Raw genomic sequence first — 144,179 nt, 5'->3', positions numbered from 1 at the left:
ACCAGCAAGCACAGGCCGTATGCGGCAGCCATTTGCTGTGGTTAACAGTAGGCAAGATGGTACGGGTAATAGTGATATGGGCAGTGCTGAGGGTTCAGAGTGTGGAACTGTAGAGTTTACAAAGGAAGAAGTTGAGGCATTATTGAATGTAAAGTTTAAGGGAAAGCAGTTTGATTTTAAGGTACGATTTGTTTTCATGAATTTAAAACTTGTTTTAGTCTAAATTGTTTGTTGGTTTCTTCTCTGAGCTTTGATATGGTTTTGTTTTGTTGCCATGCTTGGCAGGGGAAATTGGAACAAATGACTGAGCATATTAAGAGGCTCAAACTTTGCATCAAATGGTTCCAACAAACTGAAGAAAACCATGTTCTTGAGAAAGAAAAGCTTCAAAGTGTGATGGAATCTGTTGAAAAAAAGTGCATGGATACTGGTAATGTATTATGTTTATCCAGGGTAAATGGGGAAAAACCATTTTTTTTTTCATTAGAAGGTTGTGCTTGTCCATGTGTGTGCATCCACACTTGAACATATTTATATGATTTATAAATCATTTAATCAATACAAAATGATTCATATTTTGTGGTACTCTCCTGTCTAGATTTTGTGAAGCTTCTGAATTGAACAACTCATATGCAGCATGAATTGCATCTGCTCTGAATAAAGTTACTTTGTTTGGTTAGAACTATTTTGGTTATTCAGTGTAAAGTTTTATTGACTTGGAGAGAATGGCAATATTTTTTCAATTAAACATAACCATTTCAGTCAGAAAGAAAGAATTTCATTTATACGATAAAAAATACCCTTCATTTGATGGACGTGTTGTTTCTTGTGCAATAAAGTATCTGTGACATTAGAGTTATTAATAGGAAAACATTTTTTAATGTAGACTCATTTTTATTTTCTTAGAGGTGGAGATGAAAAGCAAGGTGGAAGAGTTCAATCTGATTATTTCAGACTTGAAAAAAACTGTATCTTCTTTGGAGGAGAGAGTTGCAAAGGAAGAATCAGATAAGTTGGTAAGCATTTCTGTAATTGGGTTTTGTGTGAACAGCCGTTACCTTTATGTTTCTAGATTTAATTTCTTGTGGTCTTATGACTAGGATGCGATTGAATGCCATAGAAAAGAAAAAGAAGCAAGGGTTGATGGTGAGAAGTTGCAAGCTCTTCTTTCATCAGACCTTGAAAAAGCTCGGCAGGAGAAATCAACTGTTGAACAGAAGGTAATATATATATTTATATATATATATATATATATAAGTTTGCCTGATTTCACTAGGGTATATCAGAAATATTTTTCATTAGAATTTGCTGAATTGCGGGAAACTCCTTGCCGAGGGCCTATGCACCCCTGGGATTAGTTGGGGCTTTGTTGTTGGACACCCAGTGCCAATAAAAAAAACAAAAGAATATGCTGAATAATGAACCTTGACTCAATGGTTGCGTCAGTTAAAGTTCAGTTGAACTCAGCAGATTACATCACTTATGATGCTTTCTCCATATAAATTTGTTGGATCTGCAGGCAGCCTCCTTTGAGGATATGTATAAGCGAGCACAAGAGTATAATGTGAGTTTACAACAGTACAACAGCAAGCTTCAAAAAGATAATGAAACACATAGCGAGTCACTCAAAAGAGTTGAAATGGAGAAATTGACTATTGTGGAAAACCTTAGCAATTTAAGGTGCCACAACAAGGCATTACAAGATCAATTAACTTCATTCAAAGTAAGTTCTTCTGGGAAGTATTCATTTATATGTTTATTTTAGCCACCGGTTTTCCCCAAACATAATTTAATGATATTCAACAGAGTTCAACAAACTATTTTAGACAGGTTTATTATTTTTTTTTTTTCGATTCTTTTATTCTTTTGCAAGACCAATGGCATTTCTCTTGGCTCCAGAGGTTTTTTTCAGCTTCACTGATAGTCCCTATGACTTTTGGTAGTGTCTTGATTGGTGTCTTGTTCACTCTTATATGTCAGGCTTCACAGGATGAGTTTATAAAGCAAAAAGAATCATTATCAAATGAACTAAGATGCCTTCGCGGGGAACTTCAACAAGTGAGGCATGACCGTGATCACCAAGTGACAAAGGTTCAGGCTTTAACTGCAGAAGTGGTGAAGTACGAAGAATTCACTGGGAAATCATGTGTAGAGTTGGATAATTTGACAATAAAATCAAATGCCTTGGAGGTTTGTTACTTATTTTCATACATCATATATTCCTGCCTTCACTAGTTGTAAGATTTTGGGCCCTTTTACAGGAGACATGTTCATCTCAAAGGGAGCAGATTCGCATACTGCAGCAACAACTTGCTGCTGCAAATGAGAAATTAAAGGTAATGCTGATATTGGACAGGATTTAGGAAGCTGGCTTATGTTTTGTCAAGTTCTGCACGGGGCATCGTTAGTGTGCTCATAGATTCTGGTGTGCATTGTGCATGTGCTTAATCTGACAGCAAGATGATGTTTTTTTTTTTTTCCGTGTAGATGGTTGATTTATCTGCTTCAGAGACCAGAGCAGAATATGAGGAGCAAAAGAGAATTGTGCGGGAACTACATGATCGCCTAGCAGATACAGAACTGCAGCTTAGTGAAGGAGAGAAGTTAAGAAAAAAACTGCACAATACTATTCTGGTAATTATTGTTTCCTTTCTACTTCAGGTTTTATGAGGTTTCACTAGTAGTAAAATTGCCTTTTGTTGCAGGAGCTCAAAGGGAACATTCGTGTTTTTTGCCGAGTTCGTCCCCTGCTGCCTGATGATGGTGTTGCAACAGAAACTGCTGTAATTGCTTACCCTACATCAACAGAAGCTCTTGGCAGGGGCATTGACTTGATGCAAAGTGGTATGGCCATATGGCAACATTTGATAGGGGGATTTTTTGATGTATATTATTTGTTGCACCTTTTACAACTTTGCATATTGTTATTTAAAACGAAAGTCTCGTGATTTGACTAATTAGACTAAATGCTACTAAATGTCAGCAGGGCAGAAGTATCCTTTCACATTTGACAAAGTGTTTACGCATGAGGCTTCTCAGCAGGATGTTTTTGTAGAAATATCCCAGCTTGTACAAAGTGCACTTGATGGGTACAAGGTAAATCTGTTTCACTGGTTCCCAATTATTCATACTGAGGCACTTGCATTTTCAGCTGATTGATATGTTCAAATCAAGATCAGGATTTTATGGCTCAACCTAAGTTAGACCAAAATGCAAATAATATTGAGGATTATATGCTAATTGCTTTGGGAGTATAGGCATCTTCTGAAGATGCTACCACTTGCAGTGCTACAAATAAGCTTTCTTGTTGGGTGGGATGTGGGACAAATATCCATAACGGGGGTTTACACTTAGTTCTGCTTATTTTTGGTTTGAGTTGTATTGGATTTGCTATTGTGGCTTCAAGTGTAATAGTTTTAGCTATCGTTGGCTATCATTTGGTGGCTGCGCTGTTTTCTTGCCAGGCCTGGACTTGTATTATATAGTTTTCATTGATTACTATGTTTTATTTATAAATGAACCGTGCATGTTGAATAGGTCCTAGAGTTGGCTCTAAAATTTTGTTATCGATCACCTCTTAATTTGTATTAATCTGATGCTGGTGTTTCTTCTGGCAGGTGTGTATATTTGCTTATGGCCAAACGGGTTCAGGTAAAACATATACTATGATGGGTAGGCCAGAAACCTCAGAACAGAAAGGGCTGATACCTCGATCACTAGAACAGATCTTCCAGGCTAGTCAGTTGCTTCAAGTGCAGGGTTGGAAATACAAAATGCAGGTTAACTACCAAGAACTTTTGCTCATAATCTGCTTACATTTCCTAGTGAAGCTCTTAACGATTACTGACCAACATATGTAGGCTTCAATGTTGGAAATATACAACGAGACCATCCGCGATTTATTATCAACAAATCGATCAAATGGTTTGGACATGTCACGGACAGAAAATGGCGTTCAAGGAAAACAGTATACCATTAAGCATGATGCAAATGGAAACACACATGTTTCTGACCTCACCGTTGTTGATGTTTGCAGTATAAAAGAAATTTCTTCACTTCTGCAGCAGGCTGCAAAAAGCAGGTAAGCCCATTAGATGATGTATATTTGGTATTGGAGGCTGCGGTCTTGCATTTTGTTTGTGATAGTAATTGGACATTCTGTATATATTGTGTTCCACATTGTGTGGCAGGTTTCTGTCATCCAATCTCCAGGAGTTTCTTATTAAAGTGAACTTTTATTATTTGTTCCAGGATGTATTTCTGCATGTCTATAAATTGTGTATACACACATACATGCACATTCACACATGCAACATATATGGTAAATTTATTTGTTTATTTTCATAGTCAATATGGTCAATTTTGTAAGCCTACCATAGAAATTGTATCACGATTCGTTTTTTTTTTTTTAATTGGTAGAAATAGTATCACACTTCTAGTGAAAAAGGAGCACATTTTATTTATTGTATGACTTTCTTTGAACTTTCATATTAATGTCCCTTGTATGACTAAATCTAATGCTGAAAGATTCTTTCTATTTAGGTCTGTGGGCAAGACACAAATGAATGAGCAGTCATCAAGAAGCCATTTTGTCTTTACATTGCGCATATCTGGCATAAATGAGGTATGTTCCTGATAATAATGTGTTCTGTTAGTGCCCAAAGAATTCTCTCTACATTTTGAATGCTTTTACCTGTTGATAATTGATATGCTCTCTTGATTTGCTAGAACACTGAGCAACAAGTACAGGGGGTTTTAAACCTCATTGATCTTGCTGGAAGTGAACGGCTATCAAAAAGTGGGTCAACTGGAGACCGGCTGAAGGAAACTCAGGTGAATTTCACTATTCACCCCTTTATTTCATTTGTTAGCGATGTATATCTTCTTAAAATGAGTATGCTGATTTTTTGTAATCAGGCTATCAATAAGAGTTTGTCTTGTTTGGCCGACGTAATATTTGCATTGGCAAAGAGGGAGGACCATGTTCCTTTTAGGAACTCCAAGCTGACATATCTTCTCCAGGTGCGGTTTTGTTATTTAACTTTTCAGCCATTTGATTGTATGCTTATACGTCATGATGATGGGCAACACTGAAATGGATCATTGTCTTCCTCAAAATTTTGGTTGGTTGTGCGAAATACTGAAAGTACTAGAACAAAATTTAAAGGTAGACTCTAGCTCAGATTTGCTCAAGGACATAAAATGAAATGGGTTTTTAGCGGAGTTAATTATCTCATCAGAAGCAATCTATTCTCTTATCCGAAGAGATTTTTCCAGAATTAGAAGTTTTTCTTACATGTGGCAATGAGTACATTTGCAGAATAAGGTTTGGCATCTCTGCATTTTTCACTCATTCAAGTGTCTTGCTGGAGTGGTTGTCAAAGTGAGCTTGTCTGAGTTTCAACGTGCAAATGAGTTCAACTTATACTGAACTTTGCTGTCTTGTTTGTTCCTAACGTGATGAAGCACTTTGATGCGTTTTCAATTCAATAGCAACGTTCTGTTATTCCAACAATTGGGCTCGAAAGTGTGGTTATCAGATGCTTTACTTGGTTGTTCTCATCTTACTCTGTTTGTGGCTTCCATTAAACATTGTTTTCTTTTCATTAAACAGCCATGCCTAGGTGGGGACTCCAAGACCTTGATGTTTGTAAACGTCTCCCCAGATCCTTCTTCAATTGGCGAGTCTCTCTGCTCTCTGCGGTTTGCTGCCAGAGTCAATTCCTGTGAAATCGGAATACCCCGGCGTCAGACAACAACAGTGCGGCCATCAGATTCCCGTTTGAGTTTTGGCTGACAACGTGCTCCACTGCTCCTCCTACATTTTGTTGTCTGCTTTTCTGGCCATCTACAATTCACACACAGTAACTGTTATATGTAAGAGTAATAATGATTGTAATGTGTATAATGGAGTGGATTGGTGGTGTCAATTGATTGTAGTCCTGTTTCTATCTTACTACTAACTTGTACTTTAGATTTATGCTTAGGGTCTTGAATTTATTGTTGGCCCTGAGAGAGAGAGAGTCCTCCAATTCTATATTAAAATGTTCACTACTCGAAAGAGTTATAAGTGGTTTTGTTGATTACGATCGTCATTGTATGCTGAGTGGCTTTGAAAATTATCTGATTGGTCTGCTTGTTTGGTTGCAGGATAATGAATATGAACATAAGATTGTTTTCGATGCTTTCACTAGAAATGATATCTACTTCCATTTCTGCACCAAATTTAGTTCCGAGAAAATATTGGTCTTTAATTTTACAAATATAAATGACGTGTTAGGATATATTTTTAACAGTAAATTGCGATGTGATAAGTTGATATAAAAATTAAAAATTATAAAAATATTATTTTTTAATATTATTAATATTTTAAAAATTAAAAAAAATTATAATATTAAAATAAAATAAACGCTTTCCCCTTCTAAACACTTTCACAATCTAAATAGTATTAATCTATCACAAGAAAAATATTTTTAAAATAAAGAAAATGATAGCTTGACAGTGACAGAGAAACGCCGAAACCAACATTAAATGCGAGCCGGACAAATTCAACGAACCGGGCAGGTAGAGAGTCACAGACCCCCACGCTTGGCTCATGTCTGTCCGAAACAATTCTGTACCTTTCATTCTAATTCCAACGTTTTAAAAGAAAATTTTATACACCGCATTACTATTTTATTTTTATTTTATTATATATATATAATAAAATAAAAATATAATATATAACATTATCCCTTTTTTAATAATTCTAAACATTGAAATTTGAGAAAAAGCATAATATCCACAGTAAACGATCCATCATCCCATTGTTTTCAATGTCAATGACTGGCCCAGCTGTCTTAGTCATTTGATTCATGTCTATCCTGAAAATAATAATAAACTTTAATGTGACTTGTGAGATAAATCAAATGAGTTAGAACAGTATTTTCTGACCCACAGATCAAAAGATTGGACCCGCTGAGAGATAGAGAATCCAAGGTGGCTTCAGCCTTCATGATCCACCTCTTTTGCGGGGAGCTGTAGTCTGTAGAGCTATTCAACATCTTGTTACACTAGCGTCTGGTTCTGGTTCTAGAGGGGTCAAAGTTCCCAATAAGGTGAAGAGGAAGAAGAAGGAAATGGCCGGCCAAGGCGAAGAGCAGCATACCAAGTCCAGGGTTGTGAAGGTTGACTCTTTGGAGTCGTGGGATATGTATGTTACCCAAGCCACCAGTAAAGGGTGCCCTGTAAGTTCTCTCAAACACTGTATTTTCCCTCGACAAACACCCTATTCTCCTCTACCTGTCTTTCTGAAAAACACACATAATCCATGCGAGTCTTGAAAATAATCCCTTCGAATCATTACAAACCCCCGACCGCCGCCCTCCCCTTCTGGGGGTTTGCGTAGATTGCGAAAAAGTACCCCTTTTTTAGCAGTTGTTTTCACTTGGATGATCTCGAATAAAATTTGGGTTATTAAATATGTTTTATTTGGGGTGTATTTTAGATTGTTGTACATTTCACTGCTGCATGGTGCATGCCTTCAGTTGCTATGAACCCCTTTTTTGAGGAAGTGGCTTCAAGCTACCCTGATGTTCTGTTTCTCACAGTTGATGTTGATGAGGTTAAGGTAACTCGTCTAATCTTTTTAAACGATTAATGATTAATTTGTCGATTCTGTTTCTCGTATAAGCACAAAATAAATGGCTTTTCCGAGAGAAAATAAAATCATCATTGGCATAATATATCATATAGAACACCACCTATTGAAGGAAGAATGTTATGTTTTCAATGGAGTGTGTTAACATATTCTTCTCATCATGTGGTTTGTGTACAATTTCAAAGCTGGGTTTTTCCAGGTTTTTGTGGTTCTTGCTTGAACCATTAGAATAATCTCCGATTTCACTTCATCTAGGTATGATTTGACTTGTCTTTTTGTTTGATTAATAAGGATAAAGGATTAGTACATAATCAATAGCTGCCGCTAAGCCTGATTAGCGCAGATATCCATTCTTTAGCAGCATGAGTCGGTGAATGGAATATTTTCAATGACGATTGATCCACCGTTGAAATATCCTGCCAGTAATTATCTTTCTAGTAATAATCATGATCCGAGTATTCATTTTTGGCTACAGACCTTCCAACGGTTTTTTTTTTTTTTTTTAATTTTATTTGAGCCAAGGACTATGAATCTTTGACTTCTTGTTTTCAGGTCATCTGATTTTGAGACAACTTTATATTCTAGTTACTCTTTTTTCTCCAAGGAACCAGAACTGTTTAAGCAGACTTGAAATATGTGTGCATATCTACGCATGCTTCATCTGAGCAACTTCTCATTCTGCAGTAAACTCCTGTCTTTTGGATTAGTGAGTTACAGCTCTTTGCTATTGCAATATTATCTCCAATATAAATCACGGTGGTTTGGGATCTGTTGTTGATTACGGTATTCTGCTTTACTTCGAAAATAATTTTCCTGGAGTTTGCATACTTTGACCAGGTTGTGTTTCATTCCTTTTAGTGAACTTCATAGCATGTTGAGAAGCATGGCAGCTTAAATTTCAGCCTAACATGGTTAAACATTTGGGTCTGTCATTGCTGTTTTACGTGCATACTTGGAGTGATTTCGTGCTAGCTGATGCCTTTATAGAGACGATATGCTTTTATTAAAGGGAGAACAACTGGCATTCCTAGGGTACTTCCAACTTGAATTCTAAATAAAGAACATAGTTCGTACTTGGCCGGTATCATTTGATGCAGAGCCTGAGATCTCAGCCATAAAATTCTTCAAATTGATGTTTGGTGATTTTCTTTGTTGATGGAGATTTTATATAAGATGTTCTTGCATCGCAATTGGTTAGGAGGTGGCGACTAAATTGGAGATAAAGGCGATGCCCACATTTTGGCTAATGAGGGACGGTGCTCCACTCGACAAACTTGTTGGTGCCAATCCAGAGGAGGTAAGGAAAAGGATAGATGGTCTTGTGCAGTCCATTCGTGTTGATGTAACATAGATCCAATATAAGTATGCTATTGTACATTTGTAAATGTTAAATGTGCGACTTTTGTGGTCCAACATCCAAACAGATGATAAGTGAGCTTGTGTGCTTTGTGTGATGGGTGTGATTTCAATCTCACTAGTACTTTTGCGTTTGCTGCCAATATGGGTTAAATTGCTGCCTTTCTTTTTCATACAGCCGGCCATGTTTCTGCTCCGGATGTTGTTATGGTTCTTGAATTAAGTGGTATGCCTAAAAACAGGAAACTTTAGTACAACATGAGTAGAAAAAGTTAGCTGCTCGCCTGAACTCCTGTTTTTTTTCTTTTTAGCAAAAAAAATCCGTACTAAAAATATTTTTAGCGTGGACAGCTTTAAATCAAGAACGTAAAACAAATTTGCCTGTTAGTTTGGTTTTTCTATAATTCGAAAGCAATAACCACATTCATTGCGATTCATTGCAATTAGAGATTCCTTTTGAAGCCCAAGCCAACAAAAATTTTCCATTTTTCGTTCTCAATGAATAGACTAATGCACGCTCCAACTAATGCGAGCTTCAAAAGGCCTAGCATTGTTGACGTTATGCACCGTGTGGTAGAGATGGCGGCTGACCGATAAATCTCCCTGTTCTTGCGCTTCCCCACCACCTTTTCCCACTCGCTACCCAGTGTCCCAACCAGCCAAAAACGCTATATTTCTATTACCACAGTTAAGGATGTTATATTGGGTGATGCTGTGCGGATGGTGGTGTCTCAATTACTAGGTGAAGCCACCAAGTTGGAGTTAATGGAGAATCTGCAGGATAAGTTTCATGAATTGAAAGGGGCGGTTGGGTCTTGAAGTTCCGGCTCTTTCTTTCGCCCTTTAGAATGACTAAGGAAGTGAACTTTTGGTTTTGAATTACTCTATATATATCTTAGTGCTGCGAAGAATATTCAAGGAAAATGGTTAAGTGCATTTTTTTGGGTCATGGTCAGTGGAGTTTTGTTTGTATAGGAAGAACAGAAAATCGTAAGCAGCCAAGCTTCTCTTTCTCTGCCGCCACTGGCATAAGGAAGCATTTGTTCATTTTTATGTTTTTCTATTTCTATGGAGGTTGCAATTGCAAGACTGTATTCGCTAGATTATAAATGTTGTTTAAGAATTCAATTTGAAACTTCCGTCGATTCTGATTTGTTGAGACAGTTGGTAGTTTTTGTTAACCAGTTTTGGAAATCTAGCTCCCGCTTCTGACCTGTCAAGCATGTCTCATTAAGGATACATTTGGTTCCTTGATCGAACTCAGATTTAGACTTCTTTTAACATTCAAACACCAAACTCTTAAATCATTAAATTTATCTTAACTTAAAATCTTTTTACATGTAGAACCCACAATATTTTTCAACTCAACACCTCTTTACATGCGGGACTCATAACTTTTTTTAACTTTTTTTAACTTTCTATAAATACATCTAAACTCATCTTAACATCTAAACACATCTAAACTCATCTTAGGTGGACATCACAGAATTCATTCCATCATTTCAACTCATTACTATTCATAGAGAACTCAATTCAGTTCAAATCAGCTTAAAATCTAAACGCAGTCCAATTGTTCTAGAACGTATGTATGGGTTTGTGCAACAATGCAGATTCAGATGTGAGAGCTATTCTGCCTCAAATGTCAAATGAGTGCCAGAAAACGACTCAGCAGTCGCTATTTCACACAGCAAGTTACTTGTCCATCTTCAAATGAAAACCACAATTCTTAACTAAGAAACCTACTGATAAAAGTTATTCTTTAACAGGGTAATTTGAATCCCATGTATTTCCCAGAAACATAGGTCCTCCAAACATCAAGAGCTCCAAAGGTAGTCATCAGAACAGTACTCAAAACCATCACAATGCTAACTGAGAACACGACGAGAGATGCCCTCCCATATCGACGAATCGCTCTCTTCACCACCACCAATCCGAGAAGTGAAGCAGCAAAACAGATGATGGCGAAGATGAGGGCAGTGTGCGTGTGCTCCATGCCCATCAAAACGTACTGGAATACAGACATGGTGGATGCGAAGAAAACCATGAACGAGCAAGTCGCTGCTGTTACCTGCACCAAGATCATGTCAAAGCAAAAAAATAGGCAGTACTGGAAGTTTAAAATGATCGAAGATGGATGGGGGGATCAGAAGCTATATATATACCTCAGGTACTATCCCAACTTGAAGAAGAAGTGGGCTTATGAGCATTCCACCTCCAATTCCAAAGAAACCTCCCAAAACCCCTGCTAAGAATGCCATTCGTGGGAAGATAAGTTTGCTTGAAGGTCCATCTCTAATCTGTAGGTCTTGATCTTCGTCCTTAACGAATGAGTAAATGCTTATGCTAAGTGAAGTATTAAACATTTTAATCTAAATCACTAAAAATAGTTTATATTCACTCATTTTTTTTTTAAAAAAATTTTAAAGCACCTCGTGGTTTGGAGAAGTCTGATGTTTAAGTACAGTCTCCTCTTTGCATAGGATCCAGGAGGTGAAAACCATTGCCAAAGGAATTTGGAATGATGAGATAATCCAGTAACCCGATCCACAAGGTTCTACTTGGATTATTATACCCTGCACATGATATTTCAAACGACATATATTCTGAAAAAATAAATCAGAGAACAAATTTTAAAAAAATGTAACAGTTCGATTAATTTGAGGTATCTCATATTAATCCAGTTTTCCATTTGAGTTTGTTCAGAGAGAGATAGATTTGCAATGATGTAGTGGCCGGGATATGTACGTAAAAGATAGGCAGCTATCCGACTTCAGATATTTCTATTTCAAAAGAGTAATACTTCATCTAGTCGTGAAATGCGCAAATATCATGTAGTCATTTTGAAAAAGAGTAGGATTTACTATTAAAAAATTAATTTCTTTTCATGTGGGTCTCATATTTATTCACTTTTTTCAAAGCGACTGCATGACGCTTGCACACTCACGACTGCAAGTATCATTTCTCATTTCAAAAGGTTCTCTATGGACCATTTTTTTTTTTTACAGACACTCGGACTAATTTGATTCTCAGTTGAATTCGATTTAAATTTAAATTTTTTTTAATATCTAAATATCTAACTTTCAAATCATTAAATTGATTTCAACTTAAAACTTCTTTATACGTGTGACCCACAATAATTTTTTTAACTCAATATCTTTTTTACATATGAAATCTATAATATTTTTCAACTTTTCATAAATATATTTAAATTCATCTTAACATCCAAATACATCTAAACTCATCTTAGGTAGGTCTCATAGAACTCATTACACCATTTCAAGTCATTACTATTCATATAGAACTCAACTTAATTCAATTCAACTCAGCTCAATATCTAAACGCAGCCTTAATTACAAATAAAATAAAAAAGAAATGTCAAAGAAACAAAATAAAATAACGTGAAAAGATTCCCCACAAACCTGCTCGATGCTACTTCAATTTCCGGCCTTACGGCTGGTGTTCGTTCCAGTACGTACGCGTACGGGACCACGAATCCATTGGGATTATTCATTATTCCCAAATTACATGGTTGCAGATCCATTGCTATGATTCGATCTCTAGATATATATTCTATATTTATGTAACAAAAGCTGTATGTCACTTTAGCAACGTTATACCATTCTTATGACAGTAGTACTTGATTTTTCAGTGATGAAGCAAATGGAGTAATTATGACATCAGTAAGGTTAGCAAATAAGTAGCATGATTTCATGTCGTAATTAATGGACAGTCAAGTAATTAGGTCCTTAACTAATTAGGATGTTTAGAATTCACTACAAGAAAACTGCTATAATCCGTCATTGTGACTAGTTATAATTTTTTGTGAAAATAATAATTATTTTTTATTAAAATAAATCTATTTTTTTCATAAATAGTTATTCTCGTCGTAAATAATCCATCATGAATTATCCTTTTGTTATAGTGAGTGGGGCAGGTAGCAATTTCTAACCATCTGATCATTAATCACACGTACAGTAAAAAGTAATTCGAGAAGCCAAAAAAGAAATGATGCATTTAAGTTCATTAACTTGTTGATTATCGTAGAGAAGAATAGTGGTTAGGAAATGGAACAGTCTTACGTACGTACCCGTCCATGCCCATTGCCACGAAGAAGATAGAGAACAAAGAAAGAAAGCCAGACCAGAGCTAAGACCCCCATTTTCATCCATGAAAACCTCAAATTGCAACCCGATCCTTTCACACCCAAAAGAGGTTCTTTAGCAGTTTTGATCCCTTCACTTTCATCACCACAATTCTCATTAGTCAACCCATTTTCCAAATTTCCACCCCCATTTCTCCTCATCAGCTCTTCAGATTCCATTCTCCAATAAAACACACCATTTTGACAAGTCTTAGAGGTAGACCAAGCAAGAAAAGTAGCAAAGAGAATGGTAATGAGCCATTCTGGGAACACAAGGTTGAAAATCACCCCTATACTCACTCCTAATAACATACATGGCTCTGATAAAAGTGCTATATCAAAGTCGATCAATGTCTTGCCACCAAACTTGGGACTGGAGTTGCACAAATTGCACATAACATTTGCAGCTGAACCACCAGTGACCATGAAAGCTGAGAGACTTGAGGCTGCCTTGAGGTCTACGCCTGCAACTATAGTCAGTATGGGTATGAAAAGCCCACCACCTCCAATCCCTCCTGCACTAGATATAGAAGCAGCTATGAAGCAAAGAACTCCTGCCAAAACAACTGGGGTTTCTAATCCTATAAGCTGGTTTAGTTGGGACTCTATTTGGTGATTCCTGATCCATTGGTAAAGTTTTTCTAGTAATTGGTCAATTCTGAGAGGAACGGAGATGGATTGATCTATTGGTTTTGCATGGGAATGGCCGAATGGGATGAGAAGGATAAGGGGAAGAATAAAGAATGTAAGACTTTGGTAATTCTTCATTTGGTTGGGGATTCTTGGTAGTGTTGTCTCCAGATGAACGGTGCAAGTGTCTTATATAAGAACAGACATTTGTGAGGACATCGACAGAAATAACATCAAGTCGACACGCGCGACAGGCAGAAAATGGCTATGATGTTTCTAGTATAGTAATGTCATTTGCTGGGTAGTCAGACTGCAATAAAATCTCTAGCTCCTTTGTCTTTTTGAAGATTGATCAGAATAATGCAACTAATTACGTTGAAAAGCTGGACGGACTACTTATAGATTTTGGACTTTTAAGCATCTCAAAGATCATATATATATATATGTATATATACGCGTACTTCTTGTACAATTATATATATATATATAGAATATAAGGCCGTTTCAATAGAGGATGCTTTTCATGTCAGGACATTACTAATTTCATACATATCGATCATCACTATTTAGAAAATTACTAATTAGCTCGATTTATAAACATGTTATTTCTTTAGGGTCTATCATAATTAGGATGAAGATAGTAATTATCCGGTGATTTGTGTTTGAAAAGACCTGCCCTAGCTACCAAAAAAAAAAAAAAGTTAGGACGAAATATTCTGGCATCCAGTACTATTGATTCATCTTTTTCTTATTCACTAAATTAATTTGTTGTCTTGCAAAGAAAGCATCTAATGTCAAATGAGGTTGGGGGGGTTGCAAAACACGAAAAATTGTTGTGGCTAGATTATAAATTTTAGGTTGATTGAGGATCCAATTTAATGCTTGTTAGCTAGCCTAACAATATATATATATAAATATATATATATATATGTGATATTTGAAATCCAACTTGTTCATCATTTTGTCAACCAACCTAATTTGTGGACAAAAACTTGCTTCGTGTTTACATATGACTATGAGGAGTTTGATCAATTGCCTGCTCATCAGCACCCATCTCATGATTTCTTGTTGCTAAGATACACTGATTAGCTAGCTAGCTGTACGTCTGAAAATTTTAGAAGTGGTTATAAACTACTTGTAGTTGGGGACAATTAAATTAATTATCTGTAATTTATAGACGATTGAGATCGAGGCCCACTACAAGAAATTTGACTTTTAGGGACGAAATTTATTTCGTCCCTAAAAGTCATTTTTGGAGATGAAATTTACCTTTCGTCTCCAAAAATGCCTGAGCTACTAAATTCATTCGAATGGAAAAATATCCATTCGAACAAGATATTTTGTGATGAACAAAATCGTCTCAAAAAAGGAAAACCGTTCGAACGGAACAAAATAGATTCGAATATGAAATTAATGTCTGTTCGAACTGTATATAATCTGTTCGAATAATAATATTGGCGAAAAATTAATTTATTTTTCCCGGGGTAAGTTAACAATCGTTCGAACTTAAATTTCTTTGTTCGAATGGATAGATATTCAATTAATTTTTTTATTAGTATGGATTTGTGCATATATTTTTCCATTAATTTGTTATCATTTTCAAAATATAAAAATGTGTATATATTATATATTATGATTTGCGGTGAGTTAAAATATTTATAAATTTATAAATTACTTTTATGTAATTAACTTCAAAACTTTATAATGATTTCTTTTATGTTAAATTTATATAAATATAACTTTAAAGATAGTATCATTTTTTATATTATCATGAACGGCAAGTAAAATGGAAAAATAAACAAAATAATAAACACGAGAAATAAAAACCATACATTAATTACATCTCAAATATATAATGTTCAATACAACATAAAAAAGTAAAATAATAACTAAAACGATCATAATTATTGATTCCTTAGTATATCAACATCCTCTTGCAATATTTTAATAGATTCTTCCAGATCCCTAAGCTTCTCTATGATGAGCTCAACGAACTCCACAAACAGAGCTCGTACCTGATCAAAAGTAGCCCCAGGAGGCTGTCTCTCAACAGCGGCAACACTACTATAAGCTGGATCTGTGGGAGGATCACTAGGCTGTTCTGGTGCAATCTTCTGCAAGTGCCCCTTGCTCTTACTGAATGTGATCTTGTTAAGGGGCCTCATCTGTGGCGACCTCCGCTCAGTGGTCGACACTGTAACCCCCGATCGGAGTAGGAGGTTAGATATCAGCAGTGCAAATGGTAGACTACCTCCATTGGAAAAACGTGACTTCGATCGAATGCGGATGAATAAATACAATGCCAGATCAATGGGATCCCCCCACGCTATCCGCAGCAAAAATCTGACTCGATCGATTCCTAAATCAGTCTTATGTTTTTTCGGATCGATGTTATAGCCAACAATCAAATTAAGCATTCTAACAAATCCTATACAATCAACCTGTCGAATCACCTTGCTCCCATCAGATGGAGGAGCCGATGGGTCTCGCACTAGCTGACGCACCTGATCGTCTCTGAGACCATCATTAGGTAGATTCTCATCCTCACTACCATCTGAAATAGCATCCGAATTTACATTCGGGACTAGCGTGGAGAATGCGGCCGGTGTGTCGGAATCAGCACGAATTCATTTCCTCATCTTCATCACGTCTATCGACTTGTTACCATTTCTGAGTTGTATGTCTCTCCCATCAAACTCACAACCCATTTTAGAAGGGTTATACATTCTATGTAAGGAATCTAGTCTGTTGACATGCGAATAGTGAGGTAATGAATTGTAGTGCTTACATGATTATTGCCTTATATAGCTTGATTGAAAGATATATTGGAGCTCCTCTCAATGCAATTAGTTAGTATAGGCGTCCTTATTTAAATAAAAATGGTCGTGTGCTCAAAGCATTTGTGTGGGTGGGTGCACGTGAAGTGAATTCATTCTTCTGTATTGTTACATTTGTTTCCCAAACATGTATGCTAGGATGGTCCAGATTTACACATTCACATGCCCTTATGCTTGCTTATATGTGTGGAAATAATTTGTCTTAAGTTCTAAATCCAAAACATAAGGCACCTAATTTGTATGGGAAATACAATCATTTCCTAATACTTTCACTTCAATTGTTCTCTTCAGCTTACACGTATTTTGTGTTCTTTAAACAACATCACCATACGTTCATCATCATACTTTTACATCGTAACTATATTCAATTGAATCAAAGACTTTGCTCTACTCTTTTTTTAAGTGTTGTTACTTTCTTCCAGATTGTGTAACAATGGAAATAAATGTGCTCACTTGAAAATAGAATTTTTCAAAACGTTTAGAAACTTAGAAATAACATTTGCTTAAACAAAATGTTTTGGCCATATATAGGCTAGCTAGGTATTACCAACTTCAAATATTGAAGAGATTTCGATTTAGATCGAATTTGAAAATCAGAAGAGAATCGATAGCAATACTGAACTCATGCAGCTGGTACCTATTGCCAACTCTTTTTAGTTGCTCCTAAACACTGTTTCACTTCGCATGATTATACAATCGTAATTTATTTTTCCTTTCATTTGATTAAGCAAAAGAAAGCAGTTTATTTATTGGATACCAATGATAATGATATGATCAAATCACCACTTATCTCAAAAATTTAAGTTGATAGAAAGATATAGATTTTATTATTTATTTTTATATCTTAACACTTTTCCTCATGTGTGGACCAGATTCTCCCTCAATGGGTAACCCAACACGTGAAATATTTAATTAAATAGAGTAGAATGTAGAGTCATGATTTGAACTCAAGACTTGCATTTTGATATTATATAAAATTACCACTTATTCTAAAAGTTTAAGTTAATGGAAAGATATAAATTTTATTATTTATTTTATATTTTAACAAATGATGGGTGGTTCTTAGGAATCTCAAGGATAAAGATGAGCGGATTCTCTTATACGGATATTGGTATCATCCACTTGTCATCTCACATTCCAAAGTAATAATCTTGATTTTTTTTTTTTTTACAAGCAAGTAAATTCGGAGGGATTTTAACAGCTTTCTTTAATAGTAAAGAAATGCTACAAGAAAATCTTATACTATACACTTTTATTTAATTAATACATAATTTATTATTTTTATCTTTTTATTTAAACATATATAGATTTAAGCATTAAGTTAGAATAACAAAAATGAAAAATCACATGTTAATTAAGTAGAAGTATATGATGTAAGACTTTCATGAAGAATTTTTCTTTAATAAAGAAATGTTCTGTACAAATTGTTGGAAGCTACGTACCCCTTATGTAATAAAATGTGTACATCGATTATATTTTTATTAAATTTTATATTTTTACATGTATGAAAGAGAATTTTTTTTTTTAAATTTATGATTGCCACTTTAATTCCAAAATGGAGGTCGTAGTACAAGCAAATTTAAGTAAGTAATGCTAAGTACAAACTCTAAATAAACAAGTCTGATACAAGTCATTTGGAGTAATGCTACATACAAATCTCAAATAGACAAACTTCATACAAGCTTTTTGTAAAAAAATGAGTCCCACTAATAAAGAATAGTTTTTTTACACTTTTTTAAGGTGGGGTCTACTTTTTTACAAGGGCTTGCATAGAGCTTGTCTATTTGAGGCTTGTACAAATCATTTCTCTTATACAAGAGCTTGTCTATTTGGTACTTGTACAAATCATCAATTGAAGTGCTTACATTTGTAACACCTAGCCAATATACCAATAGCAGGAAATTTCTTAGCATTTAATTGTTTTCATTCTTTCAACTTCAATTGTTACTTTTGCATGTCACGTTTCCATTGTTTGATCATAAAATATCATTAGATGTCATTCTGTGACTAAATATTTGTAAAGAAAATGATCATTTATGACGAGAATGATTGGAATCCCTGCTTCACTAACCCAAATAATTAAGAAAAATAGCTTTTGCAGCTTTTGGAGAGTGATCTTTAAGTGCAGCTTGGCTTTCGGTGATCATGCTATGCTGATGTGCTGAGACAAAGTTTAAACGAAATACACATTGGAGCCAGGATTTTGACCTATGGGGGCTAAGTTAAATACTATCATAATAATGCATGATGTATCTTTTCATGTGTACAATATTATAAATACAAAAATAATATATATAAGATATAGTTTTTAAAAGTTAGGAAGCCAAAATTGCTAATTTAATTAATGAAAGTGGCTGTATGGAATCTATACACCATTAATTAATGGGACGTAGCAGGCTGCCTCCAAACTTTAAATTGGTGCACCATTAATATTCAATTTATTCTGGTGTCTCATCCCCAACATTTTCGTCAAAAACAAATTAGTTGGTTAATGTTTGGGTTCTCAAGTTATCTCAATCTATCTTAAACTAATTAATAGGATCAATTACTTTTTTAACTTTCTATAAAAAAAAAAAAACATATCTCAGCCTATTTCTTACATTCAAACACATGATATCTCAATTTATTTCATATATTCAAATATATTTCAATGGAATCTATAAAATACTATTATTCATAGATCAATTCAAATTATATATATATATATATATATATATATATATTATCATTTCAAAATATATTAGATCACCTTAGCACTCATAAGTCTAGTAATTGATCTTATTGACTTTATTTTTTCAATCTCAAAACCTATTTAAATCGAATATTGATATAGACGTGCACTATTAAGTGGGATAAGGTTTTGTTTTTCGTCTTTAAATTGCTCTTTCTTTTGTTATCAAGATGAATGTATGAACCATGAAGAATAGTTACTTATGCATGATAATTTGAAAAACCTCTGCCAGCACCCATATCCTTAAAAATATATATATTTAGAAGCTCGACATAATAACACATTACTGATGTGGAAGCCTGTCATATCAATTAATATAAAATAATTATGTTTTAACTTTTTTTTTTAAATAATTGTTTACACGTTGTCTTGTGAGCAACAAACTCATTGTATAAGCTGTTGTGGTACTCTGGTCGGAAATCGTGATAAAACTTTGAGCTCCTTTGAGTTTGAATTTATATTCTTTATTTTGTTATTTGAACAAATTCAAGTAAATTCATGGCTGGTAAGAAAAAATTAATACATGTGATCAAACGTAAACAATATATAAGTCTTTTCAAGTAGCTGGAGAAGCGGTGCTCCAGCTAATGATCTCTTGACTAGGTAGAACCGTAGGAGGGCCTGTTGAAGATTGATCAGATATGGAAATTCCTGTTCCTGTGGCAGTGGTTGAAGATTGATCAGACGTCAAAAGTCTACCTATGGTGAATGGAGGTGCAGATGGCGGAGGAAGGTTTATCGTTTTGCTCCCAAGCATAAGAACAACCGTTGACATGGGAGGCCTGACATTAGGATCTTCCTGAACACACAGCAATGAGATATGGATCAATCTCAGAGCCTCGGGTACAGGACAAGTGCCCACTAATGTCTGATCAATCAACTCCTGTCCTTTTCCTTCATTCCATAGCTGCCAGGTCTGTTTTCGTATGTTTTTAAGTTAAAATATTCATAGTTATGCTCAAGAAACGAATAAAAATGAGACGTACATGTGATAGAAGGCTTTGTGCACGTTCTGGTTGATAGAATCCACTGTTCTTTGTCCCACTCAGGATTTCAAGCATCAGAACTCCAAAGCTGTAAACATCGGACTTTATTGAAAATAGTCCCTCCATTGCATATTCTGGCGCCATGTATCCGCTGTTGAGGAAAATATTTTTATACAGTACTCAAAGGGAATGAAAGTATCTGTTCTTGTCAGTTCTATTTACGTTAATGTTAGAACAGGATTTGCCAAACAAAGAAGACCAAAAGGATCAATGAACCCATCACTCCATTATTGTTAGCTAAACTCTGAAGTGTTTGAGACAGGATTTGGGAAGCAAAGAATAGCAAAACATGTACGCGAAAGGATTAAACTTTAGTTTAACCATGTCTTAAAAAAATTCCTGTATGAAGCCGCATCAGTGATGTATGAAAATGAGATGTCATGGAGGGAATGACTTACTATGTCCCGACGACTCTGTTAGTGTTGGCTTCTATTTGATTGCCACCAAACATCCTAGCTGTGCCAAAATCTGATATCTTTGGATTCATCTCATCATCTAACAGCACATTGCTTGCTTTCAAATCCCTATGGATGATTTTCAGCCGGGAGTCCTCGTGTAGATATAGAAGGCCCCTTGCAATCCCATTGACTATGTTTATACGCCGATCCCAGTCTAGTTCTCTGCATTTTTTTGGATCTGCATTGTGACAAGAAGGCAAATAGCAAAGTTCACTGGGAAGTACTTGGAAGTATGGGCGGATCACTCCTGCATACAGAGAGGTAAATGGCAAAGCAGATTTCTTTGCTAAATAGGGTGCAGCTGTTGCAACAGAAATCTCCCAAAATCCTATTCTTCTCCCCTCTATAGTTAAAGGCCGATCAAGGATGGAGAGGGCAAGAATTGCCTACTTAGTATTATAAATAATTTTGTTGTATAGTTTTCCAACTTTGTACAATGGTTTGCTCTACCTGAGGGGAGAGGGAGAGAGAGAGAGAGAGAGAGAGAGCAAACCAAATAGGAAGGCATCAAGACTGGTATTGGCCATGTACTCGTAGACAAGAAGCTTTTCATCTCCTTCCAAGCAGCAGCCCAAGAGTCTCACTAGATTTCTGTGTTGGAGTTTCACGATTAGCATTACTTCATTCTTGAACTCTTCCAGACCTTGTTTAGATTTAATGGAAAGCCTTTTAACTGCAATTTCCTTTCCACTACTCAGCTGTCCCTGGAAGAATTTCAAACTTTCTCCATCAAAAAATATAATAATCCAAAGGTAATGGTAGTCATGCATTGCAATATGTCACATCAAATAATCACAAAAATCAAATACTTCCCAAAAAGGAACATGTATTTTGGAACAACTAATTAATCTCTCTTTGAACCTTGTAAACTGGGCCAAAACCACCTTCTCCAAGCTTATTTGCATCAGAGAAATTGCTCGTAGCAGTCTGTATGGTATCCAAACTGTAGTAATGCATTTCTCCACTGTTGTCATGATCCCCGGCATGCATATTTCTATCCATTGTGTGTACAGACGGTGAACCTTTCCAGTTTTGAAGAAGGATTATTTCGCTCGTCTCTCCCTCTGAGTTACAAGAACAGCTTAAAGAATTAATGACTGGCAAGGAGTACAGAATTTAAAAGACAGGCAAACTAATGCTACCTTCTTGTCTTTTCCTTCTGGCACAGGATAAATAATACCACAAACCCAAAAGAGCTGCTACGACTGCAATTGAAGATACACTAATGATTACGATCTTTGTTGTATTCTTTCCTCCCTTTCCTGGTTCCATCATCCAATGCAACGGTAAGTTTGCTTTAAATATCTTACAACAATAATACATCAATAAATATGCAGGGACATTGTTATAACTGTGTAGAGACGATGATTCAATAATATTCATGAAGGTCCCTGACAGCATATGGGGAATACAACTTAATTTATCCCATAAATGCAAGTAGTAAAGTAGCATACTGGGGAACTGATATATATGTTTAGACATAAGAGTAATGCTAGCATTCCCCTAATTTATATTAATCACTTTTCTTCTTGATGTCCATGTAACTTATTAAAATAATTAAAAAAGTTTAAAATATATATTCAAAACAAAATGTGGCCCAAAAACACTAAAATCCTAGATTCCCTTTATCTTTTTATGTTTGTGTTTTTAATTTTTTTCAATCATATGGCACCACACATCAAGAAGGTAAAATGAGTGGTATAAATTAGGGGGCATAATAGCATTACTCTATGATATAAATATAAATAATAAAATCTACATATTCCTGTTAGTTTAAATTTTTGAGACAAACGAAGATTTTACATAACATTAAAGGTTTTGAATTCGAATCTTAACTCTATATTTCACTCCATTGATTATATATTCTACGTTTTGATCCACTTATTAAGAGAAGGTCCACACATAAGATGGAGTGTTACAGACATAAAAATATGTTTCTTTCTGTCGGTTTAAGTTTTTTGGAGAAGTGATTTCACAATATATATCCATGTTCATAATCAAGAGGTATTAAGGTAATAGTTTCTTTTTAACTGAACAACAAAGTAGACTAGTGGGTACCTTTTAAGGACTCCAAAATATGCAGTGGATATGCGTAATCTAGACTCAGATTTTCCGAAAAAAAAAAAAAATCAATGAAACAAGTGTAATAATAAACTTATCTCATCTTATCATTATAATTTTTTCAAATTCTCACATAAAATATAATAAATAATTCAACATTTTCAAATTTCAAAATAATATTTTAACAATATTTTATTCAACTTTTACTTTCCATCTAATACATCTCATCTTATTTCACTATTCAAACCATACCTAAATCTTATAAAAAAAAATGAATTTATGAACTAATGTGATGAGATATATTAGAGTAATATTGCACAAAATTTTTCAAGTTTGTGATTAATTTAATCCTCCTCACCACATTGGCCGGGGTGGCGTTTCCACCCTCGCCCTTACATCTCGGGGCGGGGTACCCAAGTCTACCTCTCCCTCTTCCCACTTTAATAATGGACTATAGTTCACCAGGTTTAAAAATTATTCCTGAGTAGAAAAGTGATAAAAAATATAATTTTTGACCCAATTTTTAAATTTAAATTTTTAAATATGACTATAATTTAAAAACTATATAGTTTTAAATTTTTTAATACATATTTTGTGTAAGTTGTAGTATAATAAGGTGACCTTTTATATATTGTCTTCACAGTACAAATGTCTCACATTGCTTACAATACAAGTCTCATAATTAAGTAATATGAAACTCTTGTATTGTCTTGACAATCTATAAAAAAATTATCCTATTATATTATAACTTACACAAAATATTAAATAAAGAGTATTATTAGAGAGTAGCCACTATAGCTGTGCACACATTGCATACATTATGTGGATGCTTCTCATCATTTTGTTTTTTTTAATTTTCTTTTTGGTGCAAAACGCAGATGACTTCTCATCTCTCTCATCAACTCTCTCTCATCAACTCTTTCTCTCTCCTCAACTCTCTCATCCCTCATCGTCTCTCTTATCTCGGTTCTCTCTCATTAACTCTCTCTCTCTCTCTCTCTCCTCGATTCTCTCTCATCTTGATCTCTCTCTCTCATCTCCACTCTCTTTCTCATCTTGGTCTCTCTCATCTCCTCTCTCTCTCATCTCATCTCATCTCATTTCATCTCTGCTCTCTCTCATCTCTCTAATTTTAAATTTAAGAGATGTATGATTTAAATGATACCACATAATGTGTGTAAAAATGGTTGCTCTCAACAGTGATTGCTCCTAATAATATTTCTTAAATAAAAATTCTATTTAATATATATTATTATAGTATAAATAATAAATATATATAAATATTTATAGTATAAATATATAAATGTGGTACGTGAGGAATGCTGTGGGCAGTGCCCTGCCGACCCCTAGTTAGTTTTGATGACATCTCCGACCAAACACTTTTTAAATTGAGACATACGTGTCCTACCTTTACCAGGCGGGTGCTGTCGGGGTGCTTCCCCTAGATAAAATTTATTTTTTTAATTTTTAATTTTTAATATTTTTTAAAAATATAACAAATTATCAATATATTAATAATATTTTTTTATTCAGTAAATAAAAAAAATTAAAAAATATAATTAAATAGATGAAGGGTGGGGACTAGGGGTGTAACACGGCTGGTCCGGACCAGAGAAATCGACCAGACGGTTTGGTTCGGATCGGACCGAAAAAATGTATAGTTGGTTTCGGTTCAATAAATAGGAAAATTTCGGTCTTCGGTCTGATCTTGGAGTGGAGATTTCTCAGACCAGACTGGACCGACCTAATAAAAAATAATTTATATATATTATTTATATAATAATTATACAATTAACAATATAAAATTTTAAATATGTTATTAATATTTGTTAATATTGTATAAATTAACAATATTTTATATATATCTTCATCTAACTTATCACTATTAACAATATAAAATTTTAAATATATTATTAACACTTGTTAATATTCAATGAATTAACTAATATATAATATCAATTAGTTAATTATATAGTAATTATATAAATTAATAATGTAATTTTTATCTAATTTACTATCATTGAACATAATCTATATTAATAAGTCACTTAATTTAATTTAGTATTTTAAATAATTTTTTTATTAATTGATTTAAAAAAAATAGACCAGACCGAATGGACCGACCAGATCGGACTGGGTCGATAACTACTGGTCTGATCTGGTCCCTATGAGAGTGTTCGGTCCGAAAAAATGATGGACCAAAAATATTCAATCGATCGCGGAATCGGACCGACCGTTTTACACTGGGAACAAAATGGAGCGGCAGTAGCATTATTCTTACCAGGCACGTGTTGGGACGGCACCGTCGCTGATGGTTGCGGAGCAAAGAAAGGGTACTTCTCGAATCTTATATTGCAACTCGGGGCTAAAATGCGCCACCCTTTCTTCACTTTGCAACACTTATCGGCTTCCTTCATCAACACATCAAAACAATGATTGCATGAACTGACAGTGATATCTCTGGTACACTGCACTAACCCATATTCAATCTCGGACCCATCAACCCCTGGCCGACTATTTGCCTTGAACAACAGATCAGTTACTGAAACTCCCTCCATCAGTCCATACATCAGCGATGGTGTTTCAAAATTTGTTTCATCGTTTGAAGTTTGATTCTCGACATTCCACATCAACAACCTCGGCAACGTCTCTTCCTTTCCAAAAAAATTAATGTTGGAGTACCTTAACATGCATTCATCGAACCAGATGATCGCACTTCTGTTGGATGAACATCGACTTGCGATGTTTTGACTCGCATACCTGACACATCTTTTGCAGGTATCAATAGAAACATCACCTCGGCAGAGGAAGAGGCCGTAGATGCCGTTAGAAGTGTCGTTGTAGAAGCTAATGTTTTGGGAAGCTTTGTCCGATAAAGAACCCAAAAGGGTTGTGAGGTTTGATCCGTAAGAATCGTTGGATGTTTCATTATAGGGATCTAGACAAACGTGAGAGTTGTAGATTGGCAGCTGGGAATTGGTGGGGATGATGATAGCGCAGGCTGTGAATAATAACAGCAAAACAGAGACTCTGGAATTATGGAAGAAAACCATTATTCGTCTAATTGTTGTTGGAGATAACCCAGGACAACTTGTTTGTTCAACTTCCATTAGCCAACTCCCAGTTGTAGAATTAATTGTGCAGGCTAGGCTCCTTATTCCAAAATGTGGTGGGGGGCCGGCTTAGATCGGCAAGCCAATTCTCAGCATGGAAGAGGTCACAACCATTCTAGTCATCTAAGAAGTAAGGCCGGTTTGAAAGTTGTTCAGTCTAATATTAAATTGAATTTAAACATGTAATTATTAAATTATTAAATTCATTTCAATTCAAAATCTCTTTACACGTAGGAATTATAATCTTTTTTAATTTTACATAAATATATCTAAATTCATCTTAACATCTAAATACATCTAAACTTATTTTAAATAGGTTTCATAAAATTCAATTCACCATCTCAATTTATTACTATTCATAAAGAATTCAACTCAACTGAATCTATGTTCTAATATTATTCATTAAATGGGTTTTGGTTGTGTAGATTTTCATTTTCAACTCATGACTTATGAAAGAATAGAAAACTCTCTAGAAGACTAGAACAGCAATAGCCCACCAGATAACAATAATCCAAACCATAAAGACAAATTCAATCCCTCCGCTCCCAAATAAAATCAAATGACAATAATGTCATCATATGTGATTAGCCCCCACAAAAGACAGAAAGATAGTTGTACTCAACCTAATTGAACAACCTCTTCTTCTACTTGTCACCTTCCGGGCTCCTGATATCCATCAATTACCCCTACACTTTCCCGAGAAAGAAAAAAGAACTTAATTATCAAAATTGGCATGTTTGGCAATTAAGGTGTTCTCAAAATTTGTCAAACACATTTCTTCATTTTTTTTTTCTTAACTTCATTCTCAAATATTATCTAAATACAATTTTTGTATTTTAAAATTTTCTATAATCATTAGTTAATCATTATTCAAATACAAAAATAATACAACTTATCATAATCACAAAATATTTATTTTGCTGACGGAGGGGCTTGGTAAAGGGCTGACGGAGGGGCTTGGTAAAGGCTGACTGCCGACATGACGTCGGCAGGGAGGGTGAGGTCTTTTGCAGAGCTGGTTTCGAAGTCTCCTCAGGGCATTCCTGAGGTGTCTGCTCCTTTTAGGAAGCCGAAAATGTTAGACGGAGAAGTTTATGTTCAGTTTTCGAAGGAGGAAGTGGAAAAATCTGCTGAGCCGTTTAGGTTTGCTATTGTTTTGAAGTTTATTAGACAAAGACCATCACTGGATAGAATTCGCATGTTTATTCATGAGCGGTGGGGCTTGTCTGTCCAGCCAATGGTGTCTGCAATGAGAAGGCCTCGGAATGTTTTTGTTCGGTTCTCGATTGAGGAGGATTTTCTTAAAGCTTTCTCTAGAGAGAGCTGTGACGTGGATGGTGTTACTTATCGTTTATTCCAATGGACGACAGAGTTTACTGAGGAATCGGAACCGGCTTTAGTCCCGGTATGGTTAATGCTTCTTGGTCTGCCACCAAACTATTATCATGAGGCATTTCTTAAGAGCATAACGGCGCCGATTGGAATGTATTTGAGAAGAGATAACGCAACAAGATGTGCTACGAGGACTGATGGTGCAAGGGTCTGCGTATTGATGAATATTGCTCAGGAGCCGATTAAGTCCTTTTGGATTGGAACGCCTAAGAATCCGAAGAGCATTTTCCAGGAGGTTCTATACGAGACCTTGCCTGCTTTTTGTTTGCACTGTAAAGTGCAAGGGCATAATCTAATTACTTGTAGAGCATCACAGCAGGAGGGGAAGGATAAGAGAAAGAAAGCGGGGGTTAAGTCGGCCAATGTTTGGGCTGCAAAATCATCTAACCCTCCAGCAGACAATGAGTTGGCCGGTGATGGCAAATTGGATGGAAAGCCAGATGCACCAGTGCACTCGTCCGATGACCTAAATGAGCTGGAGACCATCGTTGATCAGGGGGAGGAGGTGATGGTGTCAGGAGATGAAACAAAGGCTGACGACGCGTTAGCAGTGCACGTAGTGCACGGTGAGAACAATGTAATGGTTTTGAGTACGTCCGCGGATAGAATTTTGTTGCATGGGGAGAATAGTGGGGCCCAGAATAAAGGAATTTTGGAGGTATCCGAGTTTGTTTGTGCACAAGTAGAGACCGTTGGTACATTTTTGGCGTCGCCTTTAGGGAATAGCGTGGGGTGTGGTACGGAGGTTGTGGATTTATCTGAACAGCCTATTACTGAAGAAGGAGAGTTGGTGGAGGATGGTCTGCAGGCAGTAGCCTGTGTAAGGGGCAAGGAAAACGTTTTTGTGTCGGATGATGAGGGGGCGCTTCCGCACCTAGGGAAGGAGAAGGATGATCATTCGGACTCAGAGATTACAGTTAAGGAAGGACACAGAGGAAGGACAAGACGAAGTTCGTCCCGGGCTCCTAGCAGGCCCTCCCGTTTGAATTTATGATTAATACGATCTTGTTCTGGAATGCTCGAGGACTTGGTACCTCGAAAAAAAGACTTCGAATGCTATTGAAGTCTCATAAACCAAAGTTGTTAGCCTTGGCAGAGCCGTTTCGTGAGGATAATCACCTGGCACGTTGGCAAAAGTTACTTAGTTTTGATGAGTGTTTTTCTAATGGTGCGCAAGCAGGCAAATTATGGGTTTTCTGGGATGCAGAGATACAGGTGGATGTGCTGGGAGTATCTAATCAACAGATCTCCTTGTTATTAAACTCTTCTGTGGTAGTGTCGTTTGTTTATGCGAAGTGTAGATACTTAGAGAGACGGAATCTTTGGGCCGAGCTTCTTTAGTTCTGTTCTTTGAGTTTGCCATGGATCGTTATCGGGGATTTTAATGTGATTCGCGAGAGGCGAGGAGGTTGCCCAAGGTTGCCGTGTGCAATGGAGGAATTTTGCAACTTCATTGATGCGGGGGGTCTGATGGAGATTCCTTCCAGTGGAAATAAGCTCTCATGGTGCAATGGACAGAGCGGGATGGCGCGTAGTTGGGCTAGATTGGACAGAGCACTCTGTAACGTACGCTGTCTGGAGCTATTTCCATCGATTTCTCTTAAGTACTTGGCTCGTCATTCATCTGATCATGCTCCAATGCTTCTTGGTCTAGCGGATCCTGTTTTGCGGTATGGCCCTAGCTCTTTCAAGTTCCAACAGATGTGGACCTTGCATGAAGATTTTTGGAGGTGTGTGTCCTCTGTTTGGCAGGAGAATACAAGAGGTTCGGGACTTTGGAAGCTTGCTTCAAAATTAAAACGGCTTAAAGTAGTGCTGCGTAGTTGGAATAAGGAGGTTTTTGGATGGACGGGGGCGCATATTAAACGTCTGGAGGCACAAGTTGAGGAAGGGGAAGCAAGTCTTCAGGAAGGATTTTTTGAGGATGTTGAAAATGATGTCTTGGCATCTAGACTTGAGCTCTCTGTTTGGCAAAAGAGGGAGGAAATTCGCATTGCACAGCAGGTTAAAAATGATTGGATGGATCATGGTGAGATTAACTCTTCATTTTTCAAAGCAATGCAGGTTAGGAGGGCGAGAACGGTAACAGAAATGCAGTTGAGTGATGGACGTGTTTTATCTTCTCCGGAAGATATACATGACGCTGCAGTGGTGTATTTTCAGGAACTACTTCAAGGCCATCCTAGCAGAGTTCTTCCTGACTTGTCGACATTAATTCAAGAGGACGTGGCGGGTGAGGAGAACCATCTCATGTGTTGCATTCCTTCTGAGAAGGAGATCAAGGACGCTTTGTTCTCTATCCCAACGGCTAGTAGCCCAGGTCCCGACGGATTCGGATCTGGTTTCTTTCAGCACTGTTGGTCATTGGTGAAAGCTGACTTGATGGAGGCGATATGGGATTTCTTCAGGGGTTCCCCTATGCCCAGGTTTTATACTTCCTCCTTTATTGTACTGATTCCAAAAGTTTTAAGCCCTACATCCTTCGATCAATTTAGGCCGATCAGCCTTTGTTCCGTTGTCTACAAAATCTGCTCAAAAATTCTGGTAGCTCGATTGAATTCAGTTTTGAGTCGTATTGTTTCATTGGAGCAAGGTGCATTCCTTCCCGGACGCAGTATTTTTGATAATATCAGCCTCACTCAAGAGCTCGCTCATGATTTAAATAAGTCAGTTAGAGGGGGGAATATTATGGTGAAAATCGACATAGCTAAAGCTTATGACACTATTGATTGGAATTTTTTATTTCATGTGTTGAAAGGGTTCGGTTTTTCGGTTGAAGTTTGTAACCTCTTGTCACAATGTGTCACTACTCCTTGGTATTCTGTAATCATGAATGGTACTGCTAAAGGCTTCTTTAAAGGTGGTAGGGGCCTTCGCCAAGGGGATCCTCTCTCACCTTATTTATTCATTCTTGTGGAGGAGATTTTTTCTCGACTTTTAAAGCAAAAGTTTGAGGACGACAAGATTGGTCTCTATACTTATCCGCGCAGGGGCCCCTTCATAACAAATCTTCTTTACGCGGATGATATGATGATATTTGCGAATGGGAGCAAGAAGTCGGTTAAGGAGATTAAGGACACTCTTAGCCTTTACGCTCAGTGGTCGGGGCAGCGGGTGAACGAGAGAAAGTCATCAATTTTTTTCTCTAAAACAATTTCAGCCACTCGTCGTCATGAACTGCTGCTGCTTACTGGTTTCTCTGAAGGTAAGTTTCCAGTTAAATACTTAGGGGTGCCAATTATTTCCGGGAGGATGAAGGGGATTTATGTGGAGGAGTTAGTTCAGTGTATACGTCGGAAAATAGAGGGATGGAAGGTCAAGCTTCTGTCCTCTGGTGCTTGGTTAATTCTTTTAAAACATGTTATTGTAAGTATGCCTGTTCATCTGTTGCGTGTTCTACAAGTCCCGAAAGCAGTTTTGTTATCTTTGCATAAGCTGTTTAGCTCTTTTTTTTGGGGATCGGCGAATGGAAAATCAAAGAGGAAATGGATAAAGTGGGACATCCTTTGCAAGCCGATTGATGAGGGGGGAGTAGGATTGAGGAGTCTATTTGATGTACAAAATGCTCTGCACTTTAAGTTTGCTTGGAAGTTATTGACTGCTAATTCTTTGTGGACAAGTTTTTTCCAATCGAAGTATGTTAAGAATCAGCACATTTCGATGGTGAGTCCATCTAAGGGTTCTCGTTTCTGGAAGATGGTCATGGGGGCAATTCCTGTGGTGATTCAGAATTCTAGATGGATTGTAAAAGATGGCAATGTCTCTTTTTGGAGGGATAAATGGTTGGAGTCGGGTCCTATATGTGCTCAACAGAGCATTGTAAACCAACCGAATCTGTTGGTTAAGCATTGCATGGTGAACAACAGCTGGGATGTGGATATGCTAGTACAGCTCGTGGGCCAAGAGTTAACAGACAACATTGTCTCGAGGATTAGCAGTATAAGAGAAGGGGCTGATTTTTTGGTTTGGATGGGCAACTTGGATGGAGGTTTTACGACCAAGAGTGCGTGGAGTATTGTTCGAGTTATAGCTCCAAGAACGCTGTGGTCGGAGTGGGTATGGCACTCTGCGTTGCCAAGAAAGGTCTCAGTGACAATGTGGAAAGCCTGGTATCATAGCCTCAGCGTAGATGAGCGTGTTAGACGAATTGGCATTCCTTTGGTCTCCAAGTGTGAATGTTGTGAGGAGGGGGCTTTTGAAGACTTAAATCATGTGCTCTATGGGGGGAGAACAGCAGCAGCTATCTGGAAGTTTTGCTCAAGTCTGGTGGGAATTCCATATGTTGCTAATCGGACATGGAAAGAAGCAGTGGAGGTGTGGTTTAGACGTACTAAAAGGTCTTCGCAGGTGGGCAACCTAATCGGCTTAATTCCCAATATCATCACATGGAGCTTGTGGGTCTGGAGGCGTACGGCAAGGATGGAAGGCAAAAGGGAATCCATTACAGTGTTATGGCGATCTGTGAAGCATTGGATTAATTGGGTGGGAGTGAAATTAAAAGCAGTGTATCGGTTGGGAAGCAGGGATATTGTGATATTGCAGATGTTGAAGCTGACGTGCAACGTTAAACATGAGAAGTTTATAGCAGTGTCTTGGTCTAAACCGTGTGCAGGATGGTTAAAACTAAACACTGATGGAAGCAGTTTACATAATCCAGGAGACCTAGGTGTGGGTGGAGTGCTGCGGGATGAACAAGGAAAGTTGAAGTTTGCATTTGCTGCTAGCACAGGCAGTGGATCCAACAATCAAGCTGAACTAATAGCTATTTTGATGGGTGTAAAATATTGTAAGGCCATGGGTTTTAACAATGTCATTTTAGAAATGGATTCGCTGGTAGTGGTTAATTGGTTAAAGGAAGGCAAGTGTAGTTTATGGTATTTGGAGGATTTTTGGGAGGAGTTGAGTCAGCTGTTATTGTTGACGAATTTTCAAATACAGCATGTCTATAGGGAAGGTAATATGGCAGCGGATCACCTTGCTAGACTGGGTAGTTATGGTTGCAATAGAGTTTGGCTGTCACAAGATGAGCTTCCTTATCTTCTTAAGGGGATTCTTAGAACGGATCGCACGGGCTTACCTTACTTAAGAAAAGTTTATAGATGAACCTTGGTTTAGGTTCTTCAGTAGCAGTTTTCATAGGATGTGTAGTTTTCTTCGATTTGGCTTGGTTTTCTGTTATTTGATGTTTCTTGCTATGGAGGTTTTGTAGAAGGTTTCCTCGACCAAAAGTGAGGATTTTAATAATAAGGAGATCTGATCTCCAGTTTTTATAAATAAAAAAAAAAAAAAAAATCAATACAACTTTTACAAACTATAAATCGAAAACAAAAAATTTTAAGAAATTATATTCAAACAACTTTTCGACTTTATCTGTCCACTCTTGCAAACTCTAATACAAGACTTATTTAAAAAAATATATTTATTCAATTTTTTTTTTCTTTTTCCTAAAATCCAATCTCAAACAAATTTTTTAAAAATTTTCGAATATTTCAAACTTTTGTTTTACCCAAACATTGGCATGACCTTATTTGAGGCTTTTAGTATCCATCTTGTTTCTATGGGCCAAAACATAGCGTTTGGGTTTGGAATTGTGGGTCTGTATGTTGGCTTTGAATGTCTTTTTCCCCATTAGATATAAAAATAAAAAATCATAAGCTTTATTGAGTTCTCAGTGAGGAATAATCAAGATGTTCCAAATACGTACAAATAGAGACACGAACTGAACTGAACCAAGTTCTACTTACAAAGTAAAGACAAACAACCAAAAAAAACAGACTTCTCGCCACAGTTAAACTATATTGGTTTCCGACTTGGAGAGGGGCTGGGTCTGACTACAATGGATTCAACACGACATGGAGCACAGGATCACCGATCATGGAGCGCCATAGTAATAAGTCAGTTCAGAATGCTAGCGATCGAGGATAGAGCTGATTATTCGAAGCCTCATTTGCTGCGGTTTAGACAGAGCTGCGCTTGGATCTCTCATCTGACTCTGTTACGCCTATGCTATGCTCCCATTTAGATGACATCTCAGATTCAATGCTACTAGTGTTCATAAAAAATGCAGGCTGTGAGGGTACTGGAAGTGTGATGGAATAGCTATTAAGCATGAGAACGATTGAAGCCATGGTTGGTCTGTCAGCTACATTTTCCTGAACACATAGTAACCCGATGTGGATGCATCTTATCATTTCACTTGTTGAGCCAGAGCTCATTGTGGAATCTACAATATCTAAAGCAGTCCCCTCCCTCCAGTTTCTCCACGCCTGCAAAATATGACAAAAATCAGCCAACATCATAAAAACTAGCCATTTCAAAAGCAATGATTCCTATACGCTCTACAATAAAACTATTTATTTGTGACCAGCGAAAATGATTATTTTTTTTTTTATCAAAATGAATCTATTTTTATCTTAAATAATCGTTATCGTCGTAAATAATCGATCACAAATACTTATTTTTCTCGTAGTTGCATGGACGCTTGCAGGATTGAAAAGGGAAATGTACCCAAGTCTAAGCGTACTTACATAGCTTAAAAGATCCTCCACATTTTCACCATTTCGAAAGCAATGGTTCCTTTGTCCACTCACTATCTCCAGTACTAACACACCAAAACTAAAGACATCAGACTTCAGTGAAAATTGTCCATGCATGGCATATTCTGGAGCCATATATCCGCTGCACATCGACATCAATGCATTAGTTGTGCTTGAATGGCATTAGTTTTAGTTTCAATAAGTCAGTATTAGGAACATTCTAATTAGTCTTGGTTTGGAAACTGAAGCTAGCCATTTTCTATGATACTTACTAGGTCCCCACAATTCTACTTGTATTTGCTTGAGTTTGATCTAACAAAAACAATCTTGCCATGCCAAAATCTGATATTTTCGGATTCATGTCCCCATCCAGAAGGATATTGCTGGCTTTAAGATCACGATGAATAATACGAAGTCGAGAATCTTCGTGAAGGTAAAGCATCCCTCGAGCAATGCCTCCTATGATTTTGTAACGCCTTTCCCAATCCAAATGTGCACGCTTGATGGGATCTACATGTAAAAATTATATATGGTCTGTTAAGTAAAACATCACGAATACAATACGAAATGAAAACAGAATCTGCATAAAGTAGCATACCAAAAAGGAAGTGATCGAGGCTTGTATTTTGCACAAACTCGTAAACTAAAAGCCTTTCATTTCTTTGCAAGCAGAAGCCCTGGAGCCTAACTAAGTTGCGATGTTGAAGCTTGGCCACCAACAGGACTTCGTTCTTAAATTCGGAATCCCCTTGACCGGAATTTGTTGACAGTCTTTTCACAGCTATGGCTTGCCCATTGGGAAGCTTACCCTGATAAAATAAAAAAATAAATTGCATATAATCATCATCATTAATGGAGTACTTGAGAAATTAACATGTTTTGACCAATTAATAATGATACCCTTTAATTTCAAGAAGATTATATCCATTAATTACCTTGTAAACAACACCGAAACCACCTTGCCCCAGCTTATTTTCTTCAGAAAAGTTATCCGTAGCAACTTTTATGGCGTCGAAATCGAACTGCAAGGACTCCACGCTTCCTATTTCATCCACAGGTTCACCTAATTCGAGAAAGCCAACAGATAATTAAATGACTTGAAAATTCAAAATATGCACAAGGAAAATTTCTATTTATCATTCCGGCCATACACTACATACTATATTTTTTTTTTCTTATCAAATATATAGTATATAAATGATGAGTATAAAAATTCATTAAATTTAAAAAGAATAAAATAAAAATAATAAAGAAAATATAATGTGTAGAAATGATATGTAAAATCAATACTTGTCCGAAAAAGGTTAACCTAATGGGAAGAAGTAGATTTTATTATTTATTTTATATTTTGACACTCCCCTCACGTGTGGGTCAGACTTTCCTTCAATGAGTGGTCTAACACGGAAAATTTTTAATTAAATAGAATAGAGTGTAGAGTCAGAGTTCGAACTCAGAACCTCTGCTTTGATACCATATTAAATCACCACTTATCCCAAAAAATTAAACTAATAAAAATAGATAAATTTTATTATTTATTTTATATTTTAACAAATAATAAAACTCTTTTTTTGAATGAGGGGATGGTGTCACATTAATTGGTTTTGAGACAGCAAGTAGTAAATCTATCCTATAAAATATTAAGAGTACAACTGAAGTTGTACTTACTTTCAGGTTTCACCCATGGCCACCTCCTCATTCTCCTATAGATGCAGATGGTGATGATAAGTAGTATCACAGAAGCAACAATTGTTACAACTATAATGATGACTGTGCGAGACGTACTATTCCCCTTGCTTCCTGCAAACCATAAGCCTTTACTTCACAACTACTTGCAAAACACAATCTTGTATGTTACGTGTGGAATATATAATTATTTTCAGATAATTTAAAATTATTTTATTATTATTTATAAACCATTTATTACTATTTTATTATAATCTACAAATGATCTGAGATATTTTTAACATCTAAACATAATATAAAATATTGTGTTTAGCAATTAGGATTCCTCTAGATAATATTGAGAAACAAAAATTCTAAGTCGGTGTAGATCATAACACACTAGTACTAAAAATGCTTATATGTTATAATTTGATTTAGAAAATAAATTTTAAAATTTGAATTTTACAAATTAAATCTTACAATTTAAGTGATATGGTCGGTGTATCTACACGTTTGATAATAGAATAACTCTAATGAAAAATAAACTAAACACATCAGTAACATAAAAAATTCTTAGAATAAACAAAGGCGGATGCAAACGATAAAATCATGTCAATCAATCGGATTTTAATGGGGGGTCAAATTGCTCAATTTCCATTCTTTATTAACCATATATTATGATCTTCAGCAAAATACTAATCTAGTACTCACCCGCATCAAATCAATAGTTTCCAAATTAACAATGATCAGTGCATTAATGTACGTTGAGTGTATTTTTCTCAATTTTTAAACCGTTTCTTTCTGTATATTCTGTAATTTGTTTTTCAAGTTCGAGTAATTTATTTAACCAAAGAATTAAACAATAAAAAAAAGGAAAACGTACAGATAATATTTTTTACGAAAAGAGAGAGCTTTACTAAACGAATATATATATGTGCTGCATGGGAAAATGAGGGAAATGCATCGAACTGAGAGTTTCTTCCACTGTCAAGTTATTATATTCATGATGGCATATATATAAATATATATACATATGAGAAATGAATTCTGTATTACCTGTTGTAGGAGTGTTATTGGCTGGTGGTGCTGACGCATCAGTTGTAGAGTCAAAGAAGGGATTCGTCTCAAATCTGATATTACAGCTGGGTCTAACGACCCTCCCACCTATCTTCCCGTTACAACATTGTGGGATGGCTTCCTTAGCCCCGCGTAAGCAACCTTCGCAGTCGTCCATAGACAAATCAGGCGTGCACTGCACAAGTGCATATAGCGTTTTAAACTCGGGTGCGCTCGCGCTATTTGCAGCAAACTTGCGGAGAGAACCACCATCTTTAGCTTGACTAGTCAGGTTTTCAATCAAGGTCCTCAGAACAGCATTGAACTGCTCCACATAATTGGCCGATACGTTTTGGGTGTTCCACATAAAGAATGAAGGAGAAGTTTCCATGACGCCATAAATTGAGCTATTTGAGTAGCGAAACATACAGTAGTCATACCACATAATTGCCTCCTTTTGATTGGGACAGCGCTGTGGGAGAAGTGACTTAGCGCTGTTGAGACAATCACGACAGACATCTGAGTTAACATCGCCTCTACAAAGCCCGATTGCATGTACTTGGTCGGAGTTTTGGCCATACGAGGAATTGTAGAAGCCAGAGTTACTACCGGTGTCGGAGGATACATCGGAGGAGAGGAGTTGATTGAGATTTGTCTCGTAGGTACTGTTAGCCGTGTAGTTACCCTTTTCATATAAACAAAAATGGTTCAAGGGTTCTGCAGACTGAGCGATGGCTAGAGCTGTGAGCATGAAAATGGCGGAGAGGAAGAAAAGCCATCTCGAAGAAACCATAATGAATGCTGTGGGCGCCTTGTGTTTCATGGAATGGCAAGGTTTCAGTTTTTGCCTTCAAGAAATAATATACACGAATTTATTTGCTGAGAAGCGTGAACCTCTGGACGTACTGACTGTTAGGTTCGTACGCGCAGGTGCCATTTTTTAATCGAATCTGTCAAACTCTGAAAAATAAGATTAGTATGTAATTCTAAATTATTTGTTAGTCAAGAAAGTCGGGTCAGACTCAGTCCCGCAATGACTTTCTATGAAATTGAAATGTTATCTGGACGGGGTAATAAGCAGGATTAATGTCCGAACATAGCTTAAGATAATCCACAGCTAAAGAATTGAAGGGAAACCGAAAAAAAAAATGTTAAAGAGTTCAATGAAAAATTATTCTTATAAATTATTATTCATCGTCTCACACCTTACACTCTATAAAAAAATATTCAAATATCTTATAAAAAATATTCTTATATATCCTATGAAAAACACTCTCACACTATAAAAAAATTATAAATGAGATGTGAGAGTAAATAGTAACTGATGCGTTTAGTATTACTATTTTTGTTTGTGGTAAGCGTAATTACTTTTATCTTTTTTCATAAAGTAATTTTCATGTATATTGTCCGTTCGTGTGCAGGACTTTCTGTTATAGTTATAAAAAGATTATATAAAATTAAATTTATAAATTGATATGATTTCAAATAATAAGTTAGATTTATTTTATAATAAAATTAGCTTTATAATATGAAGTATTATATTAATTTGTGATTTATTTTTATATAATATTATTGTATCTAAAATATTTTTAGTAATAAAATAAGCTTTAATATAGATTTAAAAAATAATAATTTATTAGTAGATTACATATATAATTAATTAATGTAGAAAAGTAGACTAGTTGTATCGATCCTATTTTGATTTGATATATGTGATCTCATGGTCAGGGAATGTGGACGCGATTTTAACGATACGCGGGGCAGGATGGAGACTGCATGTTCGATTAATATAAAGCATGTGGGGGCGTTAGCGGTTAAGTTAACCAGACATCATACGATTTCCTTATTCGGCGCATTGAAAGCTGAAAGCCTGAAACTCCCATTCCACACGGAAAAGGTTTTTTTATATATATATTTTTTGACGTAATTTAGAAAAGTCGTATAAGCTTCACTATTTCAATGATTTATTATTAATTGGGAAATAATTTATATAAATTTTAAATAGATAAATTTTATATAAGTAATTATATTTTAAAAAAATGTAAAAAATATCATTAGAAAAGTAGAAGAAAAAAATAATTAAATAATAAAGCAGGATAGTATATAGAAAGTAGGCCAGTTGTATCGTTCCGATTTGATATATGTGATGTAATGGGCAGGTTACGTGGTATGCATTTAATATGATATTTGGAAAAATGTTCGATTTAAATAGTAGAGCTTTAGTATATTTAGGAAAAGAGGAATGCTACACAATTTCTTATCTTCCACACATCATATTTTTTTAAAATTTTAAAATTTTTTAATATTTTTTTTAAAATTTTTTTTTGAGTTTATTCTTTTTAAACTAATTCAATTTTTCTATTCATTATTCATATATTAAATATTTGATAAAAGAAAAAAATAATAAAAATTAAAAAAAGTGTGGTGTGTGGAGGTTGTGTGAATAGTAAGAGGTTGTGTAGATTTTTTGTTTAGAAAAATGCTAAACACAACAGGTTGGAAAACTGGGTAAACGTTGTCCATATAGCATAGAAGAAACGGTGCCGTTTATATCACTAATATGCACCAAAACTTTCTCTCCTTGTAGCCCACTTTGCCCTTAGACTCATCAACTCCTCTTCATCTTCTTCATTTTTGTCATCTTCCTCCTGTTGTCTTCCAACAGGCCCACACGAACTTCTTTGTGCTATTTCTTCAACGTCCTTCGAGCCTCTCTCCCAAAATCTTTTATCTTCGTAGCTTCGTCTTCGCATCTTCTTCTAACTCAGATCCAAAGCCATGGAGCCAAAAAGTCTCTAATACTCACCCAAAAAAACTATTTTTTTTAATTATAAAAATAAATGGAAGTCAAATGCACGCATTGAGGTCACAGAAGCACAAACCCAATAATAGCCAGAACCTCTAGTCACCAAAATCTCTCAAGAATATCCAACTAAAGAAGTTCTACGAAGTCAAACTCTGTTTGAAATGTCATGGACTAATCTGACCCCATCACAACAATACCCAGATGCCCAAATCAGTAAAAAAAAAAACCCTTAATTCCAAGCATATTTAATTTAGCATGAGAACGATTATTTACTCGAATTTACAGAGAAAACAAAGTTAATGCCAACATAAAAAATAGAGAAAACAAAATCCAAAAGCTTTTATATGGACACCCAAAAGTCAAAAAGCAGGTGATATGGAGATGGACATGGATAAATTTAGGATACGATATGGAGAGGAAGAGGGAGAAGAAGACAAAATAGAGAGGGAGAGGGAGAGTGGGAGGATGGAGATGGAGATGGAGGGAGGAGGGAGAGGGCCAAATAGTTAGAAGGATGATGGACTTATGAAAACATGGAATGCCGAAACTCAAGATTGCTTTTGATCCATAGGATGGCAAGCCACAGGATGTTGACGTGTTAGTCAGTTGTAGCACGGTTTCGCACGGGTGGTTGTACCTAGTAGGATTGTATATTTAGTAGAGACAGGATAGAGGCACCATATATTATATTTATATTTATTTTTTAAAAAAAAAACTAATTTTATTTTTTTAAAACTAATTAAATTATTTTACTTATTATTTATATATCACACATTTAATAAGAGAAAAAAAAATAGTGTATAATATGTGAAAATGATTAATAGAATTTTTATAAATAGTACGTGTGCCGATAGCGGTTAAGCTAACTAGACATACAATTTCTTTCTGTATTTGGCGCATTGAAATTTTTTTTTTTTTATAAGAAATGGCTATCATCTATATTGCATTAAGGATTACAAGAGATCTTATCAACCCAAATAACATGGGCAATAGACTCGGGTACAGAATCCCCCCACACAATCAAATCATCCACATTCCATGCCATTCTAGCTAACTTATGAGCAACACAGCTACCTAACTGATTAACATGTTGACATAAACAAACATAAAAAAGAAACATCGATCTTTTAACTTCTGAGGTCAAATTTCCTAAACATGCTGCAGTTTGTAGTGCCTCTTGTTGCAGACTGTCCACTACTATCTTTTAGTCCGATTCCACCATTAACTTTGTGATCCCAGATTGGAGACATAGTTGAAGGCCCCTTGGTACTGCTACTAGCTTGATAGTTTCTGGTTCATCATAGAGTTCTACCTTGTTGGCTGCAAAGATAACATCCCCTCTTTCATCTCGAAGCACTGCTCCAATCCCTGCTTTCTTCTTATCAAAAAACAAAGCCCCATCAATATTAAGTTTCAGGAAACCCGCTGGAGGAGGACCCCAACAACAATTATGACAATTCTGGTTTGTGCTTTTCTGTTGAGAGAGAAAAACATAACTACTTTGGACAGAAATAGCATAATCAAAAACTTGTTTAGTAGGTAAAATGACCGCATCATGCAGTTTTTTATTTCTCTCGAACCAAAAACTCCAAGCTATTAGGAAGAAATTCTACAGTTCCTCTATTGTACAAGTATTGTGCACATGTTGGATTAAGTCAATGAAATAGAGAGGTTTTGGGATATCAAATAGACCAGGCAAGTAACCTTTCCAAAACTCAACTACCTGAGGGCAGAAAACAACGGCATGGCCCAACTCTTCAACCTGTTCAGAACACATGCGGCATTTTGGATCAAGGTCAACATGTTTCTTGAGTAGGTGAGCAAGTTGGTAAGCATTCTTTGCATAGTTTCCACGCAAAACTCCTAACTTTCAATGGCACCTTCATTTGCCAAATTGCTCTCCATAGGCTCTTCAACTTATTGTTGTTAGAGCTCTGCCCTTCTGAATCATTAATAACACTTTGTAGAAGTTTGTAGGCACTTCGGACATTGTATTCCCCACTTCTCTCTTCAGTCCACATCCACCTATCTTCATTCCCCACTAGATAGATAACTATTATCATAATTTTCTATGTTAATGTTGGATTGAAGAGAGCTCGTACTTTTTGAGTATCCCACCACCTATTTTCCACACTGATGGAAGAGTCCACAATTTTTGTAATACCTTCCTGAACCCCTCCTCTTGTTTGCTCATGAACCAAATTTCTGTAACCAGGCACCCATGGATCATGCCATATCCTTATAGTATTTCCATATCCTACTCTCTTTTGACATCCCTGCAAAAGCAAAGATCTTGTTTCTCATATTCCTCTCCAAGCATAAGAGGGATTGTGACTAAGCTTTGAGGTCCAGACAATGATGAAGGGTGTGGGTAACAGATGGAAACGCAGAGCACATGCTCAGGGGGGAGCTACTCTTGTTACCAGGAGATCATCAGGCATCAAACGGAGGATGGAGGTAAGTGATGAGGGAAATTGTTTTTTGACAAAAGCTAGGAAGCTAGGTGATGGGGATATACAAAAAATGGTAGAGGTTGCTAGTCAGCCCCGCCAGGTATTATGAAAACATTGAGTTGGAATTCTCGTGGGCTTGGGAACCCACGTGGAATTTGAAACCTTCGTGACCTTGTTATGAAGGAAGATCCTGACATTCTGTTCATTCAAGAAATCATGCTCAAAGTTTCTGAAATGAACAAATGTAAGCATCGTCTTGGATTTGTAAACTGCTTAGCGGTTAGTTATGAGGGGCGAAGGGGAGGTTTAGCCTTATTCTGGAAAACAGAAGTTGAATTATCTATTTTGCAATATTCAAAAAATCACATTCATACTATGATTGTTGAGAAGGAGCAAGCTGGGAGGAGATGGTATCTTACAAGGGTATCTATGGATTTCCTGAGGTAACCAATAGACATCTCATGTGGGACATTATGAGATTAATGAAATGTGACGATGACCTAGGGCGGTTACTAATTGGCGACTTTAATGAAATTGTGCACCAATTTGAGAAATGGAGGGGCGTAGACAGACCTGAGTGGCAAATGAACAATTTTAGAGAAGCTATAAATGACTGTGGTGTTAAGGATTTAGGGTACCAGGGGGGTCCTTATACGTGATCAAATAGAAGAGGAGATTCAGCATGTATAAGTGCTCAGTTAGATAGGGCTCTAGCTAATGAAACTTGGTGTTTGAATAATCCATTGGCACTTGTGGTTCACGGGTCAGTGGCTTACTCTGATCATATCCCCTTGTGTGTGGATACAATTGGGTCTCAAATTCGAAGGAAAGGTCACAAACCCTTCAAGTTTGAGTTAATGTGGATAGGTGACGAAGGTTGCTCCAGGATCATTAAAGATTCATGGAGGGATAGGAGTGCAAGGGGGGGGGGGTTTAAATTCCTTGTTGCAATGGTCTCAAATCGTGGGAGAGAAACTGCAGAAGTGGAACAAATCAAGTTTTGGTAATGTCCAAGTTCAGCTTACTAAGGCTAAAGAAAAATTAAAGCTACTGCAAGAGAATGATCCTACTGGTGCGGATATTCAACAAAACAAGCATGCCAGGGAAGAAGTGAACAAATGGCTAGGGAGGGAAGAGGAAATGTGGCATTAGAGATCAAGGCAATGTGGATTCAGGCTGGGGATCAAAACTCAAGGTATTTTCACTCTAAAGCCTCACACAAGAAGAAGAAGAACACCATAAAGCGACTGCAAGATGACCAAGATAATTGCAAAGAAGGAAAAGATATGGAAGATCTAGTGGTGAACTATTTCAAACAGTTATTCTCTAGTTCAGTGGAGAGGGACCATATGGAGTCTGTTGCTCAGGTGGGTTCCACAGTGACCATTCAAACAAATGAAGAGCTAACCAAACCATATTTTGCAGCAGAAGTCAATATTGCTCTAGCCCAAATGCACCCAACGAAGGCCCCTGGCCCTGATGGTATGCCCCCTATCTTCTATAAAAAATATTGGAATACAATAGGTTCTTCTGTGACCCAGGCAGTGTTAGAGGCTCTAAATTCTAGTGTCTTTCCAAAAGGTTTAAACCATACATTTATATGTCTTATTCCAAAAAAGCACAATCCCTCTAGAGTAATTGAATTTCGGCCCATTAGCTTGTTTAATGTTCTCTACAAACTTATTTCTAAGGTGAGAGCCAACAGATTGAAGCTTTTTCTACCTTTGTTAATTTTTGAACCACAGTCAACTTTTGTGCCAGGTAGATTAATTACAGATAATGTTTTAGTGGCTTATGAGATTAATCATTTTCTAAGACACAAAAGATGGGGGAAGAAAGGCTATATGTCCATTAAACTAGACATGAGTAAAACTTATGACCGAGTTGAGTGGGATTTTTTGGAAAGGGTTATGTTTCAAATGGGGTTTGAAGCTAGGTGGACCAACTTGGTTATGCATTGTGTTTCCTCTGTCTCCTTTTCAGTTTTACTGAATGGAGTTCTAAAAGGATGCTTTAGTCCAACTAGAGGGTTGAGACAAGGGGACTCATTGTCCCCTTTCCTCTTCCTATTATGCATTGAGGGATTAGTTCAGTTGTTGAAACAAGTAGCTATGGTTTCAGTGATACCTAGTATTCAAATCTGCAGAGGAGCTCCAGCTATAAACCACTTACTTGTTGCTGATGACAGTGTCATCTTTTGCATGGCTGATGTGCATACTAACCTTGAATTACAAGATGTTTTAAAGAGGTATGAGTTGGCATCTGGGCAAAAATTGAACATGGAAAAGATGAGTATGGTGTTTAGCAAAAATGTAAGTGTTACTATGCAAGAGGAAATTAGAAACCTATGGGGTGGAAGTGTGACACAGCAGTATGAAAAATATTTGGGTTAAGCCTCCAAAGATTGGGAGGAATAAGTCTATTGCTTTCTCTGAAATTAAGTCAAGAGTATGGAAGAAGTTGCAATGTTGGAAGGAAAATCCGTTTGAGTAAAGGTTTCAAATAGAATTATTCCATATATATATGAAAGTTGAAAACTTGATAGTATCTTGCTCTGTTACACAGTAGTATGAAAAATTAGTTTGGAAGTGTGACACAGCAGTACGAATGGCCGGAAGGCTCACTTTACAGACAGAAACAACCACAAAAACAGACTTCCCGCCACAGTTAAACTGTATTGGTTTCAGACTTGGAGAGGGGCTGGGTCTGGCTACAATGGATTCAACACGACATGGAGCACAGGATCACCGATCATGGAGCGCCATAGTAATATTTCAGTTTAGAATGCTAGCGATCGAGGATAGAGCTCAGTATTTGAAGCCTCATTTGCTGCGGTTTAGACAGAGCTACGCTTGGATCTCTCATCTAACTCTGTTATGCCTATGCTATGCTCCCATTTAGATGACATCTCAGATTTAATGCTACTAGTACTGTTCATAAAAAATGCAGGCTGTGAGGGTATTGGAAGTGTGGTGGAATGTCTATCAAGCATGAGATCAATTGAAGCCATGGTTGGTCTGTCATCTGCATTTTCCTGAACACATAGTAACCCAATGTGGATGCATGTCATCATTTCACTTGTTGAACCAGAACTCATTTTGGAATCTACAATATCTAAAGCAGTCTTCTACATCCAGTTTCTCCACGCCTGCAAAATATGACAAAAATCAGCCAACATAATAAAAATTAGCCATTTCAAAAGCCGTGCTACAATAAAACTATATATTTGTGACCAGCAAAAATGATTATTTTCTGTTGATGAGTCTGTGTTTATCTTAAATAATCGTTATCGTCGTAAATAATCGATCACAAATACTTATTTTTCTCATTGTCGCATGCACGCTTGCAGGATTGAAAAGGGAAAAGTACCAAAGTCTAAGCGTACTTACATAGCTTAAAAGATCCTCCACATTTTCACCATTTCGAAAGCAATGGTTCCTTTGTCCACTCACTATCTCGAGTACTAGCACGCCAAAGCTAAAGACATCGGACTTCAGTGAAAATTTTCCAAACATGGCATATTCTGGAGCCATATATCCGCTGCACATCGACATCAATGCATTAGTTTTGCTTGAATGGCATTAGTTTTAGTTTCAATAAGTCGGTATTAGGAACATGCTAAGTCTTGGTTTGGAAACCGAAGCTAGCCATTTTCTATGATACTTACCTGGTCCCCACAATTCTAGTTGTATTTGCTTGACTTTGATCTAACGAAAACAATCTTGCCATTCCAAAATCTGATATTTTCGGATTCATGTCCCCATCCAGAAGGATATTATTGGCTTTAAGATCACGATGAATAATACGAAGTCGAGAATCTTCGTGAAGGTAAAGCATCCCTCGAGCAATGCCTCCTATGATTTTGTAACGCCTTTCCCAATCCAAATGTGCACGCTTGATGGGATCTACATGTAAAAATTATATATATTTCAACAAAACTTGTAGGCCAAAAGAAATATGGATCATGAATACACTGCGAAATTAAAACAGAAGCTGCATAAAATAGCATACCAAAAAGGAAGTGATCGAGGCTTGTATTTGGCACAAAATCGTAAACTAAAAGCCTTTCATTTCTTTGCAAGCAGAAGCCCTGGAGCCTAACTAAGTTGCGATGTTGAAGCTTGGCCACCAACAGGACTTCGTTTTTAAATTCTGAATCCCCTTGATCGGAATCTGTTGACAGTCTTTTCACAGCTATAGCTTGCCCATTCGGAAGAGTACCCTGATAAAATAAAAGAATTAATAAAGTGCATATAATCATCATTAATTAACCATTTAATAATGATACCCTTTAATTTCAAGAATATATCCATTGATTACCTTGTAAACAACACCGAAACCACCTTGCCCCAGCTTATTTTCTTCAGAAAAGTTATCCGTTGCAACTTTTATAGTGTCGAAGTCGAACTGCAATGGCTCCATGCTTCCTATTTCTACATCCCCAGGTTCACCTAATTTGAGAAAGCCAACAAATAATTAAATGACTTGAAAATTCAAAATATGCGCTAAGGAAAAATTTTATTCAATCATCTTTACTATACATCATATTTATTATTATTATTATTATTAAATATATAATATATGAATGATATGTAGAATAATTTATTACGTTTAAAAATGATAAAATAAAAATATATATATATAATATGTACTGTATAAAAATAATTAATAACAAAACTCTTCTTTTAATGAGGCGATGGTATCACATTAATTGGTTTTGAGACAGTAGTAAAATAGTAATAAACCTTATCATATAAAATATTAAGAGTACAACTGAACTTGTACTTACTTTGAGATTTCACCCATGGCCACCGGCTCCTCACTCCTCTATAGATGCAGATGGTGATGATGAGTAGTATCACAGAAACAACATTAATTGTTACAACTATAATGATGACTGTCCGAGACAAACTACTCCCCTCGCTTCCTGCTAAGAGATATTCTTAAATTATTTTATTATTATTTATAAATAATTCAATACTATTAACAAATTATTTATCACTACTTTACTATCAACCACATCAGAGATAGCTTTACTAAATGAAGATATCTGCATCATGGGATCAAAATGAGGGAAATGCATCGAATTGAGAGTTTCTTCCGCTGTCAAGTTATATTAATATTCATGATGGCATATATATAAATATATATACATATGAGAAATGAATTCTGTATTACCTGTTATAGGAGTGTTATCGGCTGCTGGTGCTGAAGCATCAGTTGTAGAGTTAAAGAAGGGATTCATCTCAAACCTGATATTACAGCTGGGTCTAACGACTCTCCCACCTATCTTCCCGTTACAACATTGTGGGATGGCTTCCTTAGCCCCGCGTAAGCAACCTTCGCAGTCGTCCATAGACAAATCAGGCGTGCACTGCACAAGTGCATATAACGTTTTAAACTCGGGTGCGCTCGCGCTATTTGCAGCAAACTTGCGGAGAGAACCACCATCTTTAGCTTGACTAGTCAGGTTTTCAATCAAGGTCCGCAGAACAGCATTGAACTGCTCTACATAATTGGCCGATACGTTTTGGGTGTTCAACAGAGAGAATTGAGGAGAAGTTTCCATGACGCCATAAATTGAGCGATTTGAGTAGCGAAACATACAGTAGTCATACCACATAATTGCCTCCTTTTGATTGGGACAGCGCTGTGGGAGAAGTGACTTAGCACTGTTGAGACAATCACGACAGACATCTGAGTTAACATCGCCTCTACAAAGCCCGATTGCATGTACTTGGTCGGAGTTTTGGCCATACGAGGAATTGTAGAAGCCAGAGTTACTACCGGTGTCGGAGGATACATTGGAGGAGAGGAGTTGATTGAGATATGTCTCGTAGGTACTGTTAGCCGTGTAGTTACCCTTTTCGTATAAACAAAAATGGTACAAGGGTTCTGCAGACTGAGCGACGGCTAGAGCTGTGAGCATGGAAATGGCGGAGAGGAAGAAAAGCCATCTCGAAGAAACCATAATGAATGCTGTGTGACTTGTGTTTCGTGGATTATCATTACTACACAACCTCCACTACACTCCACACTCCACACTTTTTTAAATTTTTTAAATTTTTAATATTTTTTTTAAATTTTTTTTTGAGTTTATTCTTTTTAAATTATTTTAAATTTATTATTTATTATTCATATAATAAATATTTAATAAAAAAAAAATAAAAAATAAAAATAATATGAAGTGTAGAGGTTGTATGAATAGTAAGAAGTTGAATAGATTTTTTGTTCGTGGATATGGTTTCTGTTTTTGGCTCCAAGAAATTATGCACGAATTTATTTACTGAGAAGCGTGCACTGCAGACGCCATTTTTGAATCGAATCTGTCAAACTCTGTAAAATAATATTAGTAGGTAACGGAGATGCTTTGACCCGAATTCGTGTCCCGAATGAGATTTTTTTATTTTATTTAGGGATTATAGAAATATTTTTTTAATAATATTATAAATTTTTTATTTTATTTTAAATATTTATGATGATTAAAAAAATACATTAAAAAAAAATAAAAAGAAAAGTTAAAAAACTAATTTTACCTTTTCGGTAGGGTGTGGGGCGATCAGACCCAGTCAATCTGTTAGTAGGTAATTCTAAAGTTGTTAGTAAAGAAAGTCGGGCCAGACTCAGTACTGCAGTGACTTTCTATGATATTGAAATATTATCTGGACGGGATAATAAGCAGGATTAATGTCCGAAAATAGCTTAAGATAATCCACAGCTACAGAATTGAAGGAAAATTAAAAAAAAAAATTGAGTTTAATGAAAAATTATTCTCATCAGTCATTATTTATCATCTCACATATTATAAAAAATACTCTTATTCCTTATAAAATATACTTACACACTCTATAAAAAACTTATAAATTTAAAATATGAGAATAAATAGTGACTGATGCATAATAAATTTAAAATTTAATATTACTATTTTTGTTTGTGGTAAGCGTAATTCCTTTTATCTTTTTTCAGAAAAGTAGTTTTCATGTACACTGTCCGTTCATGTGCAGGGCTATCTGTTATAGTTACAAAAAAATTATATAAAATTAAATTTATAAACTGATATGATTTTATATAATTAGTTAGATTTATTTTATAATAAAAATAATTTTATAAAATAATGTATCATATCAATTTGTGATTTATTTTTATATAATCTCATTGTGTCTAAAACATTTCTATTAATTTATTAGTAGATTACATATATAATTAATTAATGCAGGAAAGTAGACTAAGTTGTATCGATCCTATATTGACTTGATATATGTGATCTCTTTCCAAAACCCCTCTCTCTCTAGAGATGAGTCATAGTTTCCTCTCCTTGTAGTTTCTTACGACCCAGTAAATATTGTCATCCATAAACTTTCTCCATAACCCCCACCTACCTCAAAACTTGGAAAAAGATAAGAGAAAGTTTAACTCACATCAACTACTTTCCCCTACCAGGAAAACAATGTCTACGAAAACTCTTGACATCGAAAAACTCATTTCCCAAACCAAAGCCCTATCCTGGGATGATATCATTCTCGAACCAGCTACTGAAAAAGCCCAAGAAATCACAAAACGCACGCTGGTGGGAAAACTCATATCCACAAAGCCCCTCAACAAACACACTTTCCACTCAATCATCAAAGTTATCTGGAACTTTGTCACTGACCTTACCATTGAAGACCTAGACCTATACACTTTCCTCTTCACTTTTCAAAGCTATCAAGACAAAGACAAAGTCTACAATCAATGACCATGGAATTCATATAGTTCAAAAGGAATGGAACCCAGGTCAAAGCTTGAAAGAAGTCGACTTGAAGCATACTGCCTCCTGGATCCAGATTCACGGCCTCCCACTTGAGCTGATGACTCTGGAAAATGCCATCAAAATAGGGAAAGCTTTGGGAACCCTCCTGGAAATAGACCAGAACTCAAATCTCTTAATGATTATCAAGAGATTCCTCCGTATTAGAGTTGAAGTGGATATAACCAGACCTTTGATAGATGGATTCACTCTTCCCAGACTCCACATGGTTCCAGCGAAAGTGATGTTCAAATACGAGAGACTATATGAATTTTGTTATATTTGCGGTAGTCTAGGTCACATACAACAATCTTGTCCTCTCAACCATTGGAAAAATGTCATAGTACATTTTAAATCTCGTTTGTTTTGAGAAAAGATGTCATTTCATCGTTATAATTTTTTTAATTTTTAATATAAAATAAAATAAATAATTTAAATTTTTTAAATTTTAAAATAAAAATAATATTAAAAAATATATTTTAATAATATTTTATTTAATTTTTTAATTTTAATTTTATTTTATAAATAATTTTTTTTAAAATTCTAAAATAAAAATAATATTAAAAAATATATTCTAATAATATTTTATTTAATTTTTTAATTTTAGTTTTATTTTATTTTATCTCAACTTTAAAAACAAACGAGAACAAGTCAAGAGCTTCGTGCAGAAGGATATGACCCAAGACGGTTCACAAAAATGGCCGAGCACTTCTCCACCACGGAGCAGATTGTCCAAGAAAGTTCATTTTTTGCAATCGAATCCTCTGACTACCTAACCTGAAGCCTCTGAAAACCTTTCCCCAGTCAAACACATGGCCTCTCATTTAATATCCCCCACCCCTCTGTCACCACACAGCCATATGAATCCCACGAAAAGGAACAATCTGGCGGCCCCCACACGCAATACATCCTCATTGCCCCTTTTGTCCCTCGAGTAACCAGTTGTCCCATGTGTCATCTGTTTTCAAACAAATCATAGCTCAATTCCATTCCAACCAGGGCCCAATAAATTACCACTCAAACAACCCCAAAATCTTTCACTTGGTAAGCCCATCGGGCAAGGCATGTCTGTCCATCAACACTTCAAATCAAAATAAACAATCTCAACCTTTCCCAAATCAAACTCCAAACTCAACCCAACCCCATCTCGAAAAGAGCCTCTCAGATAAAACACATCCTAATCTTTCCCAAGCCCAACACCACAACAAAGAACCTTACCCATCTACCGCCCACCCTTACCCCCACATCCATCACGACGAAGAACATGAATCTGCCTTCCACACCCTAGGAAAGAGGAAATTCATCCCTAGAGAGAGCAGCGAATCACTCCCACTTCAGAAAAAATGTCTTCTTTCTACTATTATTTCAGTGGACGCCGAAGAAAATCCCTCATTCTCAATGGACTCAAGCAGCCCCCAGGAACCTAGCATAATTCTCTCGAAAGAAAACATCACTCCTCTGATTCTGAGCACTACGATGGCAAGGAAGATGAAGCGTACCAAGAAAACATGCCAGAGATTTTCTCTATACATCTTGCAGCAGGAAGGTAACTCTGGTAACAATTCTCAGTCTCAAGAGATGGAACTTTTCCCCCTTAATCCAACAACTGATGTGGCAGGGTCAATACTGCCACCAGATGCCCCATGAAGCTCTTATCATGGAATTGCCGGGACTTAGCCCGTCCTCGTGCACTGAGGGCTCTTAGGGCAATAATCAGGATTCATAATCTTGATGCTTTATTTCTTTCAGAAACTTTGTTGTCTTGTAGTAAAACTATTAATATAGTAAATAGGCTAGGCTTTTCCCTCTTTGTGCATATTCCCCCATCTGGGAAGTAGGGATGTCTTTTGTTTATCTGGCGTTCTAGCTTAGACGTAGAAGCTGTAAATATTTCTAGCAATATTATCTCCCTTTTGGTGTACTCGGATCCTTGTCATTGTCCATGGTTATTGAACTTGGTGTATTGTCCAGCAAAGCATAAAGACAAACCACAATTTTGGGATAGCTTACGCAGCATCAGTACTTCTTTCGCGCGCCCTATTGTTATAATCGAGGATTTTAATTCCATCGTCTGTCAAAGTGAAAAATTTGGAGGAAAACCCTATGCTAGCTCATCCAATCCAAATGGCCTCAAATTTTTCATTGAAAAAATGGTTTCATTGATCTTAATGCTTCTGGCCCAAAACATACTTGGTCAAACAATAGGCAAGGCCGTGGCAACATTAGAGAACAATTAGATAGAGCCATCATCAATTTGCAATGGAATTCCCTTTTCCCTTATGCTTCTGTCACAAACCTGACCAAAACAGCCTCAGATCACTCTCCTATCATTCTGAGCACTTCTAATCACGGTAACAAAAAGAAATCATCATTCAAATTTGAGGAATTCTGGACTCGAGACCTTTCTTGTGTGGAAGTAATTCAAAAATCTTGGGAATCTCAGTTTTTTGGTACCCCTTTCTACATTTTGGTTAAAAAACTGAATGCCACAAAAGCAGCCCTGAAAACTTGGAACAAAAACTCGTTCAATCACATTCAAACAAACATAAAAAACCAGATTCAATAATCTTGGAGAATAACCTCAAAGAAAATCTTAATGAACAGCTTCTTAGGAGAAATCTCTTTGGCGCCAAAAATCAAGAAACAATTGGTTGTCCACCCAAGAACTCAATACCAAATTCTTCTTTGCCTCCACCACAATCAGACGCAGGAAAAATTCAATTGAAACCCTCAAAATTGCTGATAAAGAATGGACCTCTAATCCTGAGATCATTTCTAAAAAATTCAAGGATCATTTCACAACCATTTTCAAATCTACTAACCCTGAATTATCCCCTGATTTCCAAGACTTATTTCCCAACAAAATCTCCCAAGAAGAAAATGTTTTCCTCTACAACATCCTCTCTGAAGATGAAATCCTCATGACAATAAAACAAACTCCTTCAACAAAAGCACCAGGTCCTGACGGTTTCACTGGTTTATTATACAAGACCTACTGGGAAGTGATAAAATTAAACAAACCAACATTGCCCCTTGTCCCAAAAGTTGACTCTCCAAATTCTGTCCATCATTTTCGCCCAATCAATCTAGCAAATGTAAGCTACAAAATCATAGCAAAAATTCTTACGAATAGACTGAAAAAGATCCTTCCAAAAATCATTTCACCAAACCAAACGGCCTTTGTTCTTGGAAGACTTATACAAGACAACACAATCTTAGCCCAAGAAGTCTTTCATCATCTTAAAAAGAAAAAAGGGAAAAAAAGGGCTCATGACCATCAAAATTGATATAGAAAAGGCCTTTGATTACATTGAATGGTCTTTCATTCTCAACATTTTTAATAATCTAGGGTTTAGTCAAAACATGGATAGGATGGATCAAAGAATGTATGACAACAGTTTCTTATTCCATCCTTCTTAATGGTTCCCCCACTAGTCTCATAATACCCTCCAGAGGTCTTAGACAGGGTGACCCCCTGTCACCCTTTCTATTTATTCTTGGAAGTGAGGTTCTTTCCCGTTTAATCGTGAGAGAAGAAAACCAACACAGACTTGAAGGTATTAGCATCTCTAGAGGAGGCCCCACCCTATCCCATCTCCTCTTTGCTAATGATTTAATCCTCTTTGGTAATAGCTCAAACTCAATAGCAACCTCCATCGCTCATTGTCTTGATACTTACACAAATTGGTCTAGCCAAAAGATTAATTTCAACAAATCATCTACTCATTTCAGCAATAACACCCCCAGCGACATCAAAAGAGAGATAAAAGACATCCTTCAATTCAGAACTTGCCCCTCAAAACTCAAATACCTTGGTCTTCCTCTCTACATTGAACCATAAAAAAAAGAAAACATTTTCAAGGAATCCATTGAAAGAATTGAAAAAAACCTTCCAGGGTGGAAAACAAAACTTCTTTCACAAGCTAGCAGAACATCTCTCATTCGCACTATTGCAACCTCAATCCCCTCTTACATCATGACCACTCTCAAAATGCCAAAAACAACAGTTTCTCACATTGATAGCATTTTCAGAAAATTCTGGTGGGGTCATGGAAAAAACACTTCCTAAGGCTTTACTCCCAAATCTTGGAGCTCAATTTGTATGCCAAGATCTCTTGGTGGCTTAGGTCTCAAAACTTGTTTTTCCTTTAATCAAGCTCTTAACTCAAAATTTTCCTGGATGTTCTTAAATGATTCTAACTCACTTTGGAAGACTTTCTTATCTCACAAATACCTTAAAAATGACACTTTTTTTGAGGTGAAACAAAAAGTGACTAACTCTTGGTTTTGGAAATGCCTTCTAAAACAAAGAGAATTCATTAAAACATGAATCTGTTTTCAAATAAACAATGGAGTCTTTACTCATGCTTAGAGTGATCCATGGATCCCCACCATCCCCTCCCGTGTACTTGAACCAATCCTCACCACACTTTCATTCAGCCAAATTTGAGGGTAGCTGAGCTCATTCTCGAGGAACTCAAGAGATAGAACACAATACTTCTTCAATCTCTTTTCTGTCCGCACTCAGAAACTGAAATCTCAAAGATTCCACTTGCTTCTCTCAATTTCTCATACATTAATGACAAGATTAAGTGGACTCATCATTACTCTGGCAGGTTTTCTGTTAAATCATCTTATGCTGCTTTGAAAAACTACCCCTCCACCTCTGCCATTGATCTTAATTGGAAAAGATTGCAGAAGCTCAAAATTGAAGACAGATTAAAACTTCTCATTTGGAAAATCATTCATAACATCCTTCCCACAAAAGCTTTGATGGAAAATTTTATTAATCTGGATGAGGATCAAACTCTTTGTGCTCTCTGTAAAACTACTTTTGAAACCACTAATCATTTGTTCCTCAATTGTCATTTTTCTCGGATCCTCTAGAGGCAATCAAAATGGCCCATCACCATTGAAATTTTTGAATCGCTTCCCATGCTTGAATGGATCAAGGTCATTCTAGATCCTGCCACTAAGCTCTTAATTCCAGCAGATGAATCCCAAGACTTTCAAATCTTTGCTGCACTAACCATGGACAACATCTGGTTTCTAAGAAATAAAGTCGTCCATGATGCCATTAGCCCCTTGCCCTGCAACCTTATTGAATCGGTCAACAATCAATTCCTGGAGCACAAATTAGCATGGGTTGCAAGATCGTGGTTCCCACCCAACAACACTCAAAAAAGGAATGAAAGGTTTCCATCTATTGTAGTTTGATGTTGCTGTTAGAACATATGGAAGCATCATAGCAACAGTTTGTAGAGCTACAGATAAGAAGCCCATTTTTGTGATCATTATTTTCATATGCAACACAAACCCAAATGTGGGTGAAGCCTCTACAGCTCTAAATGGCATTAGGAAGCTCTTCGCAAGAACTTGAAAAAAATCCACATTGAAGGTGATTCCCAACAGGTAGTAGATGTTCTCTTGGTAGAAGCCCCAAACCCGGATTGGGAAATTGAAAACATTGCTGCAGATATGCTACACCTATTGACATCTATGGAATCTTGGACAATGAAGAAAATTCATCAGTCTCAAAATCGACGTGCGCATGATATAGCGCAATGGACAGCTTCCATCAACTTCTATGGAAGCATACCTCTCTCCTCAATCCTCCTAGTTTATTTAATTTTCACAGTGGTAAGAATCCTCCTAATTAATATTGTATAAACCTTTATCTTTATTAATGCAGTAAACTTGATGTGAAAAAAAATAATAATTAATAAATAAATAATTGTGTGTGTGATCTCATGGGCAGGGTAAGTGGGGCAGGATGGAGACCGCATGTTCGATTAAGATATAGTATTTGGGGGCGTTAGCATTTAAGCTAACCAGACACCATACGATTTCCTTATTCGGCGCATTGAAAGCTGAAAGCCTGAAACTCTCATTCCACACGGAAATTTTTTTTTTTTTTTGGTCGTAATTTAGAAAAGTCGTATTCACTTCACTATTTCAATGATCTATTTTTTATTGGGAAATAATTTGTATAAATTTTAAATAGATAAATTTTATATAAATAATTATATTTTAAAAAAAATCATTAGAAAAGTAGAAGAAAAAATATAATTAAATAATAAAGCAGGATAGCATATAGAAAGTAGACCAGTTGTATCGTTCCGATTTGATATATGTGCTGTCATGGGCAGGATAGAGACATGTTCGATTTAAATATTAGAGCTTTATTATATTTAGTAGAGACAGGATAGAGAAATCATATATTTATATTTTTATTTATTTTATTTTTTATTTTTTTAAATTAATTTTATTTTTTTAAAACTAATTAATTTTTTTATTTATTATCTATATATCACACATTTAATAAGAAAATAATAATAATAATAATAATAATAATAATAATAATAATAATAATAATAAAATATAGTATATAATATGTGAAAATGATTAACAAATTTTTTATAAATAGTACGTGTGCCGTTAGCGGTTAAGCTAACTAGACATACGATTTCTTTCTTTATTTGGCAAATTGAAAGTTGAAACACCCATTTCACACCGAAAAGGATTTTTTTTTTTTTGTCGTGACTTAGAAAATTCAATATTTGAATGATCTATTGTTAATAAATAAATAAATACATGCATACACACAAAGTCATGTCGGGAAAGAATTGATGAGAATTACAAGCAAAACTCTCTCTCTCTCTCTAGTTTTTGTTTTTCTAAAACAAGATTAGTTTTATCCAACGGGTAAATATATAGTTCTAGAAGCCTACAGATCAGAGAGCTCGACCTTGACAAGGACGATGGAATCATGCACGTATCATTGTAATTTCTAGCGATGTTCATCCAGGCCAAGGTTTTTTTTTGGCCCGGTCCGGAACTCGGAATTATCCGAGTTCCGGTTATGAGTTCCGGCCCAGATTAAATCATGGCCGGTACTAGCATGACTAAACCTGGGTCCACCTGGGGTGGGTAACGGGTTTTAAACCCGGAACCCATATTTTTTTAAAAAAAAATTTTGAACTATCAAAATGACGCCTAGTAATAGCATTTAAAAAAAAAAAAAAACCCTTTCTAGGTTTCTCCTCTGGACTTCGTCACTTCACGTATCTCCCTTGCACCGTAGCTCTCAAGTCTTAACCTCTCTCTCTCTCTCTCCCACCTCTCTCTATGCGCCTCTCTCTCTCTCTCTCTCTCTCACACACACACACACACACACACACTCAGGCACAGCAGCACAGCAATATCGAGAGGTTTAGGGTCTGTAATGTCGTCCAAAATTGCATGTATGACTTTCTTGAATTCTTCCGTCAATTGCATCTATTTTTGTTAATTATGTTCGGAAGAATTGTCGGTGCTTGGCTGAAATAGTTTGATTTTATTCAAGATTTTTGGGTTTGGCTTTGCTTGTTTGGTTCGGTGATTTGACGGCATGTTGGGATAACATGAGTATCCATGTTTGAACAAGATACTTAAGTTTTCCATTTGGCTAGATCTGCACTTTTTCTTTTTGGGTTCTATTCCGTTTGGATACGTTTTCTTTCTTCTCTCTGTTTGTTTTATTCTCTCTTCATTGATTTTGGGTTTGTTTTGATGATAATGTTTGAATGTTTGAGAATTATTTTTATGGGTTAGATCTGTTTAGTTGAACAAAGGAAAATAAATAACATTTTTCTAAGCACTTGAAGATTGGGTTTGAGGATTATTTTTACGAGTTAGATTTGTTTAGCCGTGGGTATTGAATCCAAGAAATTTTAAGTCCATTGAGAGGTGGGTTGGCTTCTGAACATGTCGAATGGGATTTTTCTTGTGTTATCTCTCATGGAAGTAAGCGATGGGAGGGCAACGAACATAGAAGAATAATGTTATATTATATGTTTAGAGTATACATATATTGTTTATATACTTGTAAATTCTAAATCTCTAGAAATCTCGTTTACATAATCCTCTGCTTTGCATCATTTGCTAGGAAAGTTTGTGTGCATCTTAGTTTGCTTTTTTGAAAATGTTGTTGAATTTTCTAAATTATACGACCTGCATATTGGCGTTTGCTCAATTTGTTTCACACTTATCCTAATTCTTAACAAAGTTGCAAGTACATCTTCTCATATGAAACTTGACATTATATAGTTAGGAGTCATTCTTAGTATAGCGACGCTCCTCTGCTCTGCCTCATTTACTTTTGAGTGAAACCCATTTTTTGAAATCGCAGAATCTCTCCTAAATCAGAGCATTTGGTTTGTTTTCTGTATTTGACTTTATTTTGCTTCTAAGTCTGGTTGTTTCAATTTTGCCTGGTTATGTTAATTGTGCATAGGTGATGTGCTTTGTGTATTTTGTACATGACATTTAGGCCGCATTTATATCATAACATGCGAGAAGATTGTGTTGTAACACGTTTGTTCAAAATTTTTATTTTTTGCAGGCTCTCTTTCAATCATATCCCCTGATGTTGCTACTTGGTCTGAGATTAAATCATTGACAGAAGACAAGGCTAATGATTTTGTAATTCATATCTTGTAATTTTGTATTTTGTAATGTAATATGTAAATAACAAAATAATGTAATATGTAGTGGATTGCATGCATTTTAGTTTTTCATTTTTATATATTTTTATTATTCTAGAAAATGTTAGTATTATGCTTTTTAATGATGACTCAAACAAAGTTTTCATAAAATATAGGCTTTTATAAAAAATTATTATTTTCAACACTTTTTTTAAAAATGTTTTAATAAATATAGAAGAATTATGCTTTTCAACTTTTTAAATGCAATATAGGCGTTTATAAAATAAAAAAAATAAAAAAAGGGTACAACCCATAACCCGGATTCACCGGTGTTCCGGCTCGGGTCTGATCCAGGCCAACTCAGTCCGGATTTCGGCCTGGGTTTGAAACCCAGTTTCCGGGGCCGAACCCGAATGGACAGTCTTAGTAATTTCCTGAGTTCATCTCAATCTCCATCTAACAAAGCCTGAATATTACTAGACTTGAAGTTACGAGGACTGATTCAAAAAATGATCAGTAATTGGACAAATATATATATATATATATATATATATATATATATATGATCATTACGTAGTGCTATTTGAAAATTTTTACACAACACATCATCCATATGGTATAATTTGATTTAAATTATTCAAATTTTAAAATGAGGAATGCTACTTATCATTCCCTATATGACACACCAACATATGATTTATTATTTTTATCATTTTATTTAAACACACAAATCAATATGTGTGTGTTTAAATTAAATGATGTGTGTGTTTAAATAGAATGACAAAAAGGACAAAATCACATGTTGGTGTGTAATTAATTAGAAGATGATAAGTAGAATTTTTCTTTTAAAATTTTTCTTTCAAATTAAATTATGACGTCATTTGGATAGTGTGTAAAGTAAAGGTTTCAAATAGAATTATTTAATATATATATGAGAGCTGCTCCCAGGCGGTCGGGTGAAAATCCAGTTTTAACACCGACCAATAAAATTTTGCCACATAGGATATGCAACAAATCTTCATACACTCACATGCACTAGATTCTTTCCTTATTTTTCATCTCTTCCCCTCTTCTCTCTCTTTCTCCCCTACCCCGATGCAACTTTCCCCCTCTCTCTCTTAAACTCTCTCTCTCTCTCTCTCTCTCTCTCTCTCTCTCTCTCTCTCATATCTCTCTCTCAAATGCACTCTTCTCACTCTCCTCTGCATGCCACCTAGCTCTCTATAAAAGCAGTAAAAGTCTGCTGCTTTGTTTTTTTATATAATTAGCAACAACTTTGTTTTTTTTTTCTAAGATCTAGATTTTCATTATCATTTTGTTGTTGTGGGTATCTTTTGGCTGGTTTGACATGTGCAAAAAGATGATGATAATGAATTTAATACGATTATTAATTTATAGGCAATGACCTGTAGAGGAGAATGTATTTTAGAGAGAGAGAGAGATAACGTATTTGAGAGAGAGGGAAGTTGCAGCGGGATGTGAGAGATGAAAAATAAAGAAGGAATCTAGTACATGTAAGTGTAGATAGATATTTGTTACATATCTTATGTGGCGAAATACTATTGGCCGGTGTTAAAATTGGGTTTGCACCCGCCGGCTGTGAGGTTTTTCCAAGTGTACGTGTTCGACCATATATATACAAGAAGTTTTTCTTCACTCTGCAACGCTGATCGGCTTCCTTCATTGACATGCAGAAGATCAAAACACTCTCTCTTCATGAACTGCGATTGATATCATGAGTACACTACATGCACAAACGTTTGTTCCACTAGTATTGCTCCAAAGAGAATATTGCACCTGTCCGACTACGTTAGCACGCATCGATCGAACTATGTTTACGCACTTAATTGTAACCATGCAATTAAAGGTCACAACCACTCTCGATCGTCGTGCATGTGCCTTTTTTAAAATATCAAATATCGAGATCATAGAAGTATCAAATATCTGATCAGTTGTGCTCTAAATTACAACTCCTGTAAAATACTAATTAACGAGGATATATAGCTAGAAAACAATAATTGAGTCCTCATGCATCTGCTGAATTAAGCTTCGACAGAGGTGCCTGTCACTGCCTCTACATGATCTCCCATTTGACGTACGTAAGTCTCAATTAAGCCTGTACGTACGTAGCAAATAACTACAAGCTACACAACAAATATTGATCGATCTTATTTTCCCAAGGCATGATCATCATCAAGAATTAGCGAGGATATGGGTCAGTCATTGAAGCCTCATTTTGTGAAGCTTGGAATGATCGGTCTGACAACATGTCTGATTCAACAATGTTGTGCATTAAGAATGCAGGTCGTGAGGGTACGGGCAGAGCCATAGAGTAACTGTTAAGCATTAGGAGGACTGAAGCCATTGTTGGTCTCTCAGCTATGTTCTCTTGAACACATAGCAATCCTATGTGGATGCATCGCATTATTTCGATCGTTGAACCAACCCTCAATGTTGAATCTATAAGATTTGAAGCTATTCCTTCTCTCCAGTTTTTCCATGCCTGTAAGGTATATAATATTACAGAGGCAGAGACAATATATATTACAGAGAACATCGGTTTATTGCAAAAGGGAAATATACTTAAAAAAAAAAATACATTGTAGCACTTACATGGCTAAGAAGATTCTCCGTATTCTCCCCATCTTGGAAATAATTGTTCTTTTGCCCACACACCATCTCCAGAATTAACACGCCGTAGCTAAAGACATCGGACTTCACTGAAAAGTGTCCGTGCATTGCATACTCTGGAGCCATATATCCACTGCATGAGGACATCTATACATGATCAGTAATGTTGATATTGATTGAAAATCTTTGTAATTAATCCTTTTTATTAATTTATAGCTAGGGGACAAATATTTACAAGATATTAGCATATATACTTACTAGGTCCCGACAATTCTCCTTGTATTAGCCTGAGATTGATCTAGTGTAAACAATCTTGCCATACCGAAATCTGAAATTTTTGGGTTCATCTCTTCATCTAACAAAACATTACTAGTTTTGAGATCACGATGAATAATGCGAAATTGAGAATCTTCATGAAGATATTGAAGCCCTCGAGCAATGCCAACTATAATTTTGTATCGAATTGTCCAATCCAAATGTAAACGCTTGCTTGGATCTACGCATTCAATTAAGCATATATATGGGGTTATAGGACAAATATATATACATATAAATAATATTATATATATACAAGTGTGTTGGAACATATATACATACATACAACTTGAAAAAATGTAATCGTGCGTACCAAATATGAAGTGGTCAAGGCTTGCATTCGGCATAAACTCATAGACAAGAAGCCTTTCATTTCCTTCAAAGCAGAAACCTAGGAGCCTTACTAAATTCCTGTGCTGTAGCTTGACAACTAATAAGATCTCGTTCTTAAATTCTTGATCACCTTGTTCCGAACTCCTAGAAAGCCTTTTCACAGCTATTTCTTGTCCATTTGGAAACTTGCCCTGAATAGAGATGTATTAATCATCATGTCAAATGACTCCTGTCCTCCAGTAATTCAAGTTATAGATTCATGACATAGCAAGTTTATCATATGATCATATTGTTCATGAATTACTTTGTAAACAGTACCGAATCCACCTTCCCCAAGTTTGTTTACATTGGAAAAGTTGTCTGTAGCAACTCTAATCGTGCAGAAGTCGAATTGCAAGGATTCAGCGCCGCTGTTAATTTCATCCACTGTGGAAAGATAAGTCCATAGCTTAAAGATAAGTGAGCAATTTATGTGCATAAAACATCAGCTTAATTCATCGTTACAACAGAGAACTTGATGTCATTCTTGTTTTCACCAGCAGTACAGCCTAAAACTAAGCCAGAATATATATGCCCAAAAGTGAAACATGTCTGAGTTTCCTGATCAGTGTCTCAGTTTTCTTAAGATTTCCATATTTGAGATAAACCAAATCCTTAATAGGTAGGAAACAACGAACCAATTTTAACTTACTTTCAACTTTCTTTCCTTGCTTCCTCATCCTCAAATAGATACAGGTGCAGATGCAGAAGATTAACACCGCGGAAACAATAGCCACCACGACTATAATGATAGTTCGAGAAGAGTTAGTACTACTCCCCTTTCCTGCAGAAACCAGAATTCGATCAGTTCTGATATTAGGATTCCGAGGCTAAATTGTGAAAACACACATTAATTACAAAGAATATAGTTTTAGAATGTAAGAAGTTGTGCTCCTCCTCGGGGGGCGTCTGGACTAGGTGCATGCATGGGTGATGAAGGATGATACAAGCAGAAGAAAAGTAGAGAGAGAAGGCATGCTTTGTAATTAAAAATTATGTAAGTTTTTAGTTTTTTTTAATGGAAATATAATTGATATTGATTTTTATTAAAATGAATAATTAGAGTTGGAACTTTTTTATTATTTTGTTTAATTGAAGTATGTTGTATTTTGAGATTTGAAAAAGATGAATAAGTACAAATTGAAATTAGATGTATTTTGGGACTGGCCAAATTCTTTTGTTGATTAAACCATACTATTATCCTACTTTCATATCATTAAATAAGATGTGATATATTTATTACTATTAGATTATCATTTATTATATACTTATTTATCATTTAATTCTAGTTACATATTACTTAACATAATCAAAATAAAATAAGATGTGGTGTGCCACAATTAAATTTTTCCTAATAACTCGTAATCATCTAAAAATGATGCACATGATTGATGACAGGGTCAAGACTCAAGTTTGTTCTGGGCAAGTCGGTAAGTCCAGTCAATGTCTCGTTTAAAAAGAACAAATCTAGTCAACAATTCAAAGGGAGAGACTTTACCAAATATTCCCCGTTTCTCTCTCCTCTCACTCTCTCTCACAATGTTTTTATTTTCTTTTTCCTTCAATAATACAATAAATTTTCAACAACACATTTATTTTATTATTATAATATATTATATATATATTTCATATAATATATAAAAAAGATTATATTTTTTATTATTACATTTATTTTATTAATATCAAATATATATAATGGATGCTAATTACAAGATATATAGAAAAAAAAATTGATTTTAACAAAAAATTAATAATAAAAAAGTATTTTATTATTATTTTTTCACAAATATTTTGTCTCAACGAAAATTTAGCTGGTTAATTGCAAAACCAACCACAGAAAGACAAGAATATATGCTATTAATTCGTGCATGGCTAAAATGATTTAGATACAAAATGTAAATAACTCAAACAGAACAAAATCCACTGACATTTTTTTAAAAATAAAATATTCTAAATTAAACAAAAAAGATCTATCCACTAACTTGTAACATTCATGTATGTTGATGAAACCGGATCCCTTCGCCCTCCTAACTAAATGGCACTGGCTAAAAAGATCAAACTTTCTTCGATCCCTTCATTCAAACTTGCATATAATCTTCCTAGAAGAAAATAGATAGAGGACGACATACAGATCAAATATATGGGAAGAGCCGTACCTTCTGCAGGCAGAGGAAGAGTACTTGATGATGGTGGCGGGGCCTCGAGAGTGTAACGATAGAAATGGTAGTTCTCATACCTTACGTTGCAGCTGGGTGTAAGAACTCTCACTCCTGGCGATGAATTGCAACAAGTTGGAACTTTTGCGATGCTCTGATTTAGGCAATCGCTGCATTCCTGCTGATTCAAATCGGGAGTGCACTGCAAAAGAGCATATATATCAAAGTATCGAGAGTTTGCTCTTCCAGTTGCAAACTTGCGAAGAGTCGAAGCGCTAGCTGTAGCCTCACTTCTCAGTTTATCCAGCAACGTCTCTCGCACCTGGTTGAACGTCCCACTCGGGTCCGTGACCACTGTCGCGGCGGAAAGTTGTTGCACAGGTTCAAACTGCATGACACCAAAAAGAGAGTTATTCGAGTATCGTACTGTACAATTCATGTACCACATGATACCCTCCTTTCGGTTTGGACACCGAAATAAAAGCTCGAGAGCAGACATTTTGACACAACTCCGGCAATCGGTCGGTGTAAGGTCTACTCTACAAAGTACAATTGCGTTAACTCTATTGAAATTTTCTCCAACGGAGAAATTGTAGAACCCATAATCGATATTGGTGTTAGAAGAGATGGTGGTAAGGAGGGTATTGACGTTTTTACTGTAGACACTGTTACTGCTAACGTTATTGGTATTGGAACAATCATAGATCACATAGGCATCTCGCTGCGCAAAGGCGAGCTTTACAAGGTGTGTGAGCATGGCACACAAAAGGAAAAGCTGTAGTCTTGAAGCGCCCATTCTCATTTTCCCCCCTGTAATCTGTGTACCCTTTGTAGCATTCCTAGGGAGGAAGTGATGACGAAACCGCCTGTGTTGCCACTTGCAAGTCCATGGTATTATCACTTGGTAAACAAGGAATTCAATAATGCTGACCATCCAACTACTTTTCTCGTTCTTTATGCGCGCATTATCTTTATGCTGATCAGCCTTTTTGTTTTTTGGCAATATTTTTTTTTTTGGAGGTGGGCCAGTTGATAGGTTTGTGCGGTACCACGTTGTATTTTCAACTATTTATATTATTGTTTTTATAAATCATTTACCTAAATTTGTGATCTGTCAGAAAATTCCCAATAACCTCGTAAATTTAGGAACATTCATCCTCGTTTGACGCAGATTTATGATTCGCTCATAAAAAAGAGATCGATGTATGTTTTAGTAACTAACCAGTAGAGAACTAACTTTTATCTATTATTTCGTTAAGTGCTTGTTTCCAAAGAACAAAAAGTTGGGATAGCTTTTCAAAAAAAAAAAGTTGGGATAGAATGAATATCTGAGCAAGCTGATCATGATGAGATCGGGCAACGACAAAACAGGAGCCTTTAATGCAAATTTTATGAGGTGTTTAGATAATAGAGTCTAAAAATACGTTATATTAGATTATGTAAATAAAAAAAAAAAAAATTTAACTACAAAAAATTATTATTATGGATCATATTTAAATTTTACTCTATCTAGACCAAATAGAATAAAATAGTATTTCTCTCTCCCGATTTCAACATAGTTTTCCTTTTGTTTTCTTTTCCTTCTTTCCCTCCTTAATTTTTGGTTGATCAGAAGCAGTAAAAAACGTAACATTCTACAGTACGTTAATTTTTGGACTACCCTACAGTACGTTACATTCTCATGAATTATTTCTAATTACCTCCAAATAAACTTGATGAGTTATTGTTTCTGCCAATAATAGAAAAAAAATTGAAAAAAATACCATTAAATTGATAATATTTTATTATTATTTTGACAAATATATAGATAATTTAATGTGAAAATAAGTTTTGAACAGAATAGTCAAATGTAAATTCACGTGATATTACATAAATTTCACATTTATATTTGCATAACCCAATAAAAATACTCTAGCTACTACGGCCTGCCCAAACATTTCCGGTTAATCTTGCTTCTTGTTAACATTTAACTCTTAAAAAAAAAAAAACACTTGTACGTACACAACAAGTACAACTGCTTCCAAAATAGTTTTTTTTTTTAAATTTATTTATGCAAGTGTTCTTGTTGATGTCGTGTTTCATCGCCTGGACAACTCTACGCTACTAAGCTCGGTCTAGATCTTATTGAGATAGAGAATGGGGCTCGGGGTGCCATGGTGCCTCTGATGCCTAAGTCAGTTGTTGAGATAGAGTGAAAGGGAGAAGCATTCAATCAGAGAGAATAATGAGCTGAAGTATGAGAGAGTCTGAACCCCTTCCATGGCTGGGAGAGGGGTTATTTATACCTAGCCGGGGCGATCCCCGAGGTGGAGGTTGTGGGTGTGCCTCTTTGTACTGGGGTTGGGTGTCCCTACCAACTCCCTGTTACGTAATAGACTTACTAGACCTGATTGTGACTGTCACTGACATCCTAAGAGGCACGTTGTTGCATGCCGAGCCCTAAGATGCATTAAATGCGGTGTGTCTCCCTGTTGTGGCGTGCCGATCTTCGTGCCATTAAATGTGACGTGGTTCTGATCAAGTATGTCCATCTCTCCGACCTATCCGGACAACAAGATTTAAGGATAGGTGATGTCCCTGAATGTCGGCCAATTGTGGTGTCAGACAGTCCTTCATTCCATTCTCTAGTCAGCGTACTTTGCTTGATCACTTCCCTTTTCGGGCCCCATAGGCTGACCTGGCCCAACCCAGCTCTTGTCTATGTGCCTTGGGACTCTTCGGGGATTTGTGAATCAGGCCTACTCCCCTAGGCCTGGCCCCATGGATTACTCCCATCACAGTACCCCGCGAATTCCTAATACACATGTGTGGTGGGAATTCAAAACATGCCTTTCTCGGGCTTGTTTCTTTCAGATCTTCCCCTGTCATTAGCATGAGGTCACTTTGGATTCCGTTGTCTTTCCGATTTCCCAACCGTTGAATTTGGTGGGGCGTCTCCCCGTATCCCGGGCCGTTTATCCACTCGTGCTGCCCACACGCCTGACGTGGCTTCTTACGTCTACGCAGTCTTGCACCGGTTGGGCTTCCCAAGGCCACATATCCATGTCATTCAATGCGTGCGTCGCCTCGACTTTTGTGGTCTCTGCAGTTTCCCGACGGTTGGGTTCGACGGGGTATGTCTGCCCACATCCCGGGTCGTTTATTGGCCCCTACTCCCCACGTGCCCGACGTCATTCAATGCCTCGGTTCCCTTGCGAGCCTATATAAGGTCTCTCCCCTCTCTCATTTTCACTGTTTGCCTCATTCTCTTCCTTTCCTTCGCTGGTTTCTCTCCTCATTTCCCTTATTGCTTTCATCTTCTCACTTCCTCCAATGTCGTTGTTTTTCTTTCAAGTTCTTCTCTACCATGGTTCTCTCTGTTCCTCAAGCTTTCCATTTTCTCACTTCCTCCATTGCCGTCATTTCTCTTTCGAGTTCTTCTCTACCGTGGTTCTCTCCATTCCTCAAGCTTTCTATCTTCCCCTCATCGTTCACGCCGTCTTATTTTGTCGCTTCGATGGCCCCAAAGAGTTTCTTAAGTGACAAGCCTTTGTGCTTTGTCGGGAAAAGCCGGGAGTTTTCGGTCTCCCCTGAGGACCTTCGGGCATTCAAGGCAAGTGTAATATCCTTGCGTAGGTGGTGTTGGAGGTTCCAAGGCATCGCGTGCCTGCCATGGATGTTGACGGGATGGCAGGCCGTCTGGCGCCATACCCATTCTTTTTGCAAATCAGCTTCGCCTCCCATTCTGCCACCTCATTTGCGATGTTCTAAATCTATTGGGTGGGGCCCGAGAGTTTGGCAACTGGCCAATTGCATTATTTATCAAAGGCAACTCAACACTGGTTCGGAGCAGTATCCCGACTTGACAGCTCGAAAGTTCTTGTCAGTGTACCGAGTGTTGAGCTTGGACAGGAGTTTGTGCTGCTATTAGGCATGCACGATCTGGAGGCACATCACCAGCCTCGAGTCGTGGCGTTCCCATATCAAGGATTGGCTTCAAAAGTGTCCTTTTTTTTTTTTTTTTTCCAGGCTTGAGATGGGAGTACCCCAAGTGAGACAAAGACCATGAAGAGTTTCTCGTTCAAGCCGTTTGGTCGGACGTCCCCCTAACCAAGAGCCTGTTCGTCGACTTGTCCTAGAGGGAGGAGGCCAATTTAACGACAGTGTTATTATTCTGGGTATCGGCCCACCCTTATGACACAGAGACCAATGAGTTGCTGTCTGATGTCAATATCAAGAGCTATTTGACCTCTCCCGACCACTCGTACGTGCTTGGGAAGGACATCCAGAGGGACCCCTCATCGCCCTCGGGTCAGAAGCGTCACTTAAGTTCTCCTATGACCAGAAACAAGTGGAAATGGCCAAAGGTGGCTCATGACGAGGTAGGTTGGGCTACCCGAGATGACTTTAAGGTGTCCAAGAGCAGAGAGTGCTCATCCCGAAACGGAGCTAGAGGAACTAGGCCCCCTCTTCCCACAACGCTTTGAGGAGCGAGGCCAGGGGACGCCAGCGCGCGTGTCTTGTGCACCCCGAGGTCCCAGTTCTGCCTACTTGGGGGTCCACAAGGAGCAAGACCGGGGGATCCCATCACGCACTGCCAGAGCGCCCTTCCTAGTCCTTCAGACAATAGGAGCCTGGCCTTTTGCTTTCGTCACCCCAAAGGGTCATTCCCATCGGGGACCTAGCTTTCCTTCTTCCTAGGTGTGACCCCCATCTTCTTCAAGACCAATTCTCCTACCTTGATGGCACGAGGTCGGACTCATTTGTTAAAGTACTGTTCGACTTTCTTTTTGTTGTTCATCATTTGACTTGCTGATTCTTTTGGGAGGTCTAGGGTTTCTTTTAATCCTTCTTCATTGTGATTTGGGGTTAAAGTGTTGAACTCAGTACATTGGCATTCCCACATCCATTGGGATCACTGCTTTGGTCTCATAGAAAGGTGCGAAAGGTGTTTCTCCCTTGGGGGTCTTCAAGGACGTTCGGTATGCCCATAATATATTGGGGAGTTCCTCGATCAATCTCCACATCTAGTTCCTCAGCTTATTCTCCAGGATATTCAGCAAGGTTCTTTTGGTCGCCTCTGCCTGTCCATTGGCTTTTAGGTGCCCCGAAGATGAATACAAGGATATTCGGCACACCACTCCCAGTAGTGCGAGTAGTCGAACTGTCTGTCGGTGTCTGATATGAGGCTCTGAGGAATGTCGAACAGACCGACTACGAATTTCCAGAGAATTTCGTGATAGCTTGGGCCGTGAGGGTTGCCAATGCTTATGCTTCCACCCATTTTTTGAAGTAATTGATTGCTACTACTACAAACTTCACTCCTCTCTTGCCCCCGGGAAACGGGCCGATAAGGTCGAGGCCCCATTGTGCAAAGGGCCAAGGGGGCATGATGGATGTCATTTCTTCTGGCGGGCAGTAGGGAACGAGCGCATGTTTTTGGCACCTGGGTCTTTTCTTCATGAAATTCTCTGCATCCTAGAGGGAGTAGGGCCAATAGTCCCCCGCCTGTGTGACCCTGGCTGCCAGAGCCCTCAGAGTGATTTTTACAAATTCCTTCGTATATCTCGACTAGGACGTACTGGGCTTCCTAAGGCGAGATGCAACTTAGGAAGGGCTCAGAGAAGCTTCTCCTATACAGGACTCCTTCCAACAACGTGAAACGTGCCGCTTTATTTTCATTCTTTCGTGCTAGGCGGCCAAGCCTTCACCGAGGTACTTTATAATATCGACTGCGCACTCCGACGTGATGGCTGGACAATGCATACACTGATCCCAATAGCTGGCTTGTCAATCGTTAGAGCTATAATGCAATCTAGAACTGGGGCCTCCTCCTGGCACGAGGCGGCCTTTGCCGAGCGGTCTTCTTTGTGGTTCTCCCCCCTTGGGATCCACTAAATGTGGAAATACTTGAAAAGGTTACGCTCCTCCTCCACCTTCTAAAGATACTTCTTCTGTTTTGACCCTTTCATGGCGAACTTTCCCGTTACTTGACCGACTACCACCTGCGAGTTGGCTCTCACCTCAATCTCGGTGGCTCCTAGCGGCTTGGCTACCGAAATTCCCGCCATTAATGCCTCGTACTCGCCTTGGTTGTTGGTAGTCTTGAAGTCAAGTTTGATTGCGTAATTGTGCTCCTCCCCAAGCTCTGTGATGATGTGCACCACTACACACCCTAGCCTAGCAGGAATAGCAGTCGACGTAGACCTGCTAGGGCTTGCCTTGGGGTGTGATAGGCGTCTCTTCGGGGAAGTCCGAGAATTCGACTATGAAATTTGCTTGCACTTACCCCTTGATTGTCGTGCGAGGGAGGTACTCAATGTCGAACTTGCTCAATTCAATCGTCCAGTTCGTCATTCGGCCAAACACATCGGGTTTCTGTAGTATTTCTATGAAGGGAACAATAGTGAGCACCTTCATTGGGTGGGTTTGGAAGAATGGCCTCAACCGCCTTGCGGCAATGACTAATGCAAAGGCCAACATTTCTATTCGGAGGTATCTAAGCTCGGCTCCTCAAAAAGCATGGCTCATGTAGTAGACACGTCGTTGCCCCCCTCTCTTGCTGCAGACTATGACAACAGACACGACATTCGAGGTCATTGTCAGGTATACAGTCAAGCTTTGCCTTGGCTTAGTTTGGCCGAGAAGTGGTGGATGGGCTAAATACTCCTTCAGCTCACCGAACGCCCGGTCACACTTAGCATCCCACTCTTGCGCCTTCCTGAGGACCTTGAAGAAGGGAAGGGTTTGGTCGGTTGACCTTGCGATATAACGGTTTAGGGTAGCCACTATCCCTGCAAATCTCTGGACCGCGTGAATTGTCCGCGGCAACGACATACTTATTATCAGCTAAACCTTTTCGGGACTGGCCTTAATTCCTCACTCCAAGACCATGAAGCCCAAGAACTTTCCCCACTCAACGTCGAAGGCACATTTCAACGGGTTGAGCTTCATTACTACGAAAGCTTCCTGAAGGTCGGCGACGTCCTGCTCGGGCTTTCAGCTTTTGACCAAGAGGTCATCTGCATATACCTCCAAGTTCCGTCCAATTTGCTCCTTGAACATCATGCTATCCAGTCGTTGATAAGTCACGCCAACATTCTTTAGATTGAAAGGTATAGCTTTGTAACAGTAGAGTCATCGGTCAATGATGAAGGCTATCTTCTCCTCATTGTCCGAGTTCATCTTGATCTGATTTTACCTCAAGTATGCATCCATGAAAATGAGCTGGGGGTGTCCGACAGTCGAATCCACTATTAGGTCTATGTGCGTTAGTGGGAAGCTATTTTTCGGGCGGGCCTTGTTTAGGTCGGTGAAGTCAACACACATTTTTCACTTCTCACTTGCCTTCTTTACCAGGACCACATTAGAAAGTCATTCGGAATAGTGGGCTTCCTTGATGAACCCCGCAGCTCGGTGGCGGTCCACTTCCTCAACGATGGATAAGTACTTCTCTGCACTAAAACTGCAACGCTTTTGCTTGACCTTCCTAGCCTTGGGATCCACGATCAGGCGATGGTCGATGAAAACTGTGTCGATTTCGAGCATTTCTTCATGGCTCTAGGGAAACACGTCTTGGTACTCGATCAGGAGCCATTTTGGTTCCAACCTGGATGGTCCGTTCGGGTCTTTGCAGATCCACTAACACCTATTCTAGATGTGAGGCTTGGGTGTGTGTTGTTGCCAGCAAGCAAAGGACATGCTACTATAGAAAAGAAAGATATCCTACAAGATGGCGCCACACTTGATGTCGTGTTTCACAGCCTGGGCAACTCCACGCTACTGAGCTTAGTTTGGATCTGTTGAGATAGAGAGTGGGGACTTGAGGTGCAGTTGTACGTCCAATGCCTAAGTCAGTTGTTGAAATAAAGTGAAAGAGAGAAGCATTCAATCAGAGAGAATAATGTGGTGGAGTAAGAGAGTCTGAACCCCTTCTCTAGTTGGGAGAGTAGGTATTTATACCTCACCGAGGCGATGCTAGAGGTGGAGGTGGTGGGTGTGTTGCTCCGTACTGGAGTCATGTGTCCCTACCAACTCCCTGCTGTGCAACAAACTTGCCAGACCTGATTGCGGCTATCACTGACACCCCAGGAGGCACGTCGTTACGTGCTGAGCCTTGGGATGCATTAAATGCGGCGTGGCTCCCTATCGTGGCGTGCCCATCTCCGTCCCATTAAATGCAGCGTGGTTCCGATCAGGTACGTCCATCTCTCTTACCTATTCGGATGCCAGGGTTCAGGGACAGTGGATGTCCCTGAATGTCGACCGGTAATTGTATCAGATAGTCCTGCCTTTCGTCTTGTTGTCGACGTGCTTTGCTTGATCACTTCCTTTCCTGGCCCAGCCTAGCCCAGCCCAACCAAACCCTTGTACTCGGGCCCCAGGCCTAGTCCCCCAGCCTGACCCTGGGGATTACTTCCCTCAGTTTTCTAGAACAGTACTCAAATCAAAGATAGAAGATTAGCCAATACATGTAGATTGTAAACTAAAAAGGAATGAAAATCAAAGGAGAAATGGAGGAACGATCGAGCTGGCTCATGTCTCTTGTTTCTTAACCACATCAATAGTTGGAGATCGGAAGATGGGTATACGTACACTCTTAAGAATCAATAGATTTAAAGTGCAATTGCTGTTTAATAATAGGATAGGATGATGGCATGTGCTAAAGAATGCGGGGGAACTGGAGTCAACTGGAGTGGCGATTATTGATGGAAAGATGAGCAAAGAGACTCAAAAAGCAAGAAAAATAAAAAAAAGAAAAAAGAAAAAGCAGGGACAATCGAAAAGTGGAGGTCCATTAATGTAAAGGGCATTAACGAAACGTGTAAATTGACTCAGTTTAATTGACTTACAACCTGTTAATAATTTACACACAATTTCAAATATAATAATATTTTTATTATATTCAAACTTTCAAATTAAAAATAATATTAAAAGAATATAATTTTATTATATAATGTAAACAAATTGTTATAGAATAATAATGATATCCTTTCTCCTCGGCCAATACTAATGTTTTTAAAGACATCATGATCATGATCGAGCAGCTTTTATATTGGTGAGGGTTTTGGAAATTGGCATGGCTACTACTTTTTTATACTTCCTTTGATTGCCGAATTTCACTTTTTCCAATTTCCACACTCGGAATACTTTTGGATTAATCAGACGCACTGAGCGGTGGATGGATCAACGTCTTGTGTGAACAATATATTGGAGAGTTTGGAAGACTTGAAAACAGACATAATTCCCACACACTTTCATTGATAATGACCGGACACAAACACCTTTATAAATGTGATAAACATCATCGTTTAATACCTTAGACAAATTTTAATCTTAGAAAGATTTTATAAAGAGAAATATTTTTTAATACTGAGATGAGATAGTTTTAGATAAAAGTTGAAAGTTGAATAAAATATTGTTAGAATATTATTTTTTAATATTATTATTATTTTGAGATTTGAAAAAGTTGAATTGTTTATTATATTTTGAGTCATGCTAGTGTGCCGCCCAGCTTTAACAGTTGAAAGTTATCTTTTTCTTAATTTTATTTTATTTACATGTTTTAATATTTTTTGATATTTTTGAAAAATTACTTCATTAATCGTTAAAAAAAATTAAATACATAAGCGGTCAAAATGAGGAGGCAAACTCAAACGGCATATTAGCATGTTCTTTATATTTTTTGTAGAAATTTGAAAAATGTTGTAATAATAAGATGAGATGAGATGAAATTTTTTTTGTATTCAAACGGGACGTCACAAAAAGATTCATAAAAATAAATTTACAAACTGATATGTCTTAATATGTTACATTAAATTATAAAATTATTTTTATAATAAAATAAATTTTTATATGAGATTTATTCGTATATTATCTCTTCGTAGCTAAAACGTCCATATTTTATGAAAACGATATAAAATAAAATTAAAAAAAATTCATGAAAATGACTATACAAAAAACATGAAAATGAATTTATGCATTTACACATTCACCACGAAAGGAATTAAAGTATCACCTTTAGGTCGTCTTGTCTAACCAAAATCGACAAAGACCGAAAATCTTATCTTATCACCTTTAGCGAATTCATCTTATCATCGTTTTCAATGTTGTTCACGTTGTTTACCGGCAACGTGTTCTTCGTTTTGCCTTGTTTAAATCAATAATGCTACACCCACAGCTACCGCTGCAATTGTTCATGTGTTTGTATTTTTTTAATTTTTATTTTGTAATTAAGAAAATATTTTTTAATAATATTATAATATGTTTTAAAAAAATATTAAAAAATATATGTAAAAAAAAAACAACAAAATAATTAGCGGTAATTCTAAGCGAGAGCTGTCAGCTGTGTCCGTAACATTGTTCTACTTATATATCACGAAAAAATAAAATATAATTTCGGACCCTTCAAGTTTTGGGGAATGTGTACGTAGTTTTGCCCCTATTTTGCTCATGTACGTGCTTCTAGAAAACCTAGGGCGTGAAAAGGGGACAACCTAACTCGTATTAGTGAAGGCATTATGAGTTTTCAGCTCTTTTTTTCTTCGTTCCAAGATATGATAAACCCAAGTACCTCTTGGGTTTAAGAAAGGACAACTAATAAATTTATTATTAAAAAATTAATTTTTTTACATAAATTTTATATTTTACTAATTCTTTTAAAAATGGAATAAAACGATACTTACGTACTCCATAATTATTACTTGTAAATATCAGTTCAAGAGTACTCCGTCCATGTAGTCACGTAAAGGGCACTAAGTCGTGGAACTAATTTTGAGGATATTAGGCCTCATAAGAGGAAAACTTTCCTACAAAAATTCTACTCAACCTCTGGTCTACCTATCACACACCACACACTAGCCTACTCATCAACCTGGTTCATCGCCACGTCACGATCTGCCTTTCTCCCTCACTCCCTTCTCTGTGCAGCCCCTCCCAAATGAAGACCTCACTCTCCCTTCTCTACTCTGCCTCTCCCAGACAAAGACCTCGCTCCCCCTTCTTTGCTCTACGCAATCCCTCCCAAACGAAAACCTCAATTGAAGCCGTCAATCCTCACCCTCCCAACCCCACCCACTCTGTCTTCTCTACGCAGCACCACCACCCAACCGAAGACCACCGAAGCCCTCACTCTCCCTTCTTTGTGCAGCCCCTTCCCTTCTCCCTCACCTAGATCAAACCCCACAACCAGTCTCCCTTCTCTGCATAGCACCCCCACCCTCATTCTCCCTTCTCTACGCAACCACTCCCCATCTCCCTCACCCATACAAAACACCCTTTCTCTACGCAGCACCCCCACCCTCACTCTCCCTTCTCTGCGCAAGCTCCTCCCCATCTCCCTTACCCAAATGACAAAACCCGAAGCCCCCCACTTCAGATTTGGTTTTTGGCGTTCAACCAGAGGAGGCTTTCCTTCCGTTTTCAACTTGTGGTGTTCCTTCCTTCTCTACATTGTATTGTTCGAGCCTCTCTCTCTCTCTCATTGAGCCCTCTAGCTCTCTCACCGTGCTCTTTGTCTCTCTCATTGAGCCTTATAAGGATCCCTAATTTGGTTGAATTTTGTTGCTCTTATACACTGCAACCATGCATTATTAGCAAGGTCATACTTATGAAGTAGGTGCCCCCACTTTTCCTCAAATGTTTTGCAACTCTGTGTATCATAGAGTGCACTCTAAATGGAAGTCTGCAACCCTATGTTGAATTTCAAGTGCGATCCCAATTTATAGGGCAATTTCCTTTTTATATGCCATAGACAGTATCTATGGCGACTATTTGGGAATACAATGGCAATAACACTTTTCATTGCTCGGTCTTGGTCTGTTACGATGGATTTGGGTGCCTATCCATTCATGCACTACAACCATGCTTCAAACAACCACACAAAAGTACTTGTCTCCTCGCTTGAAATCAAGTCTGCCCTAACAATATGGATTGTCCATAATGGTTGACACCAAGAAAGGGAGCAAATGGCATCCCGTACCTATTTGTTAGGTATGTCGTATCGAACGTGATAACATCTCCTAAATACTCATACATTGCTCGACTTCGTGTGTTGCACTAGAACACATTCCTTACTCTGCTGTCGTCATCCACATCCACAACGGACAAAAAGCCATCATTCATTTCCCTCATTTTCTTAAAATAGTCATTTAGTGATTCACTACCTCCTTTACCCAGTCTTAAGTGTCTAGCTTTGTCAATAACATTGCGACAATCTTTTTCTTGAAATTCGAAATTCTCAAACCCCCCATGTCAGTCACTAGTGCTTGAAAATTTTTATTCATCCAAATACTCACTCTGTCATTCAAGTCAAGCATCATCTGACTGTATTCATCTAAACATTTGTGAGATCTAAATGATCTAGACTTTTGTGGACTGACAGTATTATGATTGTGAAGCAGATCAACGATGGTCACCACCCATACCCCATTCACCAAGTGAGCATTTATATTCGTCTTACAATCCTTTTTACTTGTTGGTCGTGGCTTCGATAGATTACTGTGGCTAGAATAGTACTTGTCGTTGCCTGCATGGCCAATTGTCACATAATTCGGACTCCCATATGCCCCTCTCTTCCTTGGCATGGTGCAATATGGGTAGGGCTTACTTGGCCCACATGGTGCATAGCCGAATACTAAAATTATCTAATATGTTAGAAAGACTCGGTAGTACAAGCGTACAATAAAACTTTGTCAAAACGTGAAAAGGTACTACCTGTGATGTATCTTGAACCCCTCTAAACTCCTCTAGATTACTTGATTGAAGGTAGGACACGGTTGTAACAAAGGGCAGCATCTCTGGATGCTGAAATTACACTTTGTGTTAGTTAGTTCAGAAAGTACGGATGTACAAAAAAAAAACCAGTAAAAGAGTGAAATTGAACTACCTGACCTGTATCTTGACCTTGTCTCAACTCCTCCGGATTACTTGACGAAGGTTAGTGCATGGTTGGTCTAAAGGGTAGCATCACCAGATGCTGCAATTACCCACTATATTAGAAAGACTCAATTGCACGCACATTAAAAAAAATCAATATAGTAAAAATCTGATACCTGCCTATACCCCAAGCGTATGGATATGGATTTAGATATGTATTTGAAGGCATCATATATGACGGGTTGTATGGATTTATTGGACCATAATATCTCAATAATATACAAATAAACAATGGATTAACTAAGTGCTGCAACATATGACACCATGACATTTTCAAATAACCAATGTGTATCATATCTGGATAGCTGAAATCGATGTAAAAGGCCTGGGTGGCCTTCCATCTTCCTCTTTGCCCATCACGTTATTTCAACCATTACCAAGTAAATTAATATCAGCATAACAAATCCATCAACATAGCCATAACTATTATGATAACAACCAAACCTACATGCATCTCTCGCACTCAATAAAAGGCTCAAAGAAGGCTGAATTGATTGGCACTAAGTTGGAGTTAGGTCTTGATCATCATGCATTGGATTAAAATGAAGACAAACATTAATTTTAATATTGTCAGGAAAAATGTAAATTTAAGTTACCCAAACAATATAATCAGTTCTATTCGAAAATTTTTCATTAAAAAATATTTTTCATATGCATCAAGGATCTCACTTTAATACAAATTGCATATTACAATTAAATACATTATTTATCTAATTTTCTTTCAGCATGTATTAACTTTACCAACTCAAAATGACCTCTAAATTATCATCTATGCAACTCAAGTGAAAATGACCTCTAAATGTTTCAAATTTGCTTTGATTTTTACATCTTGATACCATTAATTTGGATAGATAATCGACCAGCTGATGTGTTACGATTTAGTATTTTATCACCACCACTGATATTGGGCACTTTAAGATGAATTTTTGTTTATATTACGATTTTGCCTTTTATCACCACGTTGTTCATATTGGGCATTGGTTGTGTGATAATATCACCACCACTTATATTACAAGTATTTGGGCATACTGAGTTTAACCAAAAAATTTTCACAACAAAGTATATAGACCTCTTCGAAACAAACCACTTTTGACAACAAAATTTTCATAATAGAGAAGGGAAACGAAATGGAGAGAAAGAGAGAAAAACACAAATCCAAAAGGAGCAGACCATTGTCGATGGCCACAGACGGCGCTGTTTGGAAGATGAACGGTGAGAAGCAACACTGCAGGCTGTGGGACAAAACCGTATTGATGAGAACTTGTAATTGGGGTGAGAAAGCTTGGGGGAAGGGGGAATGCAGGGAGAGGGGGACGCAGCGGGGTGGGTGGGGGGAAATGAAAAAAAAATTAATTGAATGGATTAAAAACATATGTTTACTTTTTGGAAAAAAAATATATATATACGTAGGCGGTGTGTGGAGGTTGTGCTACAGTAAGGAGGTTGTATAGCAATGCTCATTTTCCTGACTGAGATGAGATCACGAGCAATTTTCTTTTAATATAACGCATGGGCTTAAATTATACCAACTCCCTAAAGATTCAGGCCGTGAGCCCATAACAAAGCCTATGTCCATGTCCTAACTACTAGCCCGTTAGCCACACACAAGGCTACAATAGAGATCATAACCCGTTAGCCATCACTTCATTTCTTGAATAAGAATGTCTCACTGTGGGATCCAGCAATTCCAAGGGTGTTCTGTTTATCCCTTGCTTCTAAGCCTGCATTAATTCTTTCAAAATAGTTGATCCCCTTTTCCTTGTTTCCGAGGCCTCCACCTCATATGATTATTTGTTTGATGCAATTCAAAATCAAAACATTAATCCAATACTCACAAAACTCAAGAGGTCCTCAACATGTTCTGATTGATAGAAACAATGATTCTTCTTGCCACTTATGATCTCTAGAACCAAGACTCTGAATCTAAAAATTTCAGACTTCACAGAATATCATCCATGCATAGCATACTCTAGAGACATGTAACCACTACAAAAGGCAGTACCATCAAGATAGCAATCTAAATAGGAAAAATAGCCGAAATTTCGATAGTCCATTTTCGTATCATATATGTAGAACCTAGTAATCAATAAGATGAGATATGTTATACACATGGCATCTCCAATTACACTAGTCAGAGAATGCTTACAGAAACCATGGCGAATTTTGTTTTTGAGCAGTTCTGAGATGCACTAAAGCAGAGAAGAAAAATTGGCAAATCAAAGATCTGGAAAAAAAAGTGAGTATGGATTTGATTCTCAATCCTTGAGAAAATTAAGGGGATTAAAAAGAGTTAGGAAAATAATCTTCAGATGTGAGAATTGGAGTGAAAATTACAATGAGCCAATATGAAACGCATACATTTCATGTATCGGTCACTACCCGGCACGGTAAATACCAGCCGTACCAGTCGGTACGACATGATATTTGAAACTCTAGTTACAATGACTGATACAAAAATTGATCAGTAATTCGACAAATATATATGTGTGTGTGTGTGTGTGTGTGTGTCAATATATATATATATATATATATATATATATATATGATCAATATGAAGCGCTATTTGAAGCTTTTACACAACACACCATCCACATGGTAAAATTTAATTTAAATTATTAAAATTTTAAATTGAGAAATGCTACTTATCATTCCATACACGATACACCAACATGCAATTTATCATTTTTGTCATTGTATTTCAACACAAAAATAAATATGTATGTGTTTAAATAGAATGATGTGTGTTTAAATAGAATAACAAAATGGACAAAATCACAAGGTGTATGATTTAGAGGATGACAAGTAAATATATATATATATATAAATATATATATTCAAGTGTACGTGTTCGACCATATATATACAAGTATTTCTTCACTCTGCATGCAACGCTGCTCGACTTCCTTCATCGACATGCAAAAGAAAACATTCTCTCTTCGTGAGCTGCTCGTGATTGATATCATGAGTACACTGCATGTACAAACATTTGCTTCACTACAGCTCCAAAGAGAATATTGCGCCTGTCCAACTATGTTAACATGCATTATTGAGAAAAAAAATATGCAAAGATGGAGAATAGGTGTTTAAGAATATGCTCAAAACAGAGTCAGACAATAGTTTCAAATTCCCCTTGTATTTTCTGTCTTAATTACAATGGTTACTACAATAGCCTTTTTATAATAGTTACAAATAACAATTTTTTATTCCTTCACCATTTATGTAATGACAGCTCTCCATATGGAGAGTACAGTTTGTTACAACATATCATTCCTCTGACATGTTGGCTGTGTGCATAGGTATGTTGTAGTGGGTAAGGGGCAGTGCTCAGTGCGGCAACAGACAAGGAAGAAGGAGATGCCTTAATACCCTCCGGCGATTCAAGCGGCACATTGGCAAGTGTGAGGCTTGATCGTAATTGTAGAAATCTGTTGGCAGAGAGAGGCTTAGTATGTCAGCAAGTTGATCTTTGCTGGACAGAAATGAGACTTGAAGTGTCTTGGCTGCAACCCGTTCACGGACAAAGTGATAATCAAGCTCCACATGTTTGGTACGAGCATGAACTACAGGATTGACTGACAAGTAGGTTACTCCTAAGTTATCACACCACAAAGTAGGAGAATCATAAATAAAAATGCCAAGTTCTTTCAATAAAGACTGAATCCAAATAACCTTGCATGTTGTGTTGGCTACAGACTTATACTCAGCTTCAGTGGAGGATCGAGCAATGGTAGCTTGCTTCATTGACCCCAAGAAACCAAATTAGCCCCAAGGTATACATAAAATCCCCTAGTGGATTTTCGATCATCTCGGCATCCGGTCCAGTCAGCATCAGAGAAAGTAGAAAGTTTAGATGAAGAAGATTGAGACAAAAATAATCCTAAATGCTAAGTATTTCGAAGATAATGCAAGATTCTTTTCACGGCCTGCCAGTGGGAGTTTCTAAGGCAGTACAAGTACTGCCAGACCTTGTTTACAACATAAGACAAATTAGGACGAGTAAATGCTAAGTACTGAAGGCTTCCTATAACACTTTGATAAAGTTGGGGATCTGCAGAAGTGGACATGGGAGTGGACACAACTTTACATTTGTGCATGTTTGTTCGAGACAATAGATCAGCTATATATTTGGACTGTGAAAGAAATAGACCAGAAGAGACCCTTGTAACTTCGACACCCAAAAAATAGTGCAATAAACCCAAGTCTTTAACATGGAAATAAGTGCTCAATGATGCAATAAAGTCTAAAATAAGCTTGGAATTACACCCAGTAACAATTATGTCATCCACATAGACTAAAATGTAAACACAATCAGAGTTAGTATGCAATATAAGCAAGGAATTATCTGAACGAGATGCGTGAAAACCTAAATGAAGTAATTTCTCAGTTTGTTTAGCAAACCAGACCCAAGGGGCCTATTTTAAATCATAGAGAGACTTTTTTAGCTTACAGATATGTGTAGGATGATCAAGATTGATGAAACCCGACAATTGTTGTATGAAGACAGCCTCCTTAAGATCCCCGTGTAAGAAGGCATTCTGCACATCCTATTGATGAATGAGCCATTTGGAAATCATTACAAGAGCAAGAAGGACACGGATGGTTATCGATTTGACTACAGGCTAAAAGTTTCAAAAAAATCGACCCCAGGCTGCTAATGAAAACCCTTGGCAACGAGTAGTGCTTTACAGCGTTCCAAGGTTCCATCAGTGTGCCTTTTGGTCTTCAATACCCATTTGGAACCTAACACATTAAGGTCGGAGGTAAAAGGAACCAAATCCCATGTTTTATTTTGAAGAAAAGCATGAAACTCGAACTGCATAGCAGATCTCCACTCTAGGTTTTTTGAGGCTTCGAAAAATGAAGATGATTCTTCAGGAGTAGGAGATGGTATAGTTGTCATGAGGGACAAAGAGGGCCAGGAGGAGGCCAGAGAATGGTACCATCTGTGCATTGTTTGGGACAGTATATAAGGGCTTGAGAATGGGTAGTCATGGGGTGAGGAGGAAGTGGTATGGGAGGCTAAAGAGAAGTAGAGGTCTATTGGGTGTTTAGAGAAGAGGAAGAATCTGAGGGACAGCTATAGTTTAGGGGAGACGAGTTGGCGGCTGGAGATAGGATAAGACTAGGGTTTGAAGTGGAAGGTGAAGTGTTTAACGCTGATGATGGACTCTAGGCCGAAGAGATGGGTGATGGAGAAGAGAGGCCCACGGATTGAGATGGAGAAGGGAGATCTAAATGAGGAGTTGGAGTCACGTGAATGGGTATGAAGGGCTGAACAATTTGCCTTGAAGAATTAGGGGCCGAAGTGTTTGGATTGGTCTGAGCAGCAATGAGAAATAAAGTTTCATTAAAAACAACGTCCCATGAGGTGTATGTTTGGCCAGAAGGAATGTGGAGACAAAATTAGCCCTTGTGATATGGGCTATAGCCCATGAACACACACATTTTGGATCTAAAATCAAGTTTGTGATGGTTAAAGGGCCTTAAATTGGGCCAAGAAGAAGATCCAAAAACCTGAAGAAAAAGATAGTCTGGGGGATGGCCCATTAAGACTTTGTACAGAGATTTATTGTTTAGAAGAGGAGTGATCATTCAATTAATTAGAAAGGTGGCCGTTTGAAATGCTTCGGCCCAAAATTTTTGTGACATGGATGCATGAGAGAGCAAAAAGAGTCTTGTCTCTACAATATTACGGTTACGTCTCTCAATGCTTCTATTTTGTTGATGAGAATAGGGGTATGTAATGCGATGAATAATGCCTCGAGATTGAAAAATGGGTTGCAGATAACAAAACTCTCCTCCCCAATCCATTTGAAAGGATATGATTTTTTTTTTTTGAAAAACTATTACTCACATATTGTAGAAAGGCAAGAATGACAGAAAACACATCAGACTTGGATTGCATTGGAAAAAACTAAAGATATTTGGAATGATCATCCAAAATAGACAAATAAAAATGACATGAGTTACTAGATAAAAGCGGGGCAGGCCCCCATACATCTGCAAAAATTAAATTAAAAGGCTCAGGGGATGTAGTTGGGGAGATAGGATGAGGAAGCGCATGGGCTTTTGCTGTTGTGCAATCTGGACAAAAGGATGGTTCACGAGTAGATGTGGTAGGAAGCATGAGCCATTGAAGAGTAAGGCTGGTGACACGGATTGAAGGATCACCCAGCCTCTCGTGCCACTTGTTTGCTTAAGTACGAGAACCTAGAAGAGCTTTTGGAGAAGAAGAATGGGATGGTTGAGGTGCAGTGGTGGTGGAGTGCATAAAGCCCATCTTCAACGAGTCCCTTGAGTAGAACCGTCTGGGTAGCACCGAATCCTTCACAAGAAAAAAATGATCATGAAATTCGAAATACACATGATTATCAACGCAAAACTGCCGAACTGAAAGTAAGTGCCTACAAATTGAAGGGACATGAAGAAGATTATGGAGAAGGAATTTGCCAGTGGAGGAAATTAGTTGAGCATATCTAGTGTGTTGGATGGGTAAGGTGGAGTCATCCCCGATGCTCACTTGGTCGGAGCCTTGGTATGATGTGGAATTTAGATTCAGAGATGCTAAGTCTGCAGTGAAGTGGTAGGTTGTAGTAGAGTCAGGGAACGAGTTGGATGCCGAGACATGAGGGGGTAATACTGTGAAGTTTGCCGTGAGGGAAAAGGGTGCATAGGCCTGATACTCATGGTCGAATCTATAATAGAATTTAAGGGTTGTGTGCCCTGCTTTGTTGCAGACTTGGCAGTGAGGACGCATATCAGGTCGATTCTGAAAGTAATTAGAGGAAGTAGCAGAGTTGTGACCACTTGTAAAATGATTGCGACCACCACGGCCAGGGCGACCACCACGAAATGGAGAGTTGCGGCCTCAATTCAAAGACTTGAGTACCTGGAGAAGATTTTGAAGTGGTAACATTAGCTGAAAATTGAGGACTCGAAAGCAAGGCCTTAGTTTGATGAGTCATACGGGATTCATGATTAAGCAAGAAACTGTAAATTTGGTGGAGTGAGAGAGGGTCTGAACGAGTGTTTAGGGAAGTGACTAGAGACTCATATTCTGTCCCAAGGCCAGTGAGTAAATAAATTGAGAATTCTTGATCAATAAAAGTATGGCCCACAGCACCTAAAGAGGAGAAAAGAGATTTGGTTTTATTGTAGTAGTCGGTAATGAATTCAGATCCTTTACGCAGAGTTGCAAGTTGGTATTATGCATGAAACACATGGGCATTAGATTTGGTTGAGAACAAGTTTTGAAGGGTAGTCTAGACTTCATGGGACGTGCTACAATCTAGAACCTGGGCAAGGACCAAGTCTGAAAGGGAAGAATTGAGAATGGAGATGAGCAACTGGTCTTGTAAGACCCACTTGTTGTGCTCAGGATTCGGGTTTCCATCAATAAAGGCTATAGGAGAGGGAATGGAACCATCAACATATCCGTATAGTTGATGACCTTTCAAGAAGGGAACAATTTGTGCTTTCCAGAGCAAGAAATTTTCAATAGTAAGTTTAATATTTTCAAACTGTGTGGTAGAGGAGATGAGTAAGGGTGGGTGGGAATTTTTTTCTGATGTTGCCTTGTATTCGTAGAAGACTCTAGTCACAGGCTCTAGATACCATATTGAGAAAACTGATATGCAAATATGGAGAAGAGGTGTTTGAGAATATGCTCAAAATAGAGTTAGACAATAGTTTCGAATTCTCCTTGTATTTTCTGTCTAACTTACAATGGTTACTACAGTAGCCCTTTTATAATAGTTACAAATAACAACTTTTGATTCATTCACCATTTATGTAATGACAGCTATCCCTATGGAGAGTACAGTTTGTTTCAACATATTATTCCTTTGGCATCTTGGCTGTGTTGTGCGCATAGGTCTGCTGTGTGAGACTGCAGTGAGTGAGGGGCACATCTGGGCTGTGCGCATAGGTCTGCTATAGTGAGTGAGGGGCAATGCTCAGTGCGGCAACAGACAGGGAAGAAGGAGATGCCTTAATATGCATTGATCGATCGAACTATGTTTACGCGCTTGTAACCATGCAATTAAAGGTCACAACCACTCTTGATCGTGGTGCAGGTGCCTTTTTTGAAATATCAAATATCTAGATCGAATCATCTGTAATATCATAGAAGTATCAAATATCTCAGTTGTGCTCTAAATTACAACTCTTGTAAAATACCAACGAGGATAGCTAGAAAACAATAAGTGAGTCCTCATGCATCTGCTGAAGCTTCGACAGAGGTGCCTCGATCTACATCTCTCATTTGACATATGTACGTACGTCTCAATTAAGCCTATACGAATGTATGTAGCAAATAACTACAAGCTACAAATGAACAAATATTGATTGATCTTCTTTTCCTAAGGCATGATCGATCAAGGATTAGCGAGGATATGGATCAGTCATTGAAGCCTCATTTTCTGAAGCTTGGAATGATTGGCCTGACGACATGTCTGATTCAACGATGCTGTGCATTAAGAATGCAGGTCGTGAGGGTACGGACATAGCCATAGAGTAACTGTTAAGCATTAGGAGGACTGAAGCCATTGTTGGTCTCTCAGCTATGTTCTCTTGAACACATAGCAATCCTATGTGGATGCATTGCATTATTTCGGTCGTTGAACCAACCCTCAATGTTGAATCTATAAGATTTGAAGCTGTTCCTTCTCTCCAGTTTTTCCATGCCTGTAAGATATATGATATTACAGAGGCAGAGACAATATATATTACAGAGAAAATCGGTTTATTGCAAAAAGGGAAATATACTTAAAAAAAAAAATACATTGTAGCACTTACATGGCTAAGAAGATTCTCCATATTCTCCCCATTTTGGAAATAATTGTTCTTTCGCCCACACACCATCTCCAAAACTAACACGCCATAGCTAAAGACATCGGACTTCAATGAAAAGTGTCCGTGCATTGCATACTCCGGAGCCATATATCCACTGCATGAGGACGTATATACATCAGTAATGTTGATATTGATTGAAAATCTTCATAAATGATCCTTTTATTAATTTATAAGGGACATAAATATTTACAAGATATTAGCATATATACTTACTAGGTCCCGACAATTCTCCTTGTATTAGCCTGAGTTTGATCTAGTGTAAACAATCTTGCCATTCCGAAATCTGAAATTTTTGGGTTCATCTCTTCATCTAACAAAACATTACTAGTTTTGAGATCACGATGAATAATGCGAAATTGAGAATCTTCGTGAAGATATTGAAGCCCTCGAGCAATGCCAACTATAATTTTGTATCGAATTGTCCAATCCAAATGTAAACGCTTGCTTGGATCTACACATTCAATTAAGCACATATATGGGGTTATAGGACAAATATATATACAAGTGTGTTGGAACATACATGCAACTTGAAAAAAAGTAATCGTACCAAATATGAAGTGGTCAAGGCTTGCATTCGGCATAAACTCATAGACAAGAAGCCTTTCATTTCCTTCAAAGCAAAAACCTAGGAGCCTTACTAAATTCCTGTGCTGAAGCTTGGCAACTAATAAGATCTCCTTCTTAAATTCTTGATCACCTTGTTCCGAACTCCTAGAAAGCCTTTTCACAGCTATTTCTTGTTCATTTGGAAACTTTCCCTGAATAGAGATGTATTCCTGTCAAATGACCCCTGTCTGTCCTCCAGTAATTCAAGTTACATATAATTCATGACATAGCAAGTGTATCATATGATCATATTGTTCATGAATTACCTTGTAAACAGTACCGAATCCACCTTGCCCAAGTTTGTTTACATCAGAAAAGTTGTTTGTAGCAACTCTAATCATGCTGAAGTCGAATTGCAAGGATTCAGCGCCGCTGTTAATTTCATCCACTATGCAAAGATAAGTCCATAGCTTAAAGATCAGTGAGCAATTTATGTGCATAAAACATCAGCGTCATTCATCGTTACAACAGAGAATTTGATGTCATTCTTGTTCTTGCCAGCAGTACTGCATGCCTAGAACTAAACCAGCATATATATGCCAAAAAGTGAAACATGTCTGAGTTTCCTCAGTGTCTCAGTTTTCTTATGATTTCCATATTTAAGATAAACCAAATCCTTAACAGTTAGGAAACAACGAACCAACTTTCAACTTACTTTCAACTTTCTTCCATTGCTTCCTCATCCTTAGAAAGATACAGGTGCAGATGCAGAAGATTAACACAGCGGAAACAACAGCCGCCATGACTATAATGATAGTTCGAGAAGAGTTACTCTCCTTTCCTGCAGAAAGCAGAATTCGATCAGTTCTGAATCAATGATTCCGAGGCTGAATTGTGAAAACAAACATTAATTACAAAGAATATAGTTTTGGAATGTAAGAAGCTGTGCTCCTCCTCGGGGGGCGTCTGGACTAGGTGCATGCAGGGTGATGAAGGATATCATGATAGAAGCAGATGAAATGAAGAGAGAAAAGGCATGCTTTGTAATTAAAAATTATGTAAGTTTTTAGATTTTTTTTAAATGGAAATATAATTGATATTGATTTTTGTTAAAATGAATAATTTGAGTTGAAATTTTTATTATTTTGTTTAATTAAAGTATGTTGTGTATTGGGATTTGAAAAAAATGAACAAGTACAAATCGAAATTTGATGAATTTTTGAAAAATATTGAATTAGAGAATTCATCGAGAAATAATAATATAAATATTATAAGTTATATAGAATAAATTGAGTAAAGAAAAAAAAAGGACTGGCCAAATTCTTTTGTTGATATAAGTAATAAAAATCATCGAAAAATGATGCACATGATTGATGACAGGGTCAAGTCTGTTCTGGGCAAGTCGGTAATTAGTCCAGTCAATGTCTCGTTTAAAAATAACAAATCTAGTCAACAATTCAAACTGAGCGACTTTATCAATTTTTCCCCGTTCCAAGTGGAGTACTACTTGGGTTAAAAGTCCCGGGAAAGAGACAAAAATTAATCTTTATAATGTTTAGACGAGACTTTAAATTAATTTAGAATATCATACATGATACACCGCGCACATTTTATAATATATTTTATAAAATAATTTTAATTTGTGAAAAATAAATGCAAGTTGATCAGCCTTTTTGTATTTTGGCATTTGTTTTTAGGTGGGCATGTCGATAGGTTTGTGCGGTAGGTTGGGGTAACCACATTGCATTCATATTATTGTTTTTCTGGCCTTGATTGGTTATGACGTTTGGATGAAATGAAATATTTTATTAAAAATTAAATAAAATATTATTAGAATATAATAATATTATTTTATTATATATAATGTAAACAAATTGTCATAGAATAATATATCTATCCTTAATTTCTCCTCGGCAAATACTAGTTTCTAAAGACATCATGATCATGAACGAACAACTCCTCTACCATTTATTTACAATTTACCAATAAAATAATACTTTTATATAATTTAAATACATTAAATCAAAATCAAAATTAAAATATATATTTTAAAAAATATTATTTTATTCCAAGATGATAGAAAAATAGTAAAGTAGTTGTTGTTGTTTTAGCATTTTCTCTTTGGAAATTGGCTACTTTTTTATACTTCCTTCTTTGAATGATTGCCGAATTTCACTTTTTCCAATTTCCATACTCGGAATACTTTTGGATTAATCAGACGTACTGAGTGGTGGATGGATAAATGTCATGTGTGAACAATATTGGAGAGTTTGGAAGACTTTTCATACATAATGACCGGACACAAACACCTTTATAAAACTGATAAAATACATTGTTTAATAACTTAAGACAAATTTTAATCTTAGAAGATTTTACAAAAGGTAAATATTTTGGTCACAAAAAAATTTCATAAAAAATAAATTTATAAATTGACATGTTTTAATATGACATATAAAATTATAGAATTACTTTTATGATAAAATCAATTTCTATATAAGATTTCTTCTTGTATTATCTTTTTGTAGCTGACACTCTTATCTTTTAAAAAAACGATATAAAATAAAAAAGAAAATCATGGCAATGGCTATCCAAAAAACATGAAAATGAATTTATGCTTAGGATTGTTCTTTTTTTCATATATGTATTTTTTAACATTTTTAAATATTTTAAAAAAATAAAAAAAATCATAATATTATTAAAAAATATATTCTTAATCATTAAATAAAAAAAATAAAAAATTGGGAGCAGGTAGCCCCTAGCGAGACATATATCATTTCCCTTCTAGAAAACCTAAGGCATGAAAAAAGGGACACACTTGGGGGTGTAACCGGTGCGGTCCGGTCCGGTTTTGAATAAAATCTAAGACCGAACCGGTATGTACCGGTTTTGAATTTTTCAAAACCAATTACGCACCGGTTACCCTCCTAAACCGGTACTTCCGGTTTTACCGGTTTCCAGTCTAGTCCGGTCTGGTTTTCTGATTTTTTTAAAATGTAAATTTCACAATTTGTCATTAAAAATTTGTTTATAAAAAAAAAACTTTTAGTATTAATTATAAGTATAACTATAATCTATAGTCTATATTAGACTATTACGATTATTTATAAACTTATATATTATTATTAACATTTAATGTAATAATTTATAATTTATAATATGAAATTATTTCATATACATGTATATATACATATGAAATTATAAATTAACATTTAATGTATAAATTTATAATTATACATTATATATAAAACTGATTTATATTAATATTTAATATATATTTAAAATATTTTGTATAAACTTTATATATAAAAATATTATTTTTATTTTTTTTAATCAACCGATCCGGTCCGGTTCGGTCTGGTCCAAAAAATCCCAAAACCAGAACTGAATCGGAACCGGACCAGTTTTTACATTTTAAAAACTAGTTCCGGACCGGACCGGTTCAAAATCGGTAAAAACGGTCCGGTTCGGACTGGTTTTTCAGATTTTCGGTTTGAGTTTACACCCCTAGACACACTACAAGAAATAAGGATTTTTATGGCGATTTTATGTCTGTTGCAAATAAAATTGCCGCAAACAACCACTATTTACAACAATTTTTCACGTCGTCACGGGTTTTTACATCATGTTGGAAAATGGTCTTTTGTGGCGATTTTTATAATTTTTATGACGGACAAAATCGTTGCAAATACAAAATTGGTCATTTACAGTGACTTTTCAATTTTTGTAATGAAAAATTTGCGGGAATATTAAAATTTTTTTTGCGACGCTTAAATAATCGTTGCGATTGTGAAAGTGGTAATTTGCGGCAATATGGAGACGCCGAAAAAAGCTGATCAAAATGAAATACCTGCTCGTTCCCCTGTCATTTCCCTCCAGCCCTTCCCCCTTGCCCCCCTCTCCCTCCCCTTCTCTCTCTCCAACTCTTCCTTCTCGAGCACAACCCACGCCGGTAAGCACAGTCCGTCGCCCGCAACCCCACCACGCCACCGCCACCTCACCTCGAGCACAACCCACGCCGGGAAAGGCCCTGTTTCTTGTAGTGCCCTCTCCGTCTCTCCTTCCACTCACCCCGACATATTCGAACTTCCCCAAGGTAAGATTTCCAAACCCTTATTTCCAAATCATCTTCTTCTTTTTTATGTTCTTCTAAGTCTTCCTCTTCTATTTCATTCACTGCTCTTCAAGCATCTAGACCCAGAATGATGTGGCCAGACAGCTTCCACCCCCGAGTACCAATATAGTGCTTTTGTATTAATCTTGCCAAGGTTATTCTCTCTCCAAGCGTTAGTTAGATGCCGTTTTCTTTTTTATCTAGGTTTTAATTTGTTGATGTTGTTCCAAATCTACTTAATCTTCATGGGTATCCAAAGGGAGCAGCGGTGGTGGCTGTGGGTCTCTATTTACTAAAATACATCGTACCGTCTTTTGAGCCCATGGATGAGGTTCCTTGTATCTCATTTCTTATGGACGCAAAACTAGGGCTTTTTACTGGGTAATCATTGATCAACAAAGCTAGAGAAGGATAGGACAAGAATATGATGGATTCCTCTTAAACAATAAATCCTCATGTGTTGCGACATGGTGGAGCCACACCAACAGTTGAACTGCTACTCAGTGATAAAGATGGGAAAGATACAATGGTGGGATAGCTAGGCATGTTCATTACCCTATTTGATGTGTAACTGATTTATAGTTTATCCTTTTGGATTTCTATTAAAAACTATTATCTGTGAGATTTACAGGAGTTAAGTTACTTATATTTCTTGGCATGATCTGAATCTCTTTCATGCTTCTTGTGTGCGCAGGTAACACCCTTTTCTCATATTAATAACATTTTATTCTTACCTATCTTAGCATGGCCTAATTACTTTATGTATATATAACTGGTTAATTTATAATGTCATAGTTGGTATAGTGTCTAGACCTTTGGCTGGTACTCAATCACCTGGATATTTTTGTTTCAGTTCTAATTGTACCTTGAGCATTGGGTGTTGTGTTATGTAGAAATATTGAAACTTTACTCACTAAATACCTGTGTGAACATTTTATTTGTAGTTGATTTAATTTTGATTCTAAATTATATTCATTTTGGTGGTTCAAATGTCTACCGTGCTACACTTGGATCTGTACCTCGGTGAGGATAGATGGAAGGTTCAAATGTGGGATTTACTCTTGGATGAAGAAGGCAATTATTGGGTCTTCCTCATTCTCATTTTATACTTTTGTAATAATAGAGGGATTATTTTTCCTTGTAATTTGCTAAAATCTCTTGTGCCCTACAATTAGAGCATTTGATGCTAACAAGTCATCCTTACTTTAATTTTGAAAAGTACCTGAGGGTTTGAAACCTGGAGAGTAAACAAATATCTTCACATGACCTCTTATAAATGAAAAGTATCTCACTTGAGGTGAAATATACTTTGTAATTTCGATGAAGATGGAAATCTAGAATTGTCTTTGTTGCTCTCAAATTAATGTCTCTTTTGTTTATTATTTTAACAGTGTCATAAGTTGTATATGTTTATTTGAGCTTATGCAGAGGATACTTAATGTTACCTAGTTTTCAAGATCATTTGATGGTTACCATATCTAAGTCTCCTTAATTGAGTAAAGGTACTTCCCACGGGACTCTTTCTTTTGTAGTTATTTTATAACTTTCCAAAAAGAAGCTATTTCTGATTTTTTATTGGTTAAGGCTACTTATATTTAGAAGTCCAACTTGTGAAGAAAAAGTTTGCTTTCAAGCTTAGCATTCTAATTTCTAGCCTCTAATCAGCCCCTGTTCTTTCACTTTCCTTTGTAAATTTAATTTAGTTACATCTATAATTTTGTGACATGCTAGAGTACTGAGAAATCGAGACATATATAATAAACTTCTTGTCAAAATCAGTTTTCATCTATCGTGATTTTAAGACGTCTAATATTTTGTTAGACTTGGTTAGTATACGAACTGAATAATTGTTGAAGAAATAAAATCAAGTAATTATTTGGCTTTCCTTTGTTTCATATCATAGAAAAATACACCATTCAATTTCTTAGATGAAGGCTCATTATAGATTATAATGATGGAACTCTGATCTTTTGATACAAATGCATTAACTATAAAATATGGTAGCAGTTGGAATTTGGTAAGGGAAAAGGTGGATTCCTACTATAGCGCCTCAAAAGTTTACCAATTGGATTAGGAGTATACAATCCATGTAACATTTTTTAAGTATTTCAACATTTTACCCTGTTAGACCTTATTTTTTGGATAAAGAATTCACTGCAAATTCCTAGAAACTTACAAGGGTTTATTAGATTTTTTGCGGCATTGTAGCTTCAGCATTGTTTATAAGGGTTTATTATCTATATTCTAACCTATGATCTTTAGTGGGCTTTTTGAATTCTCATTATGGATCTGCTGGTAATATTGTTATGAAGCTCATTGTTGGATTCTGTGGTGGATGAGTATTAAAAGAAATTTATAAATTTCTTTAATATGTCCGGATACTTATAAATTTCTTGGTTTTGGCTTGGATAAACCATCCTCTAGCCTTCTCCCTCATGGTACCACTTCCTTTCCTTTTTCTTTATTTTTATTACAAGAATTGGAATCAATTACTTGTTGAATGTGAATGAGTATTAAAAGAGGTGGGCAGAGTGTTCTAGCATATATGCTTCTATGAGTTTTTATGGTATTAGCAAGTAAATATGTTCTAGCAAATATGTTCTATGGCATTGAATTATGTTCTTCTCCAAAAACTGTTTCTTCTCCAGACTTGCTTCCAACTGGGATTTTTTTAAGACATTGTAACTAGTCTTTTTACTCTATATTATGTTATTTATGGCTCTATTTTAGTACCTTTTAAACTTTAAAGTACATATTCCTTGAGCAAATTTAGTTCACATAGTCAGATAGTAATTTTTGGTCCTCTAAATCAGCCCCTGTTCACATAGAGTTGTGAGGTGATTATAATCAGCCCGTGTTCTTTCCCTTTCCTATGTAAATTCAATTTAGTTACATCTATCAATTTGTGACATGCTAGACTACTAAAAAATTGAGACATACATAATAAACTTCTTGTCAAAATCAGTTTTCATCTAGCCATTTGTATATAACTATCTGAAGTGTAAATACTAGGTAAACTTAGTTTTGGTTTTACATGTGTTCCCTTAGATTTTCCCTATTTTTCTTCATCTGAATAGGCTTCATTCATGGTTCTACTTTACTTTTAATGTAGGAAATGTGGTGGACAAGCATGAGACCACAATTCTCATGCTTTGACACCATGAAACCTCACCAAGAAACTTAGCCTCTCCTGTTAGACATTATTATTGAGACTTCCAAGTGACTCATGGGCCTTATCTTGATTCTAAACCAAGATTAAACAACTATTGTGTGAAGTGTAAAATGTTGTTGAGTTTACAATTGTGTGATTGAGTTGAATGGTGAAGTCGTTGGGTTGTTATTGTAAATATATGGAGAAGGAGTATTATACTTGAAGTTGGATTGAATTGAGTACGCGGTTGATGTAGATTAATAAAATGCAGGAGTTAGAATGTGGTGGGCAAACTTAGAGTCAAGAAGTGGAAGCTTGTGTTGTATTGTACTCTTAATCAGATTTTTTAGTCATTAAATATAATAACACCAGTCACCAAGGACTACTTTTGTTCTCTTTGATTCTCTTTTGAGCAAATGATATATTTCTCTGATGTTTTTCTCCAACCCAAATTAGGTGACCAACCAGTATTACATTAATGTCACTTTCTCTGTCTGTCTAATAGTAAGAAAATATCATATTCTCTCTAGTACTCATGCCCTTTATGATATGTGCTCAGATTTGGCTTGATTGCTTGTGTTCTCGGGAAATATTGGAAATGGGAATCCTAGTATTAGCTGGCTCCACTTATTCCCTAGCCACATTGTAGTTGGAGAAGAAGAGATGAAGAGATGAAGCTGATTGTGATTTAGTTTCTAGCTTGAGGGCTGCTGCAGGTTTGATATGGTTTGTCTTTCTTCTTCCTGTTTTTAGTAAAATGCATTGATAATTATACTAAGAGGAGAGTAGTTTTATTGATTTTTTGTCTGTGAATGGTATAGTTTCTTCCATCAATCTGAGATAAGTGATCACATTGTGTAGTTAATGTCACTGTTAGTATACTTAACAGTATAACTAGAGAATTCAATTGGATGCCTTCCATTTGATTCTTGGTATTGGTGAATGGTATTTTAAAGGATTAGATATTCAAACATCCTAGATATTTTCAACAAGATAACTGCCTGAGCATGCACAAAACTAAATTGAAATTATCCCATATGCTTTGGTTTGATTTTGTAATAACAAAATAAAATATGGTCCTGAAAAATAACTCTGCTTTAGTCATGTAAAGTTGTTGCATGTGAGCACCCTTTCTTGTTTGGGTGTTTTTTTGATTTAGTTGTTTATACATATATTGAGTGGAGCTAGGTAATGTGAAAAAAGAAAAGATGTGGGAATTGAATTTAGAGATTTTCTTGGTTATATAAGGTGGTGTGGTTGTATATATAGTTCATTCTAAATGTTTGATATAAATACTAAATTGCAATTTATATAGTTTGAGCTTTGTGTGGCCACCCATAAATTTCATAGTGAATATAATTTGGATGTGCATTATATTTTTTATTCATTCTGTTTTGTGCATTTTTTTTTTTTTTTTTCAAAACATCATTTCCGACCAGTACAGTTCGCCGGAAATAATTTTTTGTCAAATCAGACTATTTGCAGCGACTACATATCGTCGCAACTAGTCAATTGCAGCGACACTTACCCACTGGAAAATAGACAATCTTATTTGCAGCGATTTTAACCGCTGCAAATATTATTCACATCGATTTTTTAACATGCTGCAAATAATATGAAGATATTTGCGGCGATATTTTGTGTATTCACAGCGATATAAAACGCTACAAATACTTTTTCGTAGCGATGAAGAGCTGAAATATGAACGTTATTTGCAGCGTAATTTGCAATATTAGCAACGAAACAAATCGCTGCGAATAAACATTTTTTGCGACGATTTTTGGGCTTCGTTGGTTTAACTTTTAAGTGAGTCAACAATTGCGATGAATGTCCGGTGCAGTATAAATCGCTGTGAAAGGTTTTTTGCAGCGATTTTAAGGATTATTTGAGACGATTTTTTACACCGGAAAAGGCCCTATTTCTTGTAGTGACATCATAATTCGTATTTGTGGAGCCATTGTGAGTTTTCTTCTCTTTTTTTCTTCACACCAAGATATGATAAAGCCAAATACCTCTTGGGTTTATGAATCTAGTGTCATGCATTTTTTTTAAAAAATGAATAGATTTATTTATTTATTTATTTTTTGCATAAATTTCATTTTTTTTAAAGAAGTATGTGACGCCTGCGCATTCTATAATTATTATTTATAAATATCATTTCTCGTTTTACAAATATATTAGAAGAATTGAGATTGCAAAATGGCTGAAGCAAGATTTCTCTCAGTTTTTCATGAATAATGATATTCTTTTTGCAACAGACAACCAATTTTAATCCATTGGAGCGCTTGAGCTTCTTAAGAAATTGACACAATTTATCAAACCATAGAGCATTGCTAATTCCAAGCTGGAATTCAAGGCTAGCACTCTTGTACTCCTACTCGTTCAAAAGATAGTTTGACCTGCTTTAGGCATAAAGGACTTGTAAAGGAGAAGACAAGTTGTTTAAGACAAGTTGTTCAAGCCGTGTACTAGAAATCATTATATTCTTCATTAATTGATTGCATTTGCTTAGCTCCAATTTTTCAAGTACAGGAAAACTAGCAAATAGATATTGAAAAACTTCATCCATCATGAATCTCAAATCCTCAACCAAACGGCAGCCAGAGATCAGATTCGTAGTTGTCTGTTGATCAATGAGGATTTTAGAAAAACTTTGTCCGTCATGAATCTCTTTAGAAAAGTTTATGCTTATGTTTATGTAATTGAACATAAAAAAAGAGGATTACCACATGCTCATTTCTTAATTATATTGCAAAGAGATTGGAAAGTTCATGCTCTTGAAACTTTCGATGAGATTGTCTCTGCAGAAATCCCTAATCAAAATAAAAATCCACATTTATACAAAGCAGTTGTGAAGCATATGATACATGGCCCCTGTGGAATATTAAATCCAACCAATGTCTGTATGAACAAAAATGGTTGTTGTAAAAACCATTATCCAAAACACTTCGCATCCAGTACAATAGTTGGAGTTGATTGTTTTCCACAGTATAGGCAATGCAAAAATGGAGTTATTGCCAAGGTCAGGGACAAAGGCTTGGATAATCGTTGGGTTGTTCCTTATAATCCATATCTTGTTGTAAAATTTGATTCTCACATTAATGTAGAGATTTGTTTTACGATCAAGGATGTGAAATACCTTTATAAGTATATCTATAAAGGCCATGATCGTGTCGCTTTTAATTTGATTTCTGAACAAATTACTCATGACAAAGATGAAATTCAACAATTCCAATCAGCCCGATGAATTTCTCCACCTGAAGCCATGTGGAGAATATATGGTTTTATTCTTAACGAAATGTATCCATCTATGTATAGTTTGCATCTCCATCATGAAGATCAACATTTGGTAGCTTTTCGCCCTCATGAAGATTTGACCAATGTTCTAACCTCTGATCGCTCTACGAAATCAATGTTAACAGAATTCTTTTCAACAAACCAAACAAATGAAACTGAGCAAACATCGTTATACAAAGAATTTCCTGAAACTTTTGTTTGGAGTCAACAACACAAAATGTGGAGTCCTAGAAGAAAGAAAAGTGTTATAGGCCAAATTGTCGCAGCAAGCCCATTTGAAGGAGAAATATATTATCTACAGATTTTATTAAATCATATAAGAGGTCCTTTATCATTTGATCATCTCAAGATAGTTAATAGTGTAGTGGCACCAACATTTCGTGAAGCAGCTACCTTGCATGGTCTATTATAAAAAGATAGTAATCTGGAAGATTCTTTGCAAGAAGCATCTCTGTATCAAATGCCATACAGTTTGAGGTGGTTATTTGCAACAATTCTTGTTTATTGTAATCCAACAAATCTAAGAGAAATTTGGGAATGGTTTGAGCAAGATATGTCAATATATTTTCAAGAAGATAGTACAAACTTAGCAGAAATCAAGATTTAAGTTTTATGAAATATTTCTTCCATTCTTAAATCTATGGAGAAAGACATCAACACATTTAATTTGGTAGATAATAATGTTTCTTTTGATGACGACCAAACTGAATCTAGAGAGATCAATGATGAATCGGCAGTTGTAATTCCGAAGGAAGATCTCTTCGCTTCAACAGCTCTTAATCATCAATAACAAAATGCATACAATTCAATCTTGGAAAAAGTCTTCTCAAACCAACCCGCTGCATTTTTTATCAATGACCTAGGTGGCATAGGAAAGACATATCTATATAAAGCGCTCCTTGCTTCAGTTAGATCAAAACAATTAATTGCACTTGCAACTGTATTGTTTGGTGTTGCTGTATCGATTTTGCCAGGAGGTCGAACAGGATATTCAAGAATTAAGCTTCCGTTGGATCTTGATAAAAATAGTACATGCATTATTAGTAAACAAAGTGGTCTTGCAAGATTGATACGTCTTGCAAGATTAATTATATGAGACGAAGCACCTATGTCTAGAAAAGAATCTATAGAAGCACTGAAAAAAATGTTACAAGATATCAACGATTCAGAATTCACATTCGGTGGCAAAGTTATTGTGTTTTGCTGTGATTTCCGGCAAGTTTTGCCTGTGGTTCGAAAAGGCACAAGACAACAACAAATTGATGTCAGTTTAGTTTATTCGTACCTATGGCCTGCATTGAGTAAAATTGAATTAACTGAGAATATGCGAGCAAGATTAGATCCAATTTTTTCAAATTATTTGCTCCAAGTTGGCAGTGTAATAATGCCAGTCACAGTTGAAGAAAAGATCAGAGTTCCAGATAGCATGCTTATTCCTTACAAAAATGATGTTGATTCTTTGAATAATTTGATGGATACTGTATTCGAAGATATTCATAACTATTCAGAAAAGTTGTCAGAAATGATGAATCGAGTTATTCTAACACCGAAGAACAATTCTGTTGATGAAATAAATGTTATACTCATTCAAAAATTTCTTGGTAAAATTGCTCGATATTATAGCTTTAATGAAACAATAGATAAATCTGAACAATGTATTATGGAGGATTTCTTAAACACTTTGACTCCAAGTGGCCTTCCACTTTGACTCCAAGTGGCCTTCCACCTCATGAATTATTGCTTAAGAAATATTGTCCTATCATGTTACTTAGAAACATTGATCATTCAGAAGGATTATGCAATGGAACACGTCTTATTTGCCGCAAGTTTGATCACAACGTTATTAATGCAGAAATTGCTATTGGTCACCACAGTGGGAAATAAGTTTTTATACTAAGGATTCCATTCTTGCCAAGTACTGAAGAAAGTAGTGGGTTCCCATTCAAGCGAACACAATTCCCTTTCAAACTTTGCTTCGCAATGACAATAAATAAATCTCAAGGCCAAACATTAGATTTTGTCGGCATATATTTGCCTCAGCCAGTATTTTGTCACGGACAACTATATCATTATCAAGAGCAAAAATTGTTGCTTCAATAAAAATTCTAATAAGGCCGGTCTCAAATGATGATTCTGAAGAATGCTATACAAAGAATATTGTTTATAAAGAATTGTTAACACTTGCATATTCATGAGAGACTTAAATAGGTAATGTAATTTCATTATATGCCTTCTACTTTCTTAAAATTTTAGTGATTATCATAGAAAATACGAATCATCTTGGTCAATTTTCTTTTATATATCTTTTTAATATTGTGAATTCATTTACTGCATAAATCTCATAAATGTTATAAACTGCATTTTCTAATATGTTTACTTCGCTTGTATATGAGTAGCCTCCAAGATGCGTACTATTTACACATCGATTAAGGATGTTACTCCAAATACAAGAAAATTGGAAAATGAAGATGATTGTAGCTGAAAAGTCACCCAAACGAAAGTCAAGTATCAGAAATTAACTTTAATTGATTCAGAGGTACTACGCATATCATAATTCGTATTTATAAAAAGAAAGTTTTTATATTTCCTCTATTTTTTGTTCTGTGATATAATCACTTAAAATTAGATTTTTCTCTCAGTTCCATTTTTTAGTTATTATGATTCTTATTAGCCATGTTTAACTTAGTCAATAAACTGGGCTATAATCTTACGCAAAACCCTGTCATATTTTACAGGGCAATCGATTACAAGCTACAATGTTTGATAAAGATATAGATTTGTGCGATGACACACTAAACATCTTTCAATCATATTACATCAGTAATGCATATGTTAGATCATTAGACTTATTGGCGGTTGCAATTCACATTAAATCACCTCGAGACATAAATACAACATATGGACCAACAGCAATCCCAGAAATACTTATTATTGACGAGAGGTAAAATTCTTTCTAAATTGTTAACGTCTTATTATAAAACTTCAGACTTAATTTTTTTTCATTTTATTTATCGACACTAAATCTCTACATGATCTTGCTTAAATGTTGTAGCCTCAAACCCATATGGTTAACAATGTGGGATCGGTTTGTACATGCTGAATGTGAAAAAATTTCTGAAATTATTTTAGCAAAGCCAATCATTCTAGGAACACGTCTCAAAGTTGGATCTTACAACGGTATTCTCTCTAAATAAAATTGTTCTCATTTTTTTAATATTATATACTACTATTATTTTTGAAATGTTCTTCCAACATAGGTCTGTCTCTTTCGTCTCGCCCAACAAGCATATTCATAATCAGTCCTCTTGCTCCTAATGCAGTGCAGTTACAAAAGTGGTAATTCATATTTTTTAATTACTTTTTCAATCTATTTCTATTATATGACATAATTTGTAACTTCAGTGATTTGTTCATATATCTTAAAGTGTATTAACTATCTCAATCACAATTTCTCACAACTCTGAAAATGAATTGTATTAATCTAATCTCTAGAATTATTCTTTATGATTTCCATTTTCTTGTTAATTCGAAGGGCAACAATTAATGATCAATTACTTGAAGACATCATTGAAAAAAGCATGCACAATGCGTCCGCATTTGGCTCAACCGTTGGTACCCAGCCCATAACTAAGATATGTGATGTTGCTGAGCTCTTAAAATCATTGCAACCTCTAACGATAAAATTGCACTATTGACAATAAATTCATACTCTCTATGTATAAACATCATAATATAATACATGCACTTTCCTATAATTAAATTCCCACTCTCTGTGTACTAAACGTGATGTAGAAACCAAGATTTTGGATAAAAGCAAAAATTATTGTGGCCGATTTGGATCAAATTTCCTATTACATGTCTTGTGTTGGATGTAACAAAGGAACAGGATATGAATACAACGAAACATTCATTTGCTATCACTGCAAGAAGACAAGCAATTCACAGTCGCGGTATGTATGTTATTTTTAAATTTTAAACCACAACTGTTCAAATCAAAGCTATAATATATGGCTTTTATTCATGTGAACTCACAGCTCTACTTTTATTATTTATAGTTCTCGAGCATATATGGATGTGGATGGTACAGGACAATTGGCAGCAGTTTTATTTGGTCCACTTGCAGAGCTTGCTTTAGGCTACACAGCAGCAAACCTTATGGAACATACTGGCGAGGTAATCAACTCTTTTAATTAAAACATTCATGTATCATCGTACAATCATTCTAAATTGTATAATTCAATTAATAAATTTGATAAAGATATTAATTTTTTTTGAATGATTCTATACCTGTAGAAAATTAATAAATATCCTAAAATCCAACCCTGAATTTGTTATAATTCTTCCATTCCCATAAATGTAATTTTACGTTTCTTTTCAAGAAAAACCAGGAGATGATTAACAAATTAATACAAAAATATGAACTCTATTCCATATAAAACAATATGAAATATATATATATATATATATATGCATGTCACAAGTCATAGTATGTAGTATATATTTCATATATCAATTTTTTATAGGTCCTAATTAAAAAACATTTTATTGTCAAAAAAGGATTCCATTCCCATTTGTGATGCTAATCGATTCTCACCAAATATTATTTTTTATTCTCAAAGCCATGATAAAGTCCATTAGTTTTATTTTTATTTTCGATTACTTGATTGTTTCATTAAAACAACTACAATAATACTTCATGACTTTTGCTATGTATAATGATACCATTTCATAGCCTTAACTTTCTAACGCAAAGACAATGATTTCTTTGTTTTTACAATAAATTTATCTCCACATCTAACAATTCAATTTTAAAAAATTTTACATTCTTGGAACAAATCTCCACTTGTTAGAAACAAAATCTTTTACTTCTTCCCAACAGTTAGCTAAATCATCTCATCATCTCAGTCTTAAGTTATACAATGAGTTAATTATAAAAAAAAAAAAAAAAATCACATTCAGTTCCATTATATTGAATCAAGAAACATTTCATTTTAAAGGACTTAACATTTAAATAGATAACTTCATCCTTATGCAACTATATTCACCTTATCATTCCAAAAAAAAACCCAACATTTAAAGATACCGATAAGTATAAATTAAATCTTCACATATGTGGTGTTAAAAAACAACAACAATATAAACAAGTACCAATTTTCAACCAACAACTCCCATAAAATGTTCATAATGATGACAATTTATACTAGCAGTTCCAACCTTTTGTCTTAAAAAAAAGCAGTTCCAACCTTTTGTCTTGAAATGCAACCCATCTGGCACTCACAATATAATTTCTTCCATTATAAATATTATCTAAACCAGAATTTCTTTTCCCTCTTTTCAATCCGCAAAACACTTGATAACAATGCATCAATAGGCAATGACAATCTACCACAACAACTAATGTGATTAATACAAAGTATAATTCAATTCTTTCCTAGATAATCATTGCACTTTGATTCTCATTTACTTTTATGCTTTTCGATCATATAAACTTCCCAACTAAACATACAAAACCAGTATTTAATATAGTTGACACGTCTTTAATATTTAAACCAAGTTAACAACAATCACAAAAGTACACTAGTTATATTTATTTATGATTCTAGCTATTTTTGGTGCTTATTAAAGATTTTATTTATGTATTAATTATGCAAACACTCAAAATTTGATCCATGTAGGAGCATTTGCCTTATTTGCAAGACATGGCAACGAGAACTTCTGAAAAACAATGGACCATGCAACTTACTACAGACATGGACCAGTGGAGGCAACAATGCAACAAAAAATTCAATGTCCTTTCCATTCATACCGCAGATAACAACATAACTCTTAGATGTATGCATCATCTTAACTATATAACAGCTATTTTGATTGTCTCAAAAAATAGTTGCACCGTACCTATGTTTAGTTAGTGTAAAACGATCTTAGAATATATTTGGAAGTCATTTTATGTGTTGTGCTAAAGTTGGATTGACAAGATGACAAGATGTGATGCTTAGTGAATTGAATCTGTAGCAAGATGGTTTTAGAAAATTGTTGGGTGATAGTTCAACTATTAATTACCCTTTAATTAATGATACCCTTTAATTTCAAGAAGATTATATCCATTAATTACCTTGTAAACAACACCGAAACCACCTTGCCCCAGCTTATTTTCTTCAGAAAATTTATCCGTAGCAACTTTTATGGCGTCGAAGTCGAACTGCAAGGACTCCATGCTTCCTATTTCATCCACAGGTTCACCTAATTTGAGAAAGCCAACAGATAATTAAATGACTTGAAAATTCAAAATATGCACAAGGAAAATTTCTATTTATCATTCCGGCCATACACTACGTACTATATTTTTTTTTATCAAATATATAGTATATAAATGATGAGTAGAAGAATTTATTAAATTTAAGAAGAATAAAATAAAAATAATAAAAAAATATAATGTGTAGAAATGATTTGTGAAATCACTACTTATCCCAAAAGATTAAGTTAATGGGAAGAAGTAGATTTTATTATTTATTTTATATTTTAACACTTCACTCACGTGTGGGTTAGACTCTCTCTCAATGAGTGGCCCAACACGCGAAATATTTAATTAAATATGATAGAGTATAGAGCTAGAATTCGAATTCAGGACCTCTGCTCTGATATTATATGAAATCACTACTTGTTCTAAAAAATTAAGTTAGTAGAAAGAGATAAATTTTATTATTTATTTTATATTTTAATAAATAGTAAAACTCTTTTTTTTAATGAGGCGATGTTGTCACAATAAGTGGTTTTGAGACAGCAAGCAGTAAATCTATCCTATAAAATATTAAGAGTACAACTGAAGTTGTACTTACTTTCAGGTTTCACCCATGGCCACCTCCTCACTCTCCTATAGATGCAGATGGTGATGACGATCAGTAGTATCACAGAAGCAACAATTGTTACAACATAATGATGACTGTCCGAGACGTACTATTCCCCTTGCTTCCTGCAAACCATAAGCCTTTACTTCACAACTAATTGCAAAACACAATCTTGTATGTTCCGTGTGGAATATATAATTATTATTTTCAGATATTTTCAAATTATTTTATTAATAATTATAAATAATTTATTATTATTTTACTATAATCTATAAATAATTTGAGATACTCTTAACATCTAAACAAAACACAAAAGATTGTATTTTGCAATTAGGATTCCCTTTGGATAATACTGAGAAAGAAAAATTCTAAGTCGGTGTAGATTATAACACACTAGTACTAAAATTGCTTATATGGTATAATTTGATTTAGAAAAGAAACTTTAAATTTTAAAATTTAAATTTTAAAAATTAAATTTTACAATTAAGTGATATGAATGGTGTATCTACATGTTTGATAATAGAATAACTCTAATGAGAAATAAACTAAACACATCAATAACATAAAAAATTCTTAGAATAAACAAAGGCAGATGCAAACGATACAATCCTGTCAATCGATCGGGTTTTAACGGGGGGTCAAATTGCTCAATTTCCATTCTTGATTAACCATATATTATGATCTTCAGCAAAATACCAATCTAGTACTCACCCGCATCAAATCAATAGTTTCCAATTTAACAATTATCAGTGCATTAATGTACGTTGAGTGTATTTTTCTCAATTTTTAAACCGTTCTCTGTAATTTGTTTTTCAAGTTCAAGTAATTTATTTAACCAAAAATTAAACATTAAAAAAAAGGAAAAAAAATAATATTTTTTACGAAAAGAGAAAGCTTTACTAAACGAAGATATATATGTGCTGGGAAAATGAGGGAAATGCATCGAACTGAGAGTTTCTTCCACTGTCAAGTTATAATATTCATGATGGCATATATATAAATAAATATATATACATATGAGAAATGAATTCTGTATTACCTGTTGTAGGAGTGTTATTGGCTGGTGGTGCTGACGCATCAGTTGTAGAGTTAAAGAAGGAATCATCTCAAACCTGATATTACAGCTGGGTCTAACGACTCTCCCACCTATCCTCCCGTTACAACATTGTGGGATGGCTTCCTTAGCCCCGCGTAAGCGACCTTCGCAGTCGTCCATAGACAAATCAGGCGTGCACTGCACAAGTGCATATAACGTTTTAAACTCGGGTGCGCTCGCGCTATTTGCAGCAAACTTGCGGAGAGAACCACCATCTTTAGCTTGACTAGTCAGGTTTTCACAAGGTCCTCAGAACAGCATTGAACTGCTCCACATAATTGGCCGATACGTTTTGGGTGTTCCACATAAAGAGTGGAGGAGCAGTTTCCAAGACGCCATAAATTGAGCGATTTGAGTAGCGAAACATACAGTAGTCATACCACACAATTGCCTCCTTTTGATTGGGACAGCGCTGTGGGAGAAGTGACTTAGCGCTGTTGAGACAATCACGACAGAGTACATCTGAGTTAACATCGCCTCTACAAAGCCCGATTGCATGTACTTGGTCGGAGTTTTGGCCATACGAGGAATTGTAGAAGCCAGAGTTACTACCGGTGTCGGAGGATACATCGGAGGTGAGGAGTTGATTGAGATTTGTCTCGTAGTTACTGTTAGACGTGTAGTTACCCTTTTCATATAAACAAAAATGGTACAAGGGTTCTGCAGACTGAGCGATGGCTAGAGCTGTGAGCATGAGAATGGCGGAGAGGAAGAAAAGCCATCTCGAAGAAACCATGATGAATGCTGTGGGCGCCTTCTGTTTCGTGGAATGGCAAGGTTTCAGTTTTTGCCTTCAAGAAATAATAAACACGCATTTATTTGCTGGGAAGCGTGAACTGCTGGACGTACTGACTCTTAGGTTCGTGCAGGTGCCATTTTTGAATCGAAACTGTCAAACTCTGAAAAATAAGATTATTAAAAAAATTTACATAAAAAAACACTTAAAAAAATACATAAAAACAAAATGCTGGGCCCAGCGGGAGATCTAGCATTTCCCTTCTAAATTATTTGTTAGTCAAGAAAGTCGGGTCAGACTCAGCACTGCAATGACTTTCTATGATATTGAAATATTATCTGGACGGGGTAATAAGCCGGATAATGTCCGAACATAGCTTAAGATAATCCACAGCTAAGGAATTGAAGGGAAATCGGAAAAAAAATATGATAGAGTTCAATGAAAAATTATTTTCATCAGTCATTATATATTATTTCACACTCCACACTCTATAAAAAATATTCAAATATCTTATAAAAAATATTCTCATACTCTATGAAAAATACTCCCACACTATAAAAAAAATTATAAATAAGATGTGAGAGTAAATAGTAACTAATGCGTTTAATATTACTATTTTTGTTTGTGGTAAGCGTAATTACTTTTATCTTTTTTCAGAAAAGTAATATTCATGTACATTGTCTGTTCATGTGGAGGACTCTCTGTCAAAGTTACAAAACTATTATATAAAAATAAATTTATAAATTGATATGATTTTGTATAATAAGTTAGATTTACTTTACAATAAAATTAATTTTATAATATGATATATCGTACCAATTTGTGATTTATTTTTATATAATTTCATTATGTCTAAAACATTTCTAATAATAAAATTAGCTTTAAAATAGATTTTAAAAATAATAATTCATTAGTAGATTACATATATAATTAATTAATGTAGGAAAGTAGACTAAGTTGTATCGATCCTATATTGATTTGATATATGTGATCTCATGGGTAGGGTACGTGGACGCGATTTTTATGATACGTGGGGCAGGATGGAGACTGCATGTTCGATTAATATATGGTATGTGGGCCACAGACATCATACGATTTCCTTATTCGGCGCATTGAAAGCTGAAAGCCTGAAACTCCCATTCCACACGGAAAACGTTTTATATATATATATATATATATATTTCCAATTCTGCTGGATGCAAGCGAACCGCGCACCAATTGCGTACCCAAGTGTGACATGGCTGGTAATAGGAATATTTTCGTAATTATGGAAAGCAAAAAAATAAAAGCAACTAAAACAAATAAAAGAAAGAAGATACTTCGTCAGTTCGTTTCCCTCCCAGTTTGTGAAATAACAAGAGCATGTTAATTCCCTGAAAAAGGAAAAAATCACATTTAGTTCAGAAAATAACTCACCGGTATATGGTTGACCTTCGTTCTGTGTGATGACCATGTTTACAAGGGAGAGAAGTTACTGAACCTGTTCAATCCTCTTACTTTCATCATTGGTCTTGTTATCAAATAGCACAAGCCGATTTTTAGGGAAGACGAGGTATCTCGAACATTGTTTTCTCTTTTGTTCTAGAGACGAGATTTGTTGAGAGAGAGGGAGAAAGTAGATGAGAAGGAGAGAGAAAACAACGAATCTGTTGCAAGTTATAAATGCAAAAGAAAAAATTACTATTACTAACGAACTATGAATATGATGTGAACGACAAACGCCAACTAGTTTTGGGAGCCATATTTAATGCTTTTCTGTCTTTCAAACTTCAACTGCTGAAGACTTTTAATGTGCTATCTCTCTCTCTCTCTGTAGATTATACATCTACTGTAGTTTTATTGATTTGTGAGCTGAAGATAACTATGGCTTGAAGAGAGAAGAGAACTGACGACCTGGAGAAGAGAAGCAGATTGCGGTGCATCGGGGCTCAAACCAGAGAAGAAGAAGGTGCCTGTAGCTCAAAATTCAATCTCACCCAATTTCTTCAGCTCAAACGGTTCATTTCATTAAACTTATCTAAACCGTACCGTTTCACTTGCCACGTTGGATAGGTGTGCAATCGCATGCGTAGATCGCCTGCAACCAGAGTTTTTCATATTTTTCAATTCTTCTACCGACAAGCGTACCAATTTTTATTTGGAAAATGCTAGATGCCCCGCTGGGGGTCCCTGCTGGGCATATGGCATTTTTTAATGTGTTTTTTTTAGTTTTTTTTTTTATATAGATATTTTTAATATTTTTTAATATTTTTAAAAAAATAAAATAAAAATTATAATATTATTATAAAATACTTTTTTAATCATAAAGTAGAATAAATATCATTTTTTATTCTAGTTCATGATTAAAAAAGTATTTTTTTAATGATTTTTTTTACTTTCTGATTAAGGAAGTGTTTTTTAATGATATTTTAAATTTATTTTATTTTTTAAAAATATTTAAAAATGTAAAAAAAATCTATATAAAAAATAAATCAAAACAATACATATAGAAAAGTACATGCTAAGCCCAATGGGAGGCCCTAACAGAGACTGTAGCATGACCATTTTAAATATTTAAAAAAAAAATCATAATATTATTAAAAATACTTTCTTAATCACGAAGTAAAATAAAAAATTATAAAAAAGTATAAAATTATACTTTTTTATAATTTTTTATTTTACTTCGTGATTAAGAAAGTATTTTTTATTAATTTTTTTTTTTTACTTTCTGATTAAGAAAGTATTTTTTTAATGATGTTTTAAATTTATTTTATTTTTTTAAAATATTTTAAAATATTAAAAGATCTATATAAAAAATTAATTAAATAAAATACATGTAAAAAAATACTACAACCCCAGCGGGAGCCCCCAACAGAGGCTGTAGCATCATCCTTTTTATTTTATTGTTTTTGTCAGATGCTATCACTATCCAAATGTGGCCTGCACTTTTGCCGAAAAATTAAGAGAAAATAGAATCCCAAACCCCAATCAAGATTATCTAGACATTTCTTTCAAAAAAAAAAAAAAAGATTATCTAGACATTATTTTTCAAAGACGAAAACAATAGAGAAACCATTAGATTCAAAACATTCTTCAATTTTGTTTAATTTTTTGGCAGCTAATGGGAAGGCTAGATATTTCAAAAAATTTCAGACGGAAAGATTGAAACAAATAAAATCTTCTTTCTTTTTCATTTCCATCACCATGAGAAATAGAAAACTCAAAGTTATCTTCACCCAGATAACCAAACTACCATCTAATCCACGAGAGAATTTTTTAATTAATGGGTAACTTTAGAAGTTCGTTGGCTTCAAGGTTCTCAATGAACAACCTAGCAACGCTAGCAGTAACACCAGACTTGCCCACCAACTGAGACTTGAGCTTTTTCCCCAAGTTATGTGCATACAAGGCTAGCTCCTTCTTCTTCTTCACACTGAGACCCAGTAATTTCAAAGGCGACGAAGACGAAGAACTCACAATCATCACTTGGAAAGTCTCTCCATCAGTCCCTCCCAATTCCGAGTCTTCACTTCCACTCTCAACCTCACCGTCATATTCTTCAATCTTGTTGTCAAAATCCTCTTCATCATCATCTTCTTCTTCTGTTGTTTCTCCTTCTTGTAAGGCTGAAGATGCACCGAGAGTATGAAGAGGGGAGGGAGTGAGAGTGGCAAAAGTTGAGAGAATAGAGGAGTTGAAAATTAGTGAAATGAGTTGTACTGTGGAGTGGGGTTTGGGGGAGGGAGGATTTGGATAGTGTGATTGTAATAGTTATAGTGGAGGTTGTTGAGCGGAATAAGAGTTTGAATCTGAGAAAAAGAGAAAAGAAGGAGGAGGGAGGAGGTGGTAGCTGCGATTGAGGTGGGCGGAAGAGGTGGTGGAGTAGTTGAGATGATGCTGCCATGCTCTCAATTGCCTTCTTTTTTCTCAATCACTTCCACTGCAGACCACTCACGCAAAACTGCAAGGATCGAGCTCTATGTTTCAGTAAACGGTACAATCACATTAGCATTTGATGGGTAACTAGTACACCAAATCGCCTGACTTTAGAGTTTTCCTATATTTTTTGACGTAATTTAGAGAAGTTGTATTCGCTTCACTATTTCAATGATCTATTATTGATTGGGAAATAATTTTTATAAATTTTAAATAAATAAATTTTATATAAGTAATTACATTTTAAAAAAATGTAAAAAATATCATTAGAAAAGTAGAAGAAAAAAATAATTAAATAATAAAGCAGGATAGTATAGGCCAGTTGTATCGTTTCGATTTTATATGTGTGATGTCATGGGCAGGTTGCGTGGGATGCGTTTGATATGATATTTGGGGCAGGATAGAGACATGTTCGATTTAAATAGTAGAGCTTTATTATATTTAACAAAAACGCTAAACACAACCGATTCGGAGAACTGCGGATAAATATTACCCATGTGGCATAGAAGAAATGGTGCCGTTTATATCACTAATATGCACCAAACTTTCTCTCATTGTAGCTCACTCTACCCTTAGACTCACCACCTCTTCTTCATCTTCTTCATTTTTGTCATCTTCCTCCCTCCGTCTTCTCACAGGCCCACACGAACTTCTTTGTATTGTTTCTTCAACGTCCTTCGAGCCTCTCTCCCAAAATCCTTCATCTTCACAACTTCGCCTTCGCATCTTCTTCTTCTTCTTGTTTTAACTATGATCCAGAGCCATGGAGCCAGAAAATCTCTACTACTCACCCAAAAAATCTTTTCTTTTTTAATCATAGAAAAAAATGGAAGTCAAATGCACCGATTGAGGTCATGGAAGTACAAACCCAATAATAGTCAGAACCCCTAGTCACCAAAATCCTCAAGAATCTCAAACTAAAGAAGTTCTATGAAGTCAAACTCTATTTGAAATGTCATGAACTAATCCGACCCCATCACAACAATACCCAGATGTCCAAATTAGTCTAAAAAAAAAAATTAATTCCAAGCATATTTAATTTAGTATGAGAACGATTATTTACTCAAATTTATAGAGAAAACAAAGTTAATGCCAACATAAAAAAATAGAGAAAACAAAGTCTAAAAGTTTTTCTATGGACACCCAAAAGCCAAAAAGCTTTTGGAGATGGAGATTGATGCATTTAGGATACGATATGGAGAGGAAGAGGGAGAAGAAGACAAAATGGAAAGGGAGAGGGAGAGGGGGAGGACGGAGATGGAGATGGAGATGGAGGGAGGGAGGGAGGGAGCCAAATAGTTAGGAGGATGATGGACTTTTGAAAACATGAAATACCGAAACTCAAGATTGCTTTTGATCCTCAGGATGGCAAGCCACATGATGTTGACGTGTTAGTTAGTTGTATCACGGTTTTGCACGAGTGGTTGTACCTAGCAGGATTGTCTATTTAGCAAAGACATGATAGACACTATATATTATATTTATATTTATTTGTTTAAAAAAATTAAATTATTTTACTTATTATCTATATATCACATATTTAATATGAAAAAAAAATAATAAAAATAAAAATAAAAATATAATGTATAATATGTGAAAATGATTAATAGAATTTTTGTAAATAGTACGCGTGCTGATAGCGGTTAAGCTAACTTGACATACGATTTCTTACTGTATTCGGCGCATTGAAAGTTGAAACACCCATTCCACACCGATAAGGTTTTTTTTTTTTTCTTTTGTCATGATTTAGAAAAGTCGTAGTCGCTTCACTATTTGAATGATCTATTGCTAATAAATAAATATATACATGCATACACACAAAGTCTGGTCAATTTTCAAATGCCGAGTACGAATTGATCAGAATTACAAGCAGCCCTCTCTCTCTCTCTCTCTCTCTCTCTCTCTCTCTCTCTCCAGTTTTTGTTTCTGTTTTTCTAAAACATGATCAGTTTTATTCACCCGGTAAATAGTTCTAGAAGCCTACAGATCAGAGAGCTCGACCTAAGGAAGACGGGAATCGAGACGGAATCATGCACGTATCATTGTAATTTCCATAAATCATAAGGTAATTGGACAAATACATATATATATATATATATGCTTATTACTTAGTGTTGTTTGAAAGTTTTTACACAACACACCATATATAATTTGATTTAAATTATTCAAATTTTAAAATGAGAAATGCTACTTATCATTCCTTATACGATACATCAAAATATGATTTATCATTTTTGTCATTCTATTTAAATACATAAATCAATATGTCATGTATGTTTAAATAGAATGATGTGTGTTTATATAGAATGACAAAAAAGACAAAATTACATGTTGGTGTGTAATTAATTAGAAGATGATAAGTAGAATTTTTCTTTTAAAATATTTCTTTCAAATTAAATTATAACGTCATTTGGATAGTGTGTAGAGTAAAGGTTTCAAATAGAATTATTCCATATGTATATGAGAGCTGCTCCCAGGTGATCAGGTGAAAATCTAGTTTTAACACCGACCAATAAAATTTTGTCACGTAGGACATGCAACAAATCTTCATCTACACTCACATGCACTAGATTCCTTCCTTATTTTCCATCTCTTCCACTCTTCTCTCTCTTTCTCCCCCACCCCCATGCAACTTTCCCCCTCTCTCTATCTCTAAAATACTCTCTCTCTCTCTCTCAAATACACTCTCTTCCCTCTCATCTGCAGGCCGCCCAGCTCTCTATGAAAGCAATAAAAGTTTGCATTTTTTTTTTATAATTAGCAACAACTTCTTTTTTTTGTCTAAGACCTAGATTTTCATTATCATTTTGTTGTTGTGGGTATCTTTTGGCGGTTTGACACCTACAAAGAAGAGTCTATTTTAGAGAGAGAGAGAGAGAGAGATAACGTATTTGAGAGAGAGGGAAGTTGTAGCGAGGTGGAGAAGAGATGAAAAATAAAGAAGGAATCTAGTACATGTGAGTGTAGATGGAGATTTGTTTTACATGTCCTACGTGGTGAAATGCTATTGGCCGGTGCTAAAACTAGATTTGCACCTGACTGGCTGGGAGGTTTGTCCTATATGTATGTATATCTCCAAGTGTACGTGTTTGACCATATATATAAAAGAAGTATTTCTTCACTCTAGAACGCTGATCGGCTTCCTTCATCGACATGCAGAAGATCAAAACATTCTCTCTTCATGAATTGCAATTGATATCTTGAGTACACTGCATGCACAAACTTTTGTTCCACTACTGCTCCAAAGAGAATATTGCGCCTGTCCAACTACGTTAACATGCATTGATCGATCGAACTATGTTTACGCGCTTAATTGTAACCATGCAATTAAAGGTCACAACGACTCTCGATCGTCGTGCAGGTGCCTTTTTTGAAATATCACGAGAAGACTTGATCAAACCACCACACTTCAAACATGGTGAGTATGCTTCTATATATATTCAATATTTACATAATGTCTAATTACATAAAAGGAAACTAGAATCAATTTGTACAATGAAATTCCTAGAATTAAGGTAAAAGATATGAGGTCTTGAATTAAGGCATAAATTCCTTAACAATCCCCCTTCGCCCCCCCACCCCCTCCCCCCCGCGCGCGCATGTGTGCAAGCTGAGTGTTGAATTGGAACAGACATGAAACTTGGTTCAAAAGAATTCAAAGAGATCAGCAACATGTAGGTGAGAAGTCACATATTGCATCTGAAGTTTTCCAGCAACAAGAAGTTCCCAAAGGAAATGATAATCGAGTTCAACATGCTTAGCCCGTTTGTGAGAGACAGGGTTAGAACTTAATAAGAGAGCAATTTTGTTGTCACATAAAAGAAGTGACTTCTGCGAGATGGGAATCTTGAGGTCCTGAAAGAGGTGCATGAGCCAAAGAAGTTCAGCTGCGGTGGTCGCAAGAGCACGATATTCAGATTCACAGCTGGAACGGGAGACAATAGGATGCTTCTTGACACTCTAGGAGACCAAATTATCGCTAAGGTAAATAGAGTAGCCAGAGGTAGAACGACGAGTGTCGGGACAGTCAGCCCAGTCAGCATCAGAGTAAGCAACTAAAGCACCAGAAACAGCAGAAGAGCGAAAGATAAGGCTAAAGTGAAGAGTGCCCTTAACATAGTGAAGAATACGCTTGACAACAAGAAAGTGATCTGTAGTAGGAGCATGTAGAAACTGACTGACAGAATTGACAGCATGAGCAATGTCAGGCCGTGTGATGGTCAAGTATTGTAGTGCACCAACAAAAGATCTATAGAGAGTGCGGTTCAAGAAAGGGGAACCATTTCTAGTCAGGTGTTGGGAGATGACCATGGGAGTGTGAACTGGTTTGCTATCAAGTAACTAGGCTCGAGTAAGGATATCCCGTGCATATTTCAGTTGACTAATAAAAAGACCATTAGTAGTGGAGATAGCTTCCAAACCAAGAAAATAACTGAGGGAGCCCAAATCTTTGGTAGCAAACTCAGAATTAAGCTTGCGAGTGAAGCTATTAAGAAGAGAAGAATTGTTGCCAGTAATGATAATGTCATCAACATAAAGGAGCAGATAAATAATATCAGAATGCTGATGAAACACAAAAAGAGAAGTGTCAGCACGACTGCAAGAAAAACCAAGTGTAATGAGAAAGGAACTGAAGCGTTGAAACCATGCGCGAGAAGCTTGCTTGAGGATATAGAGAGCTTTTTTCAACTGATAGACATAGTTGGGGTAGCGAGGATCAACATACCCGGGAGATCGCTCCATATAAACAGTTTAAGTGAGAGTACCATTGAGAGAGGCATTCTTAACGTCCAGTTAGCGAAGAGGCCATTGATTAGTAACAGTAAGAGAAAGCACAACACGAACAGTAGTGGTCTTTATAACAGTACTAAAAGTGTCGGTGTAATCAAGTCCAGGTACCTGAGTATAGCCTTTGGCAACAAGACAAGCTTTTAGGCGCTCAATGGATCCATCAGGTAGATATTTGGTCCGAAACACCCATTTGGAACCCACAATGTTGGTGTTAGTAGGCCGAGGGACCAATATCCAGGTGCGATTGTGTTTGCAAGGCATGAACTTCGTCATCCATGGCAGCAAGCCAGACAGGATTCCTAGCAGCAAATTTGAAACCTTTGAGCTCAGTAGATGCAAGAAGAGCATAGAGAAGTCCAAAGGAGCCCAAAACACTGAGATTCACCGAATGACGAGTCTTGAAAATACCAGCCTTTGCTCTTGTGAGCATCAGGTGAGAACCCAACGGAAATGCTGGAACAGAACAGGAGTGTGAGTAGGAGCAGGAGAATCAATGGCAGTCTCAACAGAAGATGGGCTAGGATCCTGGATCGGTGAAGAGGGACCTGCAAAAGAGTGAGGAACCTGCAAAGACTCATCCACTTGGTCAGTACAAATAGCACACGGTTTAGATCTGGATGGAGTAATGTGTGAGGAATGGTGCATAGTGGAGGAAGGAAGGGGGTCGGTATGGAGAGGATTGGGTTCAAGAAAATTGGAAAAATTAAGGGATGATATGGGCTGAGCGTGAGAGCTGGAATGAGAGGGAAAATAAGTTTCATTAAAATGAGCATATCGGGTGATATATAGCCTAGATGTAGTGGTGTCAAGACAGCGAAACCCTTTGTGAGAAGGACCGTAACCCAAAAAAATGCAAGAGATGCTTTGAGCAGAAAATTTATTAGGCATATAATCACGTAAACAAAGTTAAACATGACAGCCAAAATGATGAAATTTTTTATAGTTGGGTGAAGAACCATAGAGAAGCTCGAATGGGGACTTACCTCCAAGAAGCGGTATGGGCAAGTGGTTAATAATGTAAGCTGCAGTGCTGAAGGCAACAACCTAGAAGCAAGGGGAAAGATGGGAGTGAAAATGGAGGGCCAGACCAATCTCAGTTACATCATGATGTTTTCTTTCGGCACAACCATTTTGGGCGGGTATATATGGGCATGAGAGTTGATGGTGAATACCCAAGGTGCGAAGATGGGTTTTGAAGCGATTGCTGGTAAATTTTGCACCACCATCACTTTGAAAAATTTTGATGCGGGTGGAATGTTGATTTTCAACAAATTTTTGAAATTGAATGAAAATATCATAAAAGTCAGATTTTAATTTCAAGGGATAGAGCCAAGTGAATCGATAATGGTCATCGATGAATATAACATAAAAAAGAAAACCCAAATTTGATTTGACGGGGGAAGGGACCCAAATGTCGCAATGAATAAGATCCAACATATTAGATGACCTACGTTTATTCCGAGCATAAGGTAAGCGATGATTTTTTGTAAGTTGACATGTACTACACAAAGCTGGAGAAGGTAATAATGACGAAAGATGAAAATGACCTTTTTTATTCAAAAAAGAGATAATGGAATGGTTTACATGTCCAAGGCGAGCATGCCATAAATCATAAGAAGCATGAAGAGCTTTATTCTTAAGAATAGAAATAAAAGCGGAGTTGCTGTGCTCCAGCACATATAGGCTACCCTCTCGTTTACCGGTTGCCACCACCCCGTTTGACGATTCTCAATAGTAAAAGAATTATTATTAAATGTAACAGAGAGAGAAAAATCAGATGTTAATTTACTAATTGAGAGGAGATTTTTGGTGAGACGTGGAACAACTAAAACATGTAATAAATGGATATTGGGGATTGGAGAGATGATACCGGTATGGGTAATGGGTAGGGAAGCACTATTCCCTACAATTACACAATCCTTACCCGTGTAGTTACTTGATTGGTCCAAACTGGAAGGGTCTGTGGTTATGTGGGCCGAAGCCCCAGTATCTAAATACCAGTCACTGGGTTCGGGCCCATTTAGTGCACAAGATGCATTGAAGGCCTTGGCAAGGTGAGTGGTAGAGTCACCCCGTGCATACCTCTGGTTGCACCGATCGGCATAGTGGCCCTCATGCTGGCGGATTTGACACCGTGGTGGACGACGTCCCTGGCCTGAGAGTTGTCATGGCCATTTCGATGGCTCTATTGTGGGCGAGAGGAGGAGTTCCTCTGGTTGGACCAAACATGGCCGTAGTTTGTGGCTATGAAGGCAGCGAAGGGAGGAGCCGATTGTTCAAGAGACTTTTGAAAGAGTTCGAAATTCTCTACTTTGGAGACGAGATCGGCGAAACAGGGCAGGGGGTTTTGGGCCATTTGGGCGGTGGAAAAACAGGTGAAGTCAGACCCAAGACCTCGGAGAAACCAGTGCGATCTATCAGTGCCATCGACGGGCTATCCGATGGCGTGAAGTTGATCACAGAGAGATTTGAAGTTGCGGGCATACTCAGAGGCTGTGCGTGTGCCGCATTTCATCAACTGGAGATCATCTTTGAGATGAATTTATCAGGCTTTGGAGCGATGGCTGAAGGAGTTTTCGAGGGCAAGCCAAACCTCGTGTGAGGTGGAGAGACCCACAACCTCAGCCATAGCTTCTTTAGTGAGGGAGGAGAGCAAGAGGCTTACAAGGCGTTGGTCAGTTTGCTCTCATGCCAGGTGTTTGATATTGGGTGTCTTAGAGGTGGGGGGATGAAAACGTGGGAGAGGTTCAAGGGTGCCATCCACATGGCCTAATAATTCTTGGCTTTCAAGTAGGGGAAGTAATTGGCTCTTCCACATGAGGTAATTAGAGGAGAAAAGCTTGATAGTGACCATGTGAATCGTGGTGTTGAAGGGAAGAAGCATGGGGTTGGGTTGGGTAGCCATGGAGAGAAGAAAAAAAGGATCAGAGGATGCTAATGCGAAAGGCTCGTGATACCATGAGAAGATTTGATCAAACCACCACACTTTAAACGTGGTGAGCATGCTTCTATATATATTCAATATTTACATAACGTCTAATTACATAAAAGCAAACTAGAATCAATTTGTACAATGGAATTCCTAGAATTAAGCTAAAAGATATGGGGCCTTAACATATCAAATATCCAGATCATATAAGTATCAAATATCTCAGTTGTGCTCTGAATTACAACTTCTGTAAAATACTAACGAGGATATACAGCTAGAAAACAATTATTGAGTCCTCATGCATCTGTTGAATTAAGCTTCGACAGAGGTGCCTCTACATGATCTCCCATTTGATGTACGTAAGTCTCAATTAAGCCTGTACATACGTAGCAAATAACTACAAGCTACACAACAAATATTGATCGATCTTCTTTTCCGAAGGCATGATCATCATCAAGAATTAGCGAGGATATGGGTCAGTCATTGAAACCACATTTTGTGAGGCATGGAATGATCGGTCTAACGATATGTCTGATTCAACGATGCTGTGCATTAAGAATGCAGGTCGTGAGGGCATGGACAGAGCCATAGAGTAACTGGTAAGCATTAGGAGGACTGAAGCCATTGTTGGTCTCTCAGCTACGTTCTCTTGAACACATAGCAATCCTATGTGGATGCATCGCATTATTTCGGTCGTTGAACCAACCCTCAATGTTGAATCTATAAGATTTGAAGCTGTTCCTTCTCTCCAGTTTTTCCATGCCTGTAAGATATATAATCTTACAGGTCAGGCAGAGACAATATATATTACAGAGAAAATCGGTTTATTGCAAAAGGGAAATATACTAAAAAAAATACATTGTAGTGCTTACATGGCTAAGAAGATTCTCCGTATTCTCCCCATTTTGGAAATAATTGTTCTTTCGCCCACACACCATCTCCAAAACTAACACACCATAGCTAAAGACATCAGACTTCACTGAAAAGTGTCCATGCATTGCATACTCCGGAGCCATATATCCACTGCAATAGGACGTATATACATCATGAGTAATGTTGATATATATTGATTGAAAATCTTCGTAATTAATCCTTTTATTAATTTATAGGGGACAAAAATATTTACAAGATATTATAAGCGTACTTACTAGGTCCCGACAATTCTCCTTGTATTAGCCTGAGTTTGATCTAGTGTAAATAATCTTGCCATACCAAAATCTGAAATTTTCGGGTTCATCTCTTTATCTAACAAAACATTACTAGTTTTGAGATCACGATGAATAATGCGAAATTGAGAATCTTCATGAAGATATTGAAGCCCTCGAGCAATGCCCACTATGATTTTGTATCGAAATTTCCAATCCAAATGTAAACGCTTGCTTGGATCTGCACATTCAATTAAGCATATATATGATCAAGTTAATTTATGGGACAAATATATATATATATATATATATATATATATTTATACATTCCAAGTGTGTTGGAACATACATGCAACTTGAAAAAATGTAATCGCGCGTACCAAATATGAAGTGGTCAAGGCTTCCATTCGGCATAAGCTCATAGACAAGAAGCCTTTCATTTCCTTCAAAGCAGAAACCTAGGAGCCTCACTAAATTCCTTTGCTGAAGCCTGGCAACTAATAAGATCTCGTTCTTAAATTCTTGATCACCTTGTTCCGAACTCCTAGAAAGCCTTTTCACAGCTATTTCTTGTCCATTTGGAAACTTTCCCTGAATAGAGATGTATTCATGTCAAATGACTCCTGTCTATCCTCCAGTAATTCAAGTTACATATAATTCATGACATAGCAAGTGTATCATATGATCATATTGTTCATAAATTACCTTGTAAACAGTACCAAATCCACCTTGCCCAAGTTTCTTTACATCGGAAAAGTTGTCTGTAGCAATTCTAATCGTGCTAAAGTCGAATTGCAAGGATTCAGCACCGCTGTTAATTTCATCCACTGTGCAAAGATAAGTCCATAGCTTAAATATCAGTGAGCAATTTATGGGCATAAAACATCAGCTTCATTCATCGTTACAACAGAGAATTTGATGTCATTCTTGTTCTCGCCAGCAGTACGGCCTAGAACTAAACCAGCATATATATGCCAAAAAGTGAAACATGTCTGAGTTTCCTCAGTGTCTCAGTTTTCTTATGATTTCCATATTTAAGACAAACCAAATCCTTAACAGTTAGGAAACAACGAACCAACTTTCAACTTACTTTCTACTTTCTTCCTTTGCTTCCTCATCCTTAGATAGATGCAGGTGCAGATGCAGAAGATTAACACAGCGGAAACAACAGCCGCCACGACTATAATGATAGTTCGAGAAGAGTTACTCCCCTTTCCTGTAGAAACCAGAATTCGTTCAGTTCTAAATCAATAATTTCGAGATTGAATTGTGGAAACAAACATTAATTACAAAGAATATAGTTTTAGAATGTAAGAAGTTGTGCTCCTCCTCGGGGGCGTCTAGACTAGGTGCATGGGTGATGAAGGATGATAGAAGCAGAAGAAATGAAGAGAGAAAAGGCATGTTTTGTAATTAAAGTATGTTGTTTATTGGGATTTGAAAAAATAACAAGTACAAATCGAAATTAGATGGATTTTTGAAAAATATTGAATTTGAAAATTTATAGAGAAATAATAATATAAATATTATAAGTTATGTAGAATAAATCGAGTAAAAAGAAAAGAAAAGAAAAAAAGACTGGCCAAATTCTTTTGTTGATGTAATTAATAAAAATCATCGAAAAATAATGCACATGATTGTTGACAGGGTCAAGTTTGTTCTGGGCAAGTCGGTAAGTCCAGTCAATGTCTCGTTTAAAAAGATCAAATCTAGTCAACAATTCAAACGGAGCGACTTTATCAAATTTTCCCCGTTCAGAAAAATCTCGAGAAAGAGAGAAAAATTAGAGGTGGAATGAGGTATAAAATTTTTATCTTATTTTATTATTATAATTTTTTTAAATATTTATATATAATATAATAAATAATTTAATTTTTTTTTAAATCTCAACATAATAATAATATTAAAATATAATATTTTAAATTTTTAAATAAAATAAAAAATTCTCATTTTACTTCAAATCTATCCTAATTTTTATAATGTTTAGACCAGACTTTAAATTTAGAATATCATATAACCCATTTTATTATATATTTTATAAAATAATGTTAATTTTATAAAAATATCTCTTTTTAAAATATTATCATGTAAAATATTATAAAAAACGACGTATAGTTATTATTTTTCTTAATTATTAATGTCTTCTTAGAATATAAGTTACGTTGCTTGCCCCTCCAATTGGGGGTTATAATATATATATTAGTCTCGTTCATTTTTTTATTATTTATTATTTATCAATTATATTATGTAATTTATAAATTGATATAATTTATCATAATCAAATATAACGTATCAAATAAAATTATATTATTTTATAAATTTATTTTTATAAAATATATTTATAGTCATAGCATTTTATATATCTTTTTAAGCAGAAAGGATTCAAAGGAAGAAACTTTCCAGGTAATGAATTTAGAAAACCGTGCAAGATAAAACCTATTCACATTGCATTAGAATACAAGCTTATACCCAACTTCGCAGTTGGAGCAGAGAATTAGATAATTAATTGAAATTAGGATATTTTTGAATACTTCGACACTTTTATCTGGGGTATGCATGAGTAACTATATACCACGGGTACACTTTCCTTGTATGATATGATCAAAGTGGGAGACAGCTGGAATTTCGAACAGTGATCTTAAAGAAATCATTGCATGGCAGACTAATTTTTATAAAAATAAATTTATAAATTTATCTAATATAATATGTTAAATTATAAAATTAATTTTAATATATATAAAATAAATTCAAAATATGATAAGAAATTACTATGAGATTATTTTATAAAATAATTATAACATTTTATTTAAAAATATACCTCGTGTTACAATACATCAGAATGATAAAATATCATGTAACACGAAAATTTAGGTGGTTAATTGCAAAACCCACCACAGAAAGACAGGAATGCTATTAATTCGTGCATGGCTAAAATGATTTAGCTACAAAAATGTAAATCCACCGACTTTTTTTTATTTTTTTAAAGAAAACATTCTAAATTAAACCAAAAAGATCTATCCTCTAACTTGCAACATTCATGTGCTTTGATGAAATCGGATACCTTCGCCCTCCTAGTAAACCAAAAAGATCTATCCACTGTCTAAAAATATCAAACTTTCTTCGATCCCTTCATTCAAGCTTGCATATAATCTTCCTAGAAGAAAATAGATAGAGGACGACATACAAAGCTATATGGGAAGAGCCGTACCTTCTGCAGGCGGAGCAAGAGTACTTGACAATGGCGGAGGGGCCTCGAGAGTGAAACCATAGAAATGGTTGTTCTCATACCTTAAGTTGCAGCTGGGTGTAAGAACTCTCACTCCTATCGCTGGACCGCAACAAGTTGGAACTTTTGCGATGCTCTGATTTAGGCAATCGCTGCATTCCTGCTGATTCAAATCGGGAGTGCACTGTAAAAGAGCATATATATCGAAGTATGGGGAGCTCGCTTTTCCAGTTGCAAACTTGTGAAGAGTCGAAGTGCTAGCTGCAGCCTCACTTCTCAATCTATCCAACAACGTCTCTCGCACCTGGTCGAACGTCCCAATCGGGTCTGTGACATTTATAATGTTATGTAGATGTTGCATAGATTCAAACTGCATGATACCAAATATAGAGTTGTTCGAGTATCGTACTGTACAATTCATGTACCACACGATACCCTCCTTCTGGTTTGGACATCGAAATAAGAGCTCCTCAGCAGACGTTCCGACACAATTCTGGCAATCGATCGGTATAAGGTCTGCTCTACAAAATGTAACTGCATTAACTCTGTCTGAGTTTTCTCCGACAGAGAAATTGTAGAACCCATAATGGCTTTGAGTGTTAGAAGAGAGGGAGGAAAGGAGGGTATTGACGTTTTTTCTGTAGGCACTGTTACTGCTAACGTTACCAGTATTGGAACAATCATGGAGCACGTAGGGATCTCGCTGCGCGAAGCCGAGCTTTTCAGCGTGTGTGAGCATGGCACAGAAAAGGAAAAGCAGTAGTCTTGAAGCGCGCATTCTCATTTTTCCCTCTGTAATCTGTGTACTCTGTCTGTCCAGCCAACTACTTTTGAACGAATGCCGAATTTCACTTTCTCCAATCTCCACACTCGGAATACTTTTGCGTTAGTCAGACGTACTGTATTGTGGATGGATCAATGTCATTTGTGAACGATATTGGAGAGTTTGGACGACTTAAGATAGACATAATTACCACACGCTTTCATTGATAATGACCGGACACCAACACCTATATAAAAGTGATAAAATAAGTGTCGAGAAGTGTTGGGTAAAAAGTAATAAATAAAATAAATAATAACAATAAATAATAATAAAAAATAGGTGAAAAGTAATAAATAGTAAAAAAAATAAGTGAAAAGTAATAATAAAATAAATAATAATAGTGAGTGTTTGAAAGTACTTGAGGTACTCTTGGCTGCCAAACATATAAATCTTTAAAGATTTTATAAAGAGAAATATTTTAGTCGCAAAAGTATTTTATAAAAATAAATCTATAAAATGACATGTCTTAATATGATTCGTTAAATTATATAAAATTACTTTATGATAATGTAAATCTTTATATGAGATTTATTCTTGTATTATCTTTTTGTGGCGGAAACGTTTATATTTTACAAAAATTATATAAAATAAAAAAAAACATGGGAATGACTACCAAAAAAAACATTAAATAGAATTTATGCATTTACACATGCACCATGAAAAATAAAAGTTTTTCTGACCCTTGAAGTTTTGGTGAATTTGTACGTAGTTTCGCCCCTGGTTTTGCTTATGTACGTGCTTCTAGAAAACCTATGGCGTGAAAAAAGGGACATCATAATCCGTATTAGCGAAGGCATTATATGAGTTTTCTTCTCTTTTTTTCTTCACGCCAAGATATGATAAAGCCAAGCACCTCTTGGGTTTTTGAAAGGACAAAACTTAAATATACTTTGCGCAAATGTCACGCATTTAAAAAAAAAATAGATTCAATATTAAAAAATTAATTATTTTTATAAATATTATATTTATTCATTTTTTTTAAAAGGTTTATACGACGTTTGCACACTCTATAATTATTATTTATAAATATCCTTTCTCTTTTTACAAATATGTTAAAAGAGGGGAGAAGCAATAGTCACTACAACAAATTTGAGTTTTTGGGACGAAATTATTTAGGGACGAACTAAATTTCATCCTAAAAAATTGATAACTTTACAAAATCATTTGAATAGTAAAATAACCGTTCGAATAACATTTTCTGTTATGAATTTAATTGTTTCAAAATTTTTTTTTCCGTTTGAATGGAAAAAAAATACATTCAAACAGTAAAATCTTGGCGGCGAAGTAATTTATTATGGTGGGAAAAGTTCACAACCGTTCGAACGATAATTTTTTGTGTTTGGACGGAAAATATTTGGTGGTAAAACCTTGCGGGAAGGTTTCTAAGCCATTCGAATGGAATATATTTAGTTTGAACATATTTAAGCACCACATTTATACATTCGAAGGAATAATATTACTCTCGATACAAAACTCAAAATATAAGAAATATATATCATATATACAAATTCATTAATTAATTTTATATAATTAATTTAAAAATATTTTAATGATTTCTTTTATGTTAAATAAAATTTTTAGTTAAATAAATATTATCTACCATACACCACATTATATAGATCAATAATTACTCCAGAAAAGACAAAATATTTAATTTACTACTAAAGCAAATTATCAAATTACCATATATATTGTTCATAACTATAACAAAAAATATATATAATTAAAAAATAGAAATTAATGTGTTACGAGGTCTCTACACACATCCTCGACTACAACTAATTATCTATCTACCTGTGCCAGTCAAGTACTGAGCTTGACTTGAGTTGCATTATTGGCATTAATCTATGTACGTAACTCATTAACCTCTCTACATAATCCAAAGATGCTAGTCATAATCTCTATACGCAACTCAGACATGGTAGTATGTACTGCAATATACACTGCATCGATCACTGCTGATGTGTGTATGCGAATCTCAGCACGCAGTATATCTGCTATCTCATCGCGAGTAGATGTGTGTGATGCCTTAGCTTGTGTAGATGTCACACCGACCGATACTCCAGTATCTCTCGATTGTGCATCTCTCTGAATATCAGCCCTGTCAAGAACAGTTCCACGAAAACGAAATCTCAAGTGTCCCATGCTCCGTGATAGGGTGGTGCTGTTGATCGGTCCCATTGGCTCCCGGGAATGCTCGATAGCTTCTGGCACAACCTTGCCATGTAGCAAAAATTGAGTGATGAAGATTCCAAACAGTAGTATATCTGTCTTAATGAACCGAGCCTCCGATCGGATCCTCTCAAATATATAACACACGAGATCAATTGGAATGCCACGAGCGACCCGTATCATAAATCTCGCTCAATCCATGTAGACCTCGGTATTGTGCTATCGAGGGTCAATATTGTTGGCGATGATCAAATTCATGATCTTGAAGAACGAAGATAAATCTGTCTGCCTAATACTCTTCGTCCCATCGTACACTGGAGCATATGAACCAACAATCAAGTCTCTGACCTCATGATCAGCAAGTGTATTGATCTCATATGTGTAAATTGGTACCTCGTCCTGAGACATCTCTGCATCACCTGAATGATTAAACTCTCTAGGCGGCAGGTTTGGATAGGCATCGACAAGCCTAGAAATGTCGAGATATGCAACGAGTCCGTCTGTTGAAAATATAACAGGAGCTCCTCGGACACAGATCCTGTATGCCCTTCCATCGTCTAGAACTCAATAACAATCTCAATGTAAGAAATGAACTTCATTCCTTCTTCTCGCTGATCTAAGATTGATACTTAACCACGATCATTGAATACTGATGGGAGGGAATGACTCTCTCATATAAGAGCTACAAAATCAGACAATTTTACCTGTCGCACAAGTAAAACAGTTAGCTCTCGAAATGTTTTGATGGAAGGTTCCCCTGATCTATCACGTTTATGGCTCCTATAAGACAATATTATGAACCTAAAATTTTAAAAATAAAATATATATTCAACATTAGTGATAAAATCCAATTACGATGAAAAAATTTATAAAATTATATACTAATAGAAATTTAATAAATTAATTGATAGAACAATTCAATGAAACGATGAAAACAATTGAATAAGCTAATACAAAGTAAATGGTTCGAACGTAATATAACGTAGTCTAACGACGATTTTATGTTCGAACGATAAAATATATGGTTGAACGGAAAACTGCAAACCATTTGAACGTTTTAAAAATGTTCGAATGTCAAGGTCAAATCGTTCGAAGGAAAACTAGATTGAGTTCGGCCATGGCTGAGTCAACTCGGGAGCCATGAAAACACCCAAAAATGCATCGATTATGTGGTTTTTTTTACAAAACACATACTACTCTTCATTTCTAAACATCCTACGGTAGATTTGTGGTGTTCTACGATGATTTTTTATGAAAAAACATAATTTTTCTAGAGAAAATGAATAAAACCATAAAATCATAAAATAAATGGCAAAATAAATTTTAAAATGCATACCTTTACTTAGGAGGAAGAGTGTTTAGCATAGGTGTTGATTACAACGACGATTGATGGATGTTCAAACGTTTTCTCTCGTTTTCCAATGGTGGGGACGGCGGCGTGAGAAAAAGATCTGCCCGCAATAACTTATATGTGCATAACTGTTCGAACGTTATATTTGACCATTCGAATGGTTTTAATTTATTGGTCGAATGTTAATATTTACCGTTCGAATGGATAAACATGTTTTAAGTTTAGTAAAAATTTATATTAAATGTATATTATATTTATAATCCAATAATTTAATATAATATATATACTATTATAGTAGATTATATATACTATAATATGTTTGTAATATTATAATATATATATTATGATAGTATAATACTTTAAATGAAAACATAAAAACTTATATATATTTTATTATATTATAATAGTATATATGAGTTTATACTATATAGTACTATATACAATGAGTTTATACTTAACTAATATATATCATACTATATATTTCATTATATTTTACTATATATGTTATATATGATACTATACAACATATATATATATATATATATAGTATAGATTACTAATATACTATTGTCTTATAAATTTCTCTATACTTTACTATGTGATCTTAGTATATTTGAGGCTATATGTGAGTATATATTACTAATACATATGATCTTATAACTAACAATATACTTTGCCATGATAGTATAATATATATGATACAATATATATGATATATAGTATAGATTACTATATATCATATAACATATAATACTAATATATATCATCTTGCTTTTTCCTTTATACTTTAGTATAGTATAATATATATGATACTAAATATATGATATATAGTATAGATTACTGTATATATGATACTATATATTACTAATATATATATATATATGATAGTATATATTACTATTATATATGATTGGTGGGATTTACTAATATACATGATCTTATATTTTCGTTTATACTAATTTAGTATAGTATAATATATATGATACTATATATATGATATATAGTATGTATTAGTAATATATATATATATATATATATATATATATATATTACTAATAGATATCATCTTACATTTTTATGGCATACTTTAATATAGTATATATATTATACTATACTATATCTATGATATTTAATATAGATTACTATATATATGACAATATATCTTACTATATATATGAACGTATATATTACTAATACACTATAATCTTATAGTACTTTTCATTTAATGATAAAAAGTAATATATTTAAACATTAAAGTGATGTGTTCGAACGGTATTCGTAAACCATTTGAAGGCTTTATTTGCATTTGAACATATGAAAAAAATGTTCGAACGGTTTATTGCAGTGGTGGGAAAAGATCCCGCCAATTAATGACTACAGATTACCGTTTGAATGTTCTTTGTAATAGTTTGAACGAATTATCACAGTGGTGGAAAAATACCCCGTAATGACTTTGGATTACCGTTCGAATGTCCTTTGTCAAAATTCGAACGGTTTATTGCAGTGGTGGAAAAAAATCCCGCCAATTAAAGACTCCTGAATTACCATTCGAAGGACATTTTCAGTAATCGAACGGCCTTGAAGAAATTTGTGCTCGCGGGAAATTGGCACATTGAAATTATTTCGCATTCGACCAAAATTTATTTACGTTCGAACGGTTGATCAAAACTTATAACCTTCCCCCACTCCGTCAGTCCCTCATTTTTCTCTCTTCTCCGTTTTCTCTCCAAAATCTTACATTTTCTTCACATAATCCTTCATTCTATTATCTTACAAAGTGGATTGCTTAGTATATTTTATTTAAAGGTATGATTTTCATTATCATTTTCTTATAAATCTAACATTTTTTTATTTATTTTTTAGTTTATATATATTGTTTAGGTGTTTGTTAGATTAAACACAAAATATGTTTGTTAGAGTGTTGCTATTCGAAGTATATATGTTGTATGTTTGTAGTGTTTTCTGAATATGAATTTGTGATGTTTTGTGAGATTGTGTCTCGTCTGAACTGGCTGGTGTTTGGAATTTGGGTTGAGACCGTTCGAACGCAATAATATACTGTTCGAACGGATAAACATGTTCGAATAATATATTACCGTATTCGAACAGTTGTAAAAACTATGTTAAACTATCATATACATATGTAATATTATAGTAGATTATATAATATATATATATATATGTAAGAATTAATAATACTTAAACTCATAATAATATTTAAAAGATAATAGTTGTAATAACTATCTTACAATTAATTTAGAAGGAGTTAAAATTATACTTTCTTTAAAAACATAAGAAATATTAATACTTAAATTCATATTAATACTTAAAATATAATAGTTGTAAAATATATCTTCCAATTAACTTAAAAAATAATAAAATTAAATTATAAATAATTTAAAAATAATAAACATAAGAATTAATAATATTTAAATTCATATTAATGCGCATTAAGTTTTTGAAAATTGCGCATTTTCAAAAGAAGACTTTGACAGAAATTAATGGTCATGTGTAGGCCATCTTGTGTTATTTTGTAGAAAAGTCATGCGTCTGAGTTGGAGCAAGTTGCGTTTAGATATCGAATTGAATTGAATTAAGTTGACTTGAGATGATAAATTATTATTAGAATATTATTTTTTAATATTATTATTATTTTAAAATTTAAAAAAATTAAATTATTTATTATATTTTATGTTAAAATTTTAAAATTTTAAAAAAATTATAATGATGAGTTGAGATGGATTAATAATCCAAATGTACAAACTTTAACTTTAAGAACCGAGTATTTCATGTGTAAACGTGGAAAAAAACTGTGGTAATCCTTTTTCATAAATAAATTAGACGAAAAAAAAAAAAAAAAAGACCAAGCGTTATAGAGGTAAGAAGATGAAGTGTTTCAAACGTTTAAAATGTTACCTACGTATTTTTAGATATATTGATGTGAGCTTTGTAATAATTCAAATTTACGACAATTTAATAAAAAGAATGGATGAGGTGGCACAATTGAAACATATGAGATGAAATGAGATAAGTTGAGAGAAATTATGAAAATTCATGCTTCTAAGTTGAATAAAATATTATTAGAATATTATTTTTTTAATATTATTATTATTTTAAAATTTTTAAAATTTTAATTTTTTATTATATTTTATATGAAAATTTAAAAAAATTATGATAATGAAATGAGATTTCTACGACTGGTTTGGGAGGTGAGATAAGAATTTTGTGTTTTGTTTTAGTGTTTAAAATATTATGATTTGGTATTATTATTGTTTGAAATTTGAAAAAGTTGAATTATTTATTATGTTTTATATAGAGATTTGAAAAATATATAATGATAAGATAAGATAAGTTGAGAATTTTATATTTTATCCCACCCCAAACCTAGGTAGAGATCAAGATCAAAGACATTACTCACGAACGACTTCCACTAGTCTGGATGAAAACTACATACTATTAAATAAACAAATAAACTACATGACTGTCTAGCATTCAATATCAAATTGGCCCGAATTCTTTAAGAGCTACAATCTTGATGTTGACTAATTTGTTTATTTAACTGAGCAAGAATTCGGGCTAGTGGAAGTCTTTTGAGTACCGGACCGTGTGAGTAATATCTTTGATCTTGATCTCTACGTAACTTTTAAGGCCTTGGATAGAAATCTCATTTGTTATAATTTTTTAAAATTTTTATGTAAAATATGATAAAAAAATTATATTTTTTTAAAATTTTAAAATAATAATAATATTAAAAAAATAATATTTTAATAATATTTTATTTAACTTTCAAACTTTTATTTCGACTTAGACGCATGAGTTTTCACAATTTTTTTCAATTTATTTCATCTCATCGCATCTCATATATTTCAATTGTGCCACCACATCCATTCTTTTTATTAAATTATTGTACATTTGAATTATTACAAAAGCTCACATCAATAAAAATAAAAATATGTACGTAACATTTTAAACGTTTGAAACGCTTCATCCTCTTACCTCTTTAACACTTGGGTTTCTTTTTTTTTTTTTTTTCCTTTTCTTTTGTCTAATTTATTTATGAAAAAGGATTACCACAGTTTTTTTCCACAGACCGGGGCAAAGTGTAATGTATGTTTTTCTCGATGACAAAGTGGAGATCTATAGGAAGGGCCAGTTCTAAATCATAAGAGATAATACGCAAAACCAATTTACGTATACTTAGTTTATGCTCAAGGTGTCTCTTCAAAGAAATGTCAACGAAGTCAATAAAGTTCTCGTTCCTCAAATCCAAACTTATCTTTTCTTGAATCTTGTGTTGGTCAAATTTCAAAATGGAGAATGAAGTTCATAGCTCTCTCCACCTTTTGGACAAGATAGTAGATACTAGTTAGAGCTGCATCTTTTGTATAACGAAGGAGAGAGAGGATGTAATGGATCATGTGATCAGGCAATTGGGTGATCAGATTCATGGATTCAACTCTTTGGTGCAGGTTGTTTAAATCTTTTCTCATAGTTTTCTGCTAACAAGAAGCATTAGAACAATTTCTATCAAAATATTTCACGTCTTATTGCAGGGGCGCTGGGGAGAGATAAATGGAAAGGGGGAGAGGAAATGGCTGAGGGGAAAGAAGAGGGGATACTACACGAGGGAGTGGCGAGAGAAATGAAAATTTGTTTTGTAATGCATGCGACTGTAGAATGGAGTTTCCTACGCCTCCTACATGGCAATGCGTCATTGGCGGGTGTAATAGTTGGGAATGCACCCATCGGCCTTGAGCATCTTCCTTAGAAGAAAGAGTACTATGTCCATGCAGTCACGTAGAGGGGCCAGACGGCAGTAAGTCGTGGAACTAATTTTGAGGATATTAGGCCTCATAAGAGGGAAATTTTCCTGATTGAGATGAGATCATGGGTAATTTTCTTTTAATATAACACAAGGGCTAAAAATTATACCAAACTCCCTAAAGATTCAGGCTGTGAGCCCATAACAGAACAGTTGTCCATGTCCTGACTACTAGCCCGTTAGCCACATACAAGGCTAGAATAGGGGTCATAACCTTTATAAAGATCAGCCCATTATCACAAGTGGGTTGTATTACGTAATAATAATGTTATTTAGATATATATATATATATATATTATATATAAACAAAAAAGAGCATAGAGAGGAGAAGAGAAAAGATGATATGAGTGATCTTACACCCAAAAATTAAATTTTTCTGAAGGGTAAGAATTGCAATTCATACGTCCCTAGTTTGTAGTTTGTAATGATATTAGAACTAAAACAGGGAACTTATCAGTGAGATTGATTATTGACTATCCCATCAACAAACACCAGCGATATGCAAACAAGAGCACATGGAACTTGATTGGTGTGATTGATTATTGACAATCCAACCAAAAAAAAAGAGCTATATTCAAATTAGAGCACAAGTTCCGCCACTCACTATCGTGTACAGATTTTGGAGAACACCTTGTCCAGTCTCACATCATCGAGGGTGTATTTCAGTGAATGATGCTTCATTTATTGACCCTGAAATTGATTGACCTGGAGATTGATCAGACTCCAGCTCCTGTGTTAGCCTGTTTGGCTTTGCTCTGCTTCAATGTAAAAATGTTGGCTGCTGAGGTAATGGAAGTGTAACAAAGCAACTGTCGAGCATGAGAGCTATTGTTGCCATTGTAGGTCGGTTTGTGGGATCTTCCTGAACGCATAACAAGCCCATATGGATGCACCTAATCACTTCATGTCTTGAATAAGAATGTCTCACTGTGGGATCCAGCAATTCCAAGGGTGTTCTGTTTGTCCATTGCTTCCAAGCCTGCATTAATTCATTCAAAACAGTTGATTCCCTTTTCCTTGTTTCCAAGGCCTCCACCTCGATATGATTATTTGTCTGTGGCAATTCAAAATTAAAATATTAATCCAATACTCACAAAACTCAAGAGGTCCTCAGCATGTTCGGATTGATAGAAATCACTGTTCTTCTTGCCACTTATAATCTCTAGAACCAAGACTCCGAAGCTAAAAATATCAGAAAAATATTGTCCGTGCATAGTATTACGGTTACAGATCAAGACCCAGTCCAAGATAAAGATGGAAAGAATTACTCCAAAGAAGATCAAGATAAAATCCCTTAATTATAGGAAACAGATGTAAATAAAATATTAGAATAATTTGTATTTGATTTGGACTTAGTAACGTGTATATGAAAACACTATTATAAATACAAAGATCACCACCCAAAATAATCACGGTGGTTTTTACAGAACCTTGTCATGGTATCAGAGAGCAGTTTTTTGGATTAACTTACTCGCCGATCCCATGGCCTCCGTCAACCCCACTCTGTCTTTCACCATCATGGTCTACCTTCTCACCATCAAATTATCCTCTTCAAACTACCTCCTTTGGCGCAGTCAAGTCTTGCAGCTGTTGCAATGCCAAAATCTTCTTGGCTATATTGAAGGTTCACTTGCCGAGCCCTTTGCCACCATCGTTTTTGGTGACTCTGTCTCTACAAATCCCAAGTTGGCCGAATGGAAACAAATAGATCAGCTTGTGCTCAGTTTGCTACTCTCCACCTTAACAGAGGAAGCCATGTCCAGTGTTGTTGGCTTACCTACGTCTCGGGCAGTTTGGTCTCGGCTGGAAAATACTTTCAGCCATCGATCGAAGTCTCGAGAGCTTCGACTCAAAGATGATCTTCAGACCATGAAAAAGAACGATAAAAGCGTTCTTGAGTTCTCCCGGGATATCAAGGCAATCTGTGATCAACTTGCAGCAATGGGACGTCTGGTTGATGATCTCCACAAACTCCACTGGTATTTACATGGTCTCGGTTCCTCTTTCTCTATTTTTTCTACCACTCAATTGTCTCAACCCGCCTCCCTATCTTTGATGATGTTGTACCCAAAGCCGAAACCTATGAAATTTTTGTTCTTTCATTGAAGTCGACTTCCCCTCCGAGCTCCACTACCACTGCCTTTACTGCATCTCGTAGCTTTAAACCCGGTTCACATACTGGTGGTCGTGGAGAGGGTCATTCCTCTTGTGGAGGACTTGGACGTGGTGGCCGCAATAATCGAGACCAACATCGCCCCATTCGCTGCCAAATCTGCCTTGGTGAAGGTCATTACACCTCAACATGCAAAGAGCGTTATACTCGGCCTCCTAATGCTGCCAACTTGGTCGAGGCCTTCACTTCCTGTTCTCTTAATGATGGCCAAGATTCTGATTGGTATATGGACATTGGCGCTACTGCTCATATGACTCATGATGCCGCTCAGTTAGACAATGCCAACACGTATTTTGGTAAGGATTGTGTTGTAGTTGGAAATGGTGCATCTCTCCCAATTTCTCACACCGGTACATTCTCTTCGACTTCCTCTCTTCATTTAAAAGACGTTTTAGTTGTGCCTGGTCTCACTAAAAATCTTATATCCATTAGTAAACTCACCTCTAATTTTCCCTTATCAATTACCTTTACTAATGATTGCTTCACTGTGTAGACTCGCGACACAAGAAGAGTAGTGGCAACCGGTCGGCGTGAAAATGGACTCTATATGCTTGAACGTGACCATCAATATTTCCTTTCTATTTTTCCTAGTAATTGTCTGCAGGTGTCCTTCGATCAACCTTGTCACATAGCATACTCTGGAGACATGTAACCACTACAAAGGGTAGTACCAGCAAGATAGCAATCTAAATAGGTAGAATAGCATAAATTTTGATAGTCCATTATGGTATCATATATGTAGAACCTAGTAATCAATAAGATGAGATATGTTATGCACATAACATCTCTAGTTACACTAGTTAGAGAATGCTTATAGTAACCATGGCGTATTTTGTTTTTGAGCATTTCTGAGATGCAATAAAACAGAGAAGAAAAATTGGCAAATCAAAGATCTGGGAAAAAAAATGGGAGTATGGATTTGATTCACAGTCATCGAGAAAATTAAGGGGATTAAAAAGAGTTAAAAAATAATCTTTAGATATGAGAATTGGAGTGCAAATTACAATGACCCAGTACGAAACACATACATTCCATGTACTGGTCACTACCCCGACACGATAAATACAGCCGGGACGGCATGGTATTTAAAACTCTGGTTACGATGACTAATACAAAAATTGATCAGTAATTCGACAAATATATATATGTCAAAAAATATATATGATCAATACGTAGTATTATTTGAAAGCTTTTACATAACATACTATCCACATGGCATAATTTGATTTAAATTATTCAAATTTTAAAATGAGAAATGTTACTTATCATTCTCTACACGATACACCAACATGCGATTTATCATTTTTGTCATTCTATTTAAACACACAAATCAATATGTGTGTGTTTAGATAGAATGATGTGTGTATAAATAGAATAACAAAAAGGACAAAATCACATGGTGTGTGATTTAGAGGATGATAAATATATTTTTTTTAAACAATTTATCTTTCAAATTAAATTATGACATCATTTGGATAGTGTGTAGAGTAAATATTTCAAATAGAATTATTCCATATATATATGTATGTATATATATAAATATATCCAAGTGGACGTGTTCGACATGCAATAGAAAACAATCTCTCTTCATGAACTCCGCGCGATTGATATCATGAGTACGCTGCTTGCACTAACGTTTGTTCCACTACTGTTCCAAAGAGAATATTGCGCCTGTCCGACTACGTTAACAAGCATTGATCGATCTAACTATGTTTACGCACTTAATTGTAACCATGCAATTAAAGGTCACAACCACTGATCTCGATCGTCTTGCAGGTGCCTTTTTTGAAATATCAAATATCCAGATCATAAAAGTGTCGAATATATGATCAGTTGTGCTCTAAATTACAACTTCTGTAAAATACTAACGAGGATATATAGCTAGAAAATAATTATTGAGTCCTCATGCATCCGCTGAAGCTTCGACAAAGGTGCCTCAATCTACATCTCTCATTTGACGTATGTACGTACGTCTCAATTAAGCCTGTACGAACGTACGTAGCATATAACTACAAGCTACAAATGAACAAATATTGATCAATCTTCTTTTCCGAAGGCATGATCGATCAAGGATTAGCGAGGATATGGATCAGTCATTGAAGCCTCATTTTCTGAAGCTTGGAATGATCGGTCTGACGACATGTCTGATTCAACGATGCTGTGCATTAAGAATGCAGGTCGTGAGGGAATGTACAGAGCCATAGAGTAACTGGTAAGCATTAGGAGGACTGAAGCCATTGTTGGTCTCTCAGCTACGTTCTCTTGAACACATAGCAATCCTATGTGGATGCATCGCATTATTTCGGTCGTTGAACCAACCCTCAATGTTGAATCTATAAGATTTGAAGCTGTTCCTTCTCTCCAGTTTTTCCACGCCTGTAAGATAATATTACAGAGGTAGAGAAAATATATATTACAGAGAAAATCGATTTATTGCAAAAGGGAAATATGCTTTAAAAAAATACATTATAGCGCTTACATGGCTAAGAAGATTCTCCGTATTCTCCCCATTTTGGAAATAATTGTTCTTTCGCCCACACACCATCTCCAAAACTAACACGCCATAGCTAAAGACATCGGATTTCATTGAGAAGTGTCCGTGCATTGCATACTCTGGAGCCATATATCCACTGCAAGAGGACGTATATACATCAGTAATGTTGATATTGATTGAAAATCTTCGTAAACGATCCTTTTATTAATTTATAGGGTACATAAATATTTACAAGATATTAGCATATGTACTTACTAGGTCCCAACAATTCTCCTTGTATTAGCCTGAGTTTGATCTAGTGTAAACAATCTTGCCATACCGAAATCTGAAATTTTTGGGTTCATCTTTTCATCTAACAAAACATTACTAGTTTTGAGATCACGATGAATAATGCGAAATTGAGAATCTTCGTGAAGATATTGAAGCCCTCGAGCAATGCCAACTATAATTTTGTATCGAATTGTCCAATCCAAATGTAAACGCTTGCTTGGATCTACACATTCAATTAAGCATATATATGGGGTTATAGGACAAATATATATCTCTATATATATCAAGAGCCTATGAAACGGAATTTTCTTGTTTTAACAGAAATTTCTTGTTTTAACAGAAATTTCTTGTTTTAACGGAATATGCTGGTTTTCATTAACTTTCCATCCGTTTGTAATAATTACAGAATACAGGGATACAATTGTATTTTCCTTTACATTCTGTTTATGGCTACTTTTATGATTTATGTTAGTTTCTATTCCACTATTAATATCTTTAAATATGCTAATAAAACAGATTTATTATAATAATAATCATGGATTCAATTTTCAATTTAAAAATACGTTATAATATGACAATAGATTTATGTAAATTTGTCTTTTAATATTCATTATAATAAGAAAATATTATAATAATTTACAAATAGCCTATCTTTCAATAGCTTTTAAGATATATATTAGTAATAAAATAATAAGATATATGTACTTTATTTTTATTTTAATAAAATATACTAATGCTTTGAACTACGCATACGTGCCTCAGGCACGTAACATCTTACTAGTACATATAAATATATATATATATATATATATATATATATATATATACACACAAGTGTGTTGGAACATACATGCAACTTGAAAACATGTAATCGTACCAAATATGAAGTGGTCAAGGCTTGCATTCGGCATAAACTCATAGACAAGAAGCCTTTCATTTCCTTCAAAGCAGAAACCTTGGAGCCTTACTAAATTCCTATGCTGAAGCCTGGCAACTAATAAGATCTCGTTCTTAAATTCTTGATCACCTTGTTCCGAACTCCTAGAAAGCCTTTTCACAGCTATTTCTTGTCCATTTGGAAACTTTCCCTGAATAGAGATGTATTCATGTCAAATGACTCCTGTCTGTCCTCCAGTAATTCAAGTTACATATAATTCATGACATAGCAAATGTATCATATGATCATATTGTTCATGAATTACCTTGTAAACAGTACCGAATCCACCTTGTCCAAGTTTGTTTACATCGGAAAAGTTGTCCGTAGCAACTCTAATGGTGCTGAAGTCGAATTGCAAGGATTCAGCTCCACTATTAATTTCATCCACTGTGGAAAGATAAGTCCATAGCTTAAAGATCAGTGAGCAATTTATGTGCATAAAACATCAGCTTAATTCATCGTTAGAACAGAGAACTTGATGTCATTCTTGTTCTCACCAGCAGTACTGCCTAGAACTAAACCAGAATATATATGCCCAAAAGTGAAACATGTTTGAGGTTCCTCAGTGGTTCAGTTTTCTGATGATTTCCATATTTAAGATAAACCAAATTCTTAACAGTTAGGAAACAACGAACAAATTTTAAACTTACTTTCAACTTTCTTCCTTTGCTTTCTCATCCTTAAATAGATACAGGTGCAGATGCAGAAGATTAACACCGCAGAAACAACAGCCGCCACGATTATAATGATAGTTCGAGAAGAGTTACTCCCTTTCCCTGCAGAAGCGAGAATTCGATCAGTTCTGAATCAATGATTCCAAGGCTGAATTGTGAAAACAAACATTATAAGTAATATAGTTTTGGAATGTAAGAAGCTGTGCTCCTCCTCGGGGGGTGTCTGGACTAGGTGCATGGGTCATGATGAAGGATGATATAAGCGGAAGAAAAGAAGAGAGAAAATGCATGTTTTGTAATTAAAAATTATGTAATTAGTTTTTAGATTTTTTTAAAATGGAAATATAATTTATATTGATTTTTATTAAAATGAATAATTAGAGTTGAAATTTTTTTATTATTTTGTTTGATTAAAATATATTATATCTTAGGATTTGAAAAAGTTGAACAAATACAAATCGAAATTAGATGGATTTTTGAAAAATATTGAATTAGAAAATTCATAGAGAAATAATAATATAAATATTATAAGTTATATAGAATGATAGTATGTTAATTAAAACATACTATCATCCTACTTTTATATCATTAAATAAGATGTGACATATTTATTATTATTAAATAATAATTTATTATATATTTATTTATCATCTAATTATAATAAATATGTCATATATTATTTAATATAATTAAAATAAAATGAGAATGTTGTTTGCCCACAATTAGATTTTTCCTAATAACTCGTAATCATCTAAAAATGATGCACATGATGATTGATGACAGGGTCATGACTCAAGTTTATTCTGGGCATGTCGGTAAGTCCAGTCAATATCTCGTTTAAAAAGAACAAATCTAGTCAACAATTCAAACGGAGGGACTTTACCAAATATTCCCCGTTTCTCTCTCCTCCCTCCTCTCTCTCAATTCTTTCATTTTCTTCTTCTTTTAATAATACAACATACCTTCAATTACGCATTTATTTTATTATTATAATATATTATATATATTTTTCATATAATATATAAAAAATTATATTTTTTATTATTACATTTATATTATTAATATCAAATGTATATAGTAGATACTAATTATAAAACATATAGAAAAAACTTGATTTTAACAAAAAATTAATAATAATGAAATAATAATATTATTTTGTCTGAACGAAAATTTAACTGGTTAATTGCAAAACCCACCACAGAAAGACAAGAATATATGCTAGTAATTCGTGCATGGCTAAAATGATTTAGATACAAAATGTAAATAACTCAAACAGAACAAAATCCACTGATTTTTTTTAAAAGAAAATATTCTAAATTAAACAAAAAAATCTATCCACTAACTTGTAACATTCATGTATGTTGATGAAACCGGATCCCTTCGCCCTCCTAACTAAATGGCACTGGCTAAGAAGATCAAACTTTCTTCGATCCCTTCATTCAAACTTGCATATAATCTTCCTAGAAAAAAATAGATAGAGGACGACATACAGAACAAATATATGGGAAGAGGCATACCTTTTGCAGGCAGAGGAAGAGTACTTGATGATGGAGGCGGGGCCTCGAGAGTGGAACGATAGAAATGGTAGCTCTCATACCTTACGTTGCAGCTAGGTGTAAGAACTCTCACTCCTGGCGATGAATCGCAACAAGTTGAAACTTTTGCGATACTCTGATTTAGGCAATCGCTGCATTCCTGCTGATTCAAATCGGGAGTGCACTGCAAAAGGGCATATATATCGAAGTATAGGGAGTTCGCTCTTCCAGTTGCAAACTTGCGAAGAGTCGAAGTGCTAGCTGCAGCCTCACTTCTTAGTCTATCCAGCAACGTTTCTCGCACCTGGTTGAACGTCCCACTCGGGTCCGTGACCTTTACATCGGTGGAAAGTTGTCGCACAGGTTTAAACTGCATGACACCAAATATAGAGTTATTCGAGTATCGTACTGTACAATTCATGTACCACATGATACCCTCCTTTTGGTTTGGACACCGAAATAAGAGCTCGAAAGCACACATTTTGACACAACTCTGGCAGTCGGTTGGCGTAAGGTCTACTCTACAAAGTGCAATTGCGTTAACTCTATCGGAATTTTCTCCCTCGGAAAAATTGTAGAACCCATAATCAATATTGGTGTAAGAAGAGATGGTGGTAAGGAGGGTATCGACGTTTTTGCTGTAGGCACTGTTACGGCTAACGTTACCAGTATTGGAACAATCATGGAACACATAGGGATCTTGTTGCGCAAAGGCGAGCTTTACAAGGTGTGTGAGCATGGCACAGAAAAGAAAAAGCAGTAGTCTTGAAGCGCCCATTCTCATTTTTCCTCCTGTAATCTGAGTACCCTTTGTAATTACCTAGCATTCCTTGGGAGGAAGTGAGGACGAAACCGCTTGTGTTGCCACTTGCAAGTCCACGGTATTGTCACATGGTAAACAAGGAATCCAATAATGCTGACCATCCAACTACTTTTATCGTTTTTTATGCGAGCAATATCTTTATGCTGATCAGCCTTTTTGTTTTTTGGCAATATTTTTTTTTTGGAGGTGGGCAAGTTGATAGGTTTGTGCGGGTAGGTTGGGGTACCCACATTGTATTTTCAACTATTTATATTATTGTTTTTATAAATCATTTACCTAAATTTGTGATCTGCCAGAAAATTCCCAATAACCTCGTAAATTTAGGAACATTCATCCTCGTTTGACACAGATTTATGGTTCGCTCAGAGAAAGAGATCGATGTATGTTTTAGTAACTAACCAGTAGAGAACTAACTTTTATATATTATTTCTTTAAATGCTTGTTTCCAAAGAAAAAAAAGTTGGGATAGAATGAATATCTGAGCAAGCTGATCATGATGAGCTCGGGCAACGACAATATTTTTTATTATTTTGACTAATATATAGATAATTTAATGTGAAAATAAGTTTTGAGTAGAATAATCAAATACAAATTCATGTGATATTATATAAATTTTATATTTACATTTGTATAATCTAATAAGAATGCTCTAGCTACTACAGCCTGCCCAAATATTTCCAGTTAACCTTGCTTCTTGTTAACATTTAACTCTTAAAAAAAAAAAAAAAAAGCACCTGTACGTACACAAGTATAATTGCTTCCAAATTTTTTTTTTTTAAATTTATTTATGCAAGTGTTCTTGTTGATGTCGTGTTTCATGGCCTAGACAACTCCGTGCTACTGAGCTCGGTCTAGATCTTGATGAGATAGATAATGGGGGCTCGGGGTGTTGTGGTGCCTAAGTCAGTTGTTGAGACAGAGTGAAAGGGAGAAGCATTCAATCAGAGAGAATAATGAGCTGAAGTATGAGAGAGTCTGAACCCCTTCCCTAGCTAGGAGAGGGGTCATTTATACCTAATCGAGGCGATTCCCGAGGTGGAGGTTGTGGGTGTGCCTCTCTGTACTGGGGTTGGGTGTCCGTGAACCAAGCCTACTCCCCGAGGCTCGACACTGGAGATTACTCCCATCACAGTACCCCGCGAATTCCTAGTACACGTGTGGTGGGAATTCAAAACATGCCTTCCTCGGCCGTGTTTCTTTCGGATCTTCCCCTGTCATTAGCATGAGGTCACTTCGGATTCCGTTGTCTTTCCGATTTCCCAACCGTTGAATTTGGTGGGGCGTCTCCCCATATCTCGGGCGGTTTATCCACTCGTGCTCCCCACACGCCTAACGTGGCTTCTTATGTCTATGCAATCCTGCACCGGTTGGGCTTCCCAAGGCCACATATCCACGCCATTCAATGCATGCGTCGCCTCGACTTTCACGGTCTCTGTTGCTTCCCCGATGGTTGGGTCCGACGAGGTATGTCTGCCCACATCCCGGGTCGTTTATTGGCCCCTGCTCCCCAAGCGCCCTACGTTGCATTCCACATCTGTGCAGTCTTGCCCCGGTTGGGCTTCCCGAGCCCACCTACCCACGTCATTCAATGTCTCGGTTCCCTTGCGAGCCTATATAAGGTCACTCCCCTCTCTCATTTTCACTATTTGCCTCATTCTCTTCCTTTCTTTCATTGGTTTCTCTCCTCATTTCTCTCATTGCTTCTGTCTTCTCACTTCCTCCATTGTTGTCGTTTCTCTTTCGAATTCTGTTCCTCAAGTTTTCCATTTTCTCACTTCCTCCATTGCCACCATTTCTCTTTCGAGTTCTTCTCCACCACGGTTCTCTCCATTCCTCAACCTTTCCGTCTTCCCTCATCGTTCTCACCGTCTTGTTCTGTCGCTTTGATGGCCCCAGAGTTCCTCAAGTGACAAGCCTCTATGCTTAGCCGAGAAGAGCTAGGAGTTGTGTTTCTCCCCCGACGACCTCCGGGCATTCAAGATGAAGTACAATATCCATATGTAGGTGGTTCTATAGGTTCCAAGGCACCGCGGGATGTTGACGAGATGGCAGGCTGTCTGGTGCCATACCCCATTCTTTTCGCAAATCGGCTTCACCTCCCATTCTGGCACCCAGTTAACGATGTTCTAAATCTTTTGGGATTCCCAACTTCACATGAACGCTTGGCGGCTCCTAATGGCCAATTGCATTATTTATCGAAGGCTACTCAACATTGGTTTAGAGAAGTATCCCGACTTGACAGCTCGGAAGTTCTTGTCAGTGTATCGAGTGCTGAGCTTGGACGGCAGTTTGTGCTGCTTTTAGGCGTGCACGACAGGGAGGCACATCGCCAGCCTCGAGTCTTGGCATTCCCATATCAAGAATTGGTCTTGAAAGTTCTTCTTTATTTCAGGCTTGTGATGGGAGTACCCCAAGGGAGACAAGGACCAAGAAGAGTTTCTCGTTCAAGCCGTTTGGTCGGACGTCCACTTAGCCAAGAGGTTGTCTGTCGACTTGTCCCAAAGGGAGGAGGCCAATTTAACGACAGTGTTATTCTAGGTATCGGCCCACCCTTATGACACGGAGACCGACGTGATTTTGTCCAATGTCAATATCAAGATCAAGAGCTATTTGACCTCTTCTGATGACTCGTACGTGCTTGGGCAGGACTTCCTGAGGGACCCCTTATCGCCTTCGGGTCAGAAGCGTCACTTAAGTTCTCCTGAGTGCCCCAAGGTCGCAGTTCTTCCTAATTGGGGGTCCACAAGGAGCAAGACCGAGGGATCCCACCACGTGTGTCCCGAGCGCCCTTCCTGGTCCTTCAGACGATAGGAGCTAGGCCTTTTGCTTCCGTCACCCCAAAGGGTCATTCCCATTGGGGACCTAGCTTTCCTTCTTCCTGGGTGGTGACCCCCATCTTCTTCAAGACCAAGTCTCCTACCTTGAAGGCATGAGGTCGGACTCATTTGTTAAAGTGCTGTTCAACTTTCTTTTTGTTGTTCGTCGTTTGACTTGCTGATTCTTCTGGGAGGTCTAGGGTTTCTTTTAATCCTTCTTCGTTGTGATCTGGGATTGAAGTGTTGAACTCAGTACATTGGCATTCCCACATCCACTGGGATCACAGCTTCAATCTCATAGAAAGGCACGAAAGGTGTTTCTCCCTTGGGGGTCTTCACGGACGTTTAGTATGCCCATAATATAAATCTCCACATCTAGTTCCTTAGCTTATTCTTCAAGATATTCAGCAAGGTTCTTTTGTTCGCCTCTGCCTATCCATTGGCTTATAGGTGCCCCGAAGATGAATACAAGGATATTCGGCACACCACTCCCGGTAATGCGAGCAGTCCAACTGTCTGTCGTTGTCTGATATGAGGCTCTGAGGAATGTTGAACCTACAGACTATGAATTTTCGGAGGAATCTAGTGATAGCTTGGGCTGTGATGGTCGCCAGTACTTCTGCTTCCACCCACTTTTTGAAGTAATTGACTGCTATTACCACAAACTTCACTCTTCCCTTGCCCCCGGGAACGGGCTGATAAAGCCGAGCCCCCATTGTGCGAAGGGCCAAGGGGACACAATGGATGTCAGTTCTTCTGGCGGGTAGTAGTGAAGGAGCGCATGTTTTTGGCACCTGGGGCACTTCTTCATAAAATCCTCTGCATCCTAGAGGGAGTAGGGCCAATAGTACCCCGCACGTGTGACCCTGGCGGCCAGCCCCCTTCCACCAGAGTGATTTTCGCAGATTCCTTCATATATCTCGACTAGGACGTACTGGGCTTCCTTAGGCGGGATGCACCTTAGGAAGGGCTCAGAGAAGCCTCTTCTATACAGGACTCCTTCCAACAACGTGAAACGCACCGCTCTATTTCTAATCTTTCGTGCTTCTTCCTGGTCGTCTGGGACCAGGCCTTCACCGAGGTACTTTATAATATCTACTGCCCACTCCGACGTGATGGTTGGATGATGGATACACTGATCCCAATAGTTGGCCTGTCAATCGTTAGAGCTACAATGCGATCTGGAATAGGGGCCTCTTCCTGGCACGAGGCGGCTCTTGCCGAGCAGTTTGCTTTGTGGTTCTCCCCCCTTGGGATCCATTGAATGTGGAAATTTTTGAAAAGGTTACGCGCCTCTTCCACCTGTTGAAGGTACTTCTTCAGTTTTGACCCTTTCGTGGCAAACTTTCCTGTTACTTGACCGACTATCACCTACGAATCGGTTCTCACCTCAATCTCGGTGGCTCCAAGCAACCTGGCTACTGACATTCCCGCCATTAATGCCTCGTACTCGCCTTTGTTGTTGGTAGTCTTGAAGCCAAGTTTGATTGCGTAATTTTGCTTCTCCCCGAGCTCTGTGATGATGTGCACCCCTGCACCCTTACACCCTCTAGCCTAGCAGGACTAGCCGTCGACGTAGACCATTCAGGGCTTACCTTGGGGTGTGATAGGCATCTCTTCGGGGAAGTTCGAGAATTCAGCTGTGAAATCTGCTAGCACTTACCCCTTGATTGTTGTGCGAGGGAGGTACTTTATTTCGAACTCACTCAATTCAATCGCCCAGTTCGTCATTCGGCCAGACACATCGGGTTTCTGTAGTATTTTTCTAAAGAGAACAACAGTGAGTACCTTCATCGGGTGGGCTAGGAAGAATGGCCTCAACCGCCTTGCGGCGTTGACTAATGCAAAGGCCAACATTTCTGTTCAGGGGTATCTAGCCTCGGCTCCTCAAAAAGCACAACTCGTGTAGTAGAAAGGTCGTTGCCCCCTCCCTTGTTGCAGACTATGACAGCAGACAAGACATTCGAGGTCATTGCCAAGAATACAGTCAAGCTTTCCCCTGGCTTAGTTTGGCCAAGAAGTGGTGGATGGGCCAAATACTCATTCAGCTCACTGAACGCCTGGTTACACTTAGCATCCCTCTCCTGCGCC

The 144,179-nt window shown here is 36.1% G+C and overlaps 7 protein-coding genes and 2 pseudogenes across 14 annotated transcripts in view; 2 read left to right on the top strand and 7 right to left on the bottom strand.

Annotated features, from left to right (window-relative positions):
* Positions 1–6,122, top strand: part of LOC109011553 (kinesin-like protein KIN-14C) — a 7,527-nt gene extending 1,405 nt beyond the window's left edge. The window contains exons 2-17 of one of the 3 annotated variants that reach the window (XM_018992807.2): positions 1–181; positions 286–430; positions 907–1,016; positions 1,101–1,220; positions 1,520–1,723; positions 1,981–2,190; positions 2,262–2,336; positions 2,488–2,634; positions 2,706–2,844; positions 2,987–3,096; positions 3,618–3,779; positions 3,861–4,081; positions 4,543–4,624; positions 4,729–4,833; positions 4,918–5,022; positions 5,615–6,122. The exon at positions 1–181 is cut by the window's left edge and continues 68 nt beyond it. In XM_018992807.2, coding sequence (XP_018848352.2) covers positions 1–181; positions 286–430; positions 907–1,016; positions 1,101–1,220; positions 1,520–1,723; positions 1,981–2,190; positions 2,262–2,336; positions 2,488–2,634; positions 2,706–2,844; positions 2,987–3,096; positions 3,618–3,779; positions 3,861–4,081; positions 4,543–4,624; positions 4,729–4,833; positions 4,918–5,022; positions 5,615–5,797 — 2,299 coding nt within the window. In that variant the 3' untranslated portion in view covers positions 5,798–6,122. Of the gene's footprint in view, positions 182–285; positions 431–906; positions 1,017–1,100; positions 1,221–1,519; positions 1,724–1,980; positions 2,191–2,261; positions 2,337–2,487; positions 2,635–2,705; positions 2,845–2,983; positions 3,097–3,617; positions 3,780–3,860; positions 4,082–4,542; positions 4,625–4,728; positions 4,834–4,917; positions 5,023–5,614 lie in introns of all 3 variants that reach the window. The other 2 variants (XM_035689867.1, XM_035689868.1) reach the window with 2 other exon arrangements.
* A 695-nt stretch (positions 6,123–6,817) lies between these two features.
* LOC109011552 (thioredoxin-like protein CXXS1) lies at positions 6,818–9,138 on the top strand. Its single transcript, XM_018992804.2, has 3 exons — positions 6,818–7,226; positions 7,487–7,609; positions 8,838–9,138. The coding sequence occupies exons 1-3, from the start codon at positions 7,119–7,121 to the stop codon at positions 8,988–8,990; spliced, it is 384 nt and encodes a 127-aa protein (XP_018848349.2). The 5' UTR covers positions 6,818–7,118; the 3' UTR covers positions 8,991–9,138.
* Positions 9,139–10,477: 1,339 nt separating this feature from the next.
* On the bottom strand, positions 10,478–14,003 carry LOC109011550 (sulfite exporter TauE/SafE family protein 2-like). The gene is made up of 4 exons (XM_018992802.2): positions 13,083–14,003; positions 11,425–11,568; positions 11,158–11,313; positions 10,478–11,063 (listed from the first exon to the last, which is right to left on the bottom strand). Exons 1-4 carry the CDS (start codon positions 13,902–13,904, stop codon positions 10,755–10,757), a joined length of 1,431 nt encoding a protein of 476 aa, XP_018848347.1. The 5' UTR covers positions 13,905–14,003; the 3' UTR covers positions 10,478–10,754.
* A 5,831-nt stretch (positions 14,004–19,834) lies between these two features.
* On the bottom strand, positions 19,835–25,202 carry LOC109011549 (G-type lectin S-receptor-like serine/threonine-protein kinase At4g03230). The gene is made up of 7 exons (XM_035689367.1): positions 25,177–25,202; positions 21,981–22,102; positions 21,700–21,902; positions 21,332–21,542; positions 20,779–21,016; positions 20,321–20,471; positions 19,835–20,250 (listed from the first exon to the last, which is right to left on the bottom strand). Exons 3-7 carry the CDS (start codon positions 21,838–21,840, stop codon positions 19,891–19,893), a joined length of 1,101 nt encoding a protein of 366 aa, XP_035545260.1. The 5' UTR covers positions 21,841–21,902; positions 21,981–22,102; positions 25,177–25,202; the 3' UTR covers positions 19,835–19,890.
* LOC108981719 (cysteine-rich repeat secretory protein 38-like) lies at positions 25,065–25,952 on the bottom strand. Its single transcript, XM_035689277.1, has one exon. The coding sequence runs from the start codon at positions 25,950–25,952 to the stop codon at positions 25,065–25,067; it is 888 nt and encodes a 295-aa protein (XP_035545170.1).
* Positions 25,953–33,230: 7,278 nt separating this feature from the next.
* Positions 33,231–37,497, bottom strand: LOC108981718 (cysteine-rich receptor-like protein kinase 29). The gene is made up of 7 exons (XM_018952965.2): positions 36,659–37,497; positions 35,606–35,737; positions 34,876–35,003; positions 34,539–34,749; positions 34,213–34,450; positions 33,932–34,082; positions 33,231–33,670 (listed from the first exon to the last, which is right to left on the bottom strand). Exons 1-7 carry the CDS (start codon positions 37,479–37,481, stop codon positions 33,362–33,364), a joined length of 1,992 nt encoding a protein of 663 aa, XP_018808510.2. The 5' UTR covers positions 37,482–37,497; the 3' UTR covers positions 33,231–33,361.
* Positions 37,498–44,753: 7,256 nt separating this feature from the next.
* Positions 44,754–47,846, bottom strand: LOC108981722 (annotated as a pseudogene).
* A 12,256-nt stretch (positions 47,847–60,102) lies between these two features.
* On the bottom strand, positions 60,103–139,351 carry LOC108981720 (putative receptor-like protein kinase At4g00960). Of its 6 annotated transcripts, none has more exons than XM_035689639.1 (7): positions 138,432–139,344; positions 136,891–137,016; positions 86,283–86,404; positions 61,428–61,638; positions 61,058–61,295; positions 60,782–60,932; positions 60,103–60,671 (listed from the first exon to the last, which is right to left on the bottom strand). In XM_035689639.1, the coding sequence occupies exons 1-7, from the start codon at positions 139,231–139,233 to the stop codon at positions 60,369–60,371; spliced, it is 1,953 nt and encodes a 650-aa protein (XP_035545532.1). In that variant the 5' UTR covers positions 139,234–139,344; the 3' UTR covers positions 60,103–60,368. The 6 variants fall into 6 exon arrangements, with proteins under 6 accessions (XP_035545532.1, XP_018808513.2, XP_018808512.2 ...); XM_018952968.2 differs by lacking the exons at positions 86,283–86,404; positions 136,891–137,016; positions 138,432–139,344 and adding exons at positions 61,752–61,873; positions 62,139–62,270; positions 63,643–64,526; XM_018956158.2 differs by lacking the exons at positions 60,103–60,671; positions 60,782–60,932; positions 61,058–61,295; ... (2 more) ...; positions 136,891–137,016; positions 138,432–139,344 and adding exons at positions 116,866–117,590; positions 117,700–117,850; positions 117,976–118,213; ... (2 more) ...; positions 119,063–119,188; positions 121,181–122,102.
* Positions 102,602–105,192, bottom strand: LOC109011551 (annotated as a pseudogene).
* Positions 139,352–144,179: the final 4,828 nt, after the last annotated feature.

Source organism: Juglans regia, chromosome 4, assembly GCF_001411555.2.
Source record: "Juglans regia cultivar Chandler chromosome 4, Walnut 2.0, whole genome shotgun sequence".
NCBI lineage: Eukaryota > Viridiplantae > Streptophyta > Magnoliopsida > Fagales > Juglandaceae > Juglans > Juglans regia.
Note: the sequence above shows the minus strand (reverse complement) of the source record. Positions and strands in the feature narration are given on the sequence as shown.

Coding starts and splice junctions, on each gene's coding strand:
- LOC109011552 (XM_018992804.2), top strand. CDS start 7,119: ATGGCCGGCCAAGGCGAAGAGCAGCATACCAAGTCCAGGGTTGTGAAG. Junction 7,227..7,486: donor CCACCAGTAAAGGGTGCCCT/GTAAGTTCTCTC, acceptor GGTGTATTTTAG/ATTGTTGTACATTTCACTGC. Junction 7,610..8,837: donor TTGATGTTGATGAGGTTAAG/GTAACTCGTCTA, acceptor GCAATTGGTTAG/GAGGTGGCGACTAAATTGGA.
- LOC109011550 (XM_018992802.2), bottom strand. CDS start 13,904: ATGAAGAATTACCAAAGTCTTACATTCTTTATTCTTCCCCTTATCCTT. Junction 11,314..11,424: donor AGACTTCTCCAAACCACGAG/GTGCTTTAAAAT, acceptor TCATTCGTTAAG/GACGAAGATCAAGACCTACA. Junction 11,064..11,157: donor AAGTTGGGATAGTACCTGAG/GTATATATATAG, acceptor ATCTTGGTGCAG/GTAACAGCAGCGACTTGCTC.
- LOC108981720 (XM_018952967.2), bottom strand. CDS start 64,444: ATGAGAATGGGCGCTTCAAGACTACAGCTTTTCCTTTTGTGTGCCATG. Junction 61,874..62,138: donor GCAAGGAAAGAAAGTTGAAA/GTAAGTTAAAAT, acceptor ATCTTTCCACAG/TGGATGAAATTAACAGCGGC. Junction 60,933..61,057: donor AGGAGAATTGTCGGGACCTA/GTAAGTATATAT, acceptor GTCCTCATGCAG/TGGATATATGGCTCCAGAGT.
- LOC108981719 (XM_035689277.1), bottom strand. CDS start 25,952: ATGGTTTTCTTCCATAATTCCAGAGTCTCTGTTTTGCTGTTATTATTC.
- LOC108981718 (XM_018952965.2), bottom strand. CDS start 37,481: ATGAAACACAAGGCGCCCACAGCATTCATTATGGTTTCTTCGAGATGG. Junction 35,004..35,605: donor GCCATGGGTGAAACCTGAAA/GTAAGTACAACT, acceptor TTCTCGAATTAG/GTGAACCTGTGGATGAAATA. Junction 34,083..34,212: donor AGTAGAATTGTGGGGACCTA/GTAAGTATCATA, acceptor GTCGATGTGCAG/CGGATATATGGCTCCAGAAT.
- LOC109011549 (XM_035689367.1), bottom strand. CDS start 21,840: ATGGATAGAAATATGCATGCCGGGGATCATGACAACAGTGGAGAAATG. Junction 21,017..21,331: donor TCTTGATGCCTTCCTATTTG/GTTTGCTCTCTC, acceptor GTCACAATGCAG/ATCCAAAAAAATGCAGAGAA. Junction 20,251..20,320: donor CACAAAGCCTTCTATCACAT/GTACGTCTCATT, acceptor ATACGAAAACAG/ACCTGGCAGCTATGGAATGA.